Consider the following 144,179-nt stretch of genomic DNA (forward strand, 5'->3'; position numbering starts at 1 on the left):
TGTTGTGCTGACCTGATACTCAAAAACTCACTTATGGGAAGTTAGCCTGGCTTTACTTAGATTTCAAACATTCTCCAGGATTAATAATGTATTTCTGCTCATATTAATCGTGTGATTGAGAGAGATTAGTATGTAAGTGCGCCGGAGCAGCCAACCTTAGGAAATATGACGACTACATCAAGCTAATGAGGTGTCTTTTGGATGTTGAGCATCTTTGAACCATTTCAATATTTACATTAGTGTCATATTTAAAGCAACATTGTCATTGCTTTTTAGATATGTCTTTACTCTGAGCTTTCACTTTGAATGTTAAGAGAAGTGCCTATTTTACAAGGACTGGGCATCACAGAAGGGCACACAATTTGTTCAATTCTGCAACGTGCATGGATCACCTCATTCACAAGGTAAATTGCACATGGCAGGAAGCCCTGTAGCCCAAACATTTAATTGCATTGTTGTCAGATGTGCTCATATTTCTCTAATATGTTAACTGAAAAAAAGGTCTGTGAGCCCCTCTACCGAGAAAAAACACGGACAAATAACCTGTTCTCTGGGAAGGTGCTAACTCGGGAGGGTCTACAAACACAATTGCTCCCACTGTACCTTTCACAGAAGATAAATCATATGTTAATTGGCTTGCAGCATCCACAGGGGCGGTGGAGTGCAATTCAGACTGAACAATATGTCATTGTTTGTCTTGCTAAACTGCAATAGTCAGCATAATACCTATTTGCCCCTTAACATCTCAAAAGTGTACCTAGGCTAGCAAAGGCATGAGCTGCAGAGAAGGGTCAGTAGTGACCCTTGTGTGCATTGCACATTTTTCAGTGTGTGATGGGAACAGATGAAGATGAATTTAATGGGACTTCTCTCAGATGCCAGGCTATGCACTCCATGCAGCCCCTGCCTTCTCACTGTCTCCTGGGTCTCACCTAGTCTCATCCCCCAGGCACCCTTCTTGTACCAGGATCCTCTCCTTGCCTCAGGGTGGTCACAGACATGTTTCTGTAGTCCATATTATCCACTCAGAAATATTTCAGCTTGTTCCATGTCTTAGCAGCATTTGGCGTATGGTGTATGCGTGGGTCTTCATACTGCTTCTGCATTTGTCACTTTCAAGTCACTTTCAAGTCATCATCTTCTACAAAAGTCCACACCCGGGCTTCTCCTGGGCCATCCAGCCAGTCTCTCAGATTGGGTCCTCATTCCTTGTCCCTTATCTTTCTCCAACCATGCCTATTCATGAACATGTATTAAACGTTCAATGAACAATGCGACTCTACAAAGAAAAAAATCAAAATACGCCATAAATGTATTACATTTGTTCCATTAGTTTATCTTTTAATCTTTAATCAATTTAAAAATGCTACAGCCGTTTTTCTCGCATACATTTTAGATTTCATTTTTTCGGGTGGGCTGCAACTGAGAGCTCAAATCTGGTACTAATAACTTATATAATTCTATTTTGTTCTTTTGGATTTTGTGATATCTGCTTTCACTTTTCCCAATGTTATTGCGGGAATGCCATAATGCAAAGGAAAAAAGCGATTTTGAATCAATTACTTTGAAGTGATTGTGGGACAGTTCTTGATCAACACACTGGGTCCATTCTTTTGTTTGAAATCCCTCTCTCTCAACACGTGCCGGGTCTCTGGACCAGAAACAATGCTTCCTTCCTAGTATATCAAAATTATTATATTTGTGCATTTGTTAATTTATATTACTTTGTAAACTGCAAGAACGTGTTTTTTTATGTTTATTAATTCAGTGAGCTTCAGGTAATTATAACTTTCCACACTAAACATACCATCATCATAAAATGTATATATCACATAAACTATAGAACAAATACCTAACATGATTCATATCACTATCCACAATTGCGTTTCCAATAACATTCCCAGGACAGTTCTTAGTATGACAATACTACCAGGCCGATTCCACCACCGTTTCTTCAGCATTTAAAACCTTAGTTATACATACAAATAGCCTCGATATTGCCTGCATCTGTGAGAGGCTATGGCCCAGAATGCATCCCCTTGAATGCGATCACAGTCAACTACAAAACAAGCCAAATACAATTCATAGAGTTTTGTAAATGCAGGACACTGGGTTAGGATGTGTCTGCTAGTCTCAACGTCAACTTTACATAAGCGCATATACAATCAGACATTGCCATAGCACGCCAATATCCAGTTACTGCAATAGTCAAGACATTATTCAACTGTAGATGCATGACCAGATACCTGGCTGGAGTCAAAACGTGTTTTACGGGAGCCACATAACTATGACGCATGTTGCTACAAAATCCATATTAGGTCCTGCTGATTACAATTATCTGTGGCCATTATGATGGCTTTCGATACTGAGCCCGAACTCATCCCATTAATTCCTTTTAAACATGTGGCTAGCAAATCCAAAGACTTGAAGATATTGGAAGTAGGTAAGACAATGTTTCATTTGTAGCTAAAATGAAATGTGATAGAATAGGTGGCCCATTCAAATAGATCTATCAGATAACTAGTGGAAAGCTGAATATACTTGCCTGGAAAGTGTTATGGTCTATGAACACATCAGCCGGTGTGAATGGGCCTGGGAGAAGGAACCATCGAGAGTTCAGGACCCTTGATGTTTTCCAACACTGGATATGACTTTCCTGGATAGAACTTTCCAAGGCAGAAGGAGAAGGCCAGGTTTTTTAAGTACCAGAGCCGCCATGAAGATAAGAGCCAGTTTGGTTGCAGTATCTCCATGGGGACACAGGTAAGAAAGCCCAATACCTTTCGCCATAACCGACTCTCTATCTTCCGAAGCCAAGAGAAAGATCTCAATGAGCACACATAGTAAAAGGACATTTAGAAATCACTCCCAGACAGGTGTATCTATATAAAAAATATAAGTACATTTATCCAAGGCCTTTGAAGGTCAGCAAACAGTAATAATCACAGTAATACTTTTAAACCAACACAATCCTACTAAAATACATATATACAAAACCAAGTGGACTAAAGGGTTAAATGCACAAAATGGGTCCACAACATAGAAAGCGAATGAAGCAGGCAGTGCAAAGAGCCTTTAGGCAATTTGGCTGTAATCACAATCCTAACTGAAAGGCTGCCCAGTCCCTAAGAAGAGGGAAGCCTATTGCTCAAATGTACTTGCAATGCTGGTGCACGCGGTAGCGCAGATGGGCTAAAATGGGGTCTCTTGTAGGGTCTGTAGCATCTCAGGAAGGTGGATGAGTTGATGCAGAATAAATTTCCACTATTTGTGGAGGGTCTCCCCGAGAGGGCAGAACAGGTTCCATGTGTTAGGAATAGTTCGATAGCTTAGGCTATCTGTGGAAACGAGAGGGGCCCGCATGGGCCACTTGTGCATAAAAAGTGATGGATGTACTAGGGGCTGCCGGTAAGCATTGCAATTACTCACCGATCCCTGGTGCACTCCGGCCAAACTTCGGCAGTCGAGCCCACTTCAGGTGCAGGTTCAAATGTGGCAATTGTGCAGCTCTGCGGCTTTCAGCGGCGAAGTTACAGCGAAGATTCCCAAAAGGAACAGTGGCGATTTCCTTTTACCTGAAAGCAGGCATTAAAGTGCCACCCGCAAAGGGACCTCGTAATCAGGTGTTAAGGGTTTAACGGCGCTGCCACCTTTTACGGTGCCGTTAACCCCTTAACGCCTGGGTTGTAATGAGGGCCATAGATTTGGTATGGGTGTTTGGAGTCTTCTCTTATCCAGAATCTCCTTCATGCCAAAACGAAGAGGACCCAATGGTAGATCTGCTCAAATACAGGCACACCTTACATGGACCAGTCATGGACCACTGTGGTCCCAGGCATTCACAGCACACTAGACTCTCTGGCACCCAGGATGTGTATTGGAACCAGACAGTCCAGCCCACATCCTGGAAGCACACACAAAAGGCATGCAGAAGCCAGCAAAAGATTGGCGTTTCAGAGGAGAATGCATGCCCAAATGAGGACTGACCCGGGCCAGCTCGACCTGGGGAAGGTGAAGGGGCAAGATGGCCAAAGGACAGGACAAAAAACCTTGTGGCATGTCCATTTTGGAGCCAGGCCACCTTTTCGCGCCAAACGTGGTAAAAACAGTTTACCTGGCAGGAAGGGTTAAAAATACATGAAAAGATAAGCTGCCACCAGCCCTGTCCAAGGCACATCTGCACTTCTCCAAAAAATCCTTTGAGGATATCTAGGGACTTTAGAGTGACAGGAAGACCCAAGTGCACTGTACTGTAAGGTACAGTGTGCACTTGCATAATGTTGCAGAAAAGTAGCAACATTGACAAACAACACAGTCTCCCAGTAATGACTGTCTTTAAGGGCATGTCAGTTTCCCCATAACAAAGTGAGCGAACAAGGCCAGGGGTTCCCATGCCGTAGGCCACAAGCACGGCCGTTCAAAATGCATAGTTCCCATTCCTCTATTTATTTTATTTTATTTTTATATTTATTTGTTCAATGCCGAAGCCTGCAAGCATCAGGGCGTGCAAACACAAACATAAACACAGGAAACAACAATTAAAAAAGACGAGACAGGTGAGCAACGTCGGCAAGAGAGTTAGAAGTGGGGCGGGTTCTATTTCAGAGAGCCACGGCTGTAGATAGGGTTAGTTGAAAAGGACAGTTTTTAATCTCTGGTGGAAGGGATTGCATTCTTTTACCAGCCTGAGCTCCAAAGGCAAGGCATTCCACATTTCCGTGGCCTTGAAGGGGAAGGATCTGCCGAGACAACTGGAGAGAGCGAATTTAAGGATGTTGAGCAACGCCAAGGCAGAGGAGCGCAGCTTCCTTGGTGGTTCATAAAAGGACACCAGTTCTTTAATATAGACTGGGGCCATACCATATAAAGCTCTGTGGGCTAGAGAGGCAGCCTTAAATTCCAGCCGGGAGGCCACAGGGAGCCAATGGAGATCTCGACGGCTGTCAGGGATATGATCTCTTCTAGCTTTCTTCATGATAATGCAAACTGCATCATTTTGAAGAGTCTGGAGGGCATGGATGTTTTCCTTGTTGACCCCAATTAATAATGCATTGGCATAGTTCAATCTGGACATCACCACCGCACGGGCCACTGAGGAGCAACTAGATGCTGACAGAATGGGATCCAGGTTTCTCAGCAGCCTAAGGTAGTAGGAACAATTTTTTACTTTCACGTTGATATGAAAGGTCTGCACTAAGCAGAGGTTCAAGATAGAAGCCCAGAAATGTAACACTCTGTGAGACCAGAATTGGACAATCGTGAATGGAGAATGATCGGTAGCGGGGGTCTAATTTTGCTCGAGCATGATTGGTGCCAAGAAACAAATGCTCGTTCTGATCCTCATTCAGACACATTGGGCCTCATTATAAATGTGGCGGTCACAGTATGAACAGTGCCAGTAAGGCCCTAGCACCATTCATACCGGACCGCCGCATTACGAGTTCAGTTTGCAGGTTCCTGACAGCCCACCAGTTCTTACCTAACTCGTAATGCCTCCGGCACCATTATCAACGGGCCCTATGGGGCAGAATGGGAATCGGGAGCCCAGCATTACCGCCACCCACGAATGGGCAATTACCGACCATCTCATCTCGTAATGGGCCTGTTATTGCCCAATGGCGCGAGGCGGTGCCGGTAGCGAGCATGGCGGTAGCCATACCTGCCATACAGGCACGGTTACCGCCATGCTCATAATGAGGCCCATTGAGTTGTTGCTCATCCAGGTCTCAACGTGAAGAAAGATGGTCTGAAGAAGGACGGCGTCTTTGGCATAATCCCCTGATAACTCAAGAACTAGCTGGGTGTCATCAGCATTGTTCGAGAAGTACACTCCAAGCAATCCAACAGATAACAAAAAGGTTGAATATAAAGATTGAAAATTAGGGGGGACATACTTACTTACTCCCTGAGAAACCCCACAGGAAATAGGGGAAGAGGGAGAAGTGACCTCACCCCCAACAAACTCGAGATGGACAATTCTGGACAAATGATCTCACCCATAGAAGTGAGTCAGGAGTGCAGCAATCATGTTTCTCTAAGGCAAGCAGAATTGGTCATGGTCAAGAGGATGAAAAGCTGCTGATAATCCAGCAGAACCAGCAAGCCAGAGCGACCTCCATACGAGATTCTCCACATGTGCGTCTGCAGATCTAACCGAGCTGTCTTGGTACCGTGGAGGGGTCTAAAACGAGACTGTCTAGGATGCAGGATATTTGTCTTCTCCATGAAGGCTTGTAGTTGGTTAGTAGCACATTTATCAAGCACCTTGAGGAGAAATTGACAGTTGGAGATGGGGCACAGTTTACCAGGGTCACTTGAGTCCAGCCCTTTTTTTTTAACCAGAGGGGTGATGGTGGCTTTCTTTATGGAATCGGGGACTTGATAACTGGCAAAAGAGGAGTTTACAAATCGTATCTAAAAGAGTGCAAATATATACTTGCAGTCCAAGAAAACATTAGTGGGAATGATGTTTTCTGGACACTTGGAGGGGCGCATAGTCATGAGGGGGGCCATCATGTCGGCAGGACACAGGAGAGAGGCTAAACATATGCTCTGATTTATTGATCAAAGGAACAGGAGGAGGACAGAAAGGTAGATGTTTCTCAGCCTAAGTAGCTGCTCCAATTCCAGCCCTTAGAATTTGAGTTATTCTGCCTCATTAAGCAGTTACTTCCATATTCAAACATTTCCCACCAATATACGAAGTCACACAGTGCACATTTAGTACTACAAGATCGTCATTACTGTTTTCAATCCATCCCACCAGTAATTTATTCAATGTCTCAAATATGGAGCTCAGACATTCTTGTTGATTACTGACATTCTCCTCCTGGAATCAGCTGCCATTCCCTTTACTTCAACTGCCAAAACAAAGTCCTAACATTGCACAGTCTCTATTGTGTGGGAGTGAAGGGCCGTTTGGGCCCCCCTGTACATTCTGCACAAAATAAACTACTTGCTCACGCAATAGCAGGGGACGCCCTCATTGCCCTTATGCTAACATTAGCATATGTGGGGCTATTGCGGGATATGCTTGGCTTCTGTTTTGTGTGCCCTCAACTCCATCTTTGGACTAGGCCGGACTCCGATAGCATGGCTTCTCTCCCCTCTGCAGCGCCGCACACAGCGCGCTCTTGGCTCCCACCTTTTCTTCCACTGTCTGAAAGCTTCACAAATCCTTTTCTCACGGATGCGCCGGAGATAATTGAAACAAATAACCAAATGTAGCATCTCACTCTTCCTCTGTTATCACTGTCCTGTGTGTCAACCGGCTTTAACCACAACCTGTAGCTTATCCATCTCCACAAACCTGCTCCTGCCGTCTTGCCCCAGCTGCTGGAAAATTACTGCCAATGTAACCCTGTGCCCTCCTAAGGTATTCTCTTGATGTTCCAGAAATGTGACCCTGCTCTGCAGCCCACCCCAGAGTGCCCCCATTAACTCCAGACCTCTGTCATAGTATATTGTGCCCTAAAACTAACATATGTCAGTGTACCCCCCCACTTGCCTTGATGTGCTAAAACCCACCCCGTCATCCAGGTTATCATGAAGAACAAGACCCCTGAGCCCAGTATCTCATAAAAATCCCAATGAAGTATGATGTAATCATGTGAATGCGATTTATAGGTTTGCAAAGATTTACTCAAAGGAATAGTAATGATTGTCATCTATTATATGTCTAGTGATAGTTTCTCATGCCAGCTTAGTTAGTGTCAACTCTATCTCGCCGTGACCGAACCCTCACCCCTCCTGGACACCGGCAGCTGGTCGTTGTGACGCTCACCCTCCCGCCAACTGAGCAGCCTATCCTGAAGAAGCAGCGCCTACAGAGATATAAGCAACATCGCTCCCCAACCAATCCTGCACTGTTGTAGTACCGTATGTTAGTGATGCCACGTATGACGCTGTTTTACTTTATAATTCCATGTACGTGTATTGTTTGCCAGAGCGCTCTCCAGGCAGCAGAGTTCTCTGGATACCAATCTTATATAAAGACTTTTAATTCTTGCAACTGGTTCTCCTAGTCTCATTCCCTACTGGGATGTGTTATACTTTATGAATTTGTATTAGTCATTTGGGGGGTGAGACTTTACATTTGGTGACCCCCGCAACGTGATCGAGAAGGGTGTGCTGGGAAGGGAAAGGCCCCCATGTGTGCAGCGAGATCCAGGACGCCCCCAGCAAAACCGGCGCCTCCGCGGTCGCCAAGTGTGCGAAAAAAAATAAAAAGGGTCCCTGTCAACTTTGCAAATACCCGACTGCTCGCCGAGGCAGTTCACGCTTGGTTGGGGGGCAGCCGTGATTTTGGATGGACCATGAACGGAGGCTCCCGTACCACCCCGTGAGTACTGGTTGTGAGATTCTGAAGTGAGGGGCAAAATTGCGAAATAGTGGTGTAAAGATAAGGGCAAGAGAATAGAGGGAATTTGAAATTGTGGCATTAGGGACTGTGTGAGTGGAACTGTTAGGCTTTTCTTATCTATGCTTTATATGGCCATTAAGTTGTTGTGGACAAAGAGATAAAAGGGAATATGGCATCCTTGCTCCGAAGGAGGCTAAAAGGAGGCGGCACACAGCATTGTCTCGACCAGTGCAGGATAGAAGTGAAAGGAAAGAAAAAACGTAGGAGTCTCATATATTTAGTAGGCTCGGAGTAGTAATTTCAAGTATTCTTTTTCCGTGTGAGCAGAATTCTTCAAGGCGGTAGACTAAGGGGGCTCAGAGGTGGTGAGTGAATGAGAAAATAAGTAGAAGAGAGAAGAAACTAGAACCAAACAAACAGGCGAGGCACGCAGAGGGTAGTACATGTTACATGTTCAAAGTTGTTGAAGTAAATTCTGTTGGTCCGTCGATGAAGTACATGTGTATCTATGTGGTCTGTGACATAAGTATTGATGAAAAGTGTGTTTTGCATTTTTATGGTTCCTGAAAAAAGGTGTAAGTAAAAAAGGTTTTCATCATTTACGGTGGTGCAAGTGAGCATAAGTTGAAAAAGTACCGGAAAGGGTGTTTTTTTATTATTGCATTGTGTAATACACCAAGTATAGGAGCGGAGAAACACAGAGATTTGAGACAAGACGTCATGGGAGGGAGTACACCATTAGTGCATATTTGTCATGATCTCTGCTTCCAAAAGGTCAGGGTTTTCCCAACTCCCTTGGAAGCAGATCCATAACCCAGGTTCCGAGTGCCAACCAGTCCCAATTGGGACCTTTTGGACCCAGTCCTGGCGCCAGTGGCACCAGGCTCATAAATATGCCCAGTCCCAGCGCTGGAAGCGCCGGGCTCATAATGCTTGGGTGGACTTACCTGCAGCAGACCATGCTGCTTACTTGCCTGCCAGTTGAGCCTCTGATCCTCTTCTGTTTGGAACTACTTTTCCTGTTGGGTGGGGCAGGAGCCACTCCCTAGGTTCAGAACACTGGAACTCTTCTGGAAAGCAGGAACTCTTTTCTTACCTAGGCGTGGCTGTGGAAGGAGACACCTAAGCACTACAGGAGGCTATTTAAACCACACCCGATGGATGAATCTTGCTTTGCGTTATTCTGCATCCTCTGCAGCAGAACGCTCATCTTGTCTTCTGCATCTGATCCTGGGCCTAAGGAAAAAGGCTTACCATCCTGAATCCAGTCTTCAGCAACACCTATAAAGACAAGAAAGAACAGGTTAGCATTACGGTCTTCAGTGACAGCGCTTGACTTACCTGGTCCATCGGCTGTCACCAACGCCTCGCGCTGCATTCCGGCATCTGAAAGACAAAGGCTTACCTACTCTTCGTGCGCTCCGGAGGTCTTCGCACTGCATTCCGGCATCTGAAAGACAAAAGCTTACCAACTCTTCGCACGCTCCGGAGGCCTTCGGCGCTGCATCCCGCATCTGAAAGACAAAACAAGGTGCTTTTAAAGACATTGGGGAACTTTAATACTCACGTGCCATTACTCCTTTCCACATCTAACCCAGTGGGTATTCCGGCACCCTGCAGCCGCTCCGAACTTGTACCTGCAAAATAAAAAGACAGTTAGAGCGCATCGTGAAGCAGGCAACAAGCGCTTACTTACGTGCTTCCAGGCGCTTCTATTCATCACACGGGCTCCATCTTCAACTCACTTCAGCCCGTCATCCGCCATCGCCGGAACCCTGCAAAACAAGAGACATCATTACTAAAGACTTTTAAAGACATTAGAATTACTCGAAACTTACCGTTCGTGCAGTAAACGACGGACAGCAGTCCTCTGAAGTCAAGAGGCCTGCTCCCCTTATCCAGTGAGGAAACTGGTTACAGCACCCTGCCCCGAGGCAGATGGAGAGCACGGCGTTCACTTACCTAAGGTGAGAGCGTTAACCTTTGGGGTTCTACAGGAGAAGAGAAAGGGAAGAAGAGAGAGACATTCAATAACCCAGTTCATTAATCCCATATTTTCTATCTGCAGACATCTTACCCTTCGAGTCAGACATACAGTGCACAGAGGTCCAGCCCAAAGAGCCAGCCGTGTGTTACACATCACCTTTGAAGATACGGTATAGGCCCAGTCAAGACCGGCGCCTCTACGGGAATCAGGTGAGCGTTACAGAACGCAAAGCCTACCGCAAAACTCCCGTCCAGGCGCTATGGAAACCTCGGATACCGACCAGCTAGCCCAGTTACTTGGGGAACTAAGGGCAGAAGTGCATGCAGCCCGTCAGGAAACGAACGCTCTAAGAAGGGAACTGATTATTTCCAAGGAGCGAACCGATGATCTCGCTAGACAATTGCTGCAGTCTCAAGCCGGACAGACCCCGTTACCTGCATCTGGGGGAAATCTTCCTTCTACATCCTCTATGAATCCAGTGCAGATCAACCTACCTGGGAATGTACCTCTGGCTCCGCCCGAACGATTTTCTGGTGACCCAAAGAGGTTTGCAGTATTTATCAATCAGTGCCGGTTGCATTTCTTATGCCGGCCAGCAGCCTTTCCAACTGATCAAGCTAAAGTAGCTTTCGTGCTTTCGTACCTTAGTGGCAATGCGGCAGACTGGTCGATCCCTCTAGTAAATCAAGATGATCCGGTCCTCCATGATTTTCAAGCTTTTCAGCTCAGTATGGAAAAACTGTTCGCAAGACATTCACAGGGGCAGGCCTTGGACAATGAGCTTCTTTCGTTGCGACAAGGTAATCAAGACCTTTTGGCTTATATTGCGTCTTTCAACAGACTGATAGTGGAAACTCAATGGCCTGAGGATAAAAGGATTACGCTGTTTTATAGAGGTCTACGTGGAGAGCTCAAAGATGTGTTAGCCCAAGTAGTGAATCCCCCACAAGATTGTTCGGACTATTTAGACTTAGTCGTTCAAATAGATCACAGACTGCAGAACAGGAAGGCCGATCGTTCCAAGTTTGATGCTCGAGTATTTTCCAAACCGCCAACTCCTTCCAAAGGAGTAGACTCCGGGGAACCCATGCAAATAGGGGGCCTGAAAGGTCCTCTAACACGAAAGGAGCGGGAAAGGAGAAAACAGTTGCAATTATGCCTCTATTGCGGAAACTCAGGGCACTTTCTTCGAGACTGTCCGGTGAAACCTGCCAAGAAGGCAGTAGGAGCTGCAGTTACCAAAGTTACAAACTCTGAGCAGGGAAACGACCTCGCCCGACAAGAATAGAGGTCCTCTTGCCGAGCGTGAAAACCAGTTCCGTGACCTCGCATTTCGTGATACCTATGGTCCTCATTAGCCCTGATAATCCGGATCGATTACATGCAATTGAAGCTTACGTCGACAGCGGTGCCATCGGCAATTATGTGGATCATGAAATGGTTTTGAGGATGAATCTAACTCTTTGTCCCAAGGCTGTAAAGGACGTCATTACTACGGTGGATGGAACGGAGATAGCCTCCGGACCAGTAACGCATACCACTCAAGAAGTGACACTAGTAAGTCAAGATGGACACCATGAGAAGATCGTGTTCGATGTGATCAAGGCTCCTCAGTTTCAGATTATTCTAGGAATACCTTGGTTAGAGAAACACAATCCTCTGATTGATTGGCGAGCAAGAACGGTCCAGTTTCCAGAATGTGTCTCTACTTGTCACCCTCCACCTGGTGTTGCACTGGCAGCAATTTCTTCAGAAACTCCCCAGTTACCTCCCGAATACCTAGAATACCAAGATGTTTTCCGGAAGGATCAGGCTAACTCTCTACCTCCTCATAGGTCTTATGACTGCCAGATAGACCTGATACCTGGATCTACTCCTCCTTGTAGTAGAATTTATGCCCTCACCGAGCCTGAGAACCTTCACCTTCGACAATACCTGGATCAATACCTGGCAAATGGGTTTATTCGTCCTTCCAAGTCCCCTGCTTCTTCAGCTTTGTTCTTCGTTCCAAAAAAGGAAGGAGACCTTAGAACTTGTATAGATTATCGCTCCCTGAACCAGATCACCGTCAAGAATAGATATCCGTTACCTTTGATCCCTGAACTCCTGGACCAGGTCAGAAAAGCATGCTTATACACAAAGCTGGATCTTAGAGGAGCCTACCACTTGGTACGAGTAAAAGAGGGCGATGAATGGAAGACGGCCTTCCGCACCAAATATGGGCTATTTGAATATCAGGTCATGCCCTTCGGACTTTGCAATGCCCCGGCCGCCTTTCAATATTTTATGAACGATGTCCTCAGAGAGCTCATAGACGTGTGTGTTGTTGTTTACATTGACGACATCCTCGTTTATTCTTCATCGGAATCTGAACATCGGAAACATGTGAAAATGGTCCTCGAAAGATTGCGTCAACACAAACTTTTCGCTAAGTTGGAAAAATGTGTTTTCAACGTGACTGAAGTTGAATTCTTGGGATTCATATTATCACCTAGCGGAGTGCGTATGGATTCAAAGAAGGTCGATGCAGTTCTCAAATGGCCATCACCATCCTCCGTAAAAGGTGTGCAAAGCATGTTAGGCTTCGCTAACTTTTACCGCAGGTTTATCCCCGAATTTTCTCGAATAGTCCAGCCCATCACTGCCTTGTTAAAGAAAAACAAACGTTTTGAATGGTCTACCGAGGCGGAACAAGCTTTCCAGGATTTGAAGACTAAATTTATCTCTGCACCAATCTTAAAACACCCTCGCCCCGAACTCCCCTACATCGTGGAAACTGATGCTTCAAGCCTTGCCATGGAGGCAGTTCTATCACAAAAGGACCGGGAAACCAATCAGTTGCATCCCGTGGCATTTTGGTCCCGCAAATTCTCGCCTCCTGAAATCAATTACACGATTACTGACAAGGAACTTCTGGCTATCAAGTCTGCCTTTAAGGCTTGGCGGCATTATCTGCTGGGGGCCCGACACAACGTTACTGTGATTACGGATCACCGAAACCTGCAATATTTGAAAACCGCAAAAGCCCAATCCTCTAGACAACTCCGTTGGGCATTATTCTTTGCCGAGTTTGACTTCATAATTACCTATCGACCTGGTACAAAAAACGGTAAAGCTGATGCCCTTTCTCGGATGGGAGTGGAAGAACACTTGATCAACCCTAAACCTGTACCAATCATTCCCGAACAAAGAATTCTGGGTGTAATCGCCACACAATCCATAGAGGAAGTTAAGGATGAAGCCAGGCAACTTGTAACTCCAGCAGACATACAGAATTGGCATCTGCAGGGAAAGGACTTTGCAGTAAAGGACAACTTATTGTATTTCCAAGAACGATTATACCTGCCCAGCACAGATTTACAGAAAAAAGTAATCTCTTGTTATCACGATTCTTTAATGGAAGGACATCCCGGTATGGCCAAGACCTCAGAAAAGATCAAGCGCTACTTCTGGTGGCCGTCTTGGAAAAAAGATATCAGAGACTTTATAATGTCCTGTGGAGTATGCGCCCAAAACAAGAGTCAAAAGGAAAGACCAGCAGGCCTCTTACGCCCTATTGACATCCCACCTCGCCCTTGGCATACGCTTTCTATGGACTTCATCACCGATCTACCTCCATGCTCCGGATACAATACGATTCTGGTAATCGTGGACTTATTCTCCAAGATGGCGCATTTCATTCCGCTCAAAGGCTTGCCAACAGCAGCAACTCTGGCCCGAGAATTTCTCGAAAACATCGTCCGACTGCACGGTTTTCCTTCGGTTCTAATTTCGGATCGAGGTAGTCAATTTATTTCTCATTTTTGGCGAAGTTGCTGTCGGTCGGCTCAAATTGATGTGAGACTATCGACCAGTCACCACCCTCAGACCGACGGACAAACCGAGAGGACCAATCAAACTCTGGAACAGTATTTACGCTGCATGCTGCAACAAACTGAAAAAACTTGGAAAGACATCCTTTGGATAGCCGAATATGCCTACAATAACTCTGTCCATTCGGGAACTGGGAAAACCCCGTTTTTTCTTTTATACGGCAGTCACCCTCGAACCTCAGAGTTGGATCCCCTCCAAGATCTTGAAACACCAGCAGTAGACTACCTGCATTCTACAATCACCCAAGCCTTTAAGGAAGCTGTTTCTCACCTTCAAAGGGCTAAAGAACAATACAAGAAAGGAGCAGATCAACATCGGAAGGAAGCCCCTCAATATCAAGTAGGGGATCAAGTCTGGTTATCCACCAAATATCTACCTCTAAAAGGGCCACGCACATTCAACCCAAGATACCTTGGTCCCTATTCCATCACTACCATAGTAAACCCAGTAGCGGTCAAGTTGGACTTGCCCCCGCACATGAAGATACATCCGGTCTTCCACGTCTCTCTATTAAAACCCGTGCAACCTCAAACCCGACTAACTAAATCTCCAAAACCCATCCTAGTTGATGGAGAACTCGAGTTTGAAGTCAAAAGCATTCTGGACTCCAAGATCTCCAAATCTAAACTATTTTACCTAATTGACTGGAAAGGCTACGGCCCCCAAGAGAGATCCTGGGAACCTGCTGAATATGTCCACGCTCCTCGCCTAATCAAAAGATTTCACCGAACATTTCCTGACAAGCCAAAACCCCCGGAGAAGCCCGGTTTGGGAGGGGCCTTGAGGGGGGGTACTGTCATGATCTCTGCTTCCAAAAGGTCAGGGTTTTCCCAACTCCCTTGGAAGCAGATCCATAACCCAGGTTCCGAGTGCCAACCAGTCCCAATTGGGACCTTTTGGACCCAGTCCTGGCGCCAGTGGCACCAGGCTCATAAATATGCCCAGTCCCAGCGCTGGAAGCGCCGGGCTCATAATGCTTGGGTGGACTTACCTGCAGCAGACCATGCTGCTTACTTGCCTGCCAGTTGAGCCTCTGATCCTCTTCTGTTTGGAACTACTTTTCCTGTTGGGTGGGGCGGAGCCACTCCCTAGGTTCAGAACACTGGAACTCTTCTGGAAAGCAGGAACTCTTTTCTTACCTAGGCGTGGCTATGGAAGGAGACACCTAAGCACTACAGGAGGCTATTTAAACCACACCCGATGGATGAATCTTGCTTTGCGTTATTCTGCATCCTCTGCAGCAGAACGCTCATCGTGTCTTCTGCATCTGATCCTGGGCCTAAGGAAAAAGGCTTACCATCCTGAATCCAGTCTTCAGCAACACCTATAAAGACAAGAAAGAACAGGTTAGCATTACGGTCTTCAGTGACAGCGCTTCACTTACCTGGTCCATCGGCTGTCACCAACGCCTCGCGCTGCATTCCGGCATCTGAAAGACAAAAGCTTACCAACTCTTCGCACGCTACGGAGGCCTTCGGCGCTGCATCCCGCATCTGAAAGACAAAACAAGGTGCGTTTAAAGACATTGGGGAACTTTAATACTCACGTGCCATTACTCCTTTCCACATCTAACCCAGTGGGTATTCCGGCACCCTGCAGCCGCTCCGAACTTGTACCTGCAAAATAAAAAGACAGTTAGAGCGCATCGTGAAGCAGGCAACAAGCGCTTACTTACGTGCTTCCAGGCGCTTCTATTCATCACACGGGCTCCATCTTCAACTCACTTCAGCCCGTCATCCGCCATCGCCGGAACCCTGCAAAACAAGAGACATCATTACTAAAGACTTTTAAAGACATTAGAATTACTCGAAACTTACCGTTCGTGCAGTAAACGACGGACAGCAGTCCTCTGAAGTCAAGAGGCCTGCTCCCCTTATCCAGTGAGGAAACTGGTTACAGCACCCTGCCCCGAGGCAGATGGAGAGCACGGCGTTCACTTACCTAAGGTGAGAGCGTTAACCTTTGGGGTTCTACAGGAGAAGAGAAAGGGAAGAAGAGAGAGACATTCAATAACCCAGTTCATTAATCCCATATTTTCTATCTGCAGACATCTTACCCTTCGAATCAGACATACAGTGCACAGAGCTCCAGCCCAAAGAGCCAGCCGTGTGTTACACATCACCTTTGAAGATACGGTATACGCCCAGTCAAGACCGGCGCCTCTACGGGAATCAGGTGAGCGTTACAATATTTGTCAACACCTCCCTTTATACAGTGATAAAATACAGAAATACCATGAGCAGTGGCTTACAGAGATAAAAGGAGGGGGCACATCCCAAATATGGCCAGAAGGAGGGTCCTTTGAAAAAAGTGTGTTAGATCTTGTAACAACCCATTTGTTTGCAAAATACAGAGGAAAACAGTTGCAAAACAGACGTGAAATACTAGATTCTTGGAGGATGTTTGAAGAAACATACAAATAAGTAGTGATACAATAAAAGAAATGTCCCTGGAATGTCCCCAGAAGGGCCAACAGCCCCGACGGGAGGGGAAGGAGTACCCGCGGAGGATGTACAGTAAAAACAGGAGAAGGTGATTTTACCAGACTTTACCCATTATTGACTAGGCCCGCTGTAGGATATAGTGATCCTATGTATGTGCCTGCTGCCACGGCCCTGCCACCTTATGACCCAAGAGGCCTGTATGGGCCCACTAGTGCCTCTCCGGTAGACCTAGCACGGCTTACTGGGGACCTAGAAAGACAACTCGCCAGTACAAAAATGGAGATACCGCGATTATGAACACTGTGTGATAAGGGGCAGATGTTTCGCTTCCATTACGGAAGGACCCAGAGGATGAGGGAGGGCTCCCAAGATGGCAAGGGAGGTTGAGGCAAAGAGTAGGAAACATGCTGGTAAGTAAAACAAAAAAGGGAACGGTAAGTATAAAAGGAGGAAAGGCCACATTACAGATGCCCCTGATACATAAGGGAGCAGTGAGACCCCACTACATACCATGGGTACAGATGGATAAAAATAACTTGTTAAAACTCCTCCCTCCACTTTTGGGTGGGGCGGGGAAGTGATTACACATATTCAAAAAGAACACAACAGGGGTACCCTTAGCCATAGGGGATGTAAAAAGTTTATTGATGTCTGCTGTTGGTGATCAAGCAGATGGGGTGTAGGTGAGGGCCGGTTTCCCAGGAGTAACAATGAACTGTGACCGCCATGATGGATCATCATTCAACAATGTGAGGGTGCAAGTTTGGCATGCACTTCAGAGAACATTTCCAGACACCCCAGACTTACATTTAGTAATACAGTGCACCATGGGAGAAGAGGAAGAGGCTGCACAATTCATCCTTCGGGTGCAAGACCTGTGGAGATCAGTGAATGGCACGGCGTGGGACCAATCCACTGTCCTGTTCTACTTTATAATTAAGCGTGGCTCCCGGAGGAGGTACAGAAGGCATTGTAAAAAATAGCTGGGATAGAAGCCAAAGGCTGGCCAGAGATTCAGAGCATAATAATACACCATTGTAGGAGGATCAAAGAGAGGGAAAAAGAGATAGCACAGAGAAGGTTGGCAGACAAAGCAAAGTTGGTTCAGAATGAATTAGTGAAGGTTGCAGCAATCAATTCAGCCCTACCCACTGAAGGGCAAGGGGAAGGAGAGGAGGGGTCAGGAAATACACCAGCAAGGATGGCAGCAACTTGGTCTGCAAATGGACAAGAGCAATGGGCGGGAGAGGAGCAATATGAAGGCCCCCAATGGCAAGGCAGACTCGCAAGAGGACGAGGTGGGCACAGGGGACAGAGGGGAGGATTAGGGTGGATGGCAAATAGAGGATTTGGAGGACAAGGAATAAGGGGAGGACCCCAAGGGTCATGTTGGAATTATGGGAGGTGGGGACATTTTTCCAGAGAATGCCGAATGCGACTGATGGGATATTACCAAGGGCCGCCTCCCATGGGGAACGAGCAGTAGTTTGGTCACCCACATCCAGGAAGTCGTTATGGGCTAATAATGGGTGGGAGTGGGCAATATGAACAGTGCTATAATGAGTACCTGCAGAGAGTACAACAAATGCCACCTAGACAGCAACCTCAGCAGCAGAGTATGCAGCAACAGATTGCACGCCAAAACACGATGGGGAACGCACACACTAACATTTTTGCAACTACTGCGAAAGGCGTGCCGGCACCGTTTCGCAGGATCCAACAGTGGTAGGAGACAATGTTTTTCAGCACCCGGAACAGAAACATACCCAGATTAGGACAGCCCACAGAAAGCACTTGCGTGTCCAGTCCTATCAACCACCCTACGTGCAGAAGAAGAACCACTAGTGGGGGCAGAGATAGGGAACAAGCAGTTCATCTTTATGGTGGACTCAAAGCTGAAAAATCGTGCCTCATGGAAGGCCGGTTCCCGCTCTCAGGAAACAATTTGGAAACAAAGGGGTTTTCTGGGGCTATTTCAAAAGTTCCTTACACAAAAAATGTAGACATATTAACTGTGCGAGCACCCCTATTATATCATGAAGACTCACCTATAAATTTGTTGGGCCAAGACCTCCTGAGCAAATTGAATATGACCATCTCCTTCAATGAAACAGGGATAGTATAATCTACCCCTGGGTATGCCCAGTTAGAGCCATGCTAATGATCATCACTATGACAAACGAAATAGCAGTGAGAGGAGTGTCCATAGACATCGATATGTTCATTTATGGAATACAAGTACTTTCTAGAGTGGTGCCCGAGATGACACGCAAATGGTGCCATCGGATTTTGTGTTCCGCCCCATTGTCAATTCAGATGTTGTGCCAGGCACAATCTTGTCTATTGATTTAGAAGGGGTACAGGTTTCAAGCAAACGTATTGCAGTAATAGGACTGGACACACATGGATGTGAATGGAGAAAAGTGCTGTGCATAGATCCAAGCATAGCATTGCATGATTTAACTGATGAAGAACTGTTGACTGACAGTGGTACTGACAGGGAAATTATAATGGAAATAAGTGTACCGTGTGACATAATGATTCAGCACAGAGAAATACACAACCCCCTCATGGCTAGCGTTAGTGCACCACCCAGTATACTTGATGAAGACATGGAAAAAGTACTGCCAGAATTGTGGACAACAGGCCAACACGATGTAGGGTTTTTACAGGAGGTCCCACCCATAAAAATAAAACTGAAACCAGGTGCAATCCCACCTAGAGTGAATCAATACCCATTATCAAGAGCAGCAGAGGAAGGAATAAAAGAGACAATAAATGCATTGTTACAACAAGGTATAATAGTGCCATCCATTTCACCTTGTAATATGGTGATTTATCAGATCAAAAAAGCGAGGGGCGGGGCTTGGGGGATGATACAGGACCTATGCCCACTTAATGACGTCATACAGATGGAGTTCCCTCTAGTACCTCATACCACATCCATTTTGTGTAGTATACCAAAGGAGGCCACATGTTTAACAGTTGTAGATTTGAAGAACGCCTTTTTCTCTGTGCCGCTCGACACCAGTTGTCAGTATCTCACCGCATTTACATTGGGGGGAAACAGATACGAACATTGTAGATTGAGCCCCAGCATCTTCAATAGAATCTTACATCAAGACCTTGGTAACATGGATGTAGAGAGCATGATTATCCAATACGTGGATGGACTCCTCATCTGCAGTAAGAGTGAAGAACAGTGCAGGGCAGATTCCATTACATTACTAAATTTACTAGCTACAAAGGGGTACAAGGTGGATAAAGGAAAATTTCAATACTGCCTAGCAGAAGTGTTGTACCTAGGACAGCTGATTTCAAAAGATGGTAAAATAATTATCCCTGACAGAGCAGCTGCAGTACGTCACACAATAATTCCCAAGACAGTGAAGGACATGCACACATTTCTGGGCATATATAATTATTGCCGTGCATGGATAATGGACTATGCGGCACACACCCGCCCACTATTGCAAGGATTAAAAGTAGCACAGAAGGACAGCGCCCCTATAGAATGGACCCAAGAAATGATGAAAAAATATTTGAAACTAAAAGACCTCATCTCACAAGCACCAGTCTTAGCGAAACCCAATTATGACCGGGAGTTCTACCTGTTTTCACATTGCAATGGAATATGGATGACAGCAGTCCTAACACAGAAAACATTGTTAGGACACAAGCCATTGGCCTACTTCAGCAGCACATTAGACTCAGTGATGCAGGGCCCCTTTGCGTGCGAACAAGCTCCCGCAGCAGCGGCCTTCCCGATAGAAAAAAGTGCCACAATTGTCATGGGTTGTTCCATGACACTGTATGCGGAGCACTCGCTGTTCACGATTTTAGAAAGGTCCAAATCAACACTCACAACACAACGAGCCACAGCATATGGGATCATAATATCCAGTCCAAACGTCCATGTGGTTAGATGTAAAACAGTGAAACCTGTCACCTTCATTACCGAGCCCTGCACAGTAGAAGACATGCAGGCACATGATTGCGCCACACATGAGGGAGAAGAGGATGACATTCCAAAAGCAAGTGAAAATGCCCTCAAGGAAGGGGGAAATATACTTTGTGGATGGGTCAGCATCGCTTGACAGTGAGACAGGAGAAAAACATGTAGGGGCAGCAGTGGTGAGAACTGGAGAAGAGTACGAAGTGATAGTGCAGAAATGCCTCCCCTCACACTATTCAGCCCAAGCAGCAGAACTGATAGCCCTAATCGAAGCACCACGTACAGCTAAATGATGTGCTTTGATAATATATTCTGACTCAGCATACGTAACAATGCCGGTGCACTCTGGGTTGCCACGATGGTGAAGAAGAGGATTTAGAAAGGCGGATGGCTCACCTGTACAACATGCAGCACTATTGAATTATCTAATCGAAGCACTAGCAGAACCATCAGTGATAGCATTGGTAAAGTGCCAAGGTCACACCAATAACACGGACGCCATCTCACTCGGGAACGTGGCAGCAGACGCCGCCGCAAAAGAAGCAGCATACTTTACTGTCCCCCAACCACTATAATGTATTGTAAAAACACCAACCGAAGTAGCACAAGAGGAATGGTACAATAGCACCCCCATATTGAAGGTAATAGAGTTACAAAGACGTGCACCACCAGAAGAGCAAGCGCTATGGGGAAAAAGAGGATGCAAACAATCATCCACAGATTTATTATGGCGACAGGAACTGATGGGGAAGGTAGTAATGCCAGTGGAATTGTTGCTCATAGCATTCCAACAACTACATTTTCCAATACATGAAAACAAACAACATATTGCAGCAGAGATTCAGGAAGAATGGTTTGTCCCTAATTTACAGGAACACTGATCCAAATTAACAATACAATGCACAACATGTCAAACATATAATTCAGGCATGACTCTCAGAACCCTACGAGGAACACTGCCACGCCCGGTAGGGCCTTTCAGAGAGCTCCACATTGACTATGCAGATATGGGAGAAAGATGTAATGGAGCAAGGTACCGCATTGTGATAGTTTGTCCATTCTCACGATGGGTTGAAGCTGGACCATGGGCCCACCCCGGTGCAAACTGCGCAGCAAAGTTTTTAGTGAGGGAAGTGTTTTCTAGATGGGGCATATGCAATGTGATCAAGTCAGATAACGGCACCTATTTTGTAAATGACCTCTTCAAGGAAGTGACCACGTTGCTAGGGGTGAAGCATAAGTTATGTTTGATTTATCACCGCAAGCGTACGGAAAGGTAGAAAAAATCAACGGCCTACTCAAAAGTAAATTGAGCCTGCACGAAATAGTGATGGGACGGCACATACATACGCCACTATCCCCAGTAAGAAGTGCATCAGACGCCCACAGAGCTGCCACGGTGCTAGGGGATGAATTTAAGGAATACCTTACCCAGCTGACACGTGCAGTGCGAAGTATAGCGAGACAGATAGCACCCCCATTCACAAAGGATAGTGAGATGGATACGACAACACCAGCACAAGACAGCCCCACAGGACAGCTAATGCCAGGGGAAAATGTATATGTTCACAGTTTCGTGCGGAGATGGAACTCCCCGCAATTTCATGGCCCATACGAGGTAGTATATTGTACTCCCACCGCAGTAAAAGTTAAGGGGTTGAAGTACTGGGTGCACCTTTCTGATGTAAGGAGGGCGCACGACAGTACCACACCCCAAAGTGAACAGCAACAGAGCCAAGAAGCTGCTAGTACCTAAAAAGAGAAAAAGGATATAGGGCACAGTGAAAAGAGGACATAACAAGCAAAATGGGAGGTTGAAAATTGCATTCAACTGATAAAGATGAGCAATGTAAATACAATAAGTGTACATTTCTATGTGCTCTCTCTCTCTATATATCTCTCTGTCTCTATCTCTATCGCACATTATCTTCTTCCTCTTACATTTTCCTTTACGAAAATGAAAATGATACTGTAGTATAATATGAGTAAAAAAGATAAATGTACAAAAATGATTTTCAATCAAAATAGATTAACGCCTACTAAAGAGTTTATTTTTGATAAATAACAAAAGATCAATGGCAGAAAAACATAAGTAAAAATGCATATAATTGAATGGCAAAAGAGAACGTACAAGTATAAGTTTTCGTGTGTGTACTTAATGCTTTTATATTGCCCCTTCAGGTGGAAATATGACGTAGAGGAGGGCCCTCACTAACAACGACTCCAATGTAGATAGTGATAGGGTAGATGATAGAATTAGTAGATGGTATAACTATGACTGTGTGTTTATACTTTGTAGCGATAGTATTTTCTGTAATGTTATTGTGCCTTGGCATGTACTGGAGCTTGACTTTCATAATAAGGGATATGAAGAGGGGGAAGTGGGGTACTACCAATACAAGAAGGATCACACATTATATGGGCCAGAGTTTAGACAATTTGGTCACATGATGCCTCTCTGAATGACACTCTTACAACGTTACACAAAAAACGAATTGTCGGAACCCCTGTTCGTACACACACTGCTATGGGTGACGATATTGATGATGAAACCAATGAATATGATGGTGATTATTCCCTGTTCAGTATGCCTGACCTGACATACGCAAACACACATGCAACCACAGAACCTACCTCATATGGCACTGATATGCACTTTAGCCTAGACGCCTCCATCACCCGAGATTCTTTAGAACCCCAATCCTGGCAAAATGCTAATGAATGGAGAGATGCAACATGGTCAAACATCTTTCCTATAAAGTACCAGAGAGTAAAACTGTGATACAATGGTCAAGGGGGCAGCAGAAGGCGAAAAAGAGGGGCGCTAAGGGAAGAGTTACGATGCATACCATAGCCTGGGATTAGACGAGATTGAAGACCCCCGCCACCCAGATCAATCTAACAAATGATACTCAGAAATGAGCGCAACAGCCAAACAAGCAACAAATGAGAGCTAATATGTTTGCTCTCTCATATCTCACGCCTCTGGCACACTTAAAGTTCTTATACCTCAAGAAGTGCCCTTGTCGGATGCCAAATGTTTAATTAATCTAGAATTGTGTAGGATTCGAGCACCTTCCAGTCACACACAGGTACAATAGAAATGCTGCAGAATGAAAAACCATGCACGAGTAAATCACAAGGAGTGATCTGCATAAAATAACAATGTTTTGTTATCAAAGGGACCCGGTTTACAGAAAACAAGTGGCATGACGAGACAATCACGTGCAAAGCAGAAGCATTGCGAGGTCTAACAGAAGAGAACTTTCAATGAGTCAAAGAAACATGAACTCCAGACTGGTCCGAGCACATCGCAAAACTTACGTGGGTTACAGCTCTCGAGAAACCCATCAAAACACAGAAAGAAATCACAAATGAACTTTGTTTCCATAGCAAAGGGAAGGTACAGATGGGATCAAACAGAAAATTCAACAAAACGATCATCATCCCGGACATGAAAACAGGTACAGCAGCACTTATGTACACGTATTGGGTATGTGGCAAACAAGCATAACTGCATCACCCGCCATCATGGAGGGGAACCTGTGCTATGGCCAGACTACATTCAGCACTAATGGTAATTACAGAAAGCCATGGGGGGAGAAATTCGGCTGACATATCGGCAGCACCTGAGAAATCAATGGCAGAGCCTTCCACATACGACATTCTTTCTAAAAATGAACTACAAGACAGATTGTCCCACAAAAGAAGGTCATCCAACTACATCTCCAGTAAATCATCGGACCTCCTAGCTGAGATTCCAGAAAAATACAAACTCTTCAACTCCACCGAAACATTCTTTGCTTCCCTCCTGTTGCCAGGACTTCAGGCACAAACAAACGCCACATGGCTGCAGACCGTCCGCTGGGAGCTGATCCAACTGGCCAATGACACTGAAGAAGGATTTAACGTAATAAAGGTGGAAGTCTGCGCCCTGCGGCTGATGACAATGCAGAACCGGTACGTCCTGGACCTCCTCACAGCAATGGACGGCGGTGTTTGCCGAAAAATAGGGAGTGCCTGCTGTACATTCGTACCTTCTGAAGACACTTACAATGGGACCCTTTCCCACATCATCTTGCGGTGCATAGTTTGGGGGAAAGAATGTGGAAGGAAGGAGGAGTAGATCAGAGCAACTGGTTAGATGACATTTTTAATTGGATACCATCCTGGTTCAGCGTGATGATGAAAATGTTTGTCCCACTCATAGTTTTTCTGTTGCTATTATTCTGTGTGTGCCAGGTGGGCATTCGATGTTGTGCAAAATCAATGCCTAGTTCTGCAATGATGATGGTAACAATGTCCAAATCAACAACGGTACCAATTATGAAAGATGCCCAAATGCAAATGAGGGAGTCAGATCTTTCTAAATATCGCTTGACAGCTGTGTATTGCCAGCATGGGGACAAGGTAGATAATTTATACCACACCACAATTAAAGAGCCGCAAGAGTTACAATGGAACAGAGAGATGTGGGTGGACCTGGATGGGGATGGGGGGATATATATGACATGTGCACCTGATGAATATACCAGGAGAGGTCAAAGCTTACGAGGTGTTTGTAGGGCTTGGATGCCAATAAAAATGACTCATGCATGGGACGAGGCAGTGCAAGAAGCAGAGTACCATCGGAGTGAAAATAATAATAAAGATTAGTTTGTTACTTTAGATGTAACAAAAAGGGGGAATTTGTGGGAGTGAAGGGCCGTTTGGGCCCCCCTGTACACTCTGCATGAAATAAGCCACTTGCTAACGCAATAGCGGGGGACGCCCCCATTGCCCTTATGCTAACATTAGCATATGTGGGGCTATTGCGGGATACACTTGGCTTCCATTTTGCGTGCCCTCGACTCCATCTTTGGACTAGGCTGCACTCTGATAGCACGAAAAGGCTTCTCTCCCCTCTGCAGCGCCGTGCATAGCGCGCTCATGGCCCCCACCTTTTCTTCCACTGTCTGAAAGCTTCACAAATCCCTTTCTCATGGATGCGCCGGAGATAACTGAAATATATAACCAAATGTAGCATTTCACTCTTCCTCTGTGATCACTGTCCTGTATGTGAACCGGCTTGAACCATGACTTGTAGCTTATCCATCTCCACAAACCTGCTCCTGCCCTCTTACCCCTGCTGCTGGAAAATGACTGCCAATGTAACCCTGTGCCCTCCTAAGGTATTCTCTTGATGTACCAGAAGTGTGACCCTGCTGTGCAGCCCACCCCAGAGTGCCCCCATTAACTCCAGACCTCTGTCATAGTATATTGTGGCCTAAAACTAACATATGTCAGTGTACCCCCCTCACTTGCCTTGATGTGCTAAAACCCACCCCATCATCCAGGATATCATGAAGAACAAGACCCCTGAGCCCACTAGCTCAAAAAAGTCCCAATGAAGTATGATGTAATCATGTGAATGCGATTTATAGGTTTGCAAAGATTTACTCAAAGGAATAGTAATAATTGTCATCTATTATATGTCTAGTGATAGTTTCTCATGCCAACTTAGTTAGTGTCAACTCTATCTCGTCGTGACCTAACCCTCACCCCTCCTGGACACCGGCAGCTGGTCATTGTGACGCTCATCCTCCCGCCAACCGGGCAGCCTATCCTGAAGAAGCAGCGCCTACAGGGATATATACAACATCGCTCCCCAACTAATCTTGCACTGTTGTAGTACCCTATGTTAGTAACGACATGTATGATGCTGTTTTACTTTTAATTCCATGTACGTGTATTGTTTGCCAGAGCGCTTTCGAGGCAGCAGAGTTCTCTGGATGCCAATCTTTTACAAAGACTTATTAATCTTGCAACCGGTTCTCCTAGTCTCATTCCCTATCGGGATGTGTTATACTTTATGAATTTGTATTGGTAATTTGAGGAGTGAGCCTTTACACTATCCTACCAGCTACGTATGATGTCTGACTGCTGGAAAATATTATAATCATCAGCATCTAATTTAGACATACGCAAGCTTTCCTATAGCATGAATATCTGATTATAGTGCAGTATTTACAACAAATCACTTGAATCCACAAGATGTGTAAAGCCTGGGGTGTTCCATGACATAATGTCAAAACGTCAATTGACGTTATTCGTGATGGTCGGGAGTGATTCAGCCAACCATTTCAAAACCTTCTGTATTACTTCCCGTTTTGTGTACCCCTCCCAACCTCTAGGATTATTACTTCATATAAGCTTACCAATTACATCACGATAACCAGTATTCATTCTAAATTCAGGGTCCAGTGTCTCAGGATCCACATCCAACTCCACTCCCAAGTACAGAAATTGCATGCAATGGTTACATATCATTGTTGCAGTCTCGTTATCATTACAATGAATTTGTGTTGTGTTAGGGTTAATACACTTCAATGGTTCAATGAAGTCGAAGTCCTCTGTCTCCAGAACACGCAAAGGAGGGATTTGCTTCATTTTATGTAAAAGGGCAGACCTATTTAGCGATTTATTCCCGGTCTTCTGCTGTAGGTTTTTTATAATTATAGTTTTTCCTAGTACCTTTGTACTTCCCACTACTGACTTAGCATTCACTGAGACCACGGTTTTACCCTGAAAGGGGTGGAGCTGTATTCAATTCCAATAGGTCTCACTTCTGGGAGCTCGATATTTTGCAATGAGTCACCCATCTCCTCTCCATTATTGCTGCTCTCAATGATTTTACCACCATTCAATAAACAGCTAGATAATGTGCCAGCATTTTTCGATTTATGTCTAAGGTTCCTAGAGACCTTCTTTCTGGCTTTCTTAGTGATTTTGGCACCAACTTGAGCTATAACCCATTCCTTAGTTGTAACTAATTGGGATTGAACTTTGTTAGCCTTTAGTCTTTTTGTAGTGCCATTCGTTTTTTCTTCTTGTCAAATAAGTTCCAGAAGCATTAAGGGACTCATGAAGCTCAGTCCCCTCTTGACCTTTGTCTAGGGACCTTTCAGATGCCGTTCCTATTTTACCCTCAGGGCTTAGCCCAATTGTGGGGCCCCTTGAATGGCGACTTTTCCAATGGCCTGATCCTTAACCTGCAGGGCAGTTTTATTTATCACAATAACAGAATTAACATTATCATTTATCCTGCCACATCGTTTTTAAAGAATGTTCATGGGAAAATCCATTGTTACATGCTTTCGGATGTATACTAGGAGTGGCCTCATCTTCGGAGTAATAATCCATTTGAGGAAAAAAGTTGGGGGATGCAGAAACTCTGTTTGGATCTTTCTTAATGAGAGCAGACCCCTCTTCAGTTGTTGCTGCTGACAGAGTCGGTGCACCATTTTGTATTACAAGTAACTCCACGCCTGCAGCTATGCTGGTCTGCAAGGAGCAGCATAGATCCAGTAAGGAATTATTATCGAATCCCTCATTATTAGAGCTTTCCCCGTTGGGGTGACCATTTTTAGGGGAGGAATAATTGGTGGCAAATATTGGCATATTTGGATACTGTGTTTCAGCCAGTAGTAATCATTACGGGTTCAATTTGGAAAAACACCGTTATTTTACCCTGATCAGCAACATCTCCCATGGGTTTATTTGCACCATGTTTTCCAGATTGTTTTCCCCTGAAACTGCATTTTCACTGTGGTCGCATCCTGGTTCCCATTTCGTAAATTATATCTATTTACTTGTGTTTTGCTTTTACTCAGCACAGTCACTTTGCTCACTTTAACGGCAACCCCCTTGTACATAGCAGTTCCAAGAGAATAGTACAAATATAAATATTTTCACACATTAACTTTAATGTATTCATTTGCCCACTTTTTATTCCACGCTATTCGCTTTGGTCCTCTTCCTCGACCGCAATAGCGCAAGACAGCGTGACAGCAATCAACTTGCACTCCAACCTGTGCGCACACGCCAATGAATGCGGGTGCCTGTTTTACGCAGCTTCCAGGTCCAGGGGGGCGGGGGGTAGCCCATAGCAGCCAATAGATTGAATGAAGATCGTGGGGCAATCCAATAGGGATGCCGCTCACACCGCCAGAGTATTATCAATGTTTGCTCGCAATAGAATAGGCTTCCAGTAGCAAAAGGACAGTGTCCCATTCAGCGATCAGTTTGACAGCACCCAACATGCACTCGAACCAGTGGAAGTAATTCGGGTGGAGCTTGGACTGACCTCATGGTGGGTCAGGCTCTCAAGAGAAAGGGGATATTGTACATACAAGTTCTTAAAGATCCAAAATGCCCCCTGTTGAATTTAATGGGGAAGGAAGGACATGAAGGAAGAGCTAGATAATAAGTGATAATAAGATAAATAGATAATAAGTGATTTTCAAAAACGGAACTAAATGCTGTTTGATTCCATTGTCTGAAGTCCACATTGGGAACTGGAATTTCATCAATTGAAACTAATGCTTGAAAAGAAAGTTAAGCCTATAGGATTGGAACAAAAATTATGATCACCTAGCAACATTAAATATGTATCAATAGACTATTAAGGTAACACACACTGCATGAATATTTGATGCTAAGTCCTTCCCCTGTTGTGAGGCGATTTGTGCTTCTTATGAGGATACATAGATTGCCCACCTTAATGATCCATGGTCCACAACTTGAAATTTCCTGTGAGAAACGATTTTGTAAATTGGCACATGTTCTTGCAACAATCAAGCCCATATTGACAGAATGCAAGGTTCTGAGCAATCTATATATGTCCAATCTGGATAAATGTGTATATGATTATGATCCAAAGAAAATCTGTGATTTCTGGCAATATTGTTTAAACTCAGGAAATTCCGTTCTGCACATAGCACTTTATAGAATTTGGCAGCAGGTGGCAATTATGTTAAAATCAAGTTGTTTGATAAAGTGTGTACCTATGAGGATTATTTTCTGCTTCCTCCTAGCCAAGAAGGCAGGGTAGAAAGTGTATTCATCATCATAATAAGTTTATTTGGATAAAAAGAAATCCATTAAACTTCATATCAAGTAATAAAAAGTTAAAACATCAATTCCAGATACACAAATAAACATGAGAATATCAGCATATACACAGAAACAGATTATCAACCATAACATAAAAACTCACCACTGAGACAGACTTGTGGTAGAATAATCCAACGAGTATCTCCTTACCATCATCGCCCTCTTTAAATAAGATAGTAGTGCCCAAGTCACTTAAGGTCAATCTGACAAAAAGAGATAATATAGGGCTGGGCAGCATTATAAGAAATTCTGATGCCGAAGTACTGGGAGGATCTTGTGATTCCTTATGTCTGAATAATAAGGGAAACAAAATATAAAATGGAGAAGATTCTTGACAGGATAAGTATTTAGATGAGATATTGATATATGATGTATTGTTAATTGGTATCATGTAGTAGGTATATGTATATTTATATGTATACTAATGAATGGGAATTTTATGAATTAGGAAGGTAAGTATAGGACAGCAAAAATACAATTATATGTCTATATGGAAATTATGGTTTGTTATGAATATCAATATATGTGAAAAGTTTGTATGTGCTCAAACACATGATAAATATAAAACAAATTCTCAATCATCTGCAAATTATAAAATCATATACATTTAAAATTCTTGTGAACAGTAATATTTAAAAAGAGAACACATGTAACACGCGTGTCACAATGCAACATCTGTGCTCCTTGCGTGATGTCATGTCATCCTGAATCAATACTCACCATCACATTCTCATCCTGCATTAAAAACAATGAACTTGCACTTTAATATACAGGAAGACTATTGCAAGTCCAGGGCATGCCTCTATACTTATAAATGTGAATACACAGACAAATATGATGTCAAACTCTAGCCTTGTATAAAGGTATAAAGGACCACTTGAAAGTCACAATATCAATACACCTAGTATACCTGTTCTCCTTGGGTTCTGTTGTATGGTGTTGACATTAGAGTCGACATCAAGTTAGACTACTTAGGAGCATGAAAAGATCAAAGACGTGAAAGAAGACTCACTACCGACAAAGGGAAGATGCATGTTGATGTGTACTGTAATAGGCTGACAGAGAGAGCAATACCCTTCCCTTGTGACATGGTTGCTTTCAACAACCCTATAAACCCTGCACATGTATATGCATAAAGCAAACACTGCCACCGTAACTATTCCCCTTGACTGTATTTGTAGGTTCAATATAGAGAAAGCTGCCCATTGCAGAATCTTCTTACAGTCAAGAAGTCAATTGCTACCTGAACAAAAGGAAAAATAAAAAAGTATGTAAAATTACTTGATGCTATACATTCCAATCGAAGTATGGAGAGCAAAAGAGTGTAGGGTATTTACGGTGGCAGATTCGGTGATACGAGGAAGGCGGCATTCCCACCGGTAGCACCGGCGGGTTACCGGCGTCCTCGTAACGAGGCCTATAATGTATCATCCTAATGAAATATGATGAAGATGGCCAAGACTAGATTACACATTGATTACACCAGCAAACAACAAATACAAATAACTTTTATTTGGGCGGCATAAATATCTGCGATTTAAATGAATACATAAAGAATTTGTTTTACTACTCAACATATCAACAGTCATAGGTTTTGGAGACACACGAAAATCAAATAGCATAACCGTCATTTTATGCAAGATTAGGAACTGAGTTAGAAATGTGTGGAAGAATAAAATGTTGGTAAATCACATGGAAGGTCCACAAAAAAACCAAAGATGATCCCAAAAGATAAAGAAAAATATTGATGCCATTGTATCTACCACTAATATAAGTAAAAATATACATACAAAACACTCAAAACAATACACAGTGCTGTGAAATATAAAGATGTCTCTGCATCAAAGAGATTGTAAATGAAAATATAAAAATCAAAATTTTCCCTTCGAGCTTAATTTTAGGTTGCAATATTAACACACAATCAGATTCTGTGATCAATTAAAATCACAGAATTTTAAGTATATAAAAAAGTAAAAGTATAGTTCCTGCCAATATAGTCCTACAAACATGTGTAAAGATTAAATAATCAGTTGGTGGCAAAACAACCATTACAATTTCCTTGTATTATAAAAATATGCAAATAAGATCTACAATGACTGCAAGATAGTTGTTTCATAAGACAAATCAGAAAAGCAGCAAACATTGCATTGGATATAGTTTTACATTATTTTGAGAGAGAACAGGGGTCTAGAACCTGCGGCTCTCCAGGAGATTTGGTCTGTGATTCCCATGATCCCTCATCATTGATTATGCTAGCTTGGGCAGATGGGAGTTGCACTCCTAAACTTTTGGAGAGTTGCAGTCCTAAGCATCTCAGGAGTCAAAATTTGCAGACCTCTGACACAGAAGTTTAAATGTAAAAAAAAACCTGAATCATTGAGACATAGTATAACTGATCGCAATGTGATGTAGGCCAGCATGATCAGTGACATATGTTTGTTTGGTCAGGCCATATTAAAAGGACTAGCTCAGGACACTGTGTCTATTCTGGCCAATATGGCAATGCCATATACAATTTTATTTGTTTGTGTTGTCAATTGACTGTGAAAGGAGGGCCATTGTAATTTCCTCAAGTCAGATTCTTGTCTACACTTTGAATTTGAGATGGTGTCAAAATGATGTAAAGAGAAAGGATGAATGACATAGGTATCTGTATTCAGACCTTCATCAGACTTATGTTTCTTTAGACCGCCATCTTTAAAGGACTACCTCAAGACAACATATCTGTGGTGGCCATTAAGGCAATGACATATGAACATTTATCCCTTTGTGTTGTCAACTGACTGTGAAAGGAAGGCTGTTGTCACTTGGACCACCATGTTAGATAGTTTGAAATACAATTTGCACTGTCTATGGTCTGAAGGAGCAGATAATCACAAAAGGATTTCAACTGAATATATGCCCATGGGGGAGAGACCTGTTAACCTACTTCATACTTCATTTAATATGATGTCTGACTTATTATTTCATATACCAATCAGAAGTTTGGTTCTTTGCTATGTATAACATACGTTTCTACACCAACCCCATAGAAAGCAGAGTAGAAATCAGAAACAGGATGCTTAGATCTGCCCCCATCCACACCATGGGTTTCACATCTCTATCTCCAATAGTCCCACTTATGAACCCTCCCTCTTTTTGTATTGCTGCCATATGCAGCTAGGCAACCTCTAGTCGAAATGGGACGATATACAATATCACTTTCATTACTTTGTAAGATGAGGTTGTGAAGCAAATTAGAGCCTGGGGGACAGTGCTATAATGTTAAAAAGTGCTTCAATGCAGAATAAAATAAACTCACAGGACTGTATGCAGTTGGATCTCATCTAACATAATTATGGTCATGCTTTGTAATGTGACATGTTCATGTGTACAATGGTGTAGCATTAGAAATATAATTATTTTATAGTGGTCTACTAAGCATCAACAAGTATTGTTTCTTTCATTTATATCTTTTTTTAAAGCATGAGCACTCAGCAGAATGTCAGTCCATACATCACTTGTGCATAATGTGGCAGAGTTGGGACCAGAAATAATGAGGAAAGCACTAACATATTTTGCATTAAAAAACAATTAACATGAATACATTTTTTAAAAGTATTTAAATGACAAAGAATAATTTTTAAAAGACAATTCTGATTTTGTGATAAAATGCTATTTTTTAAATGTTTGGTGCATGATTGGCCTGAATGCTGATGAAGCCCAGATGGCTTACATAACACATAATGGCATTACTCTATGCACTCAGACACCCAGTCTTCCATGCATCCTACGAGTATAGGCACTGTACACCACAAGTCTGTTCCATATATATGAACAAAAGCTCACTTGTCAGAAGAGAATCGTAAAGTTTTTTTAGAATATATTTTTAAATGATATACCCTGAACTGTCCAAGGCAAAAATACTGAACATCAGGTGTTGACAGCAAACATAGTTAAACAAAAGAGTGGCTGCAGAGTGGCAGTCTCTGCAGTGTGTCTACGTGACTCCTGGCGATTCCTGTGCTGAGCAGTCTTTCTTCACTGCCTGCTCACCTGAGGGCGGACTTTTCTTTAAAAGCCCTCTTTCCCTGCAGAGCGGCCGCGGAGTGGCCGCAGAGTGGCAGTCTCTGCAGTGTGTCTACGTGATTCCTGGCGATTCCTGTGCTGAGCAGTCTTTCTTCACTGCCTGCTCACCTGAGGGCGGACTTTTCTTTAAAAGCCCTCTTTCCCCGCGCAGCGGCCGCGGAGTGGCTGCAGAGTGGCAGTCTTTGCAGTGTGTCTACGTGATTCCTGGCGATTCCTGTGCTGAGCAGTCTTTCTTCACTGCCTGCTCACCTGAGGGCAGACTTTTCTTTAAAAGCCCTCTTTCCCCGCAGAGCGGCCGCGGGGTGGCCGCAGAGTGGCAGTCTCTGCAGTGTGTCTACGTGATTCCTGGCGATTCCTGTGCTGCGCAGTCTTTCTTCACTGCCTGCTCACCTGAGGGCGGACTTTTCTTTAAAAGCCCTCTTTCCCCGCGGAGCGGCCGCGGAGTGGCGGCAGAGTGGCAGTCTCTGCAGTGTGTCTACGTGATTCCTGGCGATTCCTGTGCTGAGCAGTCTTTCTTCACTGCCTGCTCACCTGAGGGCAGACTTTTCGTTAAAAGCCCTCTTTCCCCGCGGAGCGGCCGCAGAGTGGCTGCAGAGTGGCAGTCTCTGCAGTCTATGGCAGCTAAGGCAGCTCGTGCCAAGCAGAAAAAGGCCAGTGCCCTTCTGACCGCGGCCTCTGTCAAACAGACACAGCCGCCACACGTTCCAGTTGATCTAATGGCATCTCAATCGGAGGGGAAGGGATCTCGTCTACGAAGTTTGCGCAGCGCCAACAAGGATATGGCCCCCTTGAGTCCTGTACGTCCACTTGTGGCGGAGAGGCGGACCTTTCGGCAGCGTGGCAGGTGCCGCGTGCAACCATTGAACTACATCTCTGCCCTAGAGAAGACGGCAAAGACCTGGATCAGTGGGAACCGCCTACCGACACCCGTCGGCCCGCCCGCCTGAGCTCCACCCTCCCGACGCTGCTTCTCGCCGTGTGAGCTGGTTCCTGCGTTACCCCTCGGAGGAGAGGAGACGCCACCTGCAAACGGTGAGGGGGTGTGAGGACGGGGGGGAAGCGTGGGGGGTCGAGGCGACCCAGAATGGGCCATACAGTTGGACTTGCCATCGGCGGGAGATGCAGTACCGGAGGTTACACCCACACTGGTATCTAGACCAGACACTCCTTCCTCAGTAATGGAGGATCCCTGTGGTCGAGCGGGGGCTGAGTTACTACCTATCAAGTCAATCTTTGTACACCCAAATGTAGTGCCAAATATCATCATTGTGGCTCAAACTCTACACCTCCCTAGCACCTCGTTGGGGTTAGACTTTAAAGGGAGGGTATCACCCCTGCCTGATCCGAGCAAGGGGGGGCTGAGCTGGATGTGTCCCCGTCGAAAGTGGTGCCGTCGGAGCAAAGGGTGTCCGAATATTCGCCAATTTCCCTGTGTAATGCTAAACCATCGCATGCGACCACGAATGCCCTCCACCAAAAGAAAAAGGCAGCACCCGTGCGCAGAAGACGATGCGCCCACCAGCGACAAAAGCCTGCCCTTAAAGCTCAGTCGACCTTACGACCAAGACCTCCAAAACAATCGGAAAGTGTACTGAAATCCCCTCAGGAGGGGGGCCCGCGCCTGTCAGCGCCCAGTAATAAGTTTTTTGCGAACTTTAAAAAAAAGAAAAATCCTGTATCGGAAGAACTCTCGGATGCCGAGATCCTCAAAGCCGTAACAAACCAAATCCTCGTACATAACCAACTCGGGAGAACGTTGGCGGAGGGTTCACCCTTCTCGCTGGCCCCGGCCCGCTTCCTATTTTCCGAAATGGTACCCGGTGCAAGAGTGAGATGGCACTTTGGCTCACCGCAACCTAGACCAACTCCTCCCCGGTCCAGAAAATCTCCTACTCGCCAAAATGAGGGGGAGGAGGACACAACTCATCCTTCTCGACAGACGCTGATAAGCCAGAAAAAGGCACCCCAAATCAAAAGGCACAAGCAAGGGAGTCCATCTGCGCTCCTGACGTATCCTTGGCAACACCACCTCTACCTATGACGACACCAGGGTACACAGAGCCAAAGCGACCTTTAGTAAAAACCAAAATTGTCCAACAGGCCGCAGAAAGCAACCCGCTTGGCCTGTCCTCGACCATCCAGGAGCAGCAAATAAAAGAAGCAGTCGATATTGACTCAGATCGGGCCTCTTTTCCCTTGGAAGCGCCTGAGTACGTTGACCGGACAAAACCAGAGGCCCCTCTGGAAACCCGGGACACACAAGAATTGGATACGAGGGAAACCGACAGGCACAAGGCGAGCCCTGCGGCCCTGGCCCCTGCCAGTCCGTCTCCCAGCGGACCCTTAGTAGGGGCGCAAAACTCCAGCTCGCAGACCACACCTAGTCCAATGAGAGCCCGCCGTTTGAGTGAGCGGCCTAGTCACTCGTCCAAAGACTCTCCGTCAAAGAATACTGACCTAAGGTTAATTATGTCAACAGTAACGTTGGCCATGGCACCCTTCTGTAAATTATACGAGTCGATAAACGACTCACTGAAAGATCACACCTCGATTATAGCCATGATGAACAGTCGGTTGATTTTCCTAGAAGGGTACATAAAAGCCCTCAACAGCAAAATGGAAAAACGAGAAGCAGACGAGCAGCCTTTACCAGCTCGAGTAGGATGCAAAACTTCTGGAAGTGTGAATCCAAATAGATCTGCTCGACCCTCACTATCGGACACCTGCGCTCAGACCCCTAAAGACCAAGTGATTCCCCCTGTAACGAGCCATGTGGAATCATCGGGGGTAGATCTCTTTGAGACAGGTACCTTTAGAAAGAAACCAAAGAAGAAAACCATAACCTCAAATGGTGCCATTTGTAATGAAAAAACCTTCAATTTGCAAGAGCTCGAGCTGTCCCAGGTAACCAAAGGAAAAGAAAAAAACACTGAGTACGAAGGCCAGATTAGCCGGCAACCTACTAAAGCAGTTACCTTCACGCCCAGGCAACTCAACAACCTACAAAAGGAGATCACTACGTCGAAAGCGGCCGCGAGAATTTGGATGGAGAACCATCACCGCCCTAAACCACTGGAAACATTAGCCCTGCATGAGACTCCACACAGAAAAAGAGGAGAACCCGCCAGGGGCAGTCCCAAAAGAGCCAAAGGGGCAGACACTGAGGTGGACGAAGATTTGTTAAACCTCAGTGTCTATTCGGTATCCGATGATCAGGAGGACAGCAGCCAGCTTCAAGCTTGCAATGAGGTGTCTTCACCTTTTCAAACTTTAGAAGACAGGTGTAAGAAGTTAACTAAAAAGCCTTGTTGGGGGCAGGACTCAATAAAGACGCAAGTGAAGGTCAACAAACCAAATCTCAATAATAAAAGCAAAAGAGCCCCGCACAGTCCTTCTCTCTCCGCTTGTAAGCGGAAAGCGAACTCGACCTCCCCCACAGAACTTGAAACGCCTCCCAAGTGCGATGGGTACATGCAACTCGGGCCAAAGGGCTACCAGGAAGGCATCCACAACTGGAACATTCGAGAAAGGAAAACAGGGCCAGAAATTCTGGCGAATCCAGCTCAAGACAGACCTCCCGGACAGTGAACCGACTACCCAAAACGGAACGGAGCTTCAAGATCGAACAACTGCCGGATAACAAGAAATATGTGGTGCTAAACAGAGGCTATGTGCTGCAACTTCTAAAGTGCGTGTCGTCACTCAGACACGTGGATACTAAAGACCTCGCCCGAGTAGAACCCTTTCATGAAGGGAAAATTGCCAGCGCTTATCTTTATGTCAGCACACATTGGGCAAAAATTAGGATCTCAGAAGCAGCTGAAAAGTTGCTGAAGCTAGGGTTCGACTTGTTCGAACTCAAAGAATGTGCCGATTTCTCCTCTAAAAGGAAAACCCTAGAGCTGGCCCGCCCATCTAAATCTATGCGCTCTATGGAAGCAAGCAAAATATTGGAAAGACCTCAGAAAATGTCAGAGCAGACGGGCCTGAAACAACTGAAACAACAACCCCTATTAAAGGAGCAATTTCCCAAGGCTACTAACACGCGGACTATCTCCCCAAATCACTGCCTGGAATCACTCAGTCCGTGTCCTTCAAAAGAAGCACAATGAAGTAATTGTGTTTATAAAGATCCTCTGGGAATAGGAAGAGTCCCTGCTGGTCCTACGCCAAAAATCCAAAGTACTGTTACTCAATCTCCCAAATCAAATGATCCAGGCATTTCACAACAGCCCAAACCCGCCCCCCTACTACAACTATGGGCCTGGTTACCGAAGGCTTTGGCACTCAACAAGAACCAATAGCAATCCGTTAAACACCCCGAAGCTCCATTTTCTATCAGATACATTGCGGAAAAAGAAGAGCTATCCTTGGGGTCATAGAACACTCGCGGATTTCTACACCTGACAAAGAAAGGACATCTAAACCTTGGAGACTTCGACATAGTTTGCTTACAAGAGTCCTGGGTGACAGCTCGCCCAATTATGGACGGCTACTCAATTGCCTGTGTTACAGCACTCAGGTATTTTTGGCCGGCCATCATCAGGTCTCATAACAGAAATTTGGGGAGGCCGTGGATTACAGCTAAACAAAATAATGAGATCAACTACTTACCTCTTAGCCACCGAGATAAGTTGGGACCAGTCAGTGGGGAAAACGGAGACCCCCTGCGTGCAGCTCCTGATTGTTATCAACGTTTACTGGAACCCTGTGGCCCAGAGTGATTCCGCTTTTCTAGCTCTGATTGGAGAGACTATTGATGAGGCCCGTATAAAGTCTCCTGAGGCCTTGCTGATCCTCTGCGGTGACCTAAATGCCACCTGGGCTCCGCATGAGGCAGTCTCTTGCGCCATACCTCCAGTCTCGCCGAGGACAAAAAGGGGGTCTAAGTGGTTGACCTTGATGTCCTCGAGAGACCTGCTTTGTGCTGAAGAACTGTTCGCCAGAGAAAATAGACCATCTACTTGGGAACGAGGAAACTCCAAGGTGGACATCGACCACATCTTCATAAGCAGACCACTGGCAACTCTAACCTGCTCGTTTGAAGTCTTAAAGTCTACAGCCAGTGATCACAACCTACTGGCGCTTAAGTGGAAGAGTGGACCAAAGGAAAATCTGCACATGATTGTGCAAGTAGAGACAAATAACCAACAAAATCGACTAAAACTTTTGGCGGCTTCTGTTTTGAAGATAAGGGATAATTATCAACGAAAAGAAATGGTTTCCAGTGGACGGCAAGCTCCTATAGCTCCAGACTACCAACCTTTGCTGATACCGTTTATAAGAAAATCTAACATTTCGGGACGTAGAAACCAATCGCATCCTCATGAATACAGCCATGAAGTTGTGGAGGCAAGGCGAGTAGTGAGACAAGCAAAACGAAAGTTCAGCAACCATCCGTCAGCTGAGAACCAAGACAGTCTAACAAAGATCACGAAAGCCTATAAATCCTGGATTAGACAGTACAGGCTCCATCTATACCAACAGGATGCATAATCTATGTTAAAGTTGGTTTGTGGCCACCATCCACGGGAGTTTTGGGCCCTGTTAAGATTTTCATCCGCCCTACCGGAATTGGCTCAAACTAATCCAATAAGTGAGACAGAATGGATAAACATCTATAAAAACCTGTTCCAGTCACCGTCGGCCCAATCCCCCTTGGAAAATGACAGTAAACTGGAGTGTTGGGCAGACCTGACTGACAAAGTTGAAATAACAAAGGCCCTTCAAAGTCTCAAACCATCTCGTGCCCCCGGCCCGGATGGCATCACCAATCTTGATCTAAAACAAAACACAGAAGAATGGACATCACTGATTAGCGAGATCTTTAAACGCTACAAACAATCCAGACAAATCCCGGTGTCATGGACTACATCTATCGTGGTACCCATATTTAAAAAAGGCCACAAAGAAGACCCTAAAAACTACCGCCCCATAGCGTTACTCGATACCATCGGGAAAGTTTTCGGGTCACTTCTCCTTCAACGCTTCCAGCGATGGGCAAAGCAAGCAGTGTGCGCTGATCCGTACCAAACGGGTTTTACCAAAGACAACGGGACGGCTACAAATATCTTGTTTCTTAGCGCCCTAAAAAGTAACGTCCTCGGAGGAGGTCCACGTGTCTTTCTTGCGTTCGTAGATTAAGCACAAGCGTTTGATCAGGTTAACAGAGCGAAGTTGTGGGACAAGCTGAGACTTTGGAACTGTCCGACAGACCTCCTTCAACCTATCCAAGCTCTCCACAAAGACACCAAACTGCGTGTATGGCTGAATCAAGCCGACCTGCTGTCAGCCGAAATCTCTGTGGAAAGAGGGGTAAAACAGGGCTGTCCATTAGCCCCGGCCCTCTTCATTGCATATCTTGGAGACTTCAAGAAATCGGAACCATCCATTCGATCTTTTCCACCGTCTATGGGAAGCCAAAAAGTCACAAGACTACTTGATGCAGATGACTTTATATTCATGGACTTAACCCCGATTGGCCTTCAGCATCAGTTAGATAATCTGGCGACTTACACAAAAGCAAATGACCTTACAATCAATGTATCAAAAACAAAAATGTTGGTCCTGGAAAAAAGGAGGCGACCAAAAGAAAAGACGTCTTGGTATATGGAGGGGTTTGCCTTAGAAAAAGTCAATAACTTTAAATATCTCGGAATAACGTTCGATAGCTCGAACATAAATGCAACCCTACAGGAAACGTTGATGGAAAAGGCAATCAAACTGGCGGCACAAGCACGTGCTCTGGATCTTAAATTTGGTCGATTTTTGCTGCTTCTGGTGATCAAGTTCTACCGTGCAAAGGTGGTAGCGTCCCTTACTTATGCAGCGGAAGCCTTGCCACACACCCCGGCCAACCTCTGGTTGAAACTCGAGGGATACTTCTGGCGCACAGTTTTAGGCCTCCCAAAGATCACATCAATGCCCCTAATTAGAAGAGAGCTGGGTCTTCTATCGCTGGCAGGAACTACTGAGATTAAAGCAATGTTCTTATACAGGAAAACGTTGCTCCCGGACTGCCCCCACCTACTTGCAATAATACGTGCAGAAACAACAGCCGCCCGCTGTCACGTGCTAAATTCCTGGGAAGTAGCGTGCAAAACAAAACTGCTTGAAATTCAGTCTTCAGAGAATGAACTAATTCGGTACCCGAAAAGAATAAAAATGAGATTGGCCGAGCTTGATTGGATTAAAACCTTGGACATTGCTGCAAAGGCGAAGTCAGTCAGTCATCTCCCGCCTTACCAAACCAAATTGAACTTGGTTCCAAACTACTTAGCCAAGTTCCCTAGCAAACCAGCAAGAAACGTATTCCTGAGTGCCAGATTAAACCTGTTGGCTACAAATCAGATCCTAAAACTGAGGAAAGTGAAGAAAAGGTGGAAACTATATGCCACTTGCTACTAAACTGTGCAGGCACAAGAGAAATAGGTGAGAAATATCTGTTATCTCACCTCTCTGTGTCGTACACGAAGGAAGAGGAAGTATGGTGGTACCGTTTGATGAGCGGAGAAAGAACAACTTGGACTATTGCCACAGCACAAACTCTCCAATCTATCTTGTCAAAGTGGCCAGCAGAGGCGGAAACTCACACTAAGCAGAACGAGTTTTAGCAAACGAGTTAATTTAAGAAAAGAACCATTCTTGAAAGTCAAAATTCCACGGACTCTACAAGAAATGTTTAGCTTTGTCGGGAAACCCCGGTTTACCTTTTCTTCTGCTCAACTCTGTTCTTTTTACTGTTTGCGAGAATTTCCCGCTCTCTCACGTCTTCTTCTTTTCTACTTTTACTGTTTTCTCGACCTTTACTCTCTTTTCATCTTCTTCTGTTACGTTTCTCCGCTCTTGGATTGAATGTTCTAGTTTCGATTTTCTTTCTCGTATGATGGTTGAATTTCAGTTTCTTTCACTTCTACAACGTTTTGTAAAAATCATTGAATTGATTAAATCAAGTAAATAAATAAATAATATAAATATGATGCCCTGTGAATCAGCCGGGGGTAGAAAAACAACAAATATATTTCTCTGATAAAATCTTTGTAATGGGATTTCTTTTGTAATTGGACAATGTCTAAACTTATTGTAGAAAAGTAACATGTGGATGATGAGTGATTGATGGTCATAAACAACCCACAAATATTAGATAATAAAGATAGAAAACACATGACATTGTTGGGCAGTCAATCTGTATAATAAATAGCTACCATAGTCACTCATTACTGGGAATTTGTGGACAAACAGTGTCTCAAAGTTCATGCATAAGTGCCATCAGCATTTGAAGAACCAAAGTTATAAGTCACACTGCCCTGAAGTCGCCTTGCTGTGCAACACATAGTGGTAAATGGTCATCTCCAGAAGGATAGGCCCTGCACAGGATGTTTTCTGAATTTGCTTCCAATGTTGGCCTCAGATGACAATGATGGCAGCAACACCAAGTAGAACTGTCTTCACTCTACTGGATACAGGATGGGAGAATCATCCTCTGTATCAATGATATGCTGCTTCTGGCTGTACCTTGAGTCCGTTTCTTCATCCATGAATTCAGGTTAATACCTGAATACCAGCCATGCTTGTTGTTGACGGACCCAAGAAAAACAAAACTGTTGAAAAATAAAGAAAAAACAGGGTACTAAATTTAAATTCAACAAGAACATCACAATCTGCATAAACTAAAATGAAGTTAAGGTAATTGTGTGTTTAACAAATGTTCGAGTTGGAAAGGGACAGGGGATGTAAATGGTTCACAAAGTGACAACAATAAACTTTGAATTTGTCAATGGGTTCATTGTGGCAAAAATACATCAGTAGAGACATAGTGGGATAAATAGCTAATGCACACGATTTAATTACTTCATTATATACACGGGGACGAAAACAGTTTTCAGTAGGAGAAACAAATAATCTTTATTGTTTAATCGTAGCTGATGTTGCTGTTATTAAGGGTTTATCACAAATGATCATAGGTGAGAAATAAATAATTTGAACAACAATAAAACTGGAGAAAGGCTTTGTTCATGTGTATTGAGCACTATAAGAGTCCTGTGCATTTCCATGGTGACATGTGAATACATTGCATAGAGAGTACGTTTGAGTGCATCGTCCTCTAACATCATGGCAAGGGGTGTGATTTTGCTGCTGCAGCAACTGATGTCACAAGCAGGGGTGTGTGCTATGATTCATTGCTGCCAGGACTCTAGACCTTCGCTTAATCAGGCTGGAGATTGTATCATCAAAAGATGGCGGATGGGAACAGGTATGGTTCATGGATATTAATTGATAAGAAATGTAAGTTACCCTCCATGAAAAAAGTTAAATACAGCAATCTATAGTGTGATGCAGATGCCATTATGATTGGTCAAATTAAAAACGTGGGTGAGTCTTTCCTTTAAGAAATGTAAAAAAAGTTCCACATTTCTACATAATTCATCAGAAAAAATACAGTACATCGGTGAAAAGAGGGTCTAACCGGCATAACATGATGATGGGCTCTTAGCTGAATAATAATATGTATAATAATAATAATAATAATAATGAGTTCCATTAAAAACATGTTTGGCCTTACTGTTCATCTCGACTAAATTCAGAGGTTTTACACATTATAAATAGAGCATGTTTCTTTCTCTTTTATCAACTGGGATGAAGTTGGATTGGACACATCTCTCTTTGAGCCTGGACAGGTATTGGAGACCGGGAAATCCAACCTGAAGTGTGATGTTCCCACTGGAGTAGATTAATGTTTTCCCAGAGGCCCTCCCCTTATCCTAGTTCCTTATGTTTAATATCCTCAAATGAAAATCCTGTTTAGTGTCTCTGGCAGAGACATATGTTATTCACTGAATAGAGCCGTGTTCCATCCCACTGTGCAGTCTCGCACCATGGCTCTCAGTCTAATGCATCATCACCCTTGCAGAGGGCCTACATCACAAGCGACCTTTGATGCTGACCTAATTTCTTGTGCTTGTTAGTAGAGCCGACCTTCTGTGCTGGCTCGTGATTGGTGGTTGAATGCATTTACCTGGCTCTCACACCACCCTTGTCCGCATAAACCCTGCAGAGGGACATTTTGCCTCACTGTGGAGTCGTGTTGTGACTCATCCCGTCTGCATGATATCAGAATGCCAGATGGACCAATTTAACCCTCTGACATGCCCGCACCAATGCTAAATAATTGTAATTACTAACAAGGGAATAATGATCATCCACAGCTGGTACAAGCAGGCAGTGGAATCAATTGATGTCATTAATCTTAAGTATTATTATTTATTTTATTTTTATATCAAAGGAGGATATTATGAAGTAGCCTAAAAAAGGAACATTAATAGTTTATTTTATGTAGAATACTATGTTGTAGCAGCAGTATTACAAAAAAGATATCGGGAATTACAAATCCCACCATGAGAAAATAGAGAATTAGCAATCAGAACCTTTATTGTGGTTTTAAATTAATGCGGTTTAAATTGGAACACACATAACACACATGATGGTAATTTATTTACCTATATTCATCCAGAAGCTAAACAGGCTGTGGTTATTTCCACATTGGAATATTTCCAGGCTGTGGGAAGTGTGCCAGTAGGTCGTATTCACCTGCAATGTGGGTAGGCAAGGTGTTGCCAGTGGCATCTCCCTCTGCAGTTCCGGGGCTCGTTCTGGATACCCTGCATGGTCATAGCCCTCCCACCAGCAATCAGTCCACTGAACGAAAGGGTCCAAAACAGCACAGGACCTAGTCACCGAATGCAGCGCCTAGTTTAAATATAATGGTATTAGGGCATCTCCGAAGGGTTATGTTTAAGGGTAAGTATAAAATGCCTGTTTCGGCTTGTTCGAGACAGGGAGCACAAATCCTTGCTGGCAGAAAAAGAAGAATCTCCATGGTGGAATGAGTAGGCAGTTGTAGTTAGCTCTGCCACTGCTCAGACTTTAGAACATTAACCATTGAAAATTATTTTTTTGTTGGGAAATGTCATGATAAAGTCTCATTCCGCAGCAAGAGACACAATACTGCTTCCTGATCTTATTACTAATAAACTGTTGGATCTGCTTGGACTAACAGAAATGTGGTTTTCTCAGAATAGTCCGCCTTTTTTTAATGAACTACCCTTTCGCATTTTCATTTTTTCTATGGGCGGAATGGAAAAAGGGCAGTGGTCTTCACCTTTGTAATATGCTCCAAGATGCTGTTTTGCAATCCGATTCTTATTCATAAATTGAACATTTATTAGTCAATGTTACTACAGGAAACATCTTTTCAGAAATGATGTTGGTTATATTCCATCCTGCAAAATATAACTCATGTTTTGTTTCTGATTTACAAGACTTTTCGAATATGTACAAACACTACACAATACGATTATTATTTTCAGTGATTTTAATATATGTATTGATAATCATGATTGCTTGTGCGTGCACACATTTTAAAGTTTGTTGGATGTGTTAGCTTGAAACAGCATTCCTCTGGTCCTGCTCATAAAGCAGGTTATTTTCTCAATTTAGCTTCAATTTTAATATGGCTATCTAAGATAAAACTTTGCTACCTGCTTCCTGGACAGATATGGTCATGTGAAATGAGTATTCAAAAATAGGAATCAATTCTATTCCAGACAAAACAATATTTTAAAACGTTTATCCAAGTCCCTGAAATGTATCTGATACTCTTGAAATCCTATTAGCTAAATTTAATTAAAAAACATGTCTTCAGTGCTAGATACTATCTTTTACTAAATGTAAAGTAAAAGCTAACAGAGAGGTAATGCTTGGTGTGCACCACATTTTTAAAGGGTACTGGTTTTCATTTGAAACAGGATTGGAGGACTTTGAACCTTTCAGAGGATACATTGCAATGTAAAAGAACTGCATGCCCTATATTGTGCAGCTAATTTAGATGAAAGAAATTATATGTTGCCAGTCGGATCTTTGAGGCATATTCTGTTCCTGCTAAACTGTTGTGTTGACCTCTATAAAAGGTAACATAGCTATGTCTATTCTTCTCAAGAATGATGTGACTCTCTAGCTGTTATGTGCATCTACAGAAATACAACCTTTTGATTTTCTGTTGTCACTTAAACTAGAGTTGGTGTATCTCTTGAGCTTCCCTTGAGGAAGGTAATGAAAGGATTTGCTAGATTTGCATTTTTTGAGGTTTTGATGTGATGCATATGGTTCAATCCTTTAACCAATGTTCCTCTTCTTTTCATCCTGTTCATGTGCATGCAGATAGCCTCATTAGAGATTATATAACTGCAACTGCTAATGACCTAACCATTTTGACAAATGACCCTTTACAGAGAAGACAGTTTCCTTGTTGTCTAAAGGATGCTAAAGTAGATCATTTTTTTCTGATTCACAGTCTGGTTTTCTTTTTGTTAGGAGTACATTCTGCTATTCTCCTAATGACGTGTGCAACTATTTGACATTTGGAATAATGGCAGATCTTCAGCACTCGTTTTATTAGACCTAACAGCCGTGCTTTACACTGCGAAATAAGAATTCCTTATCCATCACCTGGAAGAGAACATGGCAATAACGGATTTAACTTGGTTAAGATCAGGGACAGGAGATAGAGTGTGTACATTTCTCTCTCCTCCCTGTTATATAACATCAATGTGGTCCTACTTTATGGGGAAATTGTGGTGACAGGGCAGAGTTTGATGCAACATTGGATCCAGCACAACTGGATGTACCTAAGTGGGGATAAGATGGCGTACCCACTTCTTGTTTGCTCACATTTAGGTCTCTCATTTTCCATTCCACACCCCCTACCTCCTCCTACCTCCAATCAGGGTAATCTCCACTGACAGTGAGCATGGTAAAGAATCTGGTTATTATCTTTGATAGTCTGTTACCTCCATCTCAATGCAGTGACTAAAATGTCTCATTTTATATGTAACATGTGGAGGATTTGACACCTGTTAAGCATTAAACACTGTATACTTTTGATGTAGGCGGTAGTTCTTTGTAGGCTACAATATTGCATGCCATTCGAAGTGAGCATCTGCAATAAGCTGATGTCCAAATTGAAGCTGCTCCCGAATCATGCAATTACGACTAATGTTGTGATGAAGAGGTCAGACCATATCTTGGTAAAATGGCAGGCTCTTGGCTGAAAACCAGTTGATATGTCCAGTTCCGGGTGCTGAACCAAATATGGAAAGTGATTTATGGGCCTGCACCTCAATACTTACCAAATCTGATTTAGTGGCATCATCCAAATCTCTCTTTGCATTCCCGTGCAAAAAATAAACTGAATGCATTAAGGTTTCGAAAATGCACAATTGGGTGGTAAAACACAAACTACAAGTACGTTGTCTACAGAACGCATTGCCCTTGAATTTAATATTTTGTTATGTATTGATGCCTTTTAAAAAGAAGATAATACATTGGGCCTCATTATGAGTTTGCCGATATTCCGGCGGTAAATGTGTGCCGGAATAGCAGCAAACGGAATTACCAATACTGCCACTTGGTCAGGTGGTATTACCACTGCAAGTATTACCTCTGGCAGTAAGTAATACCACCTGATTACAGGTGGTGGTTTTCCAGTGTAAATCCCCATTTAATGGGGTCCATGATACCAGCACTCTTGTAGTTTGGAAGTGCGGGGAAAAAATGGAGGTAAACGATATTACATCCACTTTTTTCCCACACGCCAAACTCATAATGATCCTCAAATGATCTTTTAAGTACTCCAGTACCTTAAGTTATGTAACCTAAAGCTTGTCTCAGTCATTTCTAGTTTTACTTTTTATTGTAAAGTCTTTCATCAGTATTGTTAAAATGTGCCTTTGTTTATTACATTTTTTTAGTGCATCGGTTTACATGTAATATTACGCTCATAAAATCTTGTTACTACTGCTTCTACCACTAGTACAACAATACTACAACTAGTTCGGATTGCAGTACCTGAGATCAACACAAATGATAGCTTGTGTGTGGGTTTATTTGCTAACACCTCAGTGGACAATCACTGGGAACTTTCGATTTCTTCAATTTCATTTGGTGCCAAAATATTACCAATCCCATCTCTGAGAGCCTTGTTCATAAGATGTGGAACCAACCTTTCTGGCCTTGCAAACCAAGGTTGTCACTCATTTTATGCAATGTACCGTATTTTATGCCTCTCTTGGCCATTGGATTAAAGAATAAGAAAAGATTATTTTTATCTTTCAATTAACACAATAATAATTAGGTAGTAAATGAGCTGCCAGGGCAGGGTTGTCATGCTGTGGCCAGCACGACCCGCCCATGGTCACAATCCCTACACCCTTACCTAGTGGCTTTATCCGTTTTGGAAACAGCAGCCAATCCGGGGACTCGAACACTGGCTAGCAGGAAGAGGCATACGGCACCAGCGACGGCAGCGATGGAAGGGTGCTGCCATTACCCACACCATACTACACATCAGAGGGAAGGAACTGAAATAGCCATCGTGGGAACCCAAGAAATATCAGGTACGAGGTGCCAGGAGGACAATCTGCTCCGCAGGGTTGAGCTCAATCTGCCTTTCTACAGAAACAGGGTCTTCAGTGTCTCACGATTTATTTAAAAAATTCAACATGCCTTTCTTGATGGCAAAATAGTGACAGTCTATGGGATTTATAGTATTCCACACATATTTCTTGGCCTGGCACCAGCACACCAGGGGCCCTGGGTCATCTTGATAAGGGTTGGGCATCAGATTCTTTAGTTTAGTTGGAACAACAAGAGAAGAGGAATCCCCCTTTGTTCTAATGGGGCATGTGAAGCGACTGGCTTTCCAGCCTTTTAGTGGGTACTTCGCAGTCCCTCCATGACTGTGCAATAATTTCTTTCACAAAGCTTCTAGTTTTAATTCTTGCTCTCATCTTGTGGTCCTTTCTTCCTGCTTTTCCTATTTCTGCCTCTTCTCTTCTAGCCATCACTTACTCCATTATTTCATTTCACCTGCTTTTCTCCCTTCACTTTCTTCCTCTGCTCTGATGTTCTTTCTTCTCTTCTGCTCGTTGACCATATTCTGTATTCCTCGTTTCTCTCCTCCATCTTCTACCCTCTCTCTCATTCCTTTCCTCCGCTCCTCTCTCTTTTCTCTTTGCTGATCTCCGCTCTGATCTCGAATCTCTCACTCCACCATTGCCTTTTCTCTCTACTCGACCTCCACTCTGCTCCTACTATATCCATCTTCCTTCTGTCTGTATTTCAACCCTTGTTCCCCTTCACTTCCTTGCCACACCACCATGATCTGTCCTTCTTCTGCATCACACTCTAACTCCTAGTGTCCACTCTCACTATACTGTCTACATCTCTTTTATAGCTCAGTGGATTTGGGGTGGTCGCATATAATGACCTGAGCGTGTCTAGGTGGGCATGACGCAAGAGTGCAACATTTGACCATGCATGGCTGATATTCCCCTAACTGTTTGCCATTAGCTCCCAGGCATGCCCAAGTCTCCATAAACCGAGCTACAAAGTATACATTATCCATATTTTATTCACTGTGAAGAGTATATAATGCTGCAGCTGCCTAAGAGGGGCTCTGCATCCTCCATTTAATGTCTGTGTAAGGTGTTAATGAAAACTGTGCTGGTGCGTGTAAGATACCACAGCAGGAATTAGCAGGATTCAGGATTGCGCCCTCAAGTATAACTCATCTGACGTCTCAGTCCCTCCATGAAAAAATGTCTAATGATGCTGCCTAATTGTGTATTAAATGGCATAACAATAACCACATCAGTGTGCCTGCAGACTAGTGAAGTTCCTTCCCAACTTCCTGTGATATTCCGATTAAAATAATGGTCTCCAGGCAGTAAATGAGTTGCAAAAGTAAAGCCGCTTAGCAAATCCACAAAGATATGAATGGGCTTGGAAGCTTTGGGGTTTGACCCTACACATTTTTCTGGTACTCCATCATGGTGTGGGTGGCAGCCAGTAGCCTCCAGTGTCATCCCAGTCCCATCTGCACCTCTTCAGGGGTATTCTTCATTTTCTCACCTTCCCCCAGTTGCTCAATGTGTCTAGAGCCCTGGTTCTCTCAAGGCTGGACTACTGCAACAACCTCTTTCTCAACCTCTGTGCCTCTGCTTTTCGCCCTCTGCAACTCATCCAGAACAGAACCACAAGACTTATCCTTGGCCTCAAGCCCAGGGACTGCATCTCTCTGGCACTGAAATCCCTCCAATGGCTGCCCATGGCTGCAAGGATCAAGTTCAAGACCATCTGCATTGTTCACAAGGCTTTCTGGGGCCTGGGACCTACCTATTGGCAAGGTTGCCTACCTAAATACTGTCCTTCCCGAGCCCTTCCCTCATTCACCTCCAACCTTCTGCGAGTGAGCCGGTTTTCCAAGCAGAGATTTATCCTCAGCAGGGGCCTCCATCTGGAATAGCCTCCATGCCACCCTCCATCTTCAGCCGGATCTCCTTAAATTCCAGAAACTCCTTAAGGCATCCCTCTACTCATCTTCCTTCTCTCTCCCTCTACTCTGCTAACCTCTCTCTCTGCCATAGCCCTCTCTCCCTCCTTTCCAAACAGATTGCTTATTGGCTGCCTGGTGACCTGACAGTCTCACAGGTCCTGGGCACCCTCACCAGTCCTTGCACACTTGCCTCTGGGCCTACTCTTGCCTCATCGCTTCTGCACTTGGTCAATGACCCATGAGAGTGGCATCTCTCAACACTTACCCCAGTTCCTGACCAAATGGGCACACTTGGACTCCCCTCTGCACTTGTCCCTCCCTCTGCCCCTCTCTCCTCTCCCGTACCATCTGTGCACTTGCACACTCTGAACGTTCCATGCCCTGACGATTGACTATCTATCTTCCCTTTCTCCCCTCCATGCATGGTGATGCCTCAATGCACTTGGAAAAACTGCAGAATCATCGTCTGACCTATTTGCTGTTATCTGCAATGTTAACTGTATTGTATGCTCTTACTCTGCCTGTGCAGAAATGTATCACTCAGAAATTAAAGGGCTCTGAATGACTGTTGTTTTTTCCCCTTGTTCCCTCCCTCCTTAAGCGCTTTGAAACACTTCACTTGTGTAACAGGTGCAAGTGGATCTAGGTCACCTGTCCTAAGCCCTGCCCACCTTGTGCCTTACGGCCTGCCGCTCTTTTTCACCACTTAGCAAGCCCCGCCCACTTGGTGCCTTCCTGCTTCCCGCTCTTTTTCACCACTTAGCAAGCCCCGCCCACCTGGTGCCTTCCTGCTTGCCGCTCTTTTTCACCAATTAGCAAGCCACGCCCACCTGGTGCCTTCCTGCTTGCCACTCTGTTTCCCTACTTAAGGAGCCCTCCAGCTTCTTTTCCTTTGCAGATGGGGAGCAGGTGCAAGTGGATCTAGGCCACCTGGCCTAAGCCCCGCCCACCTGGTACCTTCCTGCCTGCTCTTCTTTTTCACCACTTAGCAAGCCCCGCCCACCTGGTGCCTTCCTTCACCATCACTGTCTTGTGGCCAATGCTGGATTTGACTTTTATGGACTTCATTCATTCACGGTGCGTCACTCTTTCTCAACTCTCATGCTGGACTGCCTTTGCATCTTGTACTCATGGTGGCCCTGAATCATGCTGTTCCCATCTTCATCTTGTATCCTGGCTTGCAACATTATGTGTTACTACTGACTTCTGCAATTGTATTTGCTCTCCACTCTTCCTTCTCCACTCTTTTTGACTGCTTACTCTCTTTTCTCTCCTCCTTTGCCTTCTCCCTTTTCCTATCTCCTCCCTTACTTTCTTCTATGCACTTACTCTATCAGAATTGTCCCTGGACCTAATATGATAGCAACCTCGTCTGTTTCCTCCACCCTCCCATTACTGTTTTTTTTTCCCCACCACTCCTCCAGCACTATCTGAAATGCCGTCAGGCCTAGTATGATAGTTGCTTGTTTTGTTCCTCCCCTCCCTTTCTGCACCCCTCTCCCTCACCTTTTGTTTTTCTCCGGCTCTACCAGAAATGTTGTCAGGCCTAGTACGATAGTCGCCTGTCTGTTTCCATTTCCTTCCCACTCTCCCCCTCCCTTCCTTATCTATGTCTTAGCTCTTGCACTATCTGAAATGTCGTCAGGCCAAGTACGATAGTTCATTTCACATCCTTACTGTTCATGGCATGTAAGAATGTGGTTGTATTTTCCCTTGTTCCCTCCCTTGCCTTGAAGTGCTTTGAAACACATTCTGTATAGGCGCTATATAAATAAACAATGATATCATATCATATAGGCGCTTTACAAATAAACATTGTCATACTATACCATCTCACAACTTCCCACATGTAACTTTATTACATTACCCCTGTAACGAAATGGCTTCTCCCTGCAGAAGTAAAAGGATCAGTAGTAGCTAAACCACCTGCTTAAGCCTCACACTTCTACAAAACAAGAGTGATCCCAATTATAAAGGTAAAGCAGGGACAGTTTAAAGGTATACCTCCTTTGCTTTTATGGTAACGTGGGCCAAGGAAAGGCTTTACTCTCAAGAAGGGTGTGAATGTGATTCAGTGGCAACACAAACATCAAAGTAGTACATTACATAAAAAGGGAATGGCCAGTTAAGGTCATATATATATATATATATATATACTTTAATTAAAACACATCATCTGCAAGATATCTAAATATAAAAACACTGTACAAAAGAGAACAGAGAAATAGAAGATGTAGCACTCTGGGTAATGAAGCATGGGGACAAAGGGAAATAGTTACCACATGATTGTATAAAGGATATGCACTTGAGCGGAAAGGGCTGAATGGTGACATAGCCAGTCTCTAAAGTCTAGGGGGCAGCTACCAGTCAATAATGCCTTTCGATGATCTTGTCGGTTCAATAACAGCAAACCAGGCTTCTAGGTGCTGTTCAGACAGTTCAAAGTGGCACAATAGCGATGTTTGCATAGTTCTAGATGTGGGGTGGTGCAGAGCAGGGGACAAGCTAAATTTGATTGTGCTTCAAAGCAGTGCTTTGAAGAAAAGTGGATTTTGAGGGCAACCAGGGTTGGTTTGGAGTCTGGTTGATGGTGAAGAAGCTGGTGATCTTATGCACTGTTCTACGTGACAGGATCAATGAGAAGTTCGATAAAGTGTGGATAGTGAGGGTCACCAGTGTCGGTTTGCCGGTCTGTTCGACTCTGAAGTTGCTGGTGACTGGCAGCATAGTTCAAGTATGGCGGCTAGATGCAATGTCCGATGGCCACGAATTGGTGGGCCACCAGGGTTGGTTCAACTGGTGATGAAGCGCTGTAGCGAAGAGTTGAATTGCAGTTCAAAGGTGGCAGCTGCAACGTGGAGCTTCAAAGGCAAGCTGAGGCAAAAACTCACTCTGCTAGCGCCATGTGGCAACGCACTGGCTAGAACATGCAGTTCAGTGGTTTGAAGATCAGGTGAGTGCCAAGCACATCTCTGGAGGGTCCTGTTGGTTCAATGCAGTTGAACAGGATCAAATCATGATTCACAGTGGTTCAATGGTGGGAAATGCAGGAATCCCGGCTGTCTTGGTTCTCAGGTGCTGTGAGTCCCTCTCAGGGGTCTATGGGACAAGTGCAGTTCTTCATCTTAGGCTCCCAATGCATATAGGCCTGGTGCTCACTTCCAGCAGTCATTCACTAAGATGAGGTAATGGGCAGCAGTGTGATTGGCAGAGATGCAGATCTTGTTGCAGCAGCAGGTCCCCTCAATGTGCCGTGAGGGTGGGCAGGGAACATAGATTGCCTCTGCTTGTTTACTCAGTCTTCACCTCACTGGTGGAGAGCTTTGGACTGTCAGCTCTCCCAACAGAGGTCCAACAATGTCTTCCTTAGGTGTTTGTTCAAAAGTGAATCCTAGAAGGAGTGGGCAACCTCTTATTTTAGAGGAAAAACTTGGCTGGTGATTGACAAAAGCAAACCTTCTTTACGGTACAATCTCTATTTTTAGAACAAGTGAACTTTGCCTTCTGACAACATTCTCAAAAGCTTTGTGTTAAATGAAATTGGAGGGGACAGGGAGGAAGAGAAGTAAAACATGGTGCAACCTTCCTCCAGCTGGTCAGAGTTCCCTCTATCTACACTAATCCTAATGGCTTTCCTTATAAATTGCATGAAGAGCCCTTTTGCTATGCTGCATGCTGGTGTGAGGCTAATCCTTTTGTGAAGGGTGTGCCTATTGGTACATGTTCCCAGGACAGCTTCCTGCAGTGTTGCTGTTTCACTGGAGAGGGTATATTGCCTGCCCTCACCAAGGGTCAAAGAGAAACAACCCCCAGGGCTACAGCCGTGCTCGGAGCAGCAGTAACAGCTTCACACAAAAACCTTCTGCAGCTGAGTTGGACTGAAAGGGCTGAGGCATGTATGCTGCCAAATTGATGTCGCTTTGATGATTATTAGCCACCATACCTAAAACTCAGATATGGCATATATTTTCAGTGTAATGTGCCACCAGGATAGTAACTGTCATAGTTATGTCGTTTTTGGGACAGAGGTGTATATCTAAAATGCAGCCACTGTACTGCAGGGACTTGGCTGTCACTGCAGCTGTCAAGAGGAAACCAGTGACCTTTACCAGCTGTGTGCCAGAGTAGAGCAGTCACTGCAAACCAGGCTACTGATTTAGCAGGGCACAGGTGTACACTATGCTTTTGGCATGGAGCTTATGAAAGCTAGACCTGGCTAGTAAGTCACCCTCTCTGAGAGGGAATCACCTGCATCATTTTATTTATTAATACACATTTTAAAAAGCCAGGCCTTGCACCCCCTTGCCAGATGGCAATTCTTCACAGCCCCTAAGTAAAATACAAACAATGCTCCAGGATAAACTGAGTTCACCATCAATCCAAAAGAAAATAGTGTTTCACTCTCTCTATCATCTTATAATTGCTGTGGATGCGGGCATGCACAGCATAAACCTTGTGAGGTACATTTCTTCTTTGTATGCATGTAACCCTTAATCTGTCCAAAAGCACCCTTTTCCATGCCTAGACACTGCTGTACTTGACTTTCTGTGGCCATGGAACTACCACTCGTAGAGGGTGCACAGTTTTGTCATGAAACACAGCCTTCAAAATCTTCATGAAAAGTATACAGCTTCACAGGGCAACAATGTAAGGTGCAGGAAAGTGTTCATCCAGCACACTCATTACCTTCTTTACAATGTACATTGAGAGCTTATACCAAGATAAACATTTAAACAATAGTCACTAAAGTTGAGCCCCTGTCCTCAAGAACTCAGACGTCTCTCTACAACGGGTGTTGCATCCAATGCCAACCCAAGAGTCTTCTCTGCCATGATATTGGACAGAGCCCACCAGATAGATGACATTCTCAGCACCAATGCCTCAAAACCCTCCTATACCAGAGGGGCTGGTTTGGCTCTTTGTGACTTGTACCAGTGCTGGATGACAACTTTAGGAATTAGCTAAAATAATGGCCATAGCACAGGCAAGAAGTGGATCCTCATCTACAAAATAATTTAATTAGCATACAGGAGTTGAAAAGTAAGTCTGCTTGCTTCTGCTTTTCAACTCCACCTCATGCTATTGTTTCTCAGCTCCAACTTTCACTGCACTTGCTGGTTGTCTGTTCTATCATCTCTTGACATTCTGAATGACCAAGGCCCTTGTAACGGGACTGCACTTAGCATTGACTACATATTATATTGCTTTTGAACACCTTTATGTGTTGCTCCTGTGAATGCATGACTGCAGGAACACGGGGATGAGTAGTGACTTATTTGCCTACTCAGACCTACACTACTGCTAAACCAGCAGTGATCCTAATTGGTGTTTGAGTCAGTCCGTGGTTATGACGTGTTGATTTGATATGGTGCTTTAAGAGGAGATGAGTCAAAGACTTCCGAAGTGGTGCGTTGGTATTCGAGTCTAGGCAGTGATGTGCTCTACCAGTGTGAAGCGGCGTCAAGCCGTTTCAAATATGTGGGTGAACAGTTTGAATTTATGAATTGCCTTTTCTCCATCGGAGCTCGGTGAGTGTGCCTAGAAGGTCTGCTGCCTGTTTCCCACTTTTGGTGGCATCTGCGGTCCCCCATCTCCACAGGTATCCCCCTTGTCCACCTCTCCCTCCCCGCTCCCGTTTCCTGATTCCCAGCCCTCCCCACCTCCAACTCCCGCCCACCCCGCTCCCATTGGTCCATTGAGGCTGGCTAAGTGAGTCTAGCGACTCGTGCACCTTCACTGGCTCCTTTTCTCCATCAGAGCTCGGTGAGTGTGCCTAGAAGGTCTGCTGCCTGTTTCCCACCTTTTGGTGGCATCTGCGGTCCCCCAGGCCCCCAGGTATCCCCCTTGTCCCCCTCTCCCTCCCCGCTCCCATTTCCTGATTCCCGGCCCTCCCACCTCCAACTCCCGCCCACCCCGCTCCCATTGGTCCATTGAGGCTGGCTAAGCGAGTCTAGTGACTCGTGCACCTTAACCGGCTCCTTTTCTCCATCGGACCTCGTGAGTGTGCCTAGAAGGTCTGCTGCCTGTTTCCCACCTTTTGGTGGCATCTGCGGTCCCCCATACCCCCAGGTATTCCCCTAGTCCCCCTCTGCCTCCCCGATCCCATTTCCTGAGCGCTGCCAGAGCCTCTGATTCACCTCCTTGCTTGCGGCTAACCTTTCTGCCTCCCCGCACCCGCTTCCTGGTCCCAAGCCCTGCTTGAAAATCCGCCGGAAAGGGCTTCCAGGCCCCGTGTGCCTCCCCTGATCCCCTGCTCCTTCTTCCTGGTTCCCCTCCCTCCTCCCGCCTCCCATGCCCTCCCATTCTGTCCTGATTGGCTAACCCACTGTGTGCTTGTGGGTCTAGTGCCCCATGCAAACCCCTGCCTCCATTTTCGATCAGAGTGCTGCAGGTGAGTGAGGCTCCCTGAGCGACCCCATACTGCTTGAAAACACACTCCCCACCTTTTGCCCTGCCATGCTCCAGGCCTGTGTCCCCACCTGCATCCTGGTTGGGCTAGCTGCACCCTCCCCCTCTGTGATTGGCCCACCGCTCGTGTCACCAGGTCATTACAGACCTTTCCAGGGCAGCCCTCTGCCCGGCAGCCCCTTCGGCTAAGGACCCTGAGGCAAAGGGCAGCTCCTACAATGGTGGCTCCAGAAAGTGTCTGCAGGTGTCCGCAGGGGAAGCCACAGTGATGCCAGCAGTGAACAGACACCAACAAAAGTGAGGGATGGGTGGGGTGTAGAGCAATTACTCTACTCCAGAAAGCCCCTGCCACTCTACCTTACCTTTCCATAATGTAACCCGCCATAGTCTCACACCATGCAGACCTAGAGAGACTCGAGCACCAAGCTAAATCCGTTCAAGACTGGACTGTAAATGTTGTCCTGCATAACATACTAACACACATGCCAATGTGAACTAGTGCCACTCGCAGAGACATTGATGATTAGCCAGCCTCAAAATAAGACAGGTGCAATAATGTTAACAAGTGCCACACTTAGATGAAATTGTAAATGATAGCATGTGCCTGACCTAGATAGAATTGTGATTGTAGCATATCCCCCACTCAAAGTTGAATTTAGAAGTGTTTCTAGTATACTCTCTATGCAAAGTTGAATTTAGAAGTGCGCCCAATATACTCTATGTGAAAATTGAATTTGGAAACGTGCCCAATAACCTCTCTGGGAAAGTTGAATTTAGAGGTGTGCCCAATAGCCTCTCCGTGAAAGTTGAATTCAGAAGTGTGCCCAATATACTCTATGTGAAAGTTGAATTTAGAAGTGTGCCCAATAGCCTGTCTGTGAAAGTTGAATTTAGAAGTGTGCCCAATAGCTTATATGTAAAAGTTGTATCTAGAAGTGCATCTAGAAGTTGAATTTAGAAGTGCACCCAATATACTCTATGTGAAAATTGAATTTGGAAATGTGCCCAATAACCTCTCTGTGAAAGTTGAATTTAGAGGCGTGCCCAATAGCCTCTCCGTGAAAGTTGAATTTAGAAGTGCACCCAATATACTCTGTGTGAAAATTGAATTTGGAGATGTGCCCAATAACCTCTCTGGAAAGCTGAATTTAGAAGCGTGCCCAATAGCCTCTCAGGGAAAGTTGAACTTAGAAGCGTGCCCAATAGCTTATATGTGAAAGTTGAATCTAGAAGTGCATCTAGAAGTTGAATTTAGAAGTGAGCCCAATAGCCTCTCTGTGAAAGTTGAATTTAGAAATGTGCCCAATATCCTATTAGTCGAATAGCATGCCCGGCTGAACCAACCAATCTCCCTAATAACCGCTCTGTGCAAAGTTGATTTAGAATTAGGCCTAATAGCCTCCCTGTATAAAGTTGAATTGAGAAAGTGCCTAGCGCGACGTATATCGTATGGTTTGGACTGCAGGGAACGTTTGAAAGAACATATAACCCATCATACGCTTACCCTCTTCTTTACACCACCACTCAACTAGAACACAGAGATACTATGACACCATTCGGTATAATTGTTCGAATAGTAACATCTGCCGCACATTTGACATCATTCTAAGTAAACACTGCTGGTTACACACCCCCCAGCCAGGCGTTCTCCTCAGGCCTAACGCAGCCACATTCGGTCTGGATAAATCCTGCCAGAACGAACACATACTTATGATCTCTCAACCACCACACCTACCGCTAAGAAGCAGCTATTACATGAATACCGCACCAGCTGCACACATATGCGGTGCTCACACGCACCTTTGACTCTCTACTCTCTCTACTGATCCGAACTTCGGTTCCCAAGGGCGTTCAACCAACCAGCGCCCTCAGACCATACCAATGGTATATAAGGCGCTATATAAATGCAAAATAACATAAAATAACATAACAAAAATCAGCACTGCATGTTCTGTGTCTGTTTGAAGGGTTTCCTCCACCCCCAATGAGGATCCTGCCACTGCAGCTGGCAGAGTTGCAGGCCTTGGTCCATAGCAGTGCACCCCCACTATTCAAAGGAATGATTAGAGAACAGAGCTGTCTTGGATGCCTTCTATCTACACCTCACTGTTGGAGGACTTTGGAGTGGACTGCACTCCCAATAAAGGTCCAGTCAATTGCTCTTGTGTTTTTGAAAGTCCAAAGATAAATCTGAATAAGAGTGGGGCACCCTTCATTATAAAGAGAAGTTACCACATATGTTTGTCCCTAAGCAAGAGTGATGTAAGGAGTCTAATTCTTGTTGGTCTGATAAGTGAAACATGCCTTCTGGTATCAGACTCAGAGTGCCTTGTCCTGCAGGAAAGGAAGGAAAGAGAAAACAAGAGAGCCCTAATAGAAAATCAAGATGGTTAATCAACTTTTCAGGCCACTTCCTTCTCTGGATATTTATCTCTGCCCCTTTCCCATGCCTACTGACTTCAAAGGCCCTCTGTAGTGCAGCACCCTGGTTTGAGGCACTGGAGACAGCCAGGCTAGCCATGAATATACATCACCTTGACATCACTGGCCTGGTCTCACAGGGTTGATACTTCCATGATATTGAATTGCTGTGACTTTAATATTGGTGCACTCTTCTCTTTCACCATACCATAACCACATATGGCTTGTTCATAGAGTGTGAAGAAGATAATATGATACCACGGGCTGCAGTGACTTTGGCACACAGCAGCTGTTAGGAATGCAAATGTGAACTTTGAACCTGCCCTGTGCCACTTGAAAGCATGGACTGCAGATGTCAGGAGACTGGTACAGAAAAGTAACATGGATTCCCTATGCTTTCACTAGGCTTTCGGCATGGAGATTTATAGGGGGGCTCTAGTTAACGGACTCAGAAACAGAAATAACTGCATTATTTTTTATAATAAAAAAAAGATAGGGCTTTTACATCTTTTTCAGAATACATTATTTCACAGTCCCATACATAGGGCCTCATTATGGGTCAAGTAGCAACCCTGCCGGTGCTACCGGTGAGATGCCGCTGGAGGCGTAATATTTTACGGGTGCCTGACTTCCCGGTGCCACCAGCTCATCACGAGTCCGGCGGCCCAGGAAGTCAGGTGCCAGCAATTGTAAATCCCCATTCCCATAGAGTCCTTTTGGACTCTATGGGAGTGGGGACATGGAAGCACTGGCACTGTTAGCAACAGTGCTGGTGCTTCAGTGAACAGTCTGCCTACCATGGTCGCAGCGCCTGGCAGTGTCAGACCTGTCAGGCACAACAGCCACGGCAGGCAGGCTTGGAGTTTGCTGACCCAGAAACAAGGGTGCCAGTGAGCTTACCAGCACCCGTGTTTACGGACCGGCAAACTTGTAATGAAGCCCATAGTGTTATTACTTTAAATGAGTGATCAGAGTCCAAAGGTTTGAACTGTTGGAGGAGAATCTGATGGAGGAAGTTGACTAGTCAGTTCTGCTGTGCAAAAGGGGTTATGATGAGGGAAGATGTATGCTTTGTTATCTTGCATTTGTATAGCGCCTCCTGCCATAGTGTATTGCTTTGAAGTGCTTTGTCTGTCAGAGAGGAGTAGGATAGAATATTCAGTAGTGATAGGTAGAATCAAAGTTTGGTAGACGGTTGGGATGAGGGAGTGGGAAAGATAAGACGCACAGGAAGGCATAAGAAGTAAAAGCTAGAGGAGCTATGTCTGCAATTGGCCCACAATTGGTCCAATTCTATAGGACAACAAGGTGAGAGATAGCTGGAGAGGAGGTTCTCTGCACAAGGTGGTTATGGCTGGAAATTACTCACGGCATGGTGAGCCTGGGCATGTTGAAGTCATGCCCAAGAAAACACATGCAGCAACGTCCTTAATTCCTTAGTCCCCCAACAACATTTGGATGGGCTTGCATGGGATTTTGTGAAATCATATAATATGTACTCCATTCGACTCATGTTACACATATGGATGGCAGATTGTTATAATTTATAATAATTGTGGGAAATAATTACACTTGCGTGTCAAGAACCACAAATTAGCATTATACATTTTAAGGCTAAGGGGCTGAAACCTTTATTTCGCTAGAGCACACATTGCATACAAAATACCTCTATGATGAAAAGCGCTGTGTAAGCAACTGCTATTTGTCCCTTATACATTTAATATAAAAAACAGTTGGGTGGGTTTGTATGACAGAAATCCGAATGTGGCAATTTTGCAAACGCTCCCTGAAAGCCAAGTCAAAAAGATATATTTTTTTCTTTCTTTTTTTATGTCATGGTTTCCAAATCCCTAGACCTGTGCGCAAAGTGCTTATGGCCAGACCTTGAGTCTTCCACAGTGTAATGGTGCATCAAGGCATGTAGAAAACCATGCCCAACAAAACACAGCATGCAAAGCCCCTCTTCCTACTCCTCTAAGCTCTGCTCGGCCACCAGCAGCCAAGTTCTATATAAGGGAATGCTTGAAGGAAACATGGGTACATTTAACTGCGGGTGGGATTTCAACCACAGCTTCCTTGGGAGCAGAATCCCAGTCCAGCCTTCCTCTAGATTCCTGGGTCCTGCTAGGGCCTTTAAGGAGGTAATAGTTATATTATTGTGTGAGGCAGAAGTCCTCTTAGGCTGAGGCTAGGCACTCATCAGAGTTAATTTGTATAAGCCAGCCTTTGACTAGCCTTATCACCCTGGGCTGTAGTTACTGTGGACTATTAATAGAGTGCATCGTGCAAATGTTAGGTCAAACATGGGTATAGTTAACAGATTAGATTTCCAGGCCTACCTTCTGTTTTTTGTTGTTTTCTTCCGGTGTTTAAGACATTGGTACTTGCTGTGTTATGGCTACTTCTAAAGCCTTTGAAAATTAGACATTTAAAGCAAAACATTAGAATGAAACCTCAACATAACATGATCTAACCGGCTAGTATTAAATAAAACTAGCATCATATTCTCCTTACATCCTCCAAGAGGAGTGTGTGTGGCTCAGTGAGCAGGTGGTAAAATACAGTAGAAGCAGATAGATGAGAATATTGGACACACAACCGTGTGGGAATGAACAATGAAGGTGAGAGCAGTTAACTTGGTTGACAAGCAGATGAAACATACTCACTGCTGTAGCGAAGGTAATATATTTGTTTAGTAAAATTGGGTATGTTTTAAAAGAACTCTCATTTGTGGTAGTATCTTGTTTTTTGATTTTCCATTGTTTTAGACGATGATATACCATGAAGTTTGAAGGTGGCATCACCGTAAAATGATGGGCTCTTCACTAGATTCCTGCTTGTGCTAACTCCACTGTGCTCTCGTAATTTCTTTCAATTCACAAATACAGTAAAGCTTTTCCCTGCTGTTGTGATTATGTGTATGTGTATTTGTGTGTGTATAGTTGTAATAGTGTGTGAGGCAGAAATCCTCTTAGGCTGAGGATAGGCGCTAATCAGAGAACAGACCTTCGTTCAGTAGGAAGGCTGGAATGTGAGCCCCAGAGCCCTTCCATGTTCATGTGTCGGGCTTGTGCCCATTCTTTGTAATATGCATTTGTCTTTGCTTCCAGGTCAGTATAGTGATGGGTAAGCCAACCACCCATTCGAGTATAGGCTTAGCATTGCAAGTGACAGTTGTCAAATGACCCATCCCTCACGACAAATATTTTTACTTTTCCACCATTATTTGAACATTTAAAAAAATATTATTATAGGGCACGAAAGCCACCCTATAGTTAAGATGTAACCTATCATCGATGGCTAATAACTTTTGAGCCGTAGGACAGAATAGCTTTGACATTTGAAATTCCAATTTTGGGTCCTGAGCCCCCCAGAATTGGAAAATATCATGCACATCCATTTTTTCTCACTTTTCTATTCATTTTTCCAAAGTGAAAATATCAAATTTTTGCTCAAGCCACAGCCCAATCTGCTGAACGTATATGCGCAAAATGCGAGAAAAACCAGGCACAAAGCACTTGAAGGAAATCCTTTGTTTGTTTGACATAAATCCATCCAGTAGTTTTATTTTAATTTGGAGTTGAGTGGGGTTCCCCTGTACCAAAAATTAGGGGGGTTAAAATAGCTCATAATTGCTTTATTAGCTTATTTAATTCATTGTTTTATTTATAATTCACCTAATACCGTACATGAGTGCAGTTTCTAAGCGCATATCCGGGATTCAAACCTCTGTTGCTCTGCATGGTCTTGCTTCTAAGACCAGAGCGTTGCAACTGTGCTATCCTCCATTCACTTAAAAGTGCATCAAACAGATGTTTCTTTACTATGGCCTTTGTTTTGATTGGGCAAGCTTTTCATATGACTTAACATTGACGTTCTCGATTCAGGTCTGACGTCAGGCAGGAAGATATCTACATGATTGTATCTCCCTCCCTTCTTGGTCACTACCTACTTAATAATTTTTTGTGAACTCCTACAGGCCTGGTCCTCATCCCAGTACTGAATAGTAATCTTATAGATATACCCCCGCATACATCTTGCTCATCACAACTCTTAGGGGGTAATTCATGGATTATTTGCGCCGAAAAAAACGCGATTTGTGCGACATTCTGCCTGCAAATCCCCATTTGTTAAACAGGGATTTGAGGGCAGAATGGCGGACAAATCCTGTTTTTTTCAGCGCAAATAATCCATGAATTTCCCCCTTAGTGTAGTGTCTGCCAGACAACTTTATATCTAATAACCTCTCTTCATCACTAATAAGCGCTACAAAATTCATATTTATGCATAGGTGCAGTGACTAAGATTGTCATAAATGTCAGAAACAATTACTAAAAACCTACAACTACCTTGATTGAATACATGGCCGTCTTCCATACATAGTACATTGCTATAATCATTCTTTCAGACGCGGTGTTTAGACATGCATGCCAAAAGTGAATGGACGCAATGTATTCACAGTTGTGTACGTAGCGGCTATACACACATCTATATAGATAGATTAAGTTAGGGCATGCTGTCAAGATATGTCTGATTGTTTCAAGATTACCATCAATATTGCAAATACGGCAGGTTCTTTGATCAGGCACCAGTTGCCATTGTGAGCCATACGTAGCTCTAACTGGTAACTAATTTAGGTGCATAAATACTCTAAATGTATGTACAGCAGGGGAGGGACATCTTATCAGGTATTGTTGGGGACTGCAATATCTTTACATTATCCCTTCAATAAAAGTGTAATTGTGCAATTTTTCCATGCGTTGGAAGTTATCTGTCCAGTCTTTCATTTGAGATTTATGTATAAAGGCTCTCTTAATCTTCCCATATCCCCACATTTAGAGCGGGGTAGTGACCAGTTCATTGTAGAATAAGATTCCAAACATTGCTGGACATATTTTTAGGGGGCCATGACCTGCTCTAGGTTATGGATTCCTTTACCCATGATCCTAAGCATATCACTGGATTGATGGCACCTGGCTTTCAAGGGGAGCAAGTCTCTTTGTACTATAGCCCTTATAGAAGTAAGACCACATTCGACCCTTATATATTGTATATGGCACAACTTGTGGAGATTAAATATCGACCGCCAAAAATGGCCTTTGACTATATCCATCCAAAAGAGATTAGGAAGGCATATCCTAAGGCAAATTTGTGGACAAGATTAGTGATATGTATTGCTTGCTGCATTTTCCTCGCAATGAGGGTGGGGTATCCTGGTTTGCTATCTATCTCCACCCCAAGATATTTGATACAGAGGGTATAATCAATGACTCCCTCATTTCAGGTCAGTTAACTGGTCTGGAGGATATATGCATGGTTTTAGTTTTGCTTAGATTTATGGTCATATCATGTTCAGTAGTGAACCTGCCCAGTTCTTCAAGTATCGCTTTCATGCCCGAGATTGTGTGATCTATAATCACAAGATCATCAGCGTATAATAACGCGAGATCTTGATGTCTTTAGATCTAATCAGGCACTGCGCATGTTTTTCAATAAACCAAATTAAATCAGCAATGTACAAATTGAATAAGAGGGCCACCAATAGGCAGCCTTGCTTAACACCCTTATTGATTTTAATAGGACCAGTTAACTTGCCATTGTTGTTGAGGCGAACCCGGGCCATATTATTTTGGTGGAGTTTGATTACAATTTCACAGAGCCAAAAGGGGCACCTGTGGAGTGACAGGATCTCCCACAACTTATTGCGGCTGACCCTGTCAAACGCTGATCTAAAATCTGAAAAAATGACAAATACTGAAGGGTTGCCATGTTTTTGTTGCTCTAGTCACAATGGCATCAATTATTCTGATATTATTCGAGGTACGTGATCCAGTTCGGAAACCGGACTGGAATGGATGAAGTATTTTATTTTCGTCAGCCCAACTCTGCAGATGGTGAAGCACAAAAGCAGCAAATATCTTTCTTTTGGTATCAAGTAGAGATAGGATTCTATAATTACCAGGCAGATTTCTAGCTCCCACTTTAAAAAAAAGGGATACTGATAGAGGTGGTCCATGATTCTGGTATCTTTTTTGGCTGACATACTTTTTTATATAATGTCAACAAAACAAGAGACCAGCTCAAGGAATTAGTAACATAATGACTTGGAACATTCAGGCCATAGACATTTCCTGAGCAAAGAGGGTTTGTTTGAAGTAGTAACGAAGAGTCCCATCTTTATGCTACAGGATAATAATAATAATAATAATAATTTGGCATTTATATAGCGCTACAAACCCTCAGGTATCTGAGCGCTGCTTATTATTACCCACGGTGTGTGGTGCTCATTTATCGACCTCGGAAGGATGAAAGGCTGAGTTTGGCCCCGCCGGGATTCGAACCTGCGTTAGCAGGCTCTGCACGGATGTCAAAGCGAGCGCTCTACTTGCTGTGCCACTTGACCGGCTTACAGGATACATGGATGACTTCATCTATATACATCGATGGCCTGCATGTTTTCCGGTCATTTGTGAAAAAGGGGCCTAAGGGTCGGCCCTATGGAGGGTTACTGATAGGGATTAAGAACAACCTCACAAGTAGGGTTGTGGGTCCCCCTGATAACATGGAAATGTTCTGGTGGTTGAGGGTAAACTAGATGACAACCCAGTGAAACCTCTGTTAGTCATAGATATCTACGATCCCCTGGATTACTTTTGTGTGAGTATCGAACTTTGATATTAACAACTTTGTGTTCTGACACTGGAGAGGATTTGATCATATTGGGTGGGGATCTAAACGCAAGATGTGATGACAATTCTTTCTATGAGCTGCATGGAAATGTGTCTGGAAGTAGCACAACTCCTCATAAAAAATCGAATAGTCAAGATAGGGGCCTGGCTGGATTATTTGAAGGATTGGGAATTGTTTATGCTCAATGGACTAGCGTTGGGAGAGCGGCTGGCTAATTATACCTGGAATATTGGGAAGGCCAATGCCATTCTAGATTACTTTTTTGTTAGTGGAGAACCGATTCAACATGTTTAAAGTTTAAGTTTTGGAGAAAGGCAGTATAGCGATCATGCTACTGTATTTGAAATTTCCTCTAATTTCCTCTAAGCCATTGGGGTGTATGTAAAGTGAGTGATGTAGATGTGAATCTGGTGGGCAATCACAGGAATTGGCCTGTAACTAATCTAAACAGGATTTCCTGTTATTTTGCAGGTTCTAACTATGATCATTTAATTTCTGTGAGGGATTGGTCAGTGAATGAAATAGAAACTTGGTTTCAAACTCTGACTGCTAAATTTTGTTTTGGTTCTGGTCATTACATTGCCCCATCCTCAAAACTTCAGGATAAAGTGTTTCATCGGAAAATGGGTGATGCTAAGCGCATAATGCATAGGGAGATCAGACAGACTAAAAGAGAGAGTTCAGAAAAAAATGATTGAACAAATTAGGAAAGTGAAACATAAATACTGTAAATGGATTAAATAGTGGAAGTTCTCAGGTATGAATGCACAGTGGCAACATATGTTTGAAATCTTACAAATGAGAATACTCGTGCCATGTGTCAGATTTTGGGGGCAGGCATGGGTTAGAAGGAGAATGTTGTCACCAATCCCATTAATAAAGATACCCGGACAAGATACATTTGTGAAAACGTGAACATCAAAGAGCAGAGGGCGCTGTAAGGAACTCATGGTGGCAACCGTAAAGACAGACACAATGGATCACAGTTCTAGGGTGTTTACTGAACTTTATACTGGGTGAGATAAATCCCTAATCTAAACCTAAATCTAAGATGGGAGCAAGCTATGACCATCAAAATAAAAAATAAGGCAGTCCTAGTGATGTCTTGTCAAATACAAGGGTCCTATAGAAAGAAACCTATTGCCATTCCTTACTACTAAGTTACAAGAAGAGTGTGGGATAATGTTCACCAAGAAAAGAAGTGCAGATGGTGATGTGTTTGCAAAATGATAAGTCAGGATGGTATGGCTGGGTCTCCTTTCTGCACACTTTTAGCACAGGACAAGGAGAGACTTCTGAGCACAGCACACTGCTGAGCCTCTCCAGCATGAGGCTTGCACTTCCAGTTCAACAATACCACAACCTTCAGGGGCCAAGTCTCTTTCACGCAAAGTCTCTCGCCTAAGAAGGCCTGATGGATCAAAACAACAAACAAATAATAGTTGCTTCGATAATCTTGTACCTTGAGTGATTGCTGTTCGCCCCTTGGATTGCCCTCTGACGGGCTTGGATCCTTCTTGCAACTTGGTCCTCCTTCCGTCGGGTTCACTAGAGTCTCTCAAATGCAATTTGCAATATTGAAGAGCTTTAATGTCTCTTTAAACAACTTCCCACTGTGGACAACCCTCGACTGGGTTTATTCATGTCTAAACAATGTTCATTGTTGTATTATTCTACACCCCAACTCTGAGGCATCCCTCAACCGGGTTCACATTTGCCAAATATACAGTTCACTTTACTTTATTATAATGCGGGATTCACTTCCCTTAGGCTTCTCTTGGCAATGTGTCAGAGACTTTCGAGTGCACAAGGGATTTAACGTATCCCTTATAGGACCACTCTGACACCTCACGCCACCCTTTCCTAAGGTCTTCTGGTACTTGCAGTTTTAACATAAAAGTGCCCAGTGAGAGGCCTTCGAATGAGCACTCCTGCACCCCTGACCACTCTGCAGCTGGCTCTTCTCTGGGCTTTCCCCAAAAGTTCAAACACACACAAGTTCTTTGTTCTCAAGTCCTTGCATTCATCATTTGTTGCCACTTGCAACCTTGGGCTAAACATAGTTTGGTTTGCTATCAGCTTCTTCCGGCTCACCCATTGTGTCGGGTCACTGGCTTGGCTTGCTTCTGGTGTCAGGGACTGTACCACAGTAGGCAGCATGCCTCGCCGTCTGTTTTATAAATGTGGGAAACCCCCATGCTCTGTTGCCCTCTGTTACTCCACACGTCAGCAGCACTTTCCGGTCTTGTAATTCCCTTTTCGGAGGCTTTGTGGGTCTGAGTTGAAAAGGGCAAGGGCAGTTCCCCCTTCGTCGTCACTTGAGGTCTTGCTGCCTTTCTCTTCTGTTTTAACTGCCGGTTCAGTGTAACTGTTTTCTCATGCGTTTGGCCTTGCTCGTAGTGGGCCATCAGGTGTGTGTGATTATTGTCAATTGCCTGACTCTGCCTGACCCTTGTGTTGGGACATGTCAGGTAAACGGCTCTCGTGTTAGTCCATTTTCTGTTGCAGTGTAAGAAAGTATTTGTGTTGGAAAAGGGGGTTAGAGCTTTTAAATATCCTGTTGGATTATCTTTGAAAGCATTCATTTGGTTAATTCCTTTGACAATAAACAGTGCAACAGAGGTGTGGAGCCAATCCATGTGTTTAATATCCTTGGTTGTAATGGGACAGTGATGAAAGGTGATTTAACTGTGACTATTTCAATTTTCTCAGCACGTCAAATGTGAAGATCTCTCTATTCCCCATTGTCGCTCATCCTTGTCCTAGTATCCAATCAGCTGCATTAGCCCAACCTGCCTCTTCCTCCCCCCATTAGACCAATAGTAATATGTTGCATATCCCCACCTCCTTGTTCCTCATTCCAGTACACCACTATTATTCCTCCCTTTACCACCATATCCTTCTTCCTCGTTCCAGTATCATATTAGAAATCCATTACATTACCCTACCTCCCCATGCAAGTCCCAGTACTGCATTACTTTCACCTATCTGTTTATTTTACCAGTAGGCCATTTGCATTCCTATATCTACTGCCACTTCTTTTTAATTGTGAATTGGTTTATCGCAAAAAGTAATTACAAACTACACTTTAAAAGAAGCAAAGACAACAGTGATTATTACAAATGACCTATATAACATAGGATATAGGAACAGTATTCAATCTTCCTTACATAAGATTTCAAAGTTACAGAGTACCAAAGTCATATTACCATATTCTAATTACATTTGATCTACTGCCACTTCACACTTCCTCGTCCCAGTACCCTATTAGAAGTCCATTATATTACAACCATCTTCTTCTTCTTCGCCCTAGTTCACCATAGCCCTCACCTCTCACTTCCTCATCCCAGTAATCCATTAGTAATCTGTTGCATATCGCCAAACTCCCTCTTCCCCGTCCCAGTACCCTCTTAGTAATACTACCTTTACCACTACCTCCCTCTTCCTCATCCCAGTACCTTATTCGAAATCAATTGCATAAGCCTCCCTCTTCTAAATCCTAGTGCTCAATTACCCCACCATGCTCTTCCTCCTCCCAATATTCCATTACCCGAAACTCCCCCTTCCTCATCCCAGTACCCCATTAGCAATTATACCTTTACCACCACCTCCCTCTTCCTCATCCCAATACCCTATTAGAAATGCATCACCTTCCCCCACAACCCTCTTACTCGCCCCAGTATTAATTTAGCCCCACCTCACTATTCCTCATCCAGTACCCAAATATTAATCCATTGCATTACCCTACCTCCCTCTTCCTTGTCATATATTCAACCCAATACCCTATATGAAATCAATTACATTACCCCCAATTCCTTCTTCCTCGTTCCAATACTTCTTTACCTACGTCATGCTTGTCCCAGTAATTAATTTTACCCACCACTCCTTTCCTCATCTCAGTATTTCATTACCCCATCTCACGCTTTGCTGCTCCAGTACCCCAGCAGCAATCCTTTGCATATACCCCATTTCCTTTCTACTTGGCACAGTGCCCCATTAGTACACCTACCTTTCCACCACCTCCCTCATGCACATCCAAGTATCCAATTAGTAATGTATTATATTACCCCCACCTTCCTCTTCCTCGTCCTAGTAGTCCATTAACCCACCACCATCTTCTTTGTCCCAGTACTACATTACTCCCACCTCCCACTTCCTTGTCCAGTTACCAAATATTAATCCATTGCATTACCCCCACTTCCCTTTTCCGAATCCCAGTACCCTATTATAAATCCATCACATTATGCCACTCCTTCTCCCTCATCCCAGCACCCAATTAGTTATTCACCTCTATCACCTTTGTCCAAGAACTCCAATACCTGCACCACCCTCTTACCAATTCCAATATCCCAATAGTAATCTGTTGCAGTACCCCCACATCCCACTTCCATGTCACAGTACCCCACTAGTAATCTGTTATACTATTGCCTGCTCCATCTTCCTCGTTCCGGAACTCCACTACTCTCAGGTCTCTTTTCCTCATCTCAGTGCCCCATTCACAATCTGTTGCCTCACCCCCTCTTCCTAAACCTATTTTCCCATCAGTAATATGTTACATTATTGCCACCTGCATACCAGTACTTCATTGCCCCTGCCTCCCTTCTGATTCCAGTACGTCATTATCCCCACCTCCATCTTCCTCATCCCAGTACACCATTAGTAATCAATGACACCTCTCTCTTCCTTATACCACTACTGTAATACCTGCCTACCTCCTCTTCCCAGCACCCCTTTAGTAATCCTGTTGCATTACACCATCTCTATTGCTGTCCCAGTATGCCATTTGTAACCAGTTTCATTATTCAACCTTCCTATTCCTCATACCAGTATACCCATTAGTAATCTGTGGTAACACAGAGACAAGCTCTTGCTCATTCAAGTACTCTCTTAGAAATACATTGTATTACCAACGCCATCATCTTCCTCTTTGACATACCCCATTACCCCACCTGTGTCTTTCTTATCTTACTACTCCATTACACTCTTACTACTTCATTACACCCACATCATTATTCCGCTTCTCAGTACCCCACAATTAATCCATTCATTAGAGTCGCCCCCTCTTTAACATTCCAATGCTCCAATAATAATCCATGGCGTTTGTGACATTACCCTGCTTCCCTCTTCCTCATCCCAGAACCCCATTAGTAATTTGATCCATATGCTCGTCCCAGTACCCCATTAGTGGTATTTCAGTACCACCATCTCACTCTTCCTTATCCCCGTACCCCAATAGTTGTATGTTGCATTACCCTACCACCCTCTCCCTCATCTCAGTACCCCTTTAGTAATCCTACCTTTACCTGCACCTCCCCTGCCCTACTATTCAATTAGTAATCCATTATATTACCCCCACATTGGGCTTCTACATCCCAGTACTCCATTACCCCAGCTCTCTCTTCCTTATCCCAGTAATTCATTGCACCCACCTCCCCATCCCAGTACCCCAATAGTAATCTGTTGCATATCCCCCACATCCCTATTGCCCCAGTAACACATTAGTAATCCTACCCATAACACCCCTCTTCCTCATATCAGTACCCTGTGATGCATCCATTATATTACCCCCACCACCCTCTTCCTCGTTCCAGTACACAATAACCCTGACTTCTCTCTTTCTCATCCAAGTATTCCATTATACCCACCTCCCTCTATCTTGTCCAAATACACTATTAGAAATCCATTTCGTTACCCCACCTCACTCTTCCTCACCCTAGCACTGCACTACCTCAACTTCACAGTACTGCATTAGCCCCACCTCCCAGGACACTATTAGCCCTGCCTCTCTCATCTTTGGCCCAGTACTATAAAATCCCCCACCTACCTCTTCCTTATGCCAGTACCCCAATAGTAATCTGTTGCATTAGCCCCACATCCCTCTTCCTACTCACAACACTGCATTAATAATCTGTTACATTATTGCCCCCTCCAGCTTTCATGTTCCAGAACTCCACTACCCTCAGCTCTCTTTTCCTCATCCCAGTGCACCATTCATAATCTGTTGCCTTGCCCAAACCTCCTCTTCCTGGTCCCATTATCCGATTAGTAACACATTATATTATTGCCACCTCCCTCTTCTGCTTACCAGTACTCCATTGCCCATGCCTCCCTCCTCATCCCAGTAATTCATTATCCCAACCTCCATCTTCCTCCTCCCAGTACCCCATTAGTAGTAATCCATTACATTACCACTGCCTCCTCTTCTTCATCCCAGTACGCTGATTGTACGCCCTTGAATTACCGCCACATCTTTCTTTCTCATCCCACTACCCAATTAATAAAATGCCTCATTTTACTACTCCATTACACCCACCTCATTCTTCTGCTTCCCAGTAGCCCACTATTAATCCATTGCATTTGACCACCTCAGTCTTTCTTGTCACAGTTCAACAGTAGTAATTTGATGCATTAACATGCCGTTCCAGGCATATCCTCGTCCCAGTACACCACTAGTAATATTTCGGTATCACCACCTCACTCTTCCTTGTTCCAGTACCCCAGTACCCAACCATCCCACTTCTCTATTATGCCCACCTCACTTTTGCTCATCCCAAAACCCCATTAGTAATCTGTTGCATTAATCCACCACCCCTTCCTCATTCCAGTACACCACTAGTAATTATTTGCATTATCCCACCTCCCCTTTCCACATCACAGAACACCATTAGTAATCCATAGCATTTCCCCATCTCTCTCTTCCTTGCCCCAGTTTATCTTCAGAAATCTACTCTTATCTAATGGCCAAAAAAAGAAGAGGTTTTTGATACACCCATGTTGTGTAGCTGAAGAATACATATTGAAAATAAAGGACAAAACATTACCAGAAGAAAAAAAAGGTAGGAGGTATAGCATAACAAAACACTTGAAATTAAGTGCACAAACTCAAGTTTACGTGAATATGTTCAGTGCAACAAAACCCTTGAAAGTCAGAGAAAAAAATCTTTAGTTAAAGTGACGATAAGGTGCTGATTAAAAACTCCTTGAAATTTGGCAGTTTTTGGAAGCCATGACACCTTTGGCATCTCTTAAGCACACTGATGGCACTGCAAATAACCTCACAGATGGCATCACATATGACATTACTTAGTACATGTAATTTGCCATCAGTGATGACCTCATATAATAAATCAGTTTTTAAAAAAACACTTATGACCGCCTCAATGACTTTACTGGTAGGTAACAGCCACGATGAATCATTCTGATTGCATTTGAAAATATCGAAGGCATTCTAGCAAAGATTCAAGACATCCCGTCTTTTATAAAAGGTCAATAACAAAAAATGTCAAGCATTGTGAATAATGGTAGGTTACCTATGTAAATTGGTCTTGCACATAAGAGACCTCCATTTCAGATTAAATAAGCAGGAGTGTGTAACCATTGGATCTCCAGGGGTTTTATATTGCACTACTCCTACCCTGCATTTACAATGCCTCTAAAAGAAATACAACTTTGGTCTGTTCAGTACTTTAGCTGCTCTAGTCCTGATAAGCCTGTGTCTGGGGTTGCTGTTGGTACTCTTGTTCAGAAGAAAATTGCCTGGCATTTCGGTGCTGGACTGCCCTTGTGGGTGGGACAAAGACTGATATGCAAATGGTTATTTCTCCTCTGTGAAAAGTACAGTGAGCTAAAAAGTGGTTGTAGACCCTCTTGAAAGGGCACCTTCCCATTGAACAGGTTATTTGCCGTGTTCATTCTCGGTAGAGGGGCTCCCAGACCTTTTTATGTTTTTCAGCATGGTTGAGCTTTGCAGGCCACCTGTCCTAACCTTTATCGTATGCCATGGTCAAGGCCTACCTTTTGATTTGTTATACAGAAAGTAAGTCATATACTCAAATGTCTACTTTGCACAGGGGACTGTTTTTAGAACAGAGTGGTAAATGTATTAGAGTTGCTCTTCATGGTTAATAATCACACTATACAAAGTAACTCTGGTGTGTAATGATACTTTTTGTAAATAAAGAGGTGCACTATTGATGTCATTGATGATACCATAAATTAAGTAATGTTATCAGTGTGTTTAGGGGTTGCACAATGATATATATATTTATTTATTATAGGGCGACACCAGTCAATTTATAACTAAGGTGAAACTAAGGTGAAATCTATTATTCATAGGAAATGCAAACATTTTATGTGTAATAATTTAAGAACTGTAGGACGGACCAGCACAACATATTCGATGTCTGGCTGGGACCCCCAAAAAGTAAAATGTTTCAGCAAATCTGTGTTATGGTTTATTAGATGTAAAGGGTCAAATAATGCATTGGCATTCCAACAGGGACCATCTCAAAATCAGCTCACGTACACAGCTCAAACTGCTCAAACTGCTGTACAGATTTCAAACAAATAATAAAAGAAGTTGGGCACAAAGTGTTTGAAGGAATTCCTGTGTTGGTTTGCTGTAAATTCATCCATTCGTTTTTTAATTTGTCACCCAGCAATGTACTCACGGTACCCAAAACGCTACCCATATCTCCCATGATGCTTTGCTGAATTCAAGGTTTTTTATCTTTGAAAATCCGCCATCTTCAACGTCAAGATTCAGATTCAGTGTTTCTTTTTTTATTAACGGCCCAAAAATGAGTAGGGTACTTTAAGGCTGGGGAGCATTTGGGCAGGTTAAGAGAGGAGGATTTCTGAAGGATTAGGTAATGCAGATTTGCTTTTTACAAATCTTTTTGAGATCGATCTATGAGATTTAGATTTGTTTTTCAGCAGCAAAAGAAAAAAGAGTAAACACTTTAAAAGTACAGAATAATGAGATATGGCAAGCATAGCAAATGCTAGCAGCAGGAAGAGGAGCATCTTACATTAATTTAGTAAGCAATCCCTGTATGTTAAGTATGCAGGGACTGTTCCTAAATTAACCTAACGTGTGGGATGGTGTTGAAAGGGAGATATCGTTTGTGGATGTTGGCTTTGAAAGCTCTGAATTGGTTAGCATACAAACATGGGTCAACAAAAGCTTGAGTGGTGGCAATGCATGTTTTCAATAGTCTGTGTTTTGATTGGACTAGTGTTTCACGTGATTTAACAGTTACGATTTAATTTATAACTGCACATCAGCAGTGGACATCATTCACTTACCCCACCACCTTCGACCTCATTTCTTACCCCATTAGCACTGTAGGGTATTTTGTGGAGATTTGGGGCCTGACGGTATTTTCTTACCGCCGAAATATAACTTAGCAACAATCACTCCTTGTATTCAGATTGGGCCATGTACAACAATAATACAGTGAACATGCATTATTTCAGCACCCAGGCATGCATATTTGGTATGCGTGGGTGGTAGGCGTGGTTGGTGGTATTTTGGTGAGCATAATTCCCTTGTTTTATTTGTAGCCCCAATGTCCAGAATCCCTTATCTTTGCTTAGATTTTTCGTGTAATCACTAGAGAGACCTCAGACCTACATTTTAGGAATACCACATTTTTCAGTGTTAGTGTTAGTGTGCCACCATGGGCGATCTCACTGACTTATTTACGACAGAGAGCTATATATGGTAATCTTGTGGTAATTTCCACTACCTTATATACGGTAGGGAGCTATGTTCAGAGAGTCTCTCTTCCCGTTGGTTCATGTACCTCCAACGAGCTATGCTACAGTCACTCACAACGGTTCATACTGAATCTGACATGCACACATCTGTCTTAAAATGACCATTGCACTGTTTAAAATCTCCCCACATCATCACTGTATTGGTAAATAGAAGACACACCACCCGTCTGCTTTCAAATATTTTTCTGTATTATAAAAGTTGCATTTAAACACGATCTCACTCTTTACAGAAATAACTAAAACAGCACAGTAACAGCTTTGTCTATGACACACTGCAAAGAGAGTGGCAGAGAACAGAACTCAAATTGCAACATTAGCATTTGATTAAGGCATGCACAGGAATCCTACACTGACTGCATATTCTCATACACACTAAGCTCCCACACTTATGTAATTACCTTATCTGTTCAGTGAAGTTTTCTTTAGCTGTTCTCTTTCTGAGTGTGGCTCCCTTGAAGATTAACCCCAGTAAAAGGATCGCCTGCCTTCTCAAACCGGGGTCATTGCCTGGAATTCTCAGCTTTTGCAGATAGGAATGCTCCAACCAGGAAAAGGTCTTCCTCCCAGCTCTGCCAAATCTTGACTCCCTTCTCCTTTCTCAAACTTCCCCCAGCAAAAAGCCTGATCACTCCCTCTAGCATGATACTTGCTATGACGCTGCTCCAATCAGAATTAATCACGCCATCTCCTCCTTCTCTACACAATGGCTCATTTTTATAGTAATACTTTGTAACCAACTGATTTCCTGTTCTTTCGAGCCCATTTGCTTCCTGTAGTTATGTGGACAGGGCAGCAGAGAGAACAGAAAAAAAAAATGGATGTGCGTTTAAAAGTTCACTTTCAGAATAGGCCTAATTCTGCAGTGGAGACACATTTTTATTAGTGGATTATGTTTCATTAGTCAGGTTAGTTGTCAGTAAGGTTAGTTATTATTTTCAAATGTGTCTCTCGCACCATAGGCATTTCAGGTGAAAAATAGTGTGCATTTTTGAATGTGCACGTGTACTTTTAACTGTAAAAATAGATTTGCATCTTATATGTTAAAATCGTTTTTGACTGAATGGCCTGTCTTTCCTTGTTAATCTGGTAACACATATAGCAATGCACCGCACCCTTGTGGTGGTGCTGCAAAAAAAAATTGCTACCTGTGCAGTAGTGCTGTACTCTGTGCTGTTTGCTACCTGTGTAGTAGTGCTGTACTCTGTGCTGTAACACGCCAAATATCCTTACATACCCTCCTTTTGTTTTTAGAACTTGGCTATAATCCAAGGCAATTCCTAAAAACAATTTGTTCTCTCTTTTTTTCTTTTACAATATAGCAATCCAACAAACTGAATATTCATGTGCATCAATGAAAAATTTGCAATCAACACAGTATTCATCCGAGTTCATTAGTTTACAAAATGTTCTACATTTGCCTTCTCAGTTGAAGTGGCATTACTTTAAGTTTAGGTTTTCCAAGTCAATTAAAAACAAAGAAATAAAACAACTAACTAAAACAAATAATTAATATAACAAATTAAAATAAATAATTAAAATAATAAATACGTGGAACTCCATATGTCAGTATTCTTGTCCGCTTCTGATATGTCCCGACCAGCGATGTTATTCGGTTCATTCGAGTACACTTCCATCTTGGCAATCTTAGATCCATAGGAGTCATCCTTTTTAGCATTCTGGTTATCTTGTCTTCACCTCCACCTGGAGGCAGGCATCTTTTGGTCTTCATCCAGGGGACTCCAGGACTCCATCGTCTCCCGTGGCCTCTGATCCCGGAACCTCCGACCAAATAATGTTAATTTTCTAAATTAAATAGAAAATAAACAAATTAAGTACATAGCACAATACTAACTTCACCCTTTTGCCAAAAATAAAACATGCTTGGTAAAAATATTTCGTTTTTCTTTTTCTGAAATTAAACACAAGTTAAAAAAAAAAACAAGCACACATAAACAGCATTCAATATTTAATACATTTTCTCTCTGCACACCAACCATGAGCTTCCATTATATGTGCATTTATTTATTTATTTATTTATTTATTTATTTATTTATTTATTTTACATTATATATTTTACATATACTACAGTGTTTATGTGTCATCATAACAATCAACTTTTTTAACTTCTTTGTCACTGCCTACCGATTACACCCATTTATTTTCTCTTTTTGTGTTCCATGGACTTTATCTGTTTCTACATGCTCAAGCTGCCTGATCTCATGTCTGGGATGGCATGGTTTGATTTGATTTACATGGACAAACTGCTCTATTGCTGTTTCACCTTCATTTTTCAAAATTTTATACACTACAGGAGAGACCTTATCTATAATTCGAAATGGCCCCTGCCAGGCCGCTAGAAATTTAGAATTTTTCTGTTTACTTTTTCCAAAATGAAACTTGTACACCTGATCCCCTACACTGTATTCCTTTACTGATGTCTTTTTATCATAATATGACTTTGCACTGTCAGCAGCTCTTTCCAGATTTCTCTGCACAAAAGCAAATGCATGTTGCAAATGCCTCCTCAGTTCATCAATATATTCATGAACTGTGGATGCACTCACAAGGGTTTGCTCATGTGTTCTGTATAGTAGGTGTTGTGGTAACACCATTTTCCTACCTGTTAAGACCTCATGGGGGCTAACACCTGTTGCTTTGGCAGGAGTCGACCTGATTGCCATCAAAACCAATGGTAAACGCAAATCCCAGCTGGAACCTGCTTCTGCCACAAATTTCTTTAAAATATCCACAACAGACCTATTGCTTCTTTCAACTGTACCTGAAGACGCTTCCCGATATGCGATATGTAGTTTCCTTTTCACACCTAGTATTTGCCATACCTTACTCATTAGAGTACTTGTGAAATGACTTCCTCTGTCTGACTCAATTCTTTGTGGCAACCCAAACCTTAAGAACACATGGTTCACCAGCAATGTGGCTGCTGTTTGCGCACTACAATCTGGTGCAGGAATGCACTCAATCCACTTCGACATCAAACATACCACACTCAAAATATAACAGTGTCCCCTGCTCGACCTTTTTAAAGGACCTACATAGTCTATTTGCAAATCTGACCATGGGAGAGTTAGGCCCCTTTTCATCAATGGTGCTCTATGCATTGGTGAAGCAGGTTTAAATTGGGCGCATACTAGACATCCTCTAGTATATAATTCCACATCTTGGGACATATGAGGCCAGTAAGCATAATCTTTTAGTATTTCTAATGTTTTTTGTGAACCTCTATGGCCTGCAGTTATGGCATCATGTGCATGGTGTAGCATTAGTCCTCTGAATGAAAGGGGTACTACCCACTGTATTTGCCCTGTTATGGACTCTCTAATCATGAGTCCATCCTGTAATCTAATTCGTGTTTTGTTCTTTAATAACACCCTCAACTCTTCTTTTCCCATACAATCATTTTCTGTTAAAGGATTTTGTTCAGGATCTATCAAATGATTATAATAGATTCCCAACATTTGATCATTCTTTTGTGCCTCAATCAAATCTTGGTCTGGCGTGTCATGACTCCACTGCACCACCGGTTGATCTACCTCCTTTGGTGCTTTAGAACGTGTGACTGCATCAATTTTTATTTCACCCATTAAATAATCAATAGGTAGCAATTCTCCCATCACAGCCCCAATCTTAGCCAGGTGGTCTGCCTTATCATTTCCCTCCTTATCCTCTCCTGGTGTTTTTAAATGCCCACGAATTTTTCTCCAGTATATTGTTAAATTATTTTCTGACACCAATTTGTCTATGGCTTGTATCATTTTTCCATGTTTAAGTGGCTTTTTGTTGTATGTAACCATGCCTCTTGCTTTCCAACCAGGCAAATACTCCACAAAGCTATTCCGTGCATAGTCAGAATCAGTCACCAGGACAATTTCACTGAACTTTTTATCAACTGCAGTAGCAATTGCTTTATAAATGGCTGCCAATTCCGCCACCTGACTGCTCCTATCTCCAATCCTCATCCCTATACTGGGAATGCCTTCACATTTCAACCAGACATTTCCTATTCCTGCCACTAATTGTTTATTACAGTCATTTTCAATGTGAAAAGCACAACCATCCACATATACAGTTGGCAAATCCTTGCATGTTTTTTCATCAAAAGCTTTGTGTGGTGATTGTTCAAATTCCTGTAAACTAGTTTCCACTTCCATTTCATTTGGTATTTGTTCAGCTGCACAGTCATGTAAGTCAGCTAACCCTTGAGCAATTGGGCTCTTTTTATTTTGTCCATATCTCACTTCTACGGGAAAACCTTGTAATGCCAGCGTCCATGAAGTGATTCTGGATTGTGCTAGATTGCCTGATCTAATTCTTTTACTCTCTAAAAATTGCAAAGGTTGATGATTTGTTTCAATAATCACCTTTTCTCCCTGAACAATGGGGCGGAAATGTTGTAGCGCCCACACAGTGGTTAATAGGGCCTTTTCACATTCATTAAATTTCATTTCAACTTGGGAAAATGCCTTACTTGCATATGCAATGGTTTTGTGATTCAAATCGTGTTTTTGTGATAACACTGCTGACATACAATGTTCAGAAAAACCTATTTCTATAAAGAAATCCCTGTCCTTTATGGGGTATGCTAAACATGGTGCCTTTACAAGACATTCCTTTAATTTAGCCACTGCATCAGACTGCCCTCTTTCCCATTTCCAGGGAGTATTCAGTTTAAGCAGTTTAGTCAATGGTTGAGTGATTTCTGCATAATTTTCAATGAACTTTCTGTTATAGCCTGTCATCCCTAATAAACTTTTTACTCCTTTCACATTTTTAGGATCTTTTAATCTTTGTATGGCCTCTATTTTCTTCCTTTGTGGATTTAGCCCATGTTCTGTCACTTCATGCCCTAGAAAGTTCACTTTTTTCTTGCACCATTGTGCTTTTTGCAAAGATACTTTGGCGCCTGCTTTCTGCAATTGGCCAAGTACATGTCTTATTTCATCAAAATGGCTTTTCAGGCTTTCATTTTTTATCAGGACATCATCCACATAAACTATTGTTCCCCTTTCCGCTGCATCCGGCATGGCCTTTCTCAAAAATATGCCAAATTCACTCCCACTATTGATGTACCCGAATGGAGCTCTACGCCAGGCATATTGAGTCCTGTCAAATGTAAAGGAAAATAAGTGTTGTATCTCCTCTGCCAATGGCACGCACCAATATCCAGAGGTGAGATCTAATGCGGTAAATACATTTGAACCATGTATCTGAGCTAGGCCCTGATCAATGAATGGCAGTGGCCATCTAGATATTGGTACTCTTTTATTTAACTCTCTTAAGTCTGCACACAGCCGCCATTGACCATTTGGCTTTAACACACCTAAAATAGGCGTATTGGATGTGCTATGAATGGGCCTGATTATTCCCCGTGATTCCAAATTTTTAATAATCTCTGCCAATGATTCTAAACATGCCAGCGGTAGTCTATACTGGCGTACAAACACTGGATTTCTGCTACAACCTTCTGGTAGTGTGGCCACATGTAAATCAGTTAAACCACAATCATAAGCATCTTTTGCAAATACATCCTTAAACTCCATAAATATTTCCCTCAGGTCGTCCCTATCCTTATCGCTGTCACATGCATCCGCTAAGGAGATCTGCTCTTCTACCATTCTGGAAAATTCTGGAAACTCTTCTGGTAAAGGAATCTCAGCGCTTTCCTCTAACTGTGTGGCTGTGTCTTTTTGTAGAGCTGCCACTTTTAAATATTTTGGCATATCAGCTTCCACTTCAATGGGCTGATTTCCTGTTTCATTTTCATTTAAATTAAATATTATGCAATCCTCTTGATGGCAGCACACTGTCTCATTTGAATCATAAGGATACACAGAATGAATTTTAAATATTCCTTTGGGCTGAGAGTCCAGGTGTTCTGGCAACTCGCCCTTGGCATCTACATATTTTTCAGGAATATTCCCAATCACCATGTTATTTAAATCTGCCGTATAATGTGATTTTTGTATAGCCATTCCTAATGGGGAGTTTTCCTCTAAATGAATATCCTGACAACCTTTATTATTTACCATGATTTTTACAGATCCCTCACCAATGTCTACCAATGGAATGTATTCATAATCCAGGCCTTGCTGTTTTATGGATTCATTCAGGCATACAAATGCATCAGAGCCTTTCATCTGCTGTCCATTTTTGCATTTCAGTGTTATTGCAAACTGTTTTGTAAATGCAGGAATAATAGTATTTTTCCTCATTTGTAATTCGACTGCATAAGGAACCAGTTGTGCACAATGATAAGCCCTTCTTTTGTCTTCAAATTCAGGTGCCGGACCACCTAGGCGTGACCATATTTTTTGATTAAGGAAATCTAACACCATACACATTCTGTGCATGATGTCATTGCCCATGTAAAATTAATTTTGTGCTCCACTCACTATCCATACATTATGGTAAATTGTTTTCTGCCCAATGCTAATTTTAAGCATGCATCTGCCTGCAATTCGGTTTTCAAAGTCTGGACTGTCCAACCCAGAAACATATTGGTTTTTAATCCTAAATTTCGGGATTTCTTCCCTCTCCATAATTTTTTGCAACAATTTCTCATTAATGAAACTCCTTTCATGTTCAAGCGCTAAAGTGGCTTTTATTGTTTTAAGATAATCATTTATACCAACATGAACCCATGGTTGCTCATCTTCCATGTGTATTTCTGCCAGAGTGGTAATGTGTTTTTCTGAATCTGTTTTAGGAGCAATATTCTGTTTGCATGTTTTCTCTTTTAAATAGAAACGTAATGTGTGCTCATCTATGGCAGTCTGCCAATCTTTCCTTGGGTCCAAGTATATTTGTACAGGTAGTTTTTCATTGTCGCTCTGCATTTTGTCTTGACACATTAATATAACAGTGACACTAGGTATGCAGCTATTCTGGAGATATACCTCCACAGCATCATTTGTTTTGGCAACGGTGTGACATTCATTTATATTGCTGTTTTGTGATTTTAGTTTCTTAGGCCTCAATGGTTTTTTGGTTAAGGACCACAGCACTCCATTCACCCCATCTATGAGAGGAGACAATCTTTTCAGGCAATCTGTCCCCATCAGAAATGGAATTTCACAAATAGATGTGATCAATACCTCTTGTTTCATTCTGTGCTTTCCTATTTTTATGTCAACCTCAGTTACACCTATGATGGGCACCTCCTCCCCATTAAAGTTATGCACTGGGCCTTGATTTGCCTTCACTGTGATCTGACTCTGTGGAGGCCTCCCTTCATTGATACTCTTTACCAGCTCCTTGGACATAATTGTGGCCTGTGCGCCAGTGTCAATCATAGCAAAGGTGTGGCATTTTTCTTCTACAGTGATGGGTGCATAATATCTGTCCTCAACTTCCTCTAATACACATAAGAAATGTGAATTCTTACTGATTTCAGGGCTCACCTTTCTCAGGTCTTTTTCACTTTTGGCTAAGCACATTGGTAAATGAAAAGACATTTTTCCCTCCTTTTTACCCATTTCTGTGCGAGATATTTTATTCATTTCTCCATGTTCAGAGGTTTTTTGGAGTGTGGCCACTGTTCGCCCATCCATCTGGGTAACATCAGAGACACATTACAATCCTCCAACTGAACATGTGTAACAACATCATTCAGCAATTTGTCAATTTTTAATTCTGTGCATTTGTGATCATTTAGTGTGATACCAGCCCTTTCAGCCTCTTCAAAAATATGTGGCTCAAATAATTCTTCAGGTGATTGACTTGTACCCTCCTTGTGAGTATTTCCTTTTTCTGTCTGTGTTTGGTCATTGTTTTGCTTGCCCAGGGAAGGAGCTATGGCATCCCCACTTACTCCCTGTTCACTGGTATTCCCCATGCATGAGTCATTTTTCTTAAATCTGTCCCTTTGTTCTTTTGGAATTCCTAATGTCTCTTTTTCATTTGTGCAAATCTTTACTGTTTTATTTAGCTCTAAGTTAAACCGTACCTCTTTTTTAGAATTATTTGCACTTTCTGTCACAATTTCATTTACTGGTACTTTCATTTTTAATCCATTAGGCATCTCAGAGTCGTTATGCAAAATTATATCAGAGCAATCAGTCATTTTGGCACTGCAGTTATCATGAGTACTTAGTCACTTTTCGGAAGCCCCCCGGTCATTGCTATGGCCATCAGCCCCCTCTTTGGAAGGTTGTTTTTGCGCTGTATAGAGCTTTCCTATTTGCTCAGCTAACATTTTCACTTGGGCCTCAAGGCACTGGAACCTTTCCATCTCTCTAGGATCCTCTTTCTGTGGCCTAGGTCGATATTGGTTGTTTTCCCCCTGATTGGATCTATTCTGATACCTCTCAGGTGATTGATGTCGGTTGGGATGGTTTCTGAACTCTTGATTCATTTGTGGAGGGGAGCGGGTTGCACCCATCCTTTGATTATAGTCCCCTGGTGGGGAATCATTGTACTGGCGTGGACTGTAGTTCACGTTTTGCCTCATGTCCTGTCTCTCAGATTGTGGGTACTGGCCCCTATGTTGATTTCCATTATCAGTAAATCGATCCACATATCGGGGCCTGGATATTTGGCGTGTTACAGCACAGAGTACAGCACTACTACACAGGTAGCAAACAGCACAGAGTACAGCACTACTACACAGGTAGCAAACAGCACAGAGTACAGCACTACTGCACAGGTAGCAATTTTTTTTTGCAGCACCACCACAAGGGTGCGGTGCATTGCTATATGTGTTATCAGATTAACAAGGAAAGACAGGCCATTCAGTCAAAAACGATTTTAACATATAAGATGCAAATCTATTTTTACAGTTAAAAGTACACGTGCACATTCAAAAATGCACACTATTTTTCACCTGAAATGCCTATGGTGCGAGAGACACATTTGAAAATAATAACTAACCTTACTGACAACTAACCTGACTAATGAAACATAATCCACTAATAAAAATGTGTCTCCACTGCAGAATTAGGCCTATTCTGAAAGTGAACTTTTAAACGCACATCCATTTTTTTTTTTCTGTTCTCTCTGCTGCCCTGTCCACATAACTACAGGAAGCAAATGGGCTCGAAAGAACAGGAAATCAGTTGGTTACAAAGTATTACTATAAAAATGAGCTATTGTGTAGAGAAGGAGGAGATGGCATGATTAATTCTGATTGGAGCAGCGTCATAGCAAGTATCATGCTAGAGGGAGTGATCAGGCTTTTTGCTGGGGAAAGTTTGAGAAAGGAGAAGGGAGTCAAGATTTGGCAGAGCTGGGAGGAAGACCTTTTCCTGGTTGGAGCATTCCTATCTGCAAAAGCTGATAATTCCAGGCAATGACCCCGGTTTGAGAAGGCAGGCGATCCTTTTACTGGGGTTAATCTTCAAGGGAGCCACACTCAGAAAGAGAACAGCTAAAGAAAACTTCACTGAACAGATAAGGTAATTACATAAGTGTGGGAGCTTAGTGTGTATGAGAATATGCAGTCAGTGTAGGATTCCTGTGCATGCCTTAATCAAATGCTAATGTTGCAATTTGAGTTCTGTTCTCCGCCACTCTCTTTGCAGTGTGTCATAGACAAAGCTGTTACTGTGCTGTTTTAGTTATTTCTGTAAAGAGTGAGATCGTGTTTAAATGCAACTTTTATAATACAGAAAAATATTTGAAAGCAGACAGGTGGTGTGTCTTCTATTTACCAATACAGTGATGATGTGGGGAGATTTTAAACAGTGCAATGGTCATTTTAAGACAGATGTGTGCATGTCAGATTCAGTATGAACCGTTGTGAGTGACTGTAGCATAGCTCGTTGGAGGTACATGAACCAACGGGAAGAGAGACTCTCTGAACATAGCTCCCTACCGTATATAAGGTAGTGGAAATTACCACAAGATTACCATATATAGCTCTCTGTCGTAAATAAGTCAGTGAGATCGCCCATGGTGGCACACTAACACTAACACTGAAAAATGTGGTATTCCTAAAATGTAGGTCTGAGGTCTCTCTAGTGATTACACGAAAAATCTAAGCAAAGATAAGGGATTCTGGACATTGGGGCCACAAATAAAACAAGGGAATTATGCTCACCAAAATACCACCAACCACGCCTACCACCCACGCATACCAAATATGCATGCCTGGGTGCTGAAATAATGCATGTTTACTGTATTATTGTTGTACATGGCCCAATCTGAATACAAGGAGTGATTGTTGCTAAGTTATATTTCGGCGGTAAGAAAATACCGTCAGGCCCCAAATCTCCACAAAATACCCTACATATTTATGGTGCGTTGGCCGGGAAAGTGATCATAGAGTACCTACTGGGCGTGGCAAGCGTGTCTCACACTGCCATTTGCACATTAAAGGGAACCCATTTTATAATAGCAGTGTGCCACTAAAAACGAATTTCAGAATGTCACAAAGGGAAACCACATTCTCAGATCTAGTGCAATATTTAGAGGCAAAGTTATTTGCACATGGGAATTGGTCTTCGAATAGCACGTTAGAATGGAGTAACCGCATTCAGGGTGAGGTGCAGAAAGAAAAACTAGACAATATTTTTGCAGAAGGCAGCATAATTCAGGTCTGCCTTACAAGATTATTGAATGCAGCCGATAAAAGTGCAGAGAAAGACTGTTTAATACGGCTATGCGGCAAAATATGGTTTATTTTAAACAAGTCCCTGCGAATGCAAGAGAATGATACTCAGCTAATTAACAGGCTAAAGACTGAATTAGAGGGGGCAAGTAAAAATCAGGAAATGTTGAGAGCAGAATTGGATGTATGCCAAAAAGACATGCAATTAAAATGCAGAGACTTTGATACTCAGTTATCCAAAAGCAAGAAACAATTTGAAGATAGTGAGCAAGAATTGGCACACTTAAAAGCCTTAGTGGATCACATTAGGCAGGATAAAGATGAGGTTGTTTCAGAAATGCAGATTTTACAAAAAGAACATTGTGAAAAAGAAGGTGATCTCCAGAGTGCAGAACAAGAAATGATTAAAATGATCCAAGAAAGAGACAAGAGAAATAAAGAGTTCAATGAATGCCAAATGCAAATGTGCGAAATGCAGGAGGTGATTAATAAAATGAGTGATGAAAATAATTATTTGCAAAATGAAGCAACCAGACTCCTTAAAAAGTGTAAGGACTTAGAACAGCAAATGTGCATTCCCAGGTCCCAGGAGAGGCGGCAGGGTACCACATTCAATGGAGTGGAGGTGAATTCTAGCTCTGCCCAAAGAGCTAGTGCTCCAGTGACTGGGCCGGTGACTGAACTTGGTTGCAGCGCCCTTGGGGGATTTGATACTCCCATTGGGGGCAGCCACCAATATCATACACCTGAAAACAGGATTGAATCACAAAATAGTGCAATTCCATGTATTGCAACAAGTAGCCCCATAAAAATAATGAAATCCATTAAAGCCCTGATCAAACCATTTAAAAAGGGAGGTGAATGCTGCATTGAGGATCACTTAGAAGCGGTGCATGACATTTTTAAAGCACTCCAGATACCTAAGGAACAGTACAGACAATATTTTCATTTAACTTTAGATGCCCCGACGGCCAGCATCATAAGGGGATTAAATGAACAGCAGAATATGACATGGCTGGAGTTTGAAAAAGAAATTATGCGTCATTTTTCTCCTTTTCAGTCATTGCAGGAGGCAAAGAAAGTCGCGTACACAATTACTGCTGGACCTAATACATCCCCTCGCCAATTTTTACAAGACTTAAAAAGAGCATTCTCTCGCTTTGATGTATCTTTTGACTCAAATTCCAATGAGTTTAAAACTGCATACTTCTATGGGCTACAGAAAGACATCATATCCCAATTGGTCCGTGAATTTGACCGTGACAAGTCCCTTGAATGGATTGTACATCAAAGCACAAAGCTATATGAGGTACTCTATTGTCAGGGTAGAGAAAGTGATAAAATGAAAGATACTAGGCCTAAATCTAAAGAACCCTCAGCCACAGTAATGGAAATCAGGTCAGCCAAAATGTCCCTTGAGTCTGCTCAAAGCCAAGGTAAAAATAATGTGACACCTGAACAAAGGGGTAATCAACAAAGATTGCCATTTCCTGTACCAATGTTCCAAACACCTGATCCTAGTAATAGAGAGAGCTACATCAGCCCTAGGTATTTAGGGGATAGACCCCGGGTAGGATATCGGCCTGATATGGCAGGTATGAACAATAACCAGAGACAAAATTAGCACCACCCGCTTCCTTTTCCTTGTCCACTACCCCATTAGTAATCGGTTGCATTATCATCGCCTTCCTGTTCCTCGTATCAGTACTCCATTACCACTGCCTCCCTCCTCCTCATCGCATTTATCTATTATCCACACCTCCCTCTTGCTCATCTCAGTACATTATTATTAATATGTTACATTACCTCAACCTCCCACCTCTTTGCCACAGCATCCCATTAGTAATCCATTAAATTACACAACCTCAGCTTCCTCATCCCAGTACTCCATTACTCCCATCTCTCTCTTCCTCATCCAAGTACTCCATTACCCTCAGCACACTCTTCATTGTCGCAGTACCCCATTTGTGATATGTTGCATTGCCCCCACCTTCCTATTCCTCATCCCAGTACTACATTAGCTATAGGCTGAATTACCCCCACTTCCCCTTTCCTTAGCCTAGATCCCCAGCAGTAATCAATTACATTAACCCCACATCCGTGTCCTCATCCTATTACAGTTTCGTAATCTGTTACCTTATCACCACCTCCCTCTTCCTTGCACCCGTATTCCATTACCCCTACCTCCCTCTTCCTCGTCCCAGTACTCTATTACACCACCTTTTTCTTCCTTGTCCCAGTACCTCCTTAGTAACCCATTAGATTACTGACACCATCTTTTCCTCATCCCAGAACTCCAATAGAAAACTGACGCGTCAACCCCACCTCCCTCTTCATCATCCCAGTACGCCAATAGAAATCCATTGCATTACTCCCACATCTCTCCTCCTCACCCCAGTACCCCATTACTAATCCATTACATTACAGCCACCTGTCTCTTTCTCGTCCCAGAAACCCTTTAGTCATTTTTTTACATTAACCACCTCCCTCTTCCTTGTCCTAGATCTCCATTACCCCACCTCTCACTATCCTCTCCCATTACTAATCAGTTGCATTTTCCCACATCTCTCTTCCCACTATACTATTATTCATCTGTTTCATTACACCCATCTACATCTTCCTCGTCCCAGTAACCCAAGAGTAATCTGTTGCATTACCCTGCATCCCTCTTCCTTTTCCCTGTGCCCGGTTAGTATTTTGTTACATTAGCAACACCTATTATATGCTCCTCCCCTCATTCCAGTACCCCATTAGTAATCTAATATCCACACCCCTTCATGGAACAAACACATGTGGTGCTCTGAGGTGCCCACACAAGCTTGCAACCAAAGAGATATGATTTTTTGGTTGGGTTGCTGTTTGGCTGTTGTTACCAGGTTAACCTTTTTTCACTAGGCAATACAAGTGATGGCTCAAAAATGTGGTTTCCTGTGAATGACAGAGTAGATAGTTTTAGCCTTAAATTTCCCCTTTGTCTAACACCCCCCATATCAACCCTTTTTATGCAGTACCAGTAAATTGTATTTCAAGAAATTGCTCACCAGTAATACAGCTGTACTCTTATATGAGCTACAGTCCCTTCACTGAACTTGGGTGCAAATCTGGAGTAAACTCTTCTCTCTTCCTTTTTAGATTACTGCTTGTTGATTTGCTTTAATATCCTTATTTCTATCTCTTGTTGTTATCTTCTTTGAATTGTCATAGATTTAATAAGATCTTTTCACCTTGCAGGGAGTCTCAACTTGACTGGAGAAGCAGTGGAGCTAATGAGGCTTTCTGTGATATTTCACTTATTTGAAGGGCGTCAGTGGGCTAATTCTTTCAACCACGTTGGCTGTACTGGCTCTGTTATGAGTTCTGCTAGCACTTTGTTATGCTCATGCATGCTGAAATGTGTAGATCTCTGAATAACCAATGTCTTCAAAACCGCATTGACTGCACAGTTCTATTTCCACATTATGCTTGCAGGTGGTGGATGCTGCATGCCTTGATTCTTATAATTTTTCCTGAACTGCGCGCGACTTGCATGTATTGAAATGAAGCTACAGACTTGTGCTAATTAACTGCAAGTTCAGATTTTGCAGGAGACTAATTAAAAGTGTGTAATGCTAGATGGGACATGTTTGGACTACGCTCGACATCCGTGAACGTCACTCGTTGTGTAAGCAGACCCGAACATCCATATATTCCGCTATTAGTTGGAGTTTTAAACTTTTTTTTTATTGACACAAAAATATACAAGTTATTCATAGCATTAACAACTTAATTTACCAAAGGAATGGCGTATCAAAATAGGAAACATAAATGGAAGAATTTGGGGTTTCTATAAAGTCATCATCAGGGGAGGCAGGAGAGAGAGGTTTCATCAAATTGTCAAATCGTCTGTCATTCATGTTTTCTGTATTTGATTGGGGTAATTGCTGGGGAAAAGGGGGACAGGTACAAGTAGGGCAGTGATAGTCCAGATTTAAAGTCATTGCTAAATTCATCTAATTTTGGAGACAAGTTCATGATTTAATTCTGTACAGTTGGAGATTGGAATTGTCTTTCTGCCTGTTGGGATTCTCTGTAATTAATCTGCAGTGTGCTTTCCTCATATAAGCTATGTACCATAAGAAAATAATACATTCTTATTTCAATAAGCTCTGTATAATTCACATTATTTGTTTGCATCGAAAGATGTATTGTTTACCATTAGAGATTTTGTCATCACTCATTTCATCTTTGGGAAAGTTTTCTTATAGCCATTCATGTGGGTTTACCATTTCTGTCAAAATAAAAAAATGGTGATATTTGCCAATGAATGGTAATAACAGAGAAATAAATAGGGTGTATACTATTTGGTTAACAGATTATTTTCTAATGTTCTCTTGCTGTATCTCAGTGCGTATGATATGATATGATATATGATATGGCATTTGTAACGCGCCTATACACAAGTGTTTCAAGGCGCGATGAGGCAAGGGAGGGGGAACAGAGGGAAGACAGACAACGATCCTACTAGGCCAGGTGTCATTCAGATCGCGCAAGTACATGGGAAGGGGAAGGAGGAGAAGTGCGGGGGGAGGGGGAGAGGACAGTGCCGTACATGGGATAAGAAAATAAATAACAATAAGTAAAAGTATGGCCAGCAGGTGGCAAGTGCAGATGTCAGGTGTCAAGTGCTGGTAGTGGGACTGTAGCGCTACAGAAATCAGTCCCCAAGAGCGGTGGTTGCCAGGACAGCAGTGCAGGAGTGCGACTGGCGGGGGAGGGGACCTGGGCCCAAGATCAGAGGGTGGCCAGGTAACCAGTGCAGTTTCAGTGTCAGCCAGGAAGTCATCAAGGGAGAGGAGGAGAAAAAGCAGACGCAAAAAGAAAGGTTTTGAGGTGCTTCCAGAACAGAAGATGATTCTCCTCAAGTTCCAGAGGGAGGCCCCAGCCAAAGAAAGAGATCTACCACCAACTCGTTGCTTGGGGAAGCAACAGACCCTGAGGGAGTTTGAGGCAGATGAGCAAAGAGCTCGAGAAGGAAGGTATTTAGGAAGAGAGAGTTGAGGTATTGAGGCCCCAGGCCCCAGAGGGCCTCGTGGAAAATGCAGAGGGTTTTGAACTTAATCCTCAATTCCACTGGGAGCCAATGCAGTGATTTCAGTCCTGGAGAGATACAATCCCTGGGCTTGAGACCAAGGACAAGTTTCGCAGTCCTGTTCTGGATCAGTTGCAGAGGGCGGAGAGTAGAAGCAGGCAGATTTAGCAAAAGGCTGTTGCAATAGTCTAGCCTAGAGACAACCAGAGCTCTAGAGACAGTGAGCTTCTGGGGGAAGGAGAGGAAAGAAAGAATACCTCTGAGGAGGTGCAGCTGGTAGTGTGACTTCTTAGAGACGTCAGAGATGTGAGGAGAGAAGGAGAGTGTGGAGTTGAAGATGACCCCAAAGTTTTTAGCCTTTCAGGTGAGAGTTGGAAGAGGGCCAAGAGAGGCTGGCCAGAGAGCTGCAGGGAAGGAGGGAGTGGGTGTGCCGATGAAGAGAATCTCAGTCTTACTGGCATTAAGGCAGAGGTAATTGGTAGCACACCACTCCTGGATAGCAGACAGACAGTCAGAGATGAGGGAAGGAGAAGAGGAGGCCGAGGCTAGCCTGAACATGAGCTCGGTGTCATTTGCATAGCACTGAAAGTTGGGGCAGAGAGTGGCAATGCGGTGGGCAAGGAGTGCCAGGTATTGGTTGAACAGCCAGGGAGAGAGGGTAGACCCCAGCGGGACACCACAGGTAGAGGAAAAGATAGCAGAGAGGAAGGACCCAAGTTGGACCTGGCAGAGTCGATCAGAGAGGAAAGAAGTCAGCCAAGCAGAGCATGACCAGTGATACCCAGGTTATCATGGAGACGGTTGAGCAGGATGGCATGGTTGACAGTGTCAAAGGCAGAAGAGAGATCAAGCAAGATGAGAACGCAAGGGGTGTTAGAGTCAAGGTTGGTGAGCAGGTCTTCACGGATGTTTAGGAGAGCAGTTCCCATGCTTTGGGCAGCTCTGAAGCCAGACTGATGGTCATGAAGACAACCAACAGATTCAGTGTGGAGATTAAGCTGGGAGATGGCCAGTTTCTCCAGGAGCTTGCCCAGGAAGGGAGTGATGGAGATTGGGCGATAGTTAGCCGGGCAGGAGGGGTCGGCAGAGCTGTGCTAAACTGATAATATGAGGTGTACAGATATGCTTTGTATTTGGTACATTCCATAATAGTGTTGCTAATTAAAAAAATTATGCTTACATTTGTAAATATTGAATTGTACACAGATGTATATTTGGGTGTTGTAAATATTAGTAATGTTGGTTTATGTATATGTTTTTGGTGTTAGAAGGTTGCAAATGATTCTGTTGTCCCCTGTGCTTCTGGGTTTTGTTAATGCTTCCTGCTGTCCACAGACATTCATATTGTCTGTGGACTCTATAGCTGCTACATTGGGGGTGAGTATGATATAAGGAACTTGTAGAAATTAGGCTGCTCTGGTAAAATGCTATAAAATTCAGTGACAAAGCTTTGTTGAAGGGACATTATGGTTAGGCTGCACTAATAAAAACCTATGAAATTCATTGAAAAACCTTTGTTAAATGGACTTTATGGTTACAAGTGAAACTGAAAAAAAAAGAAATTCACCAGTTATGTTAAGCTCATTTCTTTTTTGTTTTAACGCATTCAGCGTAAAGAAATACAAACTTGCTTTTAAAGGAAAATGTCCCTATCTCTCAGCTCAAAACAACAGTAAACCAAACAGTTGCTGTTTTTTCTTTTCCTTCATCCATTGTTACAAATGCTAGTTTGGCTTTGTGTTTCGCCTTTTCCTAATGGGACTACTTTAGAACAGTTCCATATTTCTGTTGTTCTGGATCTTTGTCTTTAAGATTGATCCAGTCTCTTTAGCATTATATCCAGAAACATTCCCAGGCCTCTTGTAGTCTTTCAATTTGGCTCATTGTACAGATCTGTCCACCATAGGTCTGGGTCTAGATCACATGTTGGCATTAGTATTGGTTGTAGTAGATTTCTCCTTTCTGTACGCAATTCTGGACAAAACAAAATTAGATGCTGTGTAGATTCTCATCCTTTTTTTTTTACCCGGCCATATTTCAACAAGTTAGTTTTTGTTCTCAAAATATTCAGTCGAAAACGTAGGATTAGACCTCTGTGGTTCTGATTTGCACTCTTTTCTAGATATCCTGGCAAGCTCTGTGAAAATGTAGTGATCTTGGTTGACAAAGTATGAAAATTTGAGGTTGCTCGTGCACTTCCTGTTTCTGACCAGTCAACAGACAGCAGGAGTGTTTTCACTTTCTTTGGCTGTTTGCACAGGGCTTCAGTTGATACGCTCAAGTTTTGCAATATCTCATTGGATTTTTTAGTCCATTCAACTAGCGGCTAGAATGGCATTTTTTCTGTTTCCCTTTCAAAATTGTGTATTGTGGTGGATAATTGGATGAGATTATTTTTCTGAAGATGGCAAGAGCTTTCCAGACAATTTGAACCTGCATTGAATGTAATCCCAGTTTGTGTCGTATTATGCTCATTGGTACACAAGTCGGGATTCTCAAAGTTTTCTGCCAAAACCTGGACTCAAGCCTGTTTCAGGTTTCCCACAGGATTCTCAAAGCTGTCTCACCTGCATATGTAATATTTGGAATTACTTTTAAGCTAAGCAATCATAACACGTTCCACCACCGTACACTGCTAAGACTAACACCCAGGACATCAAAGATGACATCACATATTTGGGCCAGTTGTTTTTTTTCACTGAGAGTGAGAATTTTAAAATTGAAAAGGTGCGATATATGTAAATGTTAACCTTGCTGTATGCTGTTAAAGTACTTTCCTCATTGTGCACATGCATGGGGAAATAAGCAGGCCTCAAATGCACAATTCATTTGTATACATTGTTTTTTAATTTATTTTTTAATTTATAAAATGTACAACGGCACGAGGGCATCGCTGCGCTGTTATATTGCATTGTTACATACAATTAAGGAAGTTGCAAATTGATGGTAAAATACATTTAAGTGGTGCCAGACTTAGAGATCATAAAGGATTTTTTAGTTAAACAGCCAGTAAGAAGGTTCAGCTCTCAGGGATGGCAGCAGTGAGTTCCACTGTTTGGCTGTGATAAAGGGGAAGCTAGCACCTCCCACTTTGGCCAGCCTGACTTTGGGTTCTGTAAGATGATGAGCATAGGGAGTTTTAATGGGTCTGGACAAGCAAGCTATAGTTATCTTTTGGGAGATGTACGGGTGCTGTGTTGATGAGACTCTTGGGGTGATGACCATGGTTTTTAATAGGACGTTCTCCTTGACGGGCACCCGATGAGCTGCTCTTCTGTCTGCTGATATGTGTTCTCTTTTAGGGGCGCTGAGGGCTGCTCGAAGCTCATTGTCTTGAATGAGTTGTAGCATCTGAATGTTTTTGGCAGAGGTACCGGCAAAGAGGACACTTGCAATAATCCAGCCTCGAACCTATGACAGCCCTGGTGATACTGAGGTAGCTGTCGGTGGATAGGAAAGGTTGGCTACGTTCAGTATTTTGGTCGCGTAGACTGCCGATGATGCTATTGCATTGACCTGGTGGGACAGTGAGATAGTGGCATCTAAGAAGACCACCAAGGATTTGACTGAGGAAGAGACATTGATCCGGATGTTCTCTATATTGCAGACGTATGAGTATTGAAGTCTGAGTATGAAGGCTGAGTATTGGTCATTGAGTTTTTTAGTATTGCCGTGGGGCCAGGCAACAGGATTTCTGTTTTATCCCCATTTAGGCAGCTGCGGTTAGTCACCATCCAGGCCTGAATAGTGGGGTAAGCCACATTGAGGGTCTTTGTGTCTTCTGAATAATTGCTGGTTAGTGGGAAGAGGACTTGGGTATCATTGATTGGTATGTGGTAGGTTTCTAGGAATTGTTGAACCTGCAGGTATGTGGCACTGACTAGGATTTTCAGTATGAAAGGGACTGTTGTTATGGGCCTGTAGTTATTGGGGAACTTGGGGTCCAACATGTTTTTTTTAGGAGGGGATGTACCCATGGTTCCTTGAGGCTGGAAGGTACTACTCTTGAGGTGAAGGAGGCGTTTATGAAATTGGTGATGAACGGAACAAGGTGTCCCCTCTGGAATTAGAGGGTTTTAGATTTTTTAAGATAGCGCATACGTCTAGTTGCGTGATCTCTTTAAACTGGAATAGAGGGACCTTTCGGGTCTGCGGTTTAACTGTAGAGGCTATGGCGGTGATGAGGTGGGGTGTAACCAAGTCTTGTTGATTTGCAGTGATTTTATTATTTAGCATGTCAATTTTGTTAAGCATCACTGTTTAGATGTTGGTACACAAAGCTTCATCTTTAGTGATGGGTTGAGGGGGAGTTCTCTAAAGATGGAGATGATCTCTCTGGTATCTGACTTCGCGTTCTTGATTTTGAATTGAAGGAGGTGGCTCTGGCCAAGACAATTGCCTGTTTATATGCTTCGGATGTCTTAGAGAAGTCCAGTCTCATGGCAGTAGAGTGTTTTTTTTTACCTGGAATAGTGGGCCACCTGTTTTTTGTTTCGCCGCTCGGCTAAGTCCTGGTGTACCACGAATTAGAGTGTCTAACTGGTTTTGCTCTGCTTGACTTGAGAGGGGCAATGGTGTCCACTGCCATTACTAGGGTTGATGCATATAAGTCTGCAAGGACGTTGGGGTCATTTGAGAAGGGGGGCTTGCGAATAGGGGTATTGAGGAGGGATAGTAGGCTCTCTTTGGTCATCTTGTGAGAGCTGCAGGTTAGTGCCGGTGGTAATGGAGCCACCAGAGGCTTTGGTTTGTTGGGGTGGGGGATGGAGAAGTGGATCACATAGTGGTCAGGAAAGCAGGCACAGCAGTTGTTAGGAGACTGGTGTGGCAAAGAAACATGGATGCACTATGGTTTTGGCAAGGAGCTTTACAAAAGTGGGGTCTGATCAGCAGGCAGCCATTTCAGAAATAGAATTAACCACATCATTTTATAGAAATATATTTTTTTTAAACCTCGCCAGATGGCATTCTATCCCAGCCTCACATATGGTCTGTCATTTTAAATCATATTGGACAGATTTATTAAATATAAAAAATAACTAATTTTTATCATGAATGATCCAATGCCAAAAGTGTAAACTGTTGAAGGGGAGTCTTATGGGGGAAGGAAGAACACTCAGTTGTCCTATTGAATTGTTTGTGTGCATCATTGAAGAACATGATGAGGAAGGATATATGGTTCAGTGAAAAGTGGAGAGGATACAGTTCGAGTGGTTGGGTTGACAAAGCTGCTAATGTCGACATCTGCATAGTGGAATTGGGCGCATAGCCATGTTGGAAGTAACAACGAAGGTGGGAACAGTTAACTTGGTGGACGAGCAGATGAAACAGACTTGCTATGATAGTGAAGGTCACTCTTTTCATCTGACAAAATCAGTATTGTTTCCAAGGACTCTTGTGTTCGGTGGTACCTTGAATTTTGATTTTTCCATATTTATTGAAACTGATATATTGTGAATATTGAAGAAGGTTTGAAAATAAAATGATGGGCTCTTTTCCAAATTGATGATTTTCTTAACTCCATTGTGCTACCGTTTTTACTTTCAATTCATAAAGAAAGTAAACATGTTTTCTACTGTTGTGCGTCGTCACTCGGTATGATGTTAAACATTACCTCTGGATGCCTTTTTTGGGTTTAACATACAATGACCGACTTCTACACAGTAACATTAATACAATGAAATACCACAAAGAACCACAAAGATATGCAGATTGTTATGTTCCAGCTGTCATCAAGATAGTGGATCATGAAGTGAGTTGTGCTTTAGGTAATCTGTGATTTTCTCTTGACACTTTACGGTGCACAAGTGTGAAAATCAATTTGATTAGTTCCTTCAAGAAAGGATTTGATCAAGCACAACTATATTCGGCTGTTGCCGCCATAAAAGCATAAAACAATACATTTCATAAAACATACTTTACAGTTCATAATCGCAGTACAACTTCTCACATTTCATCAAAAATCCAGAATATATACACAACAATATTAAAAGTCCCATGGCCAGATACTTACAATATAATACAACTTGTGTTTGGCCATTGAGAAGAATAAAAGGAGCTATACAGGGTATCTTATTAAAATTCAACCCTGGACCATGTAACAGACCGTAATACTAGCGCCCGGCTACTTAAGTCCTACTAACCAGGCTCGGTGTAAATAAACATTTTGAAACAGCAAATACTGCAACCGGATCCCTGGTGTTCAGACAAAGTTCCATGGCTTCCTGGGGCCACCCCACATTCCTAAGCTTAAAAAGGGTTACCAGGTAGCGGCGTCTCAGATCGCCAAATTTGCTACAGAATAACATAAAGTGCATGATCGATTCATAAGATGCCCCACAGGCTACACATTCTGGACTATACTTCTCATCCCATTTTTCTGTGAAGGAGGCTATTTTCAAGACATTACTATGTAATTGTACGTAGAAGGAGCAGGCATATCATGGACTAACATTATCAATGTATTCCTCAAAGCCATGCACCTGCTTGTGAGCCACGTACATTCACCCTGTGCTCAGGGCCAGGTAGTGCAACTTCATCTGGTTAGCCACTAGGTTGTGGTATGTGCGCTTCACCACCAGCCTAGTTCCTGGGTTAATGCGCTCGGGCCTCTCCCATAGCTCAAGCAAATTAAGTTTTGTATACTCTGCAAGAATACACCTAAACCATGGTAAAGATTGAACCCCCACCAGTCCTAAGAAACTGGACAGGGCCTCTCGGTATGGTGCAAGATGTTTGTTTGACCAGACCCTGGCCCGCTCCAACACTGGTTTACTGGCCATCACCCCTGCAAAGGCAGGCCAAATGCACTCCATCCGAAGGCTAGCCATAGGTGCTCCCCTCGGTTGCATCAGGATTGCCCTGAGGAATTCATTCTCTGAAACATTGAGGGATTGTACCTTTAAATGGCCCCACAACTCCTCCCCATACAAGGCTGCCAGGAGAACTTGTGCTCTGTATAGTTCCAGAACTAGCGATATTGCTCCACTACTTTACTTTAATGCATTTATATAGCGCGGCCATAGACCCGAAGGCGGGAGGGCACTACATGACAAATATAACAGATAACAAAAAGGAGTATCGATAAGACAGCGCAACAGAGAAGATATTTTAGGAGCGTCTCAGAGTCATTTAGTTGAACAGATGAGTCTTTAGTCTTTTCTTAAATAATTCTAGGGAATCAATGGATCTCATCTCTAAAGGAAGAGCATTCCAAGCCCTTGGTCCATTGGAGGAGAAGACTGAATTGGCTACTCTAACAGTGTGGCACTTTGGTTCAGATAAAAGGTGCAGATTATTTGACCTTAGCGTTCTCGCGTTATTTCATATGGATAAAAGCTGTTGTAGATACCCAGGCATGTTTCAAGATCTACACTTATGTACGATAGTCAGAGTTCGGAATAGGAATCTGGAAGCCACCGGCAACCAGTGAAGCTCACGTCTCGCTGTCGTAACATGGTCTCTATATTTAAGTTTCATGACGGTTCTGATAGCCCCGTTTTGACATATTTGCAGCCTGTTACAATTGGATTTATTGATTCCCATAAGGAGGCTATAGCAGTAATCTATTTTTGAACCTACTATCGCTCTCGCAATAGTCTCAGCATTATCCTGTGATATAAAAGGCCTTAAATGTGCTAGAAGTTTGATGTAATATGCTCACGATGATACAAGACTACTGATATGCTGTTTCATGGTTATGTGTTGATCAAAGGTCACTCCCAGAGTTTTCACTTTTTTTAGGGGTTTGATGGATTCTTCTACCAACTGGAAGTTATCATACTGAGGACCACATTTGTTAATAGTGTGTGCTGAACCTATGACAAGCAATTCGGTTTTTGATTTGTTCAGTGCTAGCTTATTGTGGACCATCCAGGTTTCAATTAGAGTAAAAACTCTGTAGATGGCCATTTCGTAATGATGGTGACCACACTAATGACCATTTCGTGGTGATCACACTAATGACCATTTCGTGGTGACTAACATGGCTCCGAAAGAATTTCTGCAGTCTCCCACATTATTTGTATAGTGTCACAGCAGCCTTACAATGCTGATTTTACCATTGGCTGGTAACTGGAGGGATGGCCCACAAGCGACAGAACACTGGGCTAGTAATACTTGGTTAACAAAGAGGGGTTTGTTCTGTCGTGTAACATTATAGGAGCGGGACTACTTTCTGATTCTAGTAGGCCCAAGTAATTTCTATTGTGTCCAGGGAAATACAAAAACACTGTAAATGTGAAAATGTACATGAAGTAGTTCAGACAGAAATAGGTATTATATACAGCTTATAAGTTTATTTTGCTGCTTGGTGCATTTAGTAAATCATGCATCCATATTGTTGATACAAGACTGTTTGTACCGAGAGCCAACAAAAATGCAAAACAAGTTTTTCATTCAGAGATACTTGGTGTGCAGGAGGTTAGAGCACAGTCTTAGCCCTGTCCACACATCATTATGATGGCCAAATTAATTGGCAGAATGCAATAAAACAAAGAACAAAGTAACCATCACCATTAGTGACAAGTGATTATCATGTGTTCAGATGCGAGACAACCCAAAACAAACACATTAAATGGGAAAATTCTTGGTTGTCTGTAGCCAGGCTGAAGGGTGACCTAACACGTGGTCGACGTCTAGATTTAGATCAAAAAGGTTTTTGGGACCAGGAGAGGTATGCAGATATTGGTCTTAAAGACGTTTCGGCTGGTAGCCTTCATCTTGGGCCTGGAATAGGTCTCCCTAAAATAGAGATATGGGGACTATTAGTGTCTGAATCAAAAGTAAAAAACTGTTGTTATAATTAAAAAAAAAAACACAATATGTTCCAAGATTATGGTACACCACAATAAAATCTGGGGCAAGGGAGAGACAGAACTGACCTTGGGGGCTGCGATGCTGCAAGATTCTATGGATTGTTTGTGCCAAGACAATTAGGGTGCAGAGTTGGGTGGGCTTCTGGGCGTTGGTGGCAGGCTGTGAAGGGCTGCAGGAGTCAGAAAAATATATGTAAGAGTCAAAAACATGTAGTCCAGGGTATTTATGAGCTGTGGTAGTTGGGGAGCGTGCGATTGTGGAGCGCTCACCTTGCTGGGTATTTACTGTGCCCAAACAATGCTGGAAAGTCATAGGAAGCCGGTAAGTCGGCCAAGGTCAGCAGAAGTCTGACTTCAACTTAAAGATTGCTGAATTAGGGCCAGGTTCGTTGTCTGGTCTGTATTAGTAAAAGAGAAATACATAAGAAATAAGGAAAGGGAGTGAACGATCCCGATATATTGTGTATGTAAAGTGTTACAGAAGTAACAGGAGGTTCTGATTACCTTTGGTATGGTTCAGAGTGGGCTGCAGTCTGGCGAATAAGTTAGCGTGGGCAGCTTGCGAGCAAAGCGACTCGTTCCCATAGGGAAGTTCCTAACAATAAGTGGAGAAGATGCCGCGCTGTGCACAGCGGTACTTGGTGCGCATGCGCACCGCGAGTAGTATTCAGCGATCGCGCATGCCTGTGCCGGAACTTCTGTAGCGTTACTGAGTGAGCCTGTTAGGAGGTGGAGATGCTAATCGCTGGCGCATGCGCGTTTGGGAAACTCGGTGCACATTGCTGTATGTGCGCGACTCGGACTAGGTCCTTGTGGTTTATGTGAGTGGCAGCAAAGTATGGGGAACAATTTTGTACAACATACAGTAAAATGAGCCAAGTTGTCACCGTTCGTGGTCTCATCTGGAGGACAGAAGAGTTCATGAGGGGTTGCAGGAGGAGAGTAAGACTAAAGTTAATGTGTTTATCTGCTGAAGTGTATGGGATCTATCTCATTGAGGCCGTTGGTAGTGCTTTTGAGTTTAAATATCCACCACGCTTCTTTGTGGTTGAGTGAGTTGGTCACGTTATTTGTGTTCGGTACTGTGTCTGCTATCCACCACAGGATATCGCCCAGACCATGATGGTTTTCGATAAAATGTTCTACCATTGGGGCAGATGCAGACTTACATCGGATTCGAGATCTATGTTCTCCGATCCTTTTGTTGATTTGTCGGGTAGTTTGCCCCACGTAGCGAAGCCCACAAGGACATTCAATGATGTAAACTACATTAGCTGTTTTGCAGTTTGTAAACTGTCTGAGTTGCCAATCTTTTTCACCTATTCTGAATGAGGACATTTTCTTGGTGAAGCGGCAAACCGTACAGGTGCCACAGGGGTGGTGCCCCCTTATTTCCCGCATGTTCCAGAGCGTGGATCTTTGTGACTTCTTTTCTAGTCTGGCATGTGAAAGCATGTCTTTTAGGTTCTTGGATCTTTTGAGCGCCATTCGTGGAGATTTTTCTTCAGGAAAGCTCAATTGTACCAAAGGCCAGAATTTTTTCAGTAAACCTTTGATTTTAGTTGTGTCAGGGCCAAAAGTAGAGACAAAAGTGATGATATTCTCTTGCTCTAGATTTTTGACTCTGGGTGTTAGCAGGCTTTCTCTTGGTGTATATTTTGCTCTTTTTATGGTCCGCTTAACAAGTTTTTTGGGGTATCCTCTTTCTTGAAGCTTACTTTGTAGCTTGATGGCATGTTCTTGAAATTTTTCCATTTCTGTGCAGTTGCGTCTTAGCCTTAGGAATTGTCCATATGGGAGGTTGTCCCTTAGATTTCTTGGGTGGTGGCTATTGTAGTGAAGCAGAGTGTTCCTCTCAGTTTCTTTTGTGAAAAGATCACACTGTAGTTTGCCATTTTTGACTAGGATGGTGAGGTCCAAAAAAGCGATGGCGGTATTGCTCTTTTTCATGGTGAATTTGATTTCTTGGGTCTGGGTGTTAATCCATTCAAGGAATGAGGTAAGATTACTTTCATTCCCATTCCATATTAAGATGACATCATCGATATATCTATACCATGAGGAGATTTGATCTTGGAAAGGGTTGGAAGTGTTAATGACGTATTGCTTTTCAAATTCTGCCATAAAGATTATAGCCAGACTCGGGGCAAAGGCGGCTCCCATTGCTGTCCCACTTGTTTGGAGATAATAGTCATTATCAAAGGTGAAGAAGTTGTTGACTAGTGCAATTTCTAACAATTCCACTATAAAGTTGGTTGGAACTCTTCTCTGGGTCATAAAATGGGTTAAGTGATGTCGAATACACTCTATAGCTGCTTCTTGTGGGATGTTAGTGTAGAGGCTCACTACATCCATGGTTACTAGGATTTCCTGTTCACTGTTGAATTGGCGTTCTTCAAATTTTGAGATAGTGGACATAGTATCTCTTAGGTACGTCGGAGTTTGTTGGCTCAGGGGCTCCAGGAAGTGGTCTATAAATTTGCAGATAGGTTCAAGGATTGACCCACAACCAGACACTATCGGCCTGCCCGGAGGATTTACGCTGTCTTTGTGGAGTTTTGGAAGAGCATAAAATGCTGGTATTCTATTTTCAGAAGTGTTGAGGAAAATGTCTTCCCTTTCTGTAATCCACTCTTGCTCTAATGCAAATCTAGTTGTTTCCTGAATTTTATGTTTTATGGCACATGAGGGATCTTTCCTTAGTCTTTTGTAGTTGCCTTCTGTATTTAATAATTGCATCACCATTCCTTTGTATTGTGTAAGATTCTGAATCACAATTCCTCCCCCTTTGTCCGCTGTTTTTATAATCAAATCCTTGTTTTCTGCTAGTGTTGTTAAAGCCTTGCGTTCCCCAGCAGTCAAATTCTGTCTCATCTGTTTGGGATTGGTTTGAAGTTTTCTGATTTCTTTTGATATACATTTTTCAAAAGTGAGCAAGGAGCTGGGTACCTCGTTTTCTGAAGGATTGAATGTAGATTTAATTCTTAGTCCTGTGTCTTCTTGTTCTGGACGAAGATCTTTATCCTTGAAGTACACTTTCCTTCTAATACTTCTAAAGAGATTCGATAGTTCAGTGTCTAATTGGAACCAGTCTGTATGTTCTGTGGGTACAAATGATAGTCCTTTGGTCAGGACGGACGTTTCTTCTTTTGAGAGCACATATCCTGATAAGTTGAAGATTGGTATTTCAGTTAGAACCTGCGGTTGGTTCTCCTCCTCTGAGTGCGCTGTCCCCACTGTGGGTAGTTGAAAAACTCCATTGCCTGTGGTTGTGGAGGGGGCCCCCAGTATGCGCCTCTGGGGGCCATTTGTCCTAAAAAAGGCACCTGGTTGGGTGGTTGATATTGCCCATGTTGTCTGTTTTTGTGCCTGCTCTGATTAGGATCTCCTGAGGATGAATCCGAACTTGAGGTGTCTGAGAAGGAGACCCATTTACGTCTGTTTCGGGTTGCTGAGGTTTGGTTCGTCAGTCTTTCCTTTTCCTTTTTGTCCTTGTATTCTGTCGATAAGTATGGGTAAACCACTTCAATTTTGAAATTGCTAATGTCTTTTGCTAGTTTTTTGTGTTTTTTCTCCAATGTGATAGAGGTAAATTGGTCAAAAGCTTTGTCAATTTCTTTCAACTTCTCCCTAGCATTCGACAGACTAGCGTCATTTAGAAATTTAGTTTCTTCTTCTTTTAGATCTTGTTGTATTTTGGCGTGAATGCGCTGTGCTGTTGTTATGGTAAGAGCCATTAGGTCCCTACTACATTTTGTCGAGATTTTGCTGAAGCCCAGCATATATTCCTTGTCCTCAAGGAATAATGCTGGTTCATTCCTGACCAGTAGTCCCATTGGTACTAGATTAACTCTGAGGTACTCTCTAAGAAAATGTGCATGAACTTCCGTTCGGAAGCATTTTTTCTTTAAGTTTAGTAGACTGTCTCCTGAAGCTGTGGAGGCAATATGTTGCTGTGCTCCTGCCAAATTGAAGAGAGATGGTCCCTCTATGATGCTGTCTATTTCTTCTTCCGTAAACGATAGCATTTGATTCATGTTGTTAGTATGAAGAGGCAGAGGCCCTGGGGGGTCAGAAACCGTGTTCTCCCTATGTGGGTGTAAGTGTATGTGAGCCTAAATAGAGAGGCACATGTGCTAAAAACTTTTTTGGAAACAATTTCAGAATTCCCTATTATAGCATGGTGCTATATCAAAATACTGGTAACTGGAGGGATGGCCCACAAGCGACAGAACACTGGGCTAGTAATACTTGGTTAACAAAGAGGGGTTTGTTCTGTCGTGTAACATTATAGGAGCGGGACTACTTTCTGATTCTAGTAGGCCCAAGTAATTTCTATTGTGTCCAGGGAAATACAAAAACACTGTAAATGTGAAAATGTACATGAAGTAGTTCAGACAGAAATAGGTATTATATATAGCTTATAAGTTTATTTTGCTGCTTGGTGCATTTAGTAAATCATGCATCCATATTGTTGATACAAGACTGTTTGTACCGAGAGCCAACAAAAATGCAAAACAAGTTTTTCATTCAGAGATACTTGGTGTGCAGGAGGTTAGAGCACAGTCTTAGCCCTGTCCACACATCATTATGATGGCCAAATTAATTGGCAGAATGCAATAAAACAAAGAACAAAGTAACCATCACCATTAGTGACAAGTGATTATCATGTGTTCAGATGCGAGACAACCCAAAACAAACACATTAAATGGGAAAATTCTTGGTTGTCTGTAGCCAGGCTGAAGGGTGACCTAACACGTGGTCGACGTCTAGATTTAGATCAAAAAGGTTTTTGGGACCAGGAGAGGTATGCAGATATTGGTCCTAAAGACGTTTCGGCTGGTAGCCTTCATCTCCAACCCTTTCCAAGATCAAATCTCCTCATGGTATAGATATATCGATGATGTCATCTTAATATGGAATGGGAATGAAAGTAGTCTTACCTCATTCCTTGAATGGATTAACACCCAGACCCAAGAAATCAAATTCACCATGAAAAAGAGCAATACCGCCATCGATTTTTTGGACCTCACCATCCTAGTCAAAAATGGCAAACTACAGTGTGATCTTTTCACAAAAGAAACTGAGAGGAACACTCTGCTTCACTACAATAGCCACCACCCAAGAAATCTAAGGGACAACCTCCCATATGGACAATTCCTAAGGCTAAGACGCAACTGCACAGAAATGGAAAAATTTCAAGAACATGCCATCAAGCTACAAAGTAAGCTTCAAGAAAGAGGATACCCCAAAAAACTTGTTAAGCGGACCATAAAAAGAGCAAAATATACACCAAGAGAAAGCCTGCTAACACCCAGAGTCAAAAATCTAGAGCAAGAGAATATCATCACTTTTGTCTCTACTTTTGGCCCTGACACAACTAAAATCAAAGGTTTACTGAAAAAATTCTGGCCTTTGGTACAATTGAGCTTGCCTGAAGAAAAATCTCCACGAATGGCGCTCAAAAGATCCAAGAACCTAAAAGACATGCTTTCACATGCCAGACTAGAAAAGAAGTCACAAAGATCCACGCTCTGGAACATGCGGGAAATAAGGGGGCACCACCCCTGTGGCACCTGTACGGTTTGCCGCTTCACCAAGAAAATGTCCTCATTCAGAATAGGTGAAAAAGATTGGCAACTCAGACAGTTTACAAACTGCAAAACAGCTAATGTAGTTTACATCATTGAATGTCCTTGTGGGCTTCGCTACGTGGGGCAAACTACCCGACAAATCAACAAAAGGATCGGAGAACATAGATCTCGAATCCGATGTAAGTCTGCATCTGCCCCAATGGTAGAACATTTTATCGAAAACCATCATGGTCCGGACGATATCCTGTGGTGGATAGCAGACACAGTACCGAACACAAATAACGTGACCAACTCACTCAACCACAAAGAAGCGTGGTGGATATTTAAACTCAAAAGCACTACCAACGGCCTCAATGAGATAGATCCCATACACTTCAGCAGATAAACACATTAACTTTAGTCTTACTCTCCTCCTGCGACCCCTCATGAACTCTTCTGTCCTCCAGATGAGACCACGAACGGTGACAACTTGGCTCATTTTACTGTATGTTGTACAAAATTGTTCCCCATACTTTGCTGCCACTCACATAAACCACAAGGACCTAGTCCGAGTCGCGCACATACAGCAATGTGCACCGAGTTTCCCAAACGCGCATGCACCAGCGATTAGCATCTCCACCTCCTGACAGGCTCACTCAGTAACGCTACAGAAGTTCCGGCACAGGCATGCGCGATCGCTGAATACTACTCGCGGTGCGCATGCGCACCAAGTACCGCTGTGCACAGCGCGGCATCTTCTCCACTTATTGTTAGGAACTTCCCTATGGGAACGAGTCGCTTTGCTCGCAAGCTGCCCACGCTAACTTACTCGCCAGACTGCAGCCCACTCTGAACCATACCAAAGGTAATCAGAACCTCCTGTTACTTCTGTAACACTTTACATACACAATATATCGGGATCGTTCACTCCCTTTCCTTATTTCTTATGTATTTCTCTTTTACTAATACAGACCAGACAACGAACCTGGCCCTAATTCAGCAATCTTCAAGTTGAAGTCAGACTTCTGCTGACCTTGGCCGACTTACCGGCTTCCTATGACTTTCCAGCATTGTTTGGGCACAGTAAATACCCAGCAAGGTGAGCGCTCCACAATCGCACGCTCCCCAACTACCACAGCTCATAAATACCCTGGACTACATGTTTTTGACTCTTACATATATTTTTCTGACTCCTGCAGCCCTTCACAGCCTGCCACCAACGCCCAGAAGCCCACCCAACTCTGCACCCTAATTGTCTTGGCACAAACAATCCATAGAATCTTGCAGCATCGCAGCCCCCAAGGTCAGTTCTGTCTCTCCCTTGCCCCAGATTTTATTGTGGTGTACCATAATCTTGGAACATATTGTGTTTTTTTTTAATTATAACAACAGTTTTTTACTTTTGATTCAGACACTAATAGTCCCCATATCTCTATTTTAGGGAGACATATTCCAGGCCCAAGATGAAGGCTACCAGCCGAAACGTCTTTAGGACCAATATCTGCATACCTCTCCTGGTCCCAAAAACCTTTTTGATCTAAATCTAGACGTCGACCACGTGTAAGGTCACCCTTCAGCCTGGCTACAGACAACCAAGAATTTTCCCATTTAATGTGTTTGTTTTGGGTTGTCTCGCATCTGAACACATGATAATCACTTGTCACTAATGGTGATGGTTACTTTGTTCTTTGTTTTATTGCATTCTGCCAATTAATTTGGCCATCATAATGATGTGTGGACAGGGCTAAGACTGTGCTCTAACCTCCTGCACACCAAGTATCTCTGAATGAAAAACTTGTTTTGCATTTTTGTTGGCTCTCGGTACAAACAGTCTTGTATCAACAATATGGATGCATGATTTACTAAATGCACCAAGCAGCAAAATAAACTTATAAGCTGTATATAATACCTATTTCTGTCTGAACTACTTCATGTACATTTTCACATTTACAGTGTTTTTGTATTTCCCTGGACACAATAGAAATTACTTGGGCCTACTAGAATCAGAAAGTAGTCCCGCTCCTATAATGTTACACGACAGAACAAACCCCTCTTTGTTAACCAAGTATTACTAGCCCAGTGTTCTGTCGCTTGTGGGCCATCCCTCCAGTTACCAGTATTTTGATATAGCACCATGCTATAATAGGGAATTCTGAAATTGTTTCCAAAAAAGTTTTTAGCACATGTGCCTCTCTATTTAGGCTCACATACACTTACACCCACATAGGGAGAACACGGTTTCTGACCCCCCAGGGCCTCTGCCTCTTCATACTAACAACATGAATCAAATGCTATCTTTTACGGAAGAAGAAATAGACAGCATCATAGAGGGACCATCTCTCTTCAATTTGGCAGGAGCACAGCAACATATTGCCTCCACAGCTTCAGGAGACAGTCTACTAAACTTAAAGAAAAAATGCTTCCGAACGGAAGTTCATGCACATTTTCTTAGAGAGTTCCTCAGAGTTAATCTAGTACCATTGGGGCCACTGGTCAGGAATGAACCAGCATTATTTCTTCAGGACAAGGAATATATGCTGGGCTTCAGCAAAATCTCGACAAAATGTAGTAGGGACCTAATGGCTCTTACCATAACAACAGCACAGCACATTCACGCCAAAATACAACAAGATCTAAAAGAAGAAGAAACTAAATTTCTAAATGACCCTAGTCTGTCGAATGCTAGGGAGAAGTTGAAAGAAATTGACAAAGCTTTTGACCAATTTACCTCTATCACATTGGAGAAAAAACACAAAAAACTAGCAAAAGACATTAGCAATTTCAAAATTGAAGTGGTTTACCCATACTTATCGACAGAATACAAGGACAAAAAGGAAAAGGAAAGACTGACGAACCAAACCTCAGCAACCCGAAACAGACGTAAATGGGTCTCCTTCTCAGACACCTCAAGTTCGGATTCATCCTCAGGAGATCCTAATCAGAGCAGGCACAAAAACAGACAACATGGGCAATATCAACCACCCAACCAGGTGCCTTTTTTAGGACAAATGGCCACCAGAGGCGCATACTGGGGGCCCCCTCCACAACCACAGGCAATGGAGTTTTTCAACTACCCACAGTGGGGACAGCGCACTCAGAGGAGGAGAACCAACCGCAGGTTCTAACTGAAATACCAATCTTCAACTTATCAGGATATGTGCTCTCAAAAGAAGAAACGTCCGTCCTGACCAAAGGACTATCATTTGTACCCACAGAACATACAGACTGGTTCCAATTAGACACTGAACTATCGAATCTCTTTAGAAGTATTAGAAGGAAAGTGTACTTCAAGGATAAAGATCTTCGTCCAGAACAAGAAGACACAGGACTAAGAATTAAATCTACATTCAATCCTTCAGAAAACGAGGTACCCAGCTCCTTGCTCACTTTTGAAAAATGTATATCAAAAGAAATCAGAAAACTTCAAACCAATCCCAAACAGATGAGACAGAATTTGACTGCTGGGGAACGCAAGGCTTTAACAACACTAGCAGAAAACAAGGATTTGATTATAAAAACAGCGGACAAAGGGGGAGGAATTGTGATTCAGAATCTTACACAATACAAAGGAATGGTGATGCAATTATTAAATACAGAAGGCAACTACAAAAGACTAAGGAAAGATCCCTCATGTGCCATAAAACATAAAATTCAGGAAACAACTAGATTTGCATGAGCAAGAGTGGATTACAGAAAGGGAAGAAATTTTCCTCAACACTTCTGAAAATAGAATACCAGCATTTTATGCTCTTCCAAAACTCCACAAAGACAGCGTAAATCCTCCGGGCAGGCCGATAGTGTCTGGTTGTGGGTCAATCCTTGAACCTATCTGCAAATTTATAGACCACTTCCTGAAGCCCCTGAGCCAACAAACTCCGACGTACCTAAGAGATACTATGTCCACTATCTCAAAATTTGAAGAACGCCAATTCAACAGTGAACAGGAAATCCTAGTAACCATGGATGTAGTGAGCCTCTACACTAACATCCCACAAGAAGCAGCTATAGAGTGTATTCGACATCACTTAACCCATTTTATGACCCAGAGAAGAGTTCCAACCAACTTTATAGTGGAATTGTTAGAAATTGCACTAGTCAACAACTTCTTCACCTTTGATAATGACTATTATCTCCAAACAAGTGGGACAGCAATGGGAGCCGCCTTTGCCCCGAGTCTGGCTATAATCTTTATGGCAGAATTTGAAAAGCAATACGTCATTAACACTTCCAACCCTTTCCAAGATCAAATCTCCTCATGGTATAGATATATCGATGATGTCATCTTAATATGGAATGGGAATGAAAGTAGTCTTACCTCATTCCTTGAATGGATTAACACCCAGACCCAAGAAATCAAATTCACCATGAAAAAGAGCAATACCGCCATCGATTTTTTGGACCTCACCATCCTAGTCAAAAATGGCAAACTACAGTGTGATCTTTTCACAAAAGAAACTGAGAGGAACACTCTGCTTCACTACAATAGCCACCACCCAAGAAATCTAAGGGACAACCTCCCATATGGACAATTCCTAAGGCTAAGACGCAACTGCACAGAAATGGAAAAATTTCAAGAACATGCCATCAAGCTACAAAGTAAGCTTCAAGAAAGAGGATACCCCAAAAAACTTGTTAAGCGGACCATAAAAAGAGCAAAATATACACCAAGAGAAAGCCTGCTAACACCCAGAGTCAAAAATCTAGAGCAAGAGAATATCATCACTTTTGTCTCTACTTTTGGCCCTGACACAACTAAAATCAAAGGTTTACTGAAAAAATTCTGGCCTTTGGTACAATTGAGCTTGCCTGAAGAAAAATCTCCACGAATGGCGCTCAAAAGATCCAAGAACCTAAAAGACATGCTTTCACATGCCAGACTAGAAAAGAAGTCACAAAGATCCACGCTCTGGAACATGCGGGAAATAAGGGGGCACCACCCCTGTGGCACCTGTACGGTTTGCCGCTTCACCAAGAAAATGTCCTCATTCAGAATAGGTGAAAAAGATTGGCAACTCAGACAGTTTACAAACTGCAAAACAGCTAATGTAGTTTACATCATTGAATGTCCTTGTGGGCTTCGCTACGTGGGGCAAACTACCCGACAAATCAACAAAAGGATCGGAGAACATAGATCTCGAATCCGATATAAGTCTGCATCTGCCCCAATGGTAGAACATTTTATCGAAAACCATCATGGTCCGGACGATATCCTGTGGTGGATAGCAGACACAGTACCGAACACAAATAACGTGACCAACTCACTCAACCACAAAGAAGTGTGGTGGATATTTAAACTCAAAAGCACTACCAACGGCCTCAATGAGATAGATCCCATACACTTCAGCAGATAAACACATTAACTTTAGTCTTACTCTCCTCCTGCGACCCCTCTGAACTCTTATGTCCTCCAGATGAGACCACGAACGGTGACAACTTGGCTCATTTTACTGTATGTTGTACAAAATTGTTCCCCATACTTTGCTGCCACTCACATAAACCACAAGGACCTAGTCCGAGTCGCGCACATACAGCAATGTGCACCCAGTTTCCCAAACGCGCATGCGCCAGCGATTAGCATCTCCACCTCCTGACAGGCTCACTCAGTAACGCTACAGAAGTTCCGGCACAGGCATGCGCGATCGCTTAATACTACTCGCGGTGCGCATGCGCACCAAGTACCGCTGTGCACAGCGCGGCATCTTCTCCACTTATTGTTAGGAACTTCCCTATGGGAACGAGTCGCTTTGCTCGCAAGCTGCCCACGCTAACTTACTCGCCAGACTGCAGCCCACTCTGAACCATACCAAAGGTAATCAGAACCTCCTGTTACTTCTGTAACACTTTACATACACAATATATCGGGATCGTTCACTCCCTTTCCTTATTTCTTATGTATTTCTCTTTTACTAATACAGACCAGACAACGAACCTGGCCCTAATTCAGCAATCTTCAAGTTGAAGTCAGACTTCTGCTGACCTTGGCCGACTTACTGGCTTCCTATGACTTTCCAGCATTGTTTGGGCACAGTAAATACCCAGCAAGGTGAGCGCTCCACAATCGCACGCTCCCCAACTACCACAGCTCATAAATACCCTGGACTACATGTTTTTGACTCTTACATATATTTTTCTGACTCCTGCAGCCCTTCACAGCCTGCCACCAACGCCCAGAAGCCCACCCAACTCTGCACCCTAATTGTCTTGGCACCAACAATCCATAGAATCTTGCAGCATCGCAGCCCCCAAGGTCAGTTCTGTCTCTCCCTTGCCCCAGATTTTATTGTGGTGTACCATAATCTTGGAACATATTGTGTTTTTTTTAATTATAACAACAGTTTTTTACTTTTGATTCAGACACTAATAGTCCCCATATCTCTATTTTAGGGAGACCTATTCCAGGCCCAAGATGAAGGCTACCAGCCGAAACGTCTTTAGGACCAATATCTGCATACCTCTCCTGGTCCCAAAAACCTTTTTGATCTAAATCTAGACGTCGACCACGTGTTAGGTCACCCTTCAGCCTGGCTACAGACAACCAAGAATTTTCCCATTTAATGTGTTTGTTTTGGGTTGTCTCGCATCTGAACACATGATAATCACTTGTCACTAATGGTGATGGTTACTTTGTTCTTTGTTTTATTGCATTCTGCCAATTAATTTGGCCATCATAATAATGTGTGGACAGGGCTAAGACTGTGCTCTAACCTCCTGCACACCAAGTATCTCTGAATGAAAAACTTGTTTTGCATTTTTGTTGGCTCTCGGTACAAACAGTCTTGTATCAACAATATGGATGCATGATTTACTAAATGCACCAAGCAGCAAAATAAACTTATAAGCTGTATATAATACCTATTTCTGTCTGAACAACTTCATGTACATTTTCACATTTACAGTGTTTTTGTATTTCCCTGGACACAATAGAAATTACTTGGGCCTACTAGAATCAGAAAGTAGTCCCGCTCCTATAATGTTACACGACAGAACAAACCCCTCTTTGTTAACCAAGTATTACTAGCCCAGTGTTCTGTCGCTTGTGGGCCATCCCTCCAGTTACCAGTATTTTGATATAGCACCATGCTATAATAGGGAATTCTGAAATTGTTTCCAAAAAAGTTTTTAGCACATGTGCCTCTCTATTTAGGCTCACATACACTTACACCCACATAGGGAGAACACGGTTTCTGACCCCCCAGGGCCTCTGCCTCTTCATACTAACAACATGAATCAAATGCTATCGTTTACGGAAGAAGAAATAGACAGCATCATAGAGGGACCATCTCTCTTCAATTTGGCAGGAGCACAGCAACATATTGCCTCCACAGCTTCAGGAGACAGTCTACTAAACTTAAAGAAAAAATGCTTCCGAACGGAAGTTCATGCACATTTTCTTAGAGAGTACCTCAGAGTTAATCTAGTATCAATGGGACTACTGGTCAGGAATGAACCAGCATTATTCCTTGAGGACAAGGAATATATGCTGGGCTTCAGCAAAATCTCGACAAAATGTAGTAGGGACCTAATGGCTCTTACCATAACAACAGCACAGCGCATTCACGCCAAAATACAACAAGATCTAAAAGAAGAAGAAACTAAATTTCTAAATGACGCTAGTCTGTCGAATGCTAGGGAGAAGTTGAAAGAAATTGACAAAGCTTTTGACCAATTTACCTCTATCACATTGGAGAAAAAACACAAAAAACTAGCAAAAGACATTAGCAATTTCAAAATTGAAATGGTTTACCCATACTTATCGACAGAATACAAGGACAAAAAGGAAAAGGAAAGACTGACGAACCAAACCTCAGCAACCCGAAACAGACGTAAATGGGTCTCCTTCTCAGACACCTCAAGTTCGGATTCATCCTCAGGAGATCCTAATCAGAGCAGGCACAAAAACAGACAACATGGGCAATATCAACCACCCAACCAGGTGCCTTTTTTAGGACAAATGGCCCCCAGAGGCGCATACTGGGGGCCCCCTCCACAACCACAGGCAATGGAGTTTTTCAACTACCCACAGTGGGGACAGCGCACTCAGAGGAGGAGAACCAACCGCAGGTTCTAACTGAAATACCAATCTTCAACTTATCAGGATATGTGCTCTCAAAAGAAGAAACGTCCGTCCTGACCAAAGGACTATCATTTGTACCCACAGAACATACAGACTGGTTCCAATTAGACACTGAACTATCGAATCTCTTTAGAAGTATTAGAAGGAAAGTGTACTTCAAGGATAAAGATCTTCGTCCAGAACAAGAAGACACAGGACTAAGAATTAAATCTACATTCAATCCTTCAGAAAACGAGGTACCCAGCTCCTTGCTCACTTTTGAAAAATGTATATCAAAAGAAATCAGAAAACTTCAAACCAATCCCAAACAGATGAGACAGAATTTGACTGCTGGGGAACGCAAGGCTTTAACAACACTAGCAGAAAACAAGGATTTGATTATAAAAACAGCGGACAAAGGGGGAGGAATTGTGATTCAGAATCTTACACAATACAAAGGAATGGTGATGCAATTATTAAATACAGAAGGCAACTACAAAAGACTAAGGAAAGATCCCTCATGTGCCATAAAACATAAAATTCAGGAAACAACTAGATTTGCATTAGAGCAAGAGTGGATTACAGAAAGGGAAGAAATTTTCCTCAACACTTCTGAAAATAGAATACCAGCATTTTATGCTCTTCCAAAACTCCACAAAGACAGCGTAAATCCTCCGGGCAGGCCGATAGTGTCTGGTTGTGGGTCAATCCTTGAACCTATCTGCAAATTTATAGACCACTTCCTGAAGCCCCTGAGCCAACAAACTCCGACGTACCTAAGAGATACTATGTCCACTATCTCAAAATTTGAAGAACGCCAATTCAACAGTGAACAGGAAATCCTAGTAACCATGGATGTAGTGAGCCTCTACACTAACATCCCACAAGAAGCAGCTATAGAGTGTATTCGACATCACTTAACCCATTTTATGACCCAGAGAAGAGTTCCAACCAACTTTATAGTGGAATTGTTAGAAATTGCACTAGTCAACAACTTCTTCACCTTTGATAATGACTATTATCTCCAAACAAGTGGGACAGCAATGGGAGCCGCCTTTGCCCCAAGTCTGGCTATAATCTTTATGGCAGAATTTGAAAAGCAATACGTCATTAACACTTCCAACCCTTTCCAAGATCAAATCTCCTCATGGTATAGATATATCGATGATGTCATCTTAATATGGAATGGGAATGAAAGTAGTCTTACCTCATTCCTTGAATGGATTAACACCCAGACCCAAGAAATCAAATTCACCATGAAAAAGAGCAATACCGCCATCGATTTTTTGGACCTCACCATCCTAGTCAAAAATGGCAAACTACAGTGTGATCTTTTCACAAAAGAAACTGAGAGGAACACTCTGCTTCACTACAATAGCCACCACCCAAGAAATCTAAGGGACAACCTCCCATATGGACAATTCCTAAGGCTAAGACGCAACTGCACAGAAATGGAAAAATTTCAAGAACATGCCATCAAGCTACAAAGTAAGCTTCAAGAAAGAGGATACCCCAAAAAACTTGTTAAGCGGACCATAAAAAGAGCAAAATATACACCAAGAGAAAGCCTGCTAACACCCAGAGTCAAAAATCTAGAGCAAGAGAATATCATCACTTTTGTCTCTACTTTTGGCCCTGACACAACTAAAATCAAAGGTTTACTGAAAAAATTCTTGCCTTTGGTACAATTGAGCTTGCCTGAAGAAAAATCTCCACGAATGGCGCTCAAAAGATCCAAGAACCTAAAAGACATGCTTTCACATGCCAGACTAGAAAAGAAGTCACAAAGATCCACGCTCTGGAACATGCGGGAAATAAGGGGGCACCACCCCTGTGGCACCTGTACGGTTTGCCGCTTCACCAAGAAAATGTCCTCATTCAGAATAGGTGAAAAAGATTGGCAACTCAGACAGTTTACAAACTGCAAAACAGCTAATGTAGTTTACATCATTGAATGTCCTTGTGGGCTTCGCTACGTGGGGCAAACTACCCGACAAATCAACAAAAGGATCGAAGAACACTGATCTCGAATCCGATGTAAGTCTGCATCTGCCCCAATGGTAGAACATTTTATCGAAAACCATCATGGTCCGGACGATATCCTGTGGTGGATAGCAGACACAGTACCGAACACAAATAACGTGACCAACTCACTCAACCACAAAGAAGCGTGGTGGATATTTAAACTCAAAAGCACTACCAACGGCCTCAATGAGATAGATCCCATACACTTCAGCAGATAAACACATTAACTTTAGTCTTACTTTCCTCCTGCGACCCCTCATGAACTCTTCTGTCCTCCAGATGAGACCACGAACGGTGACAACTTGGCTCATTTTACTGTATGTTGTACAAAATTGTTCCCCATACTTTGCTGCCACTCACATAAACCACAAGGACCTAGTCCGAGTCGCGCACATACAGCAATGTGCACCGAGTTTCCCAAACGCGCATGCGCCAGCGATTAGCATCTCCACCTCCTGACAGGCTCACTCAGTAACGCTACAGAAGTTCCGGCACAGGCATGCGCGATCGCTGAATACTACTCGCGGTGCGCATGCGCACCAAGTACAGCTGTGCACAGCGCGGCATCTTCTCCACTTATTGTTAGGAACTTCCCTATGGGAACGAGTCGCTTTGCTCGCAAGCTGCCCACGCTAACTTACTCGCCAGACTGCAGCCCACTCTGAACCATACCAAAGGTAATCAGAACCTCCTGTTACTTCTGTAACACTTTACATACACAATATATCGGGATCGTTCACTCCCTTTCCTTATTTCTTATGTATTTCTCTTTTACTAATACAGACCAGACAACGAACCTGGCCCTAATTCAGCAATCTTCAAGTTGAAGTCAGACTTCTGCTGACCTTGGCCGACTTACCGGCTTCCTATGACTTTCCAGCATTGTTTGGGCACAGTAAATACCCAGCAAGGTGAGCGCTCCACAATCGCACGCTCCCCAACTACCACAGCTCATAAATACCCTGGACTACATGTTTTTGACTCTTACATATATTTTTCTGACTCCTGCAGCCCTTCACAGCCTGCCACCAACGCCCAGAAGCCCACCCAACTCTGCACCCTAATTGTCTTGGCACAAACAATCCATAGAATCTTGCAGCATCGCAGCCCCCAAGGTCAGTTCTGTCTCTCCCTTGCCCCAGATTTTATTGTGGTGTACCATAATCTTGGAACATATTGTGTTTTTTTTTAATTATAACAAAAGTTTTTTACTTTTGATTCAGACACTAATAGTCCCCATATCTCTATTTTAGGGAGACCTATTCCAGGCCCAAGATGAAGGCTACCAGCCGAAACGTCTTTAGGACCAATATCTGCATACCTCTCCTGGTCCCAAAAACCTTTTTGATCTAAATCTAGACGTCGACCACGTGTTAGGTCACCCTTCAGCCTGGCTACAGACAACCAAGAATTTTCCCATTTAATGTGTTTGTTTTGGGTTGTCTCGCATCTGAACACATGATAATCACTTGTCACTAATGGTGATGGTTACTTTGTTCTTTGTTTTATTGCATTCTGCCAATTAATTTGGCCATCATAATGATGTGTGGACAGGGCTAAGACTGTGCTCTAACCTCCTGCACACCAAGTATCTCTGAATGAAAAACTTGTTTTGCATTTTTGTTGGCTCTCGGTACAAACAGTCTTGTATCAACAATATGGATGCATGATTTACTAAATGCACCAAGCAGCAAAATAAACTTATAAGCTGTATATAATACCTATTTCTGTCTGAACTACTTCATGTACATTTTCACATTTACAGTGTTTTTGTATTTCCCTGGACACAATAGAAATTACTTGGGCCTACTAGAATCAGAAAGTAGTCCCGCTCCTATAATGTTACACGACAGAACAAACCCCTCTTTGTTAACCAAAGATTTTACCATTGGCAGCTCTCTAAAAACCGAATGACCAAATAGTCATAGGTGGCGACTTGTTCCAATATCTTGCCATCAATGCTCAGCGTAACCCTTTCGGCCAGCCTGTGCCTAAAGACCATTGCCTTTGTCTTATCCCCATTAATCTCCATAAAGTTGGCGACATTTTTCCTAAGGCCCATAGGTGTGAGCGACAGAATAATTGCACCGTCAGCAAAGAACAACGCCAGGAACTTTACCTGGCCAAGCCTAGAGGTGTGAAGACTATCTGCCACTAGTTCCCTGATAATTTGATCAATGTACATTTAGAATAACAGCGGCGCAATTGCACATTCCTGGCGCGCTCCCTTCTCCACTGGGAATGACTTGGTTAGTTCCCCCCTGTCGCCACCTCACTGAAGCCTTATTACCAGTATATAATGCACAGATGTTATCGACAAGCTTGGTGGGTACACTCCCCTGGCCAGCACTTCCTACAGTAGCTGCCGTGGTACACAATCGAATGCAGTTCAAAGGTCCACAAAAATAGAATACATTTAGGTCTTGTTTAGTAGGGCATATGTGGACAGGATCAGACTCAGTCTGAACCCATTATCTATGTGCTGATGCCCTTGCGGAAGCCTGCCTGGAGATGATTTATGGTCTCACTCTCATCCACCCACTCTGGCAGCCACCCAAGAAGGACTTCAGCTTAGATCTTCTCTACGCTGTCGAGCAGAGAAATGGGCCTATAATTCACAGGCATATGCCTATCGTCCTTTTTATAAATAGGTACGATTTGAGCATTCCACCAAGAGGGCGGGGCGATGCCAGAATTAACTACAGAATTAAACACCAGACACAATGCGGGAGCCCAGACCCTTACTCCGTCCCAGAAGACATCAATCAGCATGTTATCTGGCCTGTGGGCTTTCCCTGCTCCCAGTGCCATAATGGCAACTTCTACTTCCTTTGGTGAAAAGGCTTCTTCCTCCATACCTTGTATTTCAGGACTTCTTGCAATGGGAGTAGCCCCACTAGCTGTCAGACCATGTTGGCAGAGGACCCTAAAGTGATTGTGCCGTATATCGGGGGTGATCTGGCACCTGAGAGGCTCCGCTGGGTTCAAACCCCCCCTCCTCGAGCAGCCCCCAAACCCCAATACAATCTCCCTCTCTGCAAGACGTCTGTAAGTCATCTCAAAGATCTGAGTTGAATTTGATTTTCTTCCTTTGAGTCACAGCCTAATAATTAGCCCTCAAAGTATACAGGAATTGCTTATCAATTGGGTCTGCCACCTTCAAATAGTGCATCAAGGCATCCCTGGCAGTCTTGCAGGCCTGATTGAACCACCTTGCAGACTTCTGGGTCTCCTGTCGCACCTTCTTGTCTGGCTTAGTTACAAAGGGGTAGATGGAACAGACCATGTTTTCGTGTGCTTTTATAGTGCTATCTGGGGTGCTTGCATCCCCACAGATTTCACTCAAATGTGATGTAATAACTGCTAACAAACTCGGTTTGATCACCTCAAGGGTAGCACACTTTATCCTTAGCCTTGCATGGCCTTCAACCGCAATAGTAGAGCTCTCCAATCCAACCTCTTCCTTTCCTGAGCACACACCCTTGGTTTCGCAGCACACCGGGCTATGGTCACTCTCCCCCTGCTTTTATACATACACACTGGTAATCCTCTCCCAATCCCCAGCACTGACAAAAATATACTCAATTCTATACCTCCCCATTGGGCCTTCAAAAGTGAGGTTAGCAGACTGGTCTGAACTAAACTGCCCTTTGCAGGCCCATAAATGTGAACCATAGATTAAACGCACCACCTCAATGGCCAATGCGTGGGTTCTCACAGGTTTCTCGGGGGCCACAGGGGCGATACCCAGTGCCACATTGATCACGTCCCAAAGTCCTTCTAGTTCATCAATCAGCTCAATTTGTAAGTTCAGATCACCATAGCCAACACCAAGGGGATACAACCTTTACATAGTTCGTATTCAGTGATGGTCTGGCGCATTGTTTTTAAACTTTCCAATGGGGTACGGCCATAGGATCAGTTGTTAACATTAAATAGGAGCATCTGCCTCCCTCCTCCCCAGGTTGTCTCAAGACACTAAAGGTCAGGTGACGCCATATGTTTATCAACAAAGTTGAGGCCCAGTGAGGGGCTTACCAGTGTTAGCAAACCACCCTTGGGTCTCCCTCTTTTTCCCTTTGATGCTGGACTCGTGTATGACGCAACACCTTGGAATAAAGTGGAGGGCATTTCCCAGGTCTCATGGAAGCAAACCAAGTAAAACTCATGTATAAAGTTCAGCCATCCCTGGTCCTCAAGATGCCTAGGGAGCCCCCCCCCCCACATTCCACAACAAGATTTTATGGGGCTCGAGCCTCTCCATCATCCCTGTTGACAAGATTGTGCACTCAACAAAAGTACTCAACTCCTCAGGTCAATCAATGTTGTCCAGGCCGGCCTCACTTCTGGAGGTGGTGGCATTTCCATCCTGGTGGTAGTAGGTCCAGAACTTGATCCTGGGTGGGCACAGATGTTTGGACTAGGGGGGCATGCTCTCAGAGAAAACCCAGAGCCAGCTGGTGGGTAGGTGTGTAGCTCAATTGATAGGAGATCATCCACTAGTTGGCCATTTGTAACAGATACCTGAATGTAATTCTCTGGGCCTCTAGGTGCAGACCTCCTTTTGCACCTCAGGATATCCTCTCATATGATGGATCTGCACCCCTCACATGCCTTAACCAATGGATAACTTTGTTCACAAGGGCATACTAGCTTTCAATGGTTTGTGGCCGCAAGCGGGGTACATTCACCATATGGATACAGTGCAAGGGTCTTCTCCTGTCCTTCCACTTGCCCCTCCCCATATCGTCTATCCTCTATCCTCATATGGAGTTGAAACTACTACATGGTGCTGAACCCTATTTAGAGAAAGGAAATCCACCTAATTTCAGAATTTGTTCTATCTGATTTGGATACGTTTTATTTAGCTGGAAGCTATACAGTAGCCATATGTGATACAATCTGGCAATACTTCAAGTTCGTATCCCTTTCAGCAAATGACAACTACATTGTATCGTTTTGCATACATTTTCCTGTGTTACCATTTCTTTTTAGCTGTCCGGTTGAAGCCTATTCTTCTGCAGATTAAAATCAGAGAGATTGCCCATGGTCTTGTGGCACTACATATGCCAGACTGAAGAGCAATGCACTGTGGCTCATTTTAGCTGGTATGCATGGTTCGGAAGATGGCAGACATTTGACACCTCATCATTGGAGAGTGTAACAATACATTGGTTCTCAGAACAAATTCAGCTATATTGGTTTTACCACTCCAAATGTGGTAAAAATGCACACATGTGGAAACATTTCAAAGAACGTGTTCATCTAACATTGTGTTGTGTTCAAAATATCATATCTTAAATAAGAAGGAAATCAGCTATTTCCTACAGCCATGATAACACTTTGGCCACATTTGTAAATCCCTATTTGTGCCCACCCTGTATTTTACCACTCCTATACCCATTCCTCTTTAGCACTATGAAATATCCTGAATACATGTTGGGTATTACAAACCTCTGAATAATACAACTTAAAATCTTGGTTCACATAGCCTGGACCCTGCTAGCAGCAGGATACAAGGAGCAATTTGCTCCTCACATTCTGTGACATGAGTTGTCTACATACAAGTCCCTCACAGAACACACCTTCGTTCAGTCAGAATGCTGGAGTGTGAGCTCCAGTGCCTTTCAGTAATATAGCCAATAAACTGGTTTTCTCCAAAATGCTTTTAATTAGTATCTGGGGTTTAATTATATATTGGGGTATTTGAGCATGGAGACATGAGCAACAAAGTGCAGTCAGCACTAGGGATACCTTGTTTCTCCTCTACCTTGCAGCATCTGTTTGTCCGCATTTTTAGCCTCCTCCCTACTAATTAGCTGATTCTACCAGAACTGGAGCAGCTTCATCCACGATCTCACCTGCTGCAAGATTTTGCTGCTTTGGTTTTTTAAGGATCTCAATGCAAATTGATAGCACAGCTTTTTAGCAAATCAGTTATGATGCTATCATGATGTTGTTATCACAAAGAGACTGATTAACACTCGACATGTGAAATGCTGTATAATCCTTAAGTTAGTCAGTTAAACAATTGGCTATTTTCTCCAAGTCCAGTGTTGTTTGTTTCTGGAATGGGTGAGCCCGCAGTGGGACCCGGACAGAAGACTCTACTTTGATGAGAAAACAAAAGAAAAGGACTGGTGACGCAACGACAAAAAGAACAAGGGAACTCTGGATAATTGGCTCAGTGACCCAGAGAATCACCTGAAGTGAATTAAACAATGAGTTTGATTGACTCACCTACAATGTTTTCAACCTTGCATGACTTTAACCCTTTGGCAGAAGTCAAGTCGGTTATATCTGATTCGTTTAAGTCTTATCGATCTCAAGAGCCTGCCTGCACCTGCATCACAGCTTACATTCTGAGCCTCAACAGAACCCACAGACCTTTCCTTGGGGCAGTACAAGATGTGCAATAAGGGGATGGGAGCCATCAAAATAACAGAATTGTGTGTATCCAAGGACACCCCGTTTGTTAACAGGACAAAGGTATATGAGCTCTTTCATCTTATCCCCCAGCTAATAGTCATTACAACTGAAGTCATCAAACTGACAGAATTACCAAATGTTTACAGTGAGGGAAACTGGGCTTATGTCCATTTCTGCTCTCCTATAGTTGTCAAATACATATACCCCTCCTTTCAATATTTTTTAAAAATCGGTTTGGAATTAACAACTGGCTATTTACCAGATTCCTTCTGCCAAAAAGTAGGCCAACAGAACCATTGCCTGTGTATCTTAACAATTACTACTTATGGTAACGGAATGAATGTCTACAACCTGGACATAAAAAATGTGTATAGCCAGAATCAACCATCTTGTAACAATTGGGCATGGCGTCCAATGGCGCTACTTAGTAAAAATAAATGTACTAATATTACCATTCCAGCTCCGATGATCACATGGAATACTAGAGTTTATCATAATCTGACTCACAACATAACTAGATATCCCCTTGTCACCTCTTGTGACTTGTTCTTGCTTCAAGAGATGTGATTGTTCAATAATCTAAGTTTAGAAGGATATTATATTGAGCAGATTAGCCATTAAAGGCCCTAAAAGTAGGCCATCTAAAGGGCTTTTCATAAGGGCTAAATCACAAGATCAATTAATGGAATAATTACCTGCCATTACTTGCCCATATGTATTATGTGCCACATTGAGTATTACTATGGCCCAAGACAAATATCAAGTGTTCATAATTAATGTATATGGTCATCCTGGGGGGCATAAAAACTCCAGCTATGATGACTATTTTAAGATGATATGATATGATAAGTCATTTATAACGCACCTGTACACAAGTGTTTCTAGGCGGGACAAGACAAGGTAGGGAAGAAAGAGGGAGGACAAGACAAACAATCTTAATAGGCCTTGTGTCATTCAGATCATGCAAGTACGAGAACGAGAAGTGCAATGGGAAAGGGAGGAGGGAGCGCAGGGGAGAGGGGAGGGGAAAACAGGGCAGCAATGATCTGGCTTTGGGCAGCCAGGGCTGTGTGGCTGTGTAGACATTGAGTTTCTGGGGGAAAGTGAGTCCCTTTGCAGAGGACCAGCTGGTAGTGGGACTTATTGGCGAGCTCCGAGATGTGAGGAAAGAAAGAGAGAGTGGATTTGAAGATTACACCAAGGTGCAGGGGTCCCAATGAGAAGGATCTCCATCTTACTGGCATTAAGACAGATATTGTGGGTGGTACACCAGTCCTGAATTGCGGATAGACAGTCAGGAATGAGTGAGAGGGGAGAGGAGGCTTAGGGGAGCCTGAAGGAAAGCTGAGTGTCATCCACCTAACACTGAAAATTAGGGGAGAAGATAGAGATCAGGTGGGCCAAAGGGGCCAAGTACAAGTTGAAAAACTAGAGTGAGAGGATAGAGCCCTGTGGAAAGCCATGTATAGAGAGAGGTGGCAGAGAGAAAGGGACCAAGTTGGACCTGGGAGGGGTGGTCCAAAAGGAAGGAGGTCAGCCACTCCAGGACCTGCTCTGTGATGCCCATGTTCTCACAGAGTCGATTGATCAGGATGGCGTAGTTGACCGTGTCAAAAGCAAAGGAAATATCAAGGAGGATGAGGATAGAAGGAATGCTGGAATCAAGGTTAGAGAGCAGATCTTCACTGCTGTTCAGAAGTGGAGTTTCTGTGTCTCTGACAGCTCTGAAGCGAGACTAGTAGCCATGGAGACAACCAACAGATTCAGTGTGGAGATTAAGCTGGGAGATGGCCAGATTTTCTAAGAGCTTGCCCAGGAAAGGGGTGATGGAGATTGGGCTATAGTTTGCCGGGCAGATAGGATTGGAAGTTGGGTGTATTTGGAAGGAATGCAATTGGTCACATTCTGCTGACCAAGTCTTTCTTGCCAGAGATTGTAATGCATACTGTGAAATAGCTATGAAAAGGAAATGAGGCTTACTATGTGACACAGATTTGAGCAAGCTTGACGATCTCCCTCAGATTGAATAAGGAGGAAAATGGCTAAAGTTTTTTAAAGCTATTATTTTAATTTCATAGATGAGACTGAAGTTCTACAACAGGCTAATAATTATACATGGACCAATCGGAAATCGACATTTATATTGCACAAAATTACAAGAATAATATTCAATAATTTCAGATAATACATAACCAGTTAAATGATCACTCAATTTTGGAATTTCACAATCAGTATTACCAGCAACGGACAACAACCTAAATCATCAGGAAATCATATAATCAATCCCTGTGATAATCAATTCACCTGAAGTGAGTCTAATATTAGCAAATTCAATGACAACTGAAAGCAAAATTGATTAATACTGGTGGATCTTCCTTTCATGTGTCTGCATGCCTTATTAGAAGTTCGGGACAAGCAGGACCATTAGGTTAGAGGGATCATTAAATTGATACAAAATGCTAACATTGAAAAACATGAAATCTATGATGCCCTCATCATTGCACACAAGAAAAGAGTAATAATAATTAATATTAAAATCATTAACATATGCCATCATTAGGATAACATTAACAAGCATCACTGGATGAGTGAAGAGAAGATGAAATACAAAAAAAATGGCTAATAACACAGAGACTTGCCCAAAAAAAGGCACAATGGCCGCTCATATTAAATACTTTACACCATAATGATAATAAGACATTTTGGCAACTTTACCAAAAACATCCTAGCGGTCTCATCTAGAATGAGATGCATGTAAATCCTGAGTCTGCCTGGATTAGATACATCAGATCCTTGTACTATGTAGATAATTTAAATTCTCAAGATGTTTTATTTAGTAGGGATGAGGAGATCAAATCCAACTACACTAAAAATGATCATGACATGCATCAGATTATCATGGCACTTAAAACATCCAGAGCCCCTGGCCAGGATGGAATTGCTAATGTTGTCACCAAAAAGGAACTCTTTCTTTGGTCAATTATCCTGCAAATCCTACTTACTAAAATCTCTCATGCAGGTAGAATCCCTGTCTTGGAGTACATCCATTTGAATACCTGACCACAAGAAGGAGCCCGGGAGGCATAAACTAACTAACAGCTCCTAGCAATTGTAGAATCTACATGCAAAACTTTATATGCAAAATATCCTCTTAGAGGATTTACGTCTGTGGGCCAGTCAGAAAAAAACCACATATGCAACACATGGGTTTCCGTAGAGGAGTGAGCACTCTCCACAATATTTGTATGCTCCAAATTCTAATAAGGAAAACATTTTTTTTTAAAAAACTGGTTCCAATTGATATTTAGCCTTTATAAACTACTCAATAGCTTTTAACTGCATTGATCGAAACAGATCATGGCTCAAAATTGGTAGGTTGGAAATTCAACTGGCACTTCTGGGATTAATCAAACATATGTACCAATTCACTACTGTTATGGTAAGACTTAATACAACTGGTACCTTCTCTGAACCAATTACATGCCAACTACGACCTACAACAGGGGTGAGTTTCAATATCTTTATGTGGCGTATCTTCATGAGGCTTAAAAAGATTGCAATAATAATCTTCCTCGCATAGATTTACTAAGTATTTCATGGTTGTTGTATGCAGATGACACCCATCATACTGAAAGACAACTCCCCAATTGAGGAGATAACCATATATACCCGGAATCTTCTCTATTCACTAACCCTTACCTGAAATATCTGGAGAACTCCATTGTTCCTAACACCCTTAAGAAATTTAGAGACATACAAAATGTCATCTTTACTAAAGTGAGTTTCTCAGTTGAAATGATGATTAAAATACACAAGACCATTATTGCACCAAGTGTCATGTATGGTCTGGAATGTTATACAAAAAACAATTTGGTTGGCTGAACAAGCTAGAAGGGAAATGATGGCGACCATCCTTAGGTATACTCAAATGTGTGCCCATTTAGCCAATAAGAAGTGAATTGGTTTGACTATCTTCATTATGGAAGATTTATATCGGAAAATCAGACTAGAAAATGAAAGTTGCAATTGCTTTTGAGTTCATGTGCTGCCTTATTAAATAAAGGTCATGAGAGTCATATCATAGAGAAAGAATTCATCAAACCATGCAAAGCATTCTACAAAGACAAAGATTGAACAAATGAGTAAATAAATTGTGGAATTATGGAAAAATAAATCAAAACTAAAGCCTTTAGTAGGAATTTCTTTTGTAACTTAGACTTGGTCTACATTGTGGCACATTGGTATTAAAAACTATTGTAACATAAAGTAATATGTATATATATGTAAACAATTGTATATGGCGATTTTCATGTCTATTTAACATGTATATAATATAATATCATATTTATAAGTGTGTGTAAAATGTTACTTTGATGTAAACCCAATACACTAATAATTTTTAAAAAAAAGAAATCTGGGTTGAATGTACATACTTCTAGTCTCTCTTTCAAAAGTCTAGGGCAGGTAAGAACAATAATCCTCAATAGGCAACTCCAACAGGCATACCAGGTAATCTGTTGTGATTTTGGAAAGTCCTCTGCATTTAGCTCCCATTACAAAAGACGCTCTTAAGGAGAATTTCCAACAGCTCCTACCAGTTGAACACAAATCCATTTATTTAAATTCAGAAAGGGTCTCTTCCTTTGTTGGTTTCCCAAAAACACACCTCTCTTCCTATGTGTTTGAGTTAAAAGACCCTTGCAAACCACACCCTTGCAGGATCCTTTGATGCTGAATTTTGTCTTGGAGAGAGCCTGTGCTATGTTTGCTTCCCTACTAACACCCAGCAGGGTCTTCCTCTTTGCCTCCATTTACACAATATCTCAAACAAATCAGTAGTAGCAGACATTACAAAAGTGAGGCCACACATTTGAGCCACACGTTGAGAAAGAGAAGCTACCCTAACAAATTGGTGAAACAATCTATGAAGAAAGTCTATAATAACAACTGTGAGGCGCTACTCGATATAGGTCCCAAAGATAGGGGTACAGCCAAGAGGTTGGTGTTTGTGAATACGTATACTAATATGTCATAAAAAATCAATTCTTGTATCAACAGAAATTGGATAAAATGTTTTGACAACACCTTCGCAAACCATTGGTTTCCTATAAAAAGAACATTAACATCAGAAATGTAGTGATCTACAATGATGTACAGTCTGGTCTGAATAAACCATGTACTATCAGAGATGTTTGGGGGTTAAAGACGATTATTGGGCACCATTGTTGTGGTGGATGCTCAGTTTGTGACTTAACTGTGACTGTATGTTCTGTAGATTTGGGCCTACCTAATATGTGGACAATGAAGGAGTTCACAAATTGTAACACGGCTAATGTTGTCTATATGGACAGATGTCCATGCAAGATGATCTAGTAGGGAAGATCAATCACAAAAGCAAAACACAGATTATAGAACATAGGAACAGTCTCAGGAATCAGATCAAGACGTCCCTGTTGGTAAAATATTTTATGGACAAAGGCCATGCGTTCACAGATTTTAGGTGGATAGTTTTGATGAAAATAAAATGCCTTAGCTAGTTGGTGATCAGTAAGAAATTGTTGCAAGCTGAACAGAAACATATTTATATGACCGAGAGCCATCTGACAGGCCTCAAGGACAATATTGATTGGCAGCATGCACGATTACCATTTCTGCATGGTGTTGCACAGTTCATTTTATTGAGATATGTTAAAGGAACAATGTGGTGAGCTTGTAATGAGTTTGAACAGATTTGGTGTGTTGGTATTGTGATAATTTCATTTTGTGGCAGCATGTGGGCCTGTCCATAATGTTTTGTGTGCAGCCAATACAAATTTTTGATGTATAACAATTGCAGAGTTTGAGTGTTAGAGGATTGATTATCTGTCTATCCTGTCAGGTCTATTGTTGAGTTTTGGAACTCTGCTGGACTCGTATGTGTCAACAGGTATTGTTTTACTTTAAGGTACATAAGAGCATAGAGGACATTTTGGGTTCCTTGTCCGCAATGGAATGTGCCTACGGCGTCCAAATTGTATGACTTGTAGAGTGTGATAAGTGTTATATTCTATTAATTCACCGTACCGAAGGGTGCTTGGTGGTGTTTACAGGCTGGTTGTCATGGTTCCCAAAAAAGTGTTGGTAGTCCTTTGCTTATGTTGTTGGCTTCATGATAGCCTTTCTAAATCTAGATTTAGTTAGGCGACATGCATATTATCATGTGGTAGGCATCTCTTATGGATCACATTATTGATACTGAACCATATGAGTTTATTTAGTGGCGATCCGACACGTGGCATTTCCTGTTTGCCTCTGTGCATCATAGTATGGTCTAGGAGAGGGTCCTGCAATCAGTTGTTTTCAGTTAAGCAGTGACTAGGTTATACATTTTGCTCCTGCTAGGGATTTGACACCGATAAGAATGGGGGTCAGTCTGGTATTTTGAAATCTGCCGTATGAGCTGACTTTGTCCTCTCTGCCAGCCCTGATAGTTTGGGGAGTGAATCTCTCACTGATTCAGGTGACCCAAATGATGGTTTAGTGGTGGCATGACCATCCATAATTCCAGGTGAATGATGGTGATGGGTAGATGAGGAGTGTGGCATTATTGCCACCTCTGGTGGAACAGAACTGAAGGACACTATCACCACATGGTGCAGTGTGGTGCAAGTTAGAGCAAATGTGTTTGGCGCAAACGACATTGAATAGTGGAGAGCACTATATAATGAGGTTTCTTTCCCTTATCTTTATTTACAGAGAGTTGGTTGACTGTGTAAAACCTAGATGACAGTTTATTTGGAATAGACATATTCAAGGTGTCTTCATATTTATTACATCCCCACCACCCTGAATTGTGAGAGATTACAGCTATGGAGGTTGATAATAGGTGTGGTTAGGATCAACACATTTGTTGCAATCAATAAAGATTTGAACATAGTGGATCTCAGCAGTGTTTATGTGTAATTGTGTGTGTATTGGTTTTGTCTTGTAGTGGCTTCTATTTATTAAGACGGTGTAGATTATGACAATCTGTGCATACGTGTCAAGAACATGGTAAAGAATCGTTGTCCCACAGATGAATTATCTGTGCATGGGTGAAAAATGTTGAGGAGATAGAATTGTGTTTCAACACCCCTGAAGAATGTCCAGCATCAGGGATGTCATTTAGGGGTCACCAGACCCCTGTGGTCTCCCTTGCTACTCATGTGGTCTCGCTTGCTACCCCAAGCAAATAAATGTAAACCAAAGTCTCTCTTTTTTTTTTTTTTTTGCAAGCTCCAGGGCTGTGGCCAGCGCCGTGTGGCTCTTTGCTTCTGGAGTGGCTGGTTTTCTTGTTCAGGCCTCTTAAAAAAAATGAACAGGGGTTCCACACGTCTAACACTTTCAGTAGTGACCCTAAATAAGAAAGAATAGGAATATCAAATAATGGGCCTCATTACGAGTGTGCCAGTCCGGTAACAACGGTGCCAGTAAGCCAACGGGCACTGTTGTTACCGGACCGGCACTCCGAGTACTGCGGGCGGGTGCCGTCCTGCCGGCCAGGTCAGACCTGGTGGCGGGACGGCACCCGCCCACAGTCTTTGACAGAAGCCTCCCCATTCCCATTAAGTCCTATTTGACTCGAATGGGGAGTGGGGAGTTACTTTTTGCAGCGCCTGGCTTCCGGGACCGCCGAGTCTGTAATGCCCCAGTAATTCCCTAAAGTCAGGCGCCGGAAAAAAACACAACTCCGGCAGGAGCCATGCCATTTCTACTGGCACGGCTACCCTCAAACTCGGGTCTGGCTCCGGGTCCTGCGAAAGGGGAATTAACCGACCATTCTGACCTCGGCGGGCCTGGTAATTCCCCTTTCACGGGACCCGGAGCTGGAACGTCCCATTCTCATTTGAGCTCCCATAGGGCTCAATGGCAATGCGGAGGATGGTAGCAGTGGTACCGTTCATAACGTATTGGAGGAAAATAACAACTCCGCAAAAATATAACACTTCAGTTACTTTGTCACAATTAGTGTACAGTCGTCAACTTTAAACTTACATCATCTTCACAGCCTCCATTATTTTTGGCAAAGTCACACAGCAAACTGTTTGCATCAAAGAATATTCGTGAACTGATATTTCATGTTCCTTACAAGCATTTTTAAACTATAACCTTATCAAATAGTATTTTTTTTTCAAACTTTGATTCCTTGCGTACGTTTCACTTTTGCTCAAGGTCAAAAAACAATAGCCCCTTATGAATTCACTTGTATGCGTGGGCCTTGTTTGTGCCCTCCCTGTCTCACACGTGCAAGAAAATAAAACAGACACTCCCTGGACAGGGAATAAGGCAAAAGAGAGCAGGCTGCGAGAGTTCCTAGGAAAAGTTTATCTAGATCTCTGAGAGCGCTCTTAGAGCGCTCTGACAAAGTCAATGTTACATCACATTATATAGGCACATTGTCATATCTAACATATGATGCCACGTTGGACCCGGATTGGTCAGCCAGGGTGGTGTCTTAGGTGTGGGCATCATCTCTTCCTCCTGGTTGGTTGCTTGGTTGGCGGGAGGATGGACGTCAGATATCTGTGCTCCGAATGGGTGAGAGCCAGGTCGCTGTGAAGCAGGGTGGTCACTATCTAAACTAATGAATACATTCTAAATAATGCATGCACTAAATAATGGTTGATCAAAAGACCCTCAGTAGTTTATCATGTCACTATACAAATCACACAGGTGTCTATATCATCTATAACATTTGGGTTATACAGGTCACAGGTTTAAGGGTCTTGACCACTGTAATACCCTCATTGAACTGTGGGGTGAGTCTCACAAGAATCTCAGGTATGTGGCATTTGTTAGTATTAGGCACGATATACGGCAGCAGGGGTCTAATGTTAGTTGGGGGTCTGTTGGGTGGGCCTCATAGCATGATCTGCGGTCTGGCACATGAAAGGAATATCTTGCATGGACGCAGGGTCAGAATGGCAGTAAGTTTCCATTGGCGAGGGTGCGGGGGCAAGGACACGTTTGTGGAGATGAACGAGCTATGTGCTTAGTTCATGCTGGTTCACATGCAAGACAGTGATCTCAGAGGAAGACTGATGTGATACATTTATTAGTTGTTGCAAATACCTCCGGTTTCAGCGTGAGAATGGAGCCACAGAGTTTTCCAGTCAGAGTGGGAACGAGGGTGGGGGACGTGTGCTCTGAGCCTGGCTGCTGCGGGGAAGGGAGAGAAGCATTTCGTACTATCACCGTGTGGCCTGGTCACCAAGATGGAGTCGAAAGGGTGTACAAAAATGGATGCCCTGTGTCCTGCTCAGTAGTCTCATCTACGCGAATTTAACCCAAAGTTAACATCGCATAAGGGCAAGGGGCGAACCCACTACTGGAGGCACTTGGTCCGAGTCTTGTACTGAGAAGTGAAGGATGCGTGGGGCCTGCTGGCCCCTCACTCCCACACATTCCCCCCTTTCGTTACATCTAAAGTAACATTTCATTCTTTTCGTTCTCCCGTCCGGTAGTACGCAGCCTCTGCAACTGCTTCGTCCCATGCTGGGGTGCCCTTTATTGGCATCCATGCCCTGCACACACTTCTCAAGCTATTCCCTCTTCTTGCATATTCGTCTGGCGTACACATCAAGTAGATCCCACCATCTCCGTCTTAGTCCTCCCATACCTCTCTGTGCCTATAAATGGCTGTCATCCTGTATTGCGGTGTGGTGTATTCCCCTGTTTGTATTTGTGCATCTGTCATGGTAGCTACCGTTGTCGGTCGGCCCATTGTTACCATCATCATAGCTGAGGTAGGCATGCTTTTTTCACAACACCAGAGTCCCAGTTGGCACACACAGAAGAATAGGAGCACAAAGACGATGATGGGGACGAGTATTTTCATTGTCACGTTTACCCATGATGGTATCCAGCTGAACAGATTGTCGAACCATGTGCTTTCATCTGCGCCTCCTTCTGTTCACATCCTCTCTCCTAGATTGTGTACTGCTGTTATCACATGTGAGAGTGTCCCGTTATCAGCATCTTCAGTTGGCTCAAACGTGTAACACGCCCCCACAATTTTTCGGCAAACAACACCGTCCATCGCCGTGAGGAGATCTAGGACATATCTGTTTTGCATTGTCATTAGGCGCAGTGCGCGGAGCTCTATTTTTATAACATTGAACCCTTCTTCAGTGTTGTTAGCCAGTTGGATGAGCTCCCAGCGCACTATATGCAACCATTTGGCGTTTGTTCCTGCTTGCAGTCCCGGGACAAGAAGTGAGGCGAAAAATGTCTCTGCTGATGAAAAGAGCTTGTATTTCTGTGGGATCTCAGCAAGGAGTTTCGATGATTCGGATGAGATATAGTTGGAGGATCTTTTGCTGCGTGACAGTTTTCTCTTTAGTTCATCTTCTGACAAGAGTTTGTAAGCTGGATCATCTGTTATCATTAGTTTGGGCGCTGTTGATGGTTCAGCCGATTATCCTGCTGCCAATATGCCAGCCGATTCTCCCGTCGTTCCTTGGATATGGCTTTCAGGTCTTACCATCAGTGCTGTATGGAGGGTGGCTAAGGCACATGTACCTTTCCATGCTGTTGGGAGGTGTAGGTAGGCTTGCTTGCCACAAATCCAGTACATGTCCATGAGTGCAGCGGTGCCTTTCTTCATGTCAGGTATGATTACCGTCTTGTTGCATCTCCATGTCTCCCATGTGGTATCTCTTTCTGTATTTTGATAGGTTTTTCCAGGGCTGTGACCCACGTTAGCTTTGTGACATGTTGCGACCAGATGGGGGCACACACTTCTTTTATCCATTGGAAGGTGTTGTTGGATAGGCCTCTTAGTGCCTCTGCTTTACATTCGATAGTTTTCTCGTGCCATTTATCTTCTGCATACCTCGTCCCCCTGATAACAAGAAACGGTTTCTTAAGGCAAACTACTCCTTGGCGCTTGCTGGTGCATGTTCTCTCATTTTCCAGTTTTTCCATTGTGACAGTGTGCGCTTGGAAGGTGCTTTTTATCCTGCACAGAACCAGATGAATTAAACATTGGGCCTCCGACAAGGGCACTTCCTGATGTATTAACATTTTTGGTGTTCCTGATGCATGCGGAATGAGTGAACAGACGTAGCAGCTTTCATTTGTTGCCTGCTTCGCCGTGGCACTCATGTCCGAATACCATTTATTTGATTGATCAGGGTGGCGGGGATCTTCTATTTCGTCTAGCCCCAGGTCATGATAAATGTCGTATCTTTTCTCTCCCGCCCCCCTTTTTCTTCTCCTTCTTTCCTTTTCCCCATTCGTTCTCACCTTTTTGTAATGTATTGGGAACATTCCATCCCAGGCTGTGTCATCGTTGTTCGAGATGGCATGTATATACTCATTAGCAGCAGGAGCGTATATGAGGTATGGTTGTCTGTGCATATGTATTTGTGTAAGTTATATCATTTGGCCAATAATAATCGCCATCATATTCATTAAGTTCATAATCATTACTCATATTCATATTTGGAAGTAACAAGGAGACACTTGTTGGGCCTGCGGTGGCGTGTTCTGGAGGTTGCATTACAATTGTACCATTAGCATCAATGTCATATGTTTCTTTCCACATCATCTTTACCCCAGTACATATCAAGTGCGACCCTTCTCGTATCAAGTTAGCCCCGCTCCCCCCCTTGTGCATGTCATTAACCAAAGATAAAAGTGTATAGTACCAGGCCATGACAATCAACATCACTGAAAACAAAACTGCAGCACATTTCAAAACACATTCAACATTGCTGAACCTATTAGCCCTAATGGCGTCCCTATCGCTATCTAACATAATGGTGTTTACGGTGATTGCGCTGTGTTGGTCCATTTGCCACCTGGAGGGGCGATACAAAGTTGTTAAGTCACCAGAATAAATACAGTTGCATATCTACATATTTACTTTTTCATTATTTACTCATTTCTGCTATTCACTTTGTTCACTGTTATCTTAATTACGTCCTTTGCTTTAAGCATTTCATGTCAATATTGAGTGAGAGAGATAGTGGGTTATCTTATTACGTCCTTTGCTTTAGGCATTTCATGTCAATATTGAGAGAGAGAGATAGTGGTGAAAAGAAAGTGGAAGAAGAAAAATGACATGGACATAGTTGCCGCTTGCGCATTCCTGTTCAATCTGAGGGAGTGCACTATCGCGTGCCCTTCTCACATCTGAGAGGTACACCCAATATTTCAGTCCTTTAACTTTAACTGCGGGGGGCGTACTATAAATGACCTCGTAGGGGCCATGGAACCTCAGTGAATTCCATCTCCTCACAAAGGTTCTAACGTAGATTTGTGCTCCTGACATCAGTGGCCCACTTGGGCTGTCTGCAGTTGGCATGGTAGTATCAGTTGCTGCATTCTCAGTAAATGGTGGTGCAATTTGTTGCGCTATGCTGCGTACTACGCGCGTCAGTTGGGTCAGGTATTCCTTAAATTCCTCCCCCAGCACTATGGCAGCTCTGTGCACGTCTGATGATCTCCTAATCGGTGTGTGTATTCGACTCCTAGTCACAATCTCATGGGGGCTCAGATGGTGGTCCTTGCATGGTTGCGTTCTGAGTTGAAACAGTGCTAGGGGTAAGCAATACACCCAATTCTTTTTCTGCGTATTACACAATTTTGATAGTTTACTCTTTAGTAATCCATTGATCTTTTCCACCACCCCATTCGCCATTGGATGATAAATGGAACACAGTTTGTGTTTCACCCCCAAGAGTGACGTCACTTCCTTGAAAATGTCATTCACAAAGTGTGTGCCGTTGTCTGATCTTATCACATCACATATTCCCCAACGAGAAAAGACCTCTCGCACCAGGAACTTCGCCGCACATCTTGCGTCTGGGTGGGGACATGGACCCGCTTCCACCCACGTTGAAAAGGGACATACCACTACAATTAAATACCTTGCTCCATTACATAGCTCTCCCATGTCAGCGTAATCTATATGTAGTTCTCTAAATGGTCCTACTGGTCGTGGCAGGGTGCCACGCAGTGTTCTCAATGTCATTCCTGAATTGTATGTTTGGCATGTTGTGCATTCTACTACAAATTTTGACAAATGCTCCTGCAAATTGGGGACAAACCAATGTTCCTGGATGTCTGTGGCAATATGTTCTTTTGCTACGTGGGCTGGGAAGTGCAGCTGTTGGAATGCTACCTCTAGCAATTCTACTGGCATCAATACGTTTCCTATTGTCTCCTGTCTCCAAATTAGGTCTGTGGCTGATTGTTTGCATCCCCGTTTGCTCCACAACTCTTGCTCCTCCTGTGGCGCCCTCCTTTGTAGTTCTATTATCTGCGCTATTGGTGTGTTACTGTACGGCTCTTCCAATGGCTCTGTAATGGCTGATTTTACAACGCACTCGACTGTTGGTGTTGTATTGAAATATGAGGCCTCCTTCGCTGCTGCATCAGCTGCCGCGTTTCCCAATGAGACTGCATCTGTGTTGTTGGTATGGGCATGGCATTTCACCACTGCCACTACCGATGGTTCTGCTAATGCATCTATCAGTTCAGTCAATAGTGTGGCGTGCTGTACTGGTGAGCCATCCGCTCTTCTGAACCCCCTCCTACACCAGCGGGATAGGCCTGAATGGACTGTGGTTGTTGCGTATGCTGAGTCTGAGTATATTGTTACTGTGCATCCTTTGGCTGTATGCAGTGCCTCAATCAATGCAGTAAGTTCTGCTGCTTGTGCGGAGTAATGGGACGGGAGGCGCTTCTGGACAATTGTTTCGTAGCCATCTTCCTCCAGGTGTACTACGGCCATTCCTACATGCTTCTCCCCCGTTTCAGTGTTTATCGATGATGACCCATCTATGAAATATAGCTTTCCTTCCATCAGGGCGTTCTCGCTCGCTTTGGGAATGTCATCGCCCTCCCCTTCATAGGTGGGGCAGTCGTGTTCTTGCATGTCCTCTGTGGTGCAAGGTTCTGTAATTAATGTTGCTGGGTTAACTGTTTTGCACCTGACAACGTGTACCTTGGAGCTCGAAATTATTATCTCATATGCTGTTGCTCTTTGTGTTGTTAATGTTGATTTTGACCTCTCAAGAATTGCAAATAAGGAGTGTTCTGCATATAGTGTTACCGAACATCCCATCACGATTGTGGCGCTTTTTTCAATGGTGAAAGCTGATGCAGCGAGGGACTGTTCGCACGCGATGTGTCCTTGCATCATTGCATCTAATGTTCCGCTGTAAAAGGCCAATGGTTTGTGTCCTAATGATGTTTTCTGTGTGAGCACTGCTGTCATCAGTATTCCATTGCAGTGTGAAAATAAGAAAAAATCCCTCTCATAATCTGGGTTCGCGAGTACTGGAGCATCTGCAATGAGGTCTTTTAATCTAAAGTGCTGTGCCATCATGTCATGTGTCCATTTTATTGGGGCCCTACTCTTATGTGCTTCTTTCAATGCTTGTAGCAATGGGCGTGTGTATGCTGCGTAATCAAGGATCCATGCTCGGCAATAATTACATATACCGAGGAATTTTTGCATTTCTTTAACTGTTTTAGGTATGATCATGTTGCGTATAGCAGCTGCCATGTCTGGGAGTATCCGTTTCCCAACTTTTGATATTAGCTGTCCGAGGTATACAACGTCAGCCAGGCAGTATTGCAATTTTCCTTTGTCCACTTTATATCCCTTGGCAGCCAACACGTTTAATAGTGTTATAGAGTCTTCCCTGCACTTTTCTTCTGTGGGGCTGCATACGAGTAAATCGTCTACGTATTGTATAATGGTGCTCTTTACATCTATGTTTCCAATATCTTCACGCAATACTCTGTTGAAAATGCTGGGGCTTTCGCAATACCCCTGTGGGAGTCTGCGATGTTCATACCTGTTGTTTCCTAGTGTGAATGCTGTCAGGTACTGCGAGCCTGGGTCAAGTGGTATGGAGAAGAAAGTATTCTTCAAATCCACCACAGTAAAACATGTAGATTCTTTGGGTATGCTGCACAGTATTGATGCCGGGTTAGTCACTAATGGGAACTCTTTTTGGATGACGTCATTGAGTGGGCGAGATCTTGAATCATCCTCCACACCCCTCCCTTTGCTTTTTTGATCGGGAAGATAGCCGTGTTACAGGCGGAATTTGATGGCACTATAATACCTTGTTTTAGGAGTGCAATTATTGTTTCCCTAATCTCTTCTTCTGCTTCTCTGGATATGGGGTATTGTTTCACTCGTGGCAGTATGGCACCTGGTTTTAGTTTTATCTTTATTGGTGTCACCTCATGGAGTAATCCTACATCGTGGGGGCCTGTAGTCCAAATTTCAGGCTCCACCTTGGCCACGTCTTCCTCAAATATTGTCGGCGGGGCATTAATGCTAGCCATAAGTGGGTTGTGTACCTCTCTGTACTGAATCATGATGTCACATGGTATGCTTATTTCCATTATTATCTCTCCGTCATCTTCGTTATCAGTGAATAATTCCTCCTCAGTTATGTCTCATAGCATTATGTTGGGGTCTATGCATAACACAGTTCTCCACTCACACCCATGTGCGTCCAATCCTATGACCACAATGCGTTTGCTTGATACCTGAACTGCCTCGTTGTCTATGGACATGATCGTGCCTGGCACAACATCCGTGTGTACAATTGGGAGGGAATATAAAATCTGATGGTGTTCTCCATTCATTTCTCGTTATCTCTGGTACCACTCGGGCTAATACTTTGATACCATAAATAAACATGTCTATGTCAATGGGTATTCCTCGCACCACAACTTCATTCATCACTGTGCTAATCATCAACATTGCTCGTACTGGGCATACTCCTGGGGTGGAGCACACTATTCCCCGCTCAGTTAATGAAATGGTCATGTTTAATTTACTTAGCAAATCTCTGCCCAGTAAATTGATTGGCGTGGTACAGTAAGGGTGCGCGCACGGCCCCCCCCCCACTGTTATATCAAGATCTTTATTGTAAGGAACTTTTAAAATAGCCCCAGAGAACCCCTGCATTTCCAAATTTCTGCCTGAGAGCGGAAACTGCCCTTCCATAAGACATGATTTTTCTGCTCCCGAGTCTACCATGAAGATAAACTGCTTGTTTCTTATCTCTGCCCCCACTAGTGGTTCCTCTTCTGCACGTAGGGTGGAGGATAGGACTGGACACGCAAGTGTTCCCTGTGGGCTGTCCTAGTCTGCATACCTTTCTTGCCCTTGTACTGAAAAGACATTGTCTCCGACCACTGTCACGCCGCGGAATGGCGCAGGTGCGCCATTTGCAGCCGTTGCGAAACAGTTACTATTTGCATTGCCTACAGTGTTTTGTCTCGCCATGGGTTGCGGTGCGCTGTGATGCAGTTGTGGGGGTGGCTGTCTTTGCTGCATTTAGGGTTCGTTATAGCACTGGTCTTGTCTTCCCCCTCTCATTGGTAACCCATAGGGGCTACCTGGGTGTGGGCATCCCCATCCTTGTTCATTTCCCATGGGCTGCTGCCCTTGGAAATACCCTGAAGGCCGCATTCTGCAATCCCTCGAATAATGTCCCCATCTCCCACAGTTCCAACAAGACCCTTGCGGTCCTCCTCTCATCCCCTGCCCACCAAATCCTCTATTCCCCATACCCCCAAATCCTCCTCTCTGGCCACGGTACCCACCTCTTCCTCTTGCCGGTCTTTCTTGCCACTGTGGTCCGCTGTATGAATCCTCTCTGTTCCACGGTTCTTGTTCTCCTGCAGTCCGCAACGCTGCTATTGTCACTGGCCTACTTCCCTCTCCTTCATCCCCCTCGTTTTCTCTATCTGCGGCTACTCTGGCGTTTACGGCGGCGACCTTCACCAATTTGTTCTGGACCAGTTTCGATTTGTCTGCCAGCCTTTTCTGTGCTATTTCCTTTTCCCTCTCTTTGATCCTCAGGCAGTGGTGTACAATTATACTCTGAATATCAGGCCAATCCTTGGCTTCTATCCCAGCTATTTTATCCAAGGCCTTCTGTACCTCCTTCGGGAGCCCCTTTTTGATGATGAAATAGAACAAGGCGGTGGACTGATTCCATGCCGTGCCAGTTTCGCTTCTCCACAAATCTTGCACCCGTAGTATCATTTGCATAGGATCCTCATTTTCTTCCATTGTACACTGCATCACTAAATGTAAATCTGGAATGTCTGGAAACGTGCGCCGCAATGCGTCCCATACTTGCGCTCGAACGTTGTTGAGCAGTGATCCATTGTGGCGGTCACAACTCATCGTCACTTCTGGGAATCCTGCCTTTTCCCATACTGCATCTGCCTGATCGTCGACTGCCGATACTAACAAACATTTTACATCGCCTATGGCTAATGGAACCCCTGCCGTGTGTATCCATTTCCCAGCTCCTCCCGATAGTGGGGGGAGAACTTTCAACAAGTTATTTTTATCCATTTGGGCCCATGGAATGTAGTGCGGCCTACCTGCCCCCTGGTGTATCAACGGCATCTGTAACTTATGTTTCTTTCCTGTTTTACTTACCGTCCCTTTCTTTATCTTACTTACCACCATATTCCTTGTTCGCTGTCTTAATCTACCCTGCCATTGTGGGGGTGATCGCGGATCCATGTCATCGAAATGATGCAGCAGTGGGGACCCTACGGCCGCCACTCCTTCTTCATATTCGTCTAGATCACTACACGCCTCTTCTATCTCTGTTTCTTGTTCGTAATTCTCCTCCTGTCCTTCCCCTTGCTGACTTTCTGGGGTGGATGGACGTATAATCCTCACTGGTTTGTCATTTAGATGAAACAGGAACTCTCCTGATTTCCATTCTTTTTCTCGCCCTTTTGGTATGTGTGTCCACTGTGATGATATCGATCATGCAGGCTCGGACATTGCTGGCGCCATCTCCCCTGCTGTGTTTATTGAAGGTGTGAGATCTGCCGTAGACAATGGTGGTATCTCCCCGCTCCCCGGCAGCATTTGTCCTCTGACGCACAATGCTCTCAGCCGTGTTATTTCCATCTGCGCATGTGCTAGCTGGCGGTCTAACTCTCTGGTTAAGTGTGCTAAATTCACGGGGGGTGCACTTGTCGGGCCATACAAACCTCCTTTATCATAGGGCGGTGGTGCTGTAGCTACCGCTCCGTTTGAGGATGTGGGGGTGTGACATGCCGTTACGTATAGAGGCTCGCTGTACCCTACTGCTGGTCTTGACATTAAGAGATATATTTTAGTTGTGTCACCCTCAGCTGTAGTGGTTGTGCACTCGCCCTTTGGCGTTCCGCTTGCCTCTTCCTGCATTTTCGGGTTTTCACTCGTTCTTTCTTTACCTACCTCTGCTGTGGGTGTAACTTCCTCGAACATTCGCCACAGGTCTAGTACTTCTCTTCTATTTTGTAACTGTTTCCCCTTATATCTTGCTAACAAGTGTGTGGACACTAAATCTAACACCCGTTTATCGAATGACCCACCTTCTGGCCAAATCGGCGTCACATTATCTCCTTTTATCTCCGTCAACCATTGATCGTGGTACTTTTGTATCTTTTCACTGTATAGCGGAAAGTGTTGACAAATATGGGCTAGTGGTGTTATTCCCCCCATGATGATGTTTTCTCCCCCTAATCACCGTTCCACCCAACCGTCCTTTCCTTTAGACCAACAATATATTACGGATCTTTCAATTACTGATAGTTTCTTCGTGCACATATATCTATCAACACATGTCAGTATGCAATATCACTAATGTGATTATTGCCTTTCCAAATTCAACAGTTCACTTTTGCATGTATACAATTTTATCAACAAATTGATTGCAATACCTTGATATTCTTGAAAACAAATAAACGGAACATGAAAAACATATAACACATATCATGCACATGCACTACCTGCGCACTTTTATTTCCCCTTTGTTCCTGTTACCACTTCATCCCCATTTCACCTATTCTCCTCATTCACTCCCCACCTCTTACACCTTCTTACTCGTTCCCAAGAATTCTCACATACACGGAAAAAGAATATTCTAAATAACTACTCCGAGTCTACTCAATATACGAGACTCCTACTATTTTCTCTTCATCTTCACTTATTTATTCGCACTGGACGAGACAATGCTATGCGGCGCCGCCTTCTACCCAGTTCGGGCTAGGATACCTCTTCTCTTCTTCTCTTTAGTTCTCACAAAACCTAATGGCCATATAAAGGACAGATCAGAAAAGCCTCATCATCACTCACACAGGACCTACTCTTCCCTATAATCCGTTACCACCTGTTCCCCTGTTCCCTCCTACTTCCCCCTTACCTTTCCTTGGTAACCTTCGCAACCGGCACTCACGTGTTCAGTCAGGTGATCCGAGGGTTACCGTTCGCGGTCCAACCCCAGTTGGGTCCGCACCCCAACCAAGCAGTGGCCCACCTCGGCAAGCAGCTTTCCAGTCGGGTATTCGTCAACCGGGAACCCTTGACCCTTTCTTGTAGAGCGCACAGGCTGGTCGGCCGCGGAGGCAATGGTTTTGCTGGGGGCATCCCGGATCTCGCCGCACAGTGCGGGCCTCGAGGCACCTCTCTAAATCACGTCGGGGTCACCAAATGTTTGTGCCCTCCCTTACTCACACGTGCAAGAAAATAAAACAGACACTCCCCGGACAGGGAATAAGGCAAAAGAGAGCTGGCTGCGAGAGTTCAAGGAAAAGTTTATCTAGATCTCTGAGAGCGCTCTGACAAAGTCAATGTTACATCACATTATATTGTCATATCTAACATATGATGCTATTATGGACTTCGATTGGTCAGCCAGGGTGGTGTCTTAGGTGTGGGCATCATCTCTTCCTCCTGGTTGGTTGCTTGGTTGGCGGAGGATGGACGTCAGATATCTGTGCTCCGATTGGGTGAAGGTCAGGTCACTGTGAAGCAGTGTGGTCACTATCTAAGCTAATGAATACATTCTAAATAATTTTTTTAAAATAGTTTATTAATTTTATTCAAACCAAACAACAATACAAAAAAGCCAACACGCAGTGTAATTAACAACAATTCCAGTAAACACCATTTGTGTTTCCAGTTTGCCACTGCTCCCTAAGTCCCACCCTCCATTATGAGCCTATTTGTACATCTCGTTCAGTATCTGCTACATGTAGCTGGGTCTCACTATCTTCGGATTCAGTCGGGTCCGATATAGATCCAAACAGTTCCACTATTAATAGTTTCCATGTCATCAATGTACCCACTTCTTCCTTCCCACTCATGCTGCTCGCCTCCTGCCATACTACCGTTTCAGCCTCTGCCCATTTCTGTAACTCCCTCCACCATACCTCCACCCGTGGCTTGTGGCACTTCTTCCATCCCATGGCGATCCTCCGTTTTGCTAGCACATATGCCAAGTTTCTCAGTTTCTCAACATGTTTAAGTTTCCGTGGTCTGGGGAACCCTCCCAGCAAGCAGGCCCAAGCCGTATCTATGACAAGCGTGACCCCTTTTGTCGCTAAATTTTGTGCCACTTCACCCCAGAAACCTTCGATTACTGGGCATGACCAAAACATGTGTGTCTTGTCAGCGTTTTCCGCCTGTCGCCCTGCATTCCGGAACTTGGATATCTTCAGAGGGGTCATGTATGCTCTATGCATTATGTACAGCTGTATTTGTTTAAGTCTGGCGTTTCTTGACACTTTTTTGTGATATCCCAGGGTGCGTTCCCACATCCCATCTCCCATCGGGGCCCCCACCTCCTCCTCCCAATCAAGTCTCAAATGTGTCAATTCCTTCCTCACCTTGGTCATCACCATCTCATACAATCTAGAAATCTCATGCCCCCCTTCCGATATGTCATATATTACCCCCACAGTAGCATCTGGTTCCTCTGCTAACACTGTTTCAGGCCACGTTTTCCGAATTTTCTGGACCATCCTATGGTATGTAACATATTGACCAGTGTGTAATCCCACCTCCTCCCCAAGTTCTTCGAAATCTCTAATGGTCCCCTCTTGCCAGATGTCCCCCAACGTTACCAGTCCCACAGATTCCCAGTAGGTCCTGATAATCACCCTCAGCTGCTTGTCCCCTCCTGCTAATGCGGCCAGCGGTACTTGCGGGGAGCATAGGAATGGGTCCTCCATCATCCGAAACGCTCGACGCCACATTTTCCACCCCAACATCATCATCTTAGGACGCTCCTTCATATCTGTTTCAGGCAACCATATCATTTCCCGTAAGTAAAATGGGGTACAAACCTGCCCAAACAACCGATGTTCACGGGTCACTTCGTCGGAGAGCCAATTGGCCACATTTTGTAATTGACTTGCTATGTAGTAGACCTCAAAATTGGAAAGCCTGATACCTCCCTTTTCGTAGAAGTTCTGCAACTTCCATAGCGTTACTCTATTCCAGGTACCATGCCATAGGAAGTCCCTGCACACACTATTCAGTTTAGCGAAGAACTCCCTGGGTATCATACGTGGGATATTGTTAAAATAATGTAAAAGCCTAGGTAGGACCACCATCTTAAGCATTGCCCCCCGTCCCATCATAGCTAGGGGCAACTTCTCCCAAAACGTCATGCATTCTGGATTTTCTCAACAGCTACCACAGTGTTGTGCTTATGTTCCTCTTCTACGGTGTAATATACATCTATGCCAAGGTAACGGAAAGAACCAGTCACCCATAGTATCTGTAACACCGGCAACCTTTCTTCCAGGGTCCCCTTATAGCTACCTAGGGGGAATATACTGGATTTTTGAGGATTTACCGCTATGCCGGACCACCCCGCGTATCTCTCCATCACTTCACGGATATACTGAAGATTCTCCTCTGGGTATTTCAAGTATGATAATAAATCATCCACATATAAGGATATTAGATGCCGCTCCTCCCCACCTCAATACCTATCATATCGTATTGTTGCCTGAGGTATAATGCTAGGGGCTCCAGGGCTAGGATGTAAAGCATCGGGGACCAGGGGCACCCCTGCCTGGTACCTCTGCTAAGCTGCCATCTCTCGGAGATCACCGATCCCGTTCGAACTCTGGCTAATGGCTCACTGTATAGCATTTTCGCCCACCTGATATAACCCGGCCCTACTCCGTAACCTCCCAGGGCTGCCAGCAGCCATGGCCACGTAACGGAGTCGAAAGCTTTAACTGCATCTAGGGATACAATCGCCATTTCGCCTTCATTTCTATCTGCCCATTCGATCACACGGTGGAGTCTCCTATGATTATGGGTTATATTCCTGTTTGGGACATAGCCCGTTTGGTCCGGGTGGATTAATTTACTAATCACTCTCCGCAATCTGTTTGCCAGGACAGCCGTCAGTATCTCGCTGTCCTGATTCAGCATCGACAAAGGCCTGTAGGAGCTACAGCTATACCCCGGTTTGTGGGGCTTAGGAAGCAGTATTATGATCGCCTCTCTGAGTGACTCCGGCAACCTTCCTATCTCAAACGCTTCGTTAAGTATGTCTAGCAATGGGGGTGGCACTTCTTCTCTATATACTTTGTAAAATTCACTAGGGAACCCGTCTGCTCCTGGGGTCTTACTGGTGGGCAACTGCTTCATAACCTCCCTCAGCTCCTCCAGGGTAATTGGTGCATACAGCTCTTCTCTCTCCTCCTCACTTATCTTAGGTAATCCTATATCTTCTAGTGTTTC

This window comes from Ambystoma mexicanum, chromosome 5q (assembly GCF_040938575.1).
Source record: "Ambystoma mexicanum isolate Mex_15411 chromosome 5q, UKY_AmexF1_1, whole genome shotgun sequence".
Taxonomy (NCBI): Eukaryota; Metazoa; Chordata; class Amphibia; order Caudata; family Ambystomatidae; genus Ambystoma; species Ambystoma mexicanum.